The sequence below is a fragment of the Oncorhynchus gorbuscha genome, linkage group LG16, assembly GCF_021184085.1.
Source record: "Oncorhynchus gorbuscha isolate QuinsamMale2020 ecotype Even-year linkage group LG16, OgorEven_v1.0, whole genome shotgun sequence".
Taxonomy (NCBI): Eukaryota; Metazoa; Chordata; class Actinopteri; order Salmoniformes; family Salmonidae; genus Oncorhynchus; species Oncorhynchus gorbuscha.
This window is the reverse complement of record NC_060188.1, coordinates 19569160-19710629: the sequence shown is the minus strand read 5'-3', so window position 1 is coordinate 19710629 and position 141470 is coordinate 19569160. Positions and strand designations below refer to the sequence as shown.

At 43.5% G+C, this 141470-nt stretch overlaps 8 protein-coding genes and 3 long non-coding RNA genes across 16 annotated transcripts in view; 7 read left to right on the top strand and 4 right to left on the bottom strand.

Annotated features, from left to right (window-relative positions):
• LOC123999053 (trinucleotide repeat-containing gene 6B protein-like) overlaps positions 1-8841 on the top strand; it is a 27474-nt gene extending 18633 nt beyond the window's left edge. Inside the window, exons 12-22 of the mRNA XM_046304401.1 lie at positions 1-96; positions 293-391; positions 585-780; positions 1091-1243; positions 1374-1541; positions 1672-1815; positions 5424-5516; positions 5674-5889; positions 6026-6096; positions 6558-6697; positions 6938-8841. The exon at positions 1-96 is cut by the window's left edge and continues 54 nt beyond it. Of these exons, the coding sequence (XP_046160357.1) occupies positions 1-96; positions 293-391; positions 585-780; positions 1091-1243; positions 1374-1541; positions 1672-1815; positions 5424-5516; positions 5674-5889; positions 6026-6096; positions 6558-6697; positions 6938-7493 (1932 nt within the window). The 3' untranslated portion in view covers positions 7494-8841. The remainder of the gene's footprint in view (positions 97-292; positions 392-584; positions 781-1090; positions 1244-1373; positions 1542-1671; positions 1816-5423; positions 5517-5673; positions 5890-6025; positions 6097-6557; positions 6698-6937) is intronic.
• A 3992-nt stretch (positions 8842-12833) lies between these two features.
• LOC123999165 (casein kinase I-like) lies at positions 12834-21813 on the top strand. 2 transcript variants are annotated; one of them, XM_046304651.1, is made up of 11 exons: positions 12834-13060; positions 15320-15410; positions 15636-15746; positions 16039-16187; positions 16582-16810; positions 17016-17186; positions 17352-17500; positions 18052-18241; positions 18626-18765; positions 20260-20326; positions 20445-21813. In XM_046304651.1, the coding sequence occupies exons 2-10, from the start codon at positions 15335-15337 to the stop codon at positions 20290-20292; spliced, it is 1248 nt and encodes a 415-aa protein (XP_046160607.1). In that variant the 5' UTR covers positions 12834-13060; positions 15320-15334; the 3' UTR covers positions 20293-20326; positions 20445-21813. The 2 variants fall into 2 exon arrangements, with proteins under 2 accessions (XP_046160607.1, XP_046160608.1); XM_046304652.1 differs by lacking the exon at positions 12834-13060 and adding an exon at positions 13065-13195.
• Positions 21814-24716: 2903 nt separating this feature from the next.
• On the top strand, positions 24717-42521 carry LOC123999164 (transmembrane protein 184B-like). 2 transcript variants are annotated; one of them, XM_046304649.1, is made up of 9 exons: positions 24717-25157; positions 33625-33861; positions 34975-35140; positions 38261-38351; positions 38558-38633; positions 38731-38822; positions 39295-39464; positions 39622-39816; positions 41235-42521. In XM_046304649.1, exons 2-9 carry the CDS (start codon positions 33628-33630, stop codon positions 41459-41461), a joined length of 1251 nt encoding a protein of 416 aa, XP_046160605.1. In that variant the 5' UTR covers positions 24717-25157; positions 33625-33627; the 3' UTR covers positions 41462-42521. The 2 variants fall into 2 exon arrangements, with proteins under 2 accessions (XP_046160605.1, XP_046160606.1); XM_046304650.1 differs by lacking the exon at positions 41235-42521 and adding an exon at positions 40794-41195.
• A 6437-nt stretch (positions 42522-48958) lies between these two features.
• Positions 48959-54798, top strand: LOC123999233. Of its 2 annotated transcripts, XR_006832409.1 has the most exons (6): positions 48959-49374; positions 50345-50586; positions 53287-53459; positions 53609-53752; positions 53864-53925; positions 54049-54798. It is a non-coding gene; the product is annotated as an uncharacterized LOC123999233 (long non-coding RNA). The 2 variants fall into 2 exon arrangements; XR_006832410.1 differs by lacking the exons at positions 48959-49374; positions 50345-50586 and adding an exon at positions 52117-52563.
• Positions 54799-55090: 292 nt separating this feature from the next.
• On the bottom strand, positions 55091-65061 carry LOC123999232 (ADP-ribosylation factor-binding protein GGA1-like). Its single transcript, XM_046304783.1, has 17 exons — positions 64802-65061; positions 62847-62931; positions 62167-62242; positions 61934-62032; positions 61719-61842; positions 61532-61632; positions 61307-61387; positions 60821-60958; positions 60612-60693; positions 60383-60496; positions 60101-60241; positions 59949-60025; positions 56896-57086; positions 56402-56607; positions 56143-56312; positions 55948-56058; positions 55091-55822 (listed from the first exon to the last, which is right to left on the bottom strand). The coding sequence occupies exons 1-17, from the start codon at positions 64842-64844 to the stop codon at positions 55712-55714; spliced, it is 1950 nt and encodes a 649-aa protein (XP_046160739.1). The 5' UTR covers positions 64845-65061; the 3' UTR covers positions 55091-55711.
• On the top strand, positions 64888-74088 carry LOC123999052 (MICAL-like protein 1). Its single transcript, XM_046304400.1, has 16 exons — positions 64888-65751; positions 68618-68666; positions 68798-68939; positions 69049-69143; positions 69312-69436; positions 69533-70080; positions 70262-70304; positions 70409-70889; positions 71857-71955; positions 72050-72102; positions 72460-72527; positions 72664-72754; positions 72877-72950; positions 73101-73215; positions 73326-73369; positions 73528-74088. Exons 3-16 carry the CDS (start codon positions 68855-68857, stop codon positions 73617-73619), a joined length of 2013 nt encoding a protein of 670 aa, XP_046160356.1. The 5' UTR covers positions 64888-65751; positions 68618-68666; positions 68798-68854; the 3' UTR covers positions 73620-74088.
• A 432-nt stretch (positions 74089-74520) lies between these two features.
• LOC123998578 (DNA-directed RNA polymerases I, II, and III subunit RPABC2) lies at positions 74521-77178 on the top strand. 2 transcript variants are annotated; one of them, XM_046303559.1, is made up of 5 exons: positions 74521-74660; positions 74922-74991; positions 75277-75404; positions 76168-76239; positions 76358-77178. In XM_046303559.1, the coding sequence occupies exons 1-5, from the start codon at positions 74641-74643 to the stop codon at positions 76446-76448; spliced, it is 381 nt and encodes a 126-aa protein (XP_046159515.1). In that variant the 5' UTR covers positions 74521-74640; the 3' UTR covers positions 76449-77178. The 2 variants fall into 2 exon arrangements, with proteins under 2 accessions (XP_046159515.1, XP_046159514.1); XM_046303558.1 differs by having other exon boundaries at positions 75274-75404.
• Positions 77179-80078: 2900 nt separating this feature from the next.
• LOC123998575 (transcription factor Sox-10-like) lies at positions 80079-89102 on the bottom strand. Its single transcript, XM_046303557.1, has 4 exons — positions 88993-89102; positions 84406-85263; positions 82483-82748; positions 80079-82370 (listed from the first exon to the last, which is right to left on the bottom strand). Exons 2-4 carry the CDS (start codon positions 84846-84848, stop codon positions 81589-81591), a joined length of 1491 nt encoding a protein of 496 aa, XP_046159513.1. The 5' UTR covers positions 84849-85263; positions 88993-89102; the 3' UTR covers positions 80079-81588.
• A 2037-nt stretch (positions 89103-91139) lies between these two features.
• On the top strand, positions 91140-129305 carry LOC123998576. The gene is made up of 3 exons (XR_006832287.1): positions 91140-91344; positions 127568-127690; positions 128378-129305. It is a non-coding gene; the product is annotated as an uncharacterized LOC123998576 (long non-coding RNA).
• Positions 118522-120929, bottom strand: LOC123998577. Its single transcript, XR_006832288.1, has 2 exons — positions 119483-120929; positions 118522-119396 (listed from the first exon to the last, which is right to left on the bottom strand). It is a non-coding gene; the product is annotated as an uncharacterized LOC123998577 (long non-coding RNA).
• On the bottom strand, positions 122280-139529 carry LOC123998574 (inward rectifier potassium channel 4-like). Of its 2 annotated transcripts, XM_046303554.1 has the most exons (3): positions 138832-139529; positions 126032-126201; positions 122280-124022 (listed from the first exon to the last, which is right to left on the bottom strand). In XM_046303554.1, the coding sequence occupies exons 2-3, from the start codon at positions 126052-126054 to the stop codon at positions 122447-122449; spliced, it is 1599 nt and encodes a 532-aa protein (XP_046159510.1). In that variant the 5' UTR covers positions 126055-126201; positions 138832-139529; the 3' UTR covers positions 122280-122446. The 2 variants fall into 2 exon arrangements, with proteins under 2 accessions (XP_046159510.1, XP_046159511.1); XM_046303555.1 differs by lacking the exon at positions 126032-126201 and having other exon boundaries at positions 138832-139528.
• Positions 139530-141470: the final 1941 nt, after the last annotated feature.

Sequence of the window (141470 nt, the reverse complement as noted above, 5' to 3'; positions counted from 1 at the left end):
GTAGGTGTCGGAGGAGGGGTGTTCCCACCTCAGCTCTCGCCACAGCAACTTGCTGTGCTTAGTAACATTTACCCTCATGTGCAGCAATTCCACCTGGTAAATATCGTCTCTGCCTCGATGTTGTGGTTCAGGCAGTCTGAACCGTTTATCACAATTTTCAAAATTGCTCAGTAATTCAAATAATCTTGTATTGATTGGATATAAAGTAATTGCAACTGTAAAACTGCCACTACACTAGCTCTCTCAGTGGAATAGAATAGTAAAACTACTTTGTGCCTGCCAACCCCCTCAGGCTTGTCAGCTCCTTCTGCAGCAGCAACAGCAGCAGCAGCTCCTGCAGAACCAGAGGAAGTTGCCCCAGCCTATACACCAGCAGACTGATCCACAGCAGGTACTGAAAGTCCCATAGTAATGTAGTGCCTTATCACTATACCAATAGCAGTTCGGACTAATTTCAATATTAGATGCAATACTTGTGCTAGACTTTCAGTATGTAGTAGCTTTCTAGCCAGCTTGTCTGTAGTCTATTGATGCAGAGTTTGTGTACATATTTTTCAGTCTTCTCTTACCCTATGTCTCCATAGCTGGCTAGAATCATGGCTATTCTGCAACAACAGAGACAGCAACAACAGGGAGTGGTAGGCGGAGGCAGTGGGAGCTCCAAACTGTCCCCATCTCTTGGAGGGGCACCAAAACAGCCGATGGCAGACTCGATGCCCCACCCTGGTATGGGTGGCCCCTTGTCAGATCTTCATGCCAAAACACAGGCGATGTACTCTGGTAAGTTGCTTAGGTTTGGTCTTTGTTATTATCTCTAACACATTTCAGTCCAATCTGTCAGTTTAGAGCAGTCTACTCAGTATGACGTCAAAGGCAAACCATTACTAAATCATATCCAACTAATTTGTGTAAACAGTAGCTCATATATCACTGTTGCCGTGACGAAAGTCTTTCATTTAATCACCTAGCAGCTATTCCGTGATGTTCGATTTCAGGGGGATTACACTGGCCCAGGTTTTATCAACACAGCCATCTTTGCTCATGACTGCAGTGAATGAACCATCTGACCATGTTTTTTCTGTTATATCAGGTCTTGCTCCCGGAGGCAATCTGTCTGGGCTGGAGCTGGGCTCCATGTTGGGGGGGGTGAAGGATGGAGGAGGGCAGCAGTCCCGCTTCAAATGGATGATGGAGGGTCACTCTCCGGCCCCCTCTCCCCCAGATACAGCCCATCACAAGAATGGTGAGTCATTAAAATCCAATGTCTTGCTAATTACATGAATAATCACACTTATATAAAGCCATAAAAGGAAAAGCCATGTCAAACTGACAAATGATTTGTATTTCTGTTTTTGTCTTGTGTGCTATTGCAGGTCCTTTACCCATGGCCATGAAAGTTCGAGAGGGCTCCCCATATTCACAGTATGAGTTGCTCGGAGTTGATGGGTTGGGAATGACCCCTCAGGGCCCTTCTGACAACTGGCACCGTACCCCTGGAAGCAAGATGGGCACCATGACTGGGACATCCAGCTGGCCCCCAGGTAAACTGCTTTCAGTACCCCAAGTTCCTAATGCACAATTTTGAAATGCACATATGAAACATTGCAGTTGCAATAAATGTCAATATTGCCAGGCTCAGTAGTCTTCCCTGTGTTTTTTCTGCGGTGACAGAGTTCCAGCCTGGAGTGCCCTGGAAAGGCATCCAGAGTGCCGACCCGGAGTCGGACCCGTACATGACCCCTGGCAGTGTTCTGGGCTCCCATGGACCCTCCAGCCTCAGTGACTCTGACCACCAGTTACTGCGAGACAATACAGGTACTCACTGTTTAATCACTGCTTCTGTATAAGTATTGAATGAGATTAAACCTATTGGCACAACTTGGGCTGTTGCAGTGACCGTATTACTGGCGGTCACGAGGGCAGTCAAACTGCCTGGTGGGAAAAGCATCCTCCATTTGCTATTTAAGTGCATAGATTACTTTTATTTTTTTTTATTTATGCCGCTGCCCCTGTTTTGGTACAGGTGCAATGTTCCGTTTTAAATCAAAACAAATTTCACCAATATATGTTATTTAGAATATGTAAAGATAAGATTAAATCAAGAATAGTCTGATGGGGGGACAATTAGGGTTGCGAAGCTTCTGTAAATTTCCGGAAGTTGAGCCCTAACAGTGAACCTTTTTATTTTGTAGGATACATATAAGGTAATTGTAGGTCTTGTGGCATATTTTGGTTAAACTATCCCCAATTCAATGGAATTGCAACCCTCTGCAAGCACAGTGCATTCTTCCATCACATGTAGAGCTGATTCTCAAGATCTTGCATACTAATGAGATGCTTTTGAGCCCACACTACTATACTGTCTGAGCCAAGGACTACATGCTTTCTGGTAAGTTTTCATTACTGTACTGGGTGGGGTGGATATATTTTATGACAAATTATTTTTATTAACTAGTAAGTAGTAGCCTACAGCAAAGTGTTTAAATTATTTTTTACTTGTTAGCAATTTCTGCTAGTTAGTTTTTGTTTCCACGTGGGCTTTAGTTTGCTTGAGCCTGTTAACTGGGGAGTGTTAATTCACCTGTTTCCGTATGTTTCATTTGAAAGCATTTCTCTTACAAAGGAGTTGTTTAATCTAACTGCTTCACTATTTATCTGTACATGGAATTGTATTTGTTTTTATTTACTCTTTTAAAAAACTTTTTTTTACTCTTAAAAAACTTTTTTTTACATCTTTACAGGAAAATGCCATGGGCACTATCTGTGTGGAGACATTTCACTGCAGCCGATGTAGAAGGAAAGGCTGTGTAAATTTGCAAGTACTGTGCCAAATCATATGTGAAGAATGCAACAGAATAAGAATCATTTGGCCAAGTGCATAAAGTTCCCTCACTGTTCACAACAAGCAACCTCTGACAAAAGTACCTACTTCTATTCGAGGTGAAAATGACAAATCAGACATCTTAATGATAGCAACAGCTCATGGTCCTCCTGGAATCAGTTTTTTTTGACTCAATGGAGGAATGTAGTCAGAGAAATGCTGATGAATGTCTTGCTCGAGCTGTGTATGCAACTGGTTCACCTCTGATGCTCACAGGCAATGTGTATTGGAAGATATTTCTGAATGTACTTCGCCCAGCATACACCTCTCTAAGGCACTACCAAAAAATAGGTACTGCCCTGCCCATTTCACTGTTTCTCCAAGCAGAGGAAACTGCAGTTCTGAAATGCATCAAAAAGCGTGAAGACTTCTGCCAGAAGCCCATACACGCCGCAGCGTACATGTTGGAGCCCAAGTATGCTGGCAAGAGCATCCGGTCTGGTGCAGAGATAAACAAGGCCTATGGTGTCATCACTACCGTGTCTCGCCACCTTGGCCTGGATGAGGGAAAGGTTCTTGGCAGTCTGAGGAAGTACATTTCCAAGCAAGGGCTTTGGGATGGAGATGCAATATGGCAGTTGTGCCAACATATCTCATCAGCCACCTGGTGGAAGGGACTTTGTGGATCTGAGGCTTTTTCTCCTGTTGCCTCCACCATCCTCCAAATCCTACTAATATTAGCCTCCTCAGAGCGCAACTGGTCCTTGTTTGGGAACACACTCACCAAAGCACGCAACAGGCTAACCAATACAATGGTTGAAAAATTGGTTGCCATCTGGGCAAATTTGAGGCTTTTTGAACCTGACAATGAGCCATCCTCAAGGTTGGAAAGTGACAGTGAAGATGAGGCTTCAGTCTGTTCAAGAGGTGGACATTGAGGAGGTCTGGGAAGAAGACATGGAAGCCTGAGAGGAAGACAACCAAAGCTTTAGTTTCTAGACTATAATTTTACAGATGAATGTTGAAAATGTTTTTGGGAGATGCAACGGATCATTGGGGGATCGTTCAATATTCCCTTTTGTTCAGTGAAAACATCCCATGTGAAGAGTCAATTCATTGAATTCAACTTCAATTCGTAACTAAAACATTTGTAATTCTATTGAAAGGATTTAATCATTTACAATTGTCTACTAATGGTAAGGTTTGTTTCTGTAAATATATCCAATGCAAAAAACACATGTCATGTCTTTGGCATCATTAGATTGAAGACTGTGTTATTTTTATCAAACCAATTCTCTGTAATTAATAGTAGTGGCTACTGGGTGTGGACTGAAGTGCGGTAAAGACAGTCACTACACAGTTGATAATTATATTAATTGAAAATGCTAATCCTTTGCCCATGAACACACACTCATTTGGGAATAATTGCAATCAATATATATTTACTCTGTGTGTCGTTGTGATCTGTTGGAATCGTCAGTCCTTCTGTTGGGAAGTCTTTCGTGGATACCATCCAGAAATGTTCTTATAGATGAGATGTTTCGGCTGTTGCTCTTATTCTGTCAGGATCGATAGTCTCAGAGTTGAACCATTTCCTGCCGCATAGCCAATGCTCCACGTGGTATGGTTAGAAATTCAACAACCATTACAACCTTAGCTTAAACTGAGTTTTTTTGTGGTCTCTACTCAAAACTTTGCCCCCTCAGCTGACTGAGGTAGGCATGGTCTGAAAAGGATTTCTTCAGGTGGGGGTTTTATTCGTAACAGTAGAAAAGGGCTGTCCCATCAGCCAGATCATGTCTGCTCATGGGGGCGGGCCAATGACTTAGTTAAACTTTTTAAAGGGAATACAATTCTCTCACATTAAGGGTTTAACATAGCATTCCATCATTTCACAAATGGTTTAATCTTTACTCATTCATTTTATACAATAATAACTCTGTTTATAATGTATAAACAGAGTTATGGTAATGTGGCTGTATTGTCTTTCATGAGGTCACAAACATGAAACAAAACAGACCGGGTTGTAGCTGGCTTCTCCACCGACTGTTTACGCATTCTCCAAAACATGGATATTTTTCTGTGATATAGAAGAAATTCATTTGTTCTACTGTGAAACTCTCTATATACTGCATGGACAGGAGAGTCTCCTCCAGGAATTTACGACCTGAGATAACAGAACATGTATGTAGGAGAGCGAAAGAGAGGGATGCCACGATCTATACCCAGAAAGGGCCACGTCACGTTTAAATGGTATTAATATTAATTTGTATATATTCCCCAAAATGTGCAACCCTAGTGACAATGTTAGCCTACCACTTGTAAATGATCACTTGTGAAAATGTTTTAATAAGGTTTGTATCACAACTAAAGTGGCCAAATGAAGCACATTAATCTGCTTTAAAAGGGGTGTAGAGCCTAACTGGCATACATGAGCAGCGAGGGAGTTCGCATCCCCACAACTGGGGATGCAACAGCACAGGTAGCGTCATTCTCTGATATGAACAACTTTAAGGTCTAGTCCAATAGTTGAGACTGAGCTGCTAACCAAAGCTCTGTAAATTGATTGAAATGAGCTATGTTTCCCTTCTCTCTGTTGCAGGGCCAAACCCCTCCCTCAACACCTTGCTGCCTTCACCAGGTGCCTGGCCCTACAGTGCCTCAGACAACCCCCTTGGCAATGCACACAGCACAGGTATTAACATTCTCTAATATATGAACAGCTTTAAGGTCTAGTCTAATATTTGAGAGAATGAGCTGCTAACCAAAGCTCTGTAAATTGATGATATATTGAAATTAGCTGTTTCCTTTCATCTATTTTGGTCTGTTGAAAGTTGTGCTTGTTTCCTCAGCAAAGTACTCTGACTACAAACCCAGCTGGCCCCCAGAGCCCATTGGACACAATAAGCCGTGGAAGACCAGTCGCATCAGTTCCCAGTTGCCACGCCCCCCTCCTGGACTAACCAGTCAGAAACTGGCCTCGACATCCCTATGGGGCAGCGGAGCCCCGCGTTTGACCAGGGGCTGGGGAGAGGGCGGGGGCAGTCAAGATTCAAGATTTGGGACAGGTAAGATTATATTTCTGAATCAACTCATTGTACTCAACTCATTGTAGTAAGATATTTATTAGATACTGGCTTTATAACAGAAAAAGATTGAAAGACTACCCTTTGTTTCTGACTGCCCTCTTTCTCTCCTCCGTAGGCTCAGCGTGGAATGATGGTGTGGCCTCCAGAGGCAGCTGCTGGCTACTGCTCAGCAATCTCACCCCTCAGGTACAGATGGAGAGAATTGATAAAGATGTTAGCACTAGCACCTATGAGCAGGGAGGGAATGAGCAGAAGGATGGGGGGGGGGGGGGCTATGGATTATGTTGTGGGTGATTTTGAATTTTATGTTTTCTGACCAATCATCGAAGTGGAATTTATCACAGCTATTAAATAAAATGGCCATTGAGAGAGAGGTGGGTGTGAATTTCTTGTTCATCAGCATTCTCCTTCAGTGTATCCTATGCAAATGAGCCGGTGTCATGCGTGACCCAAGTGTAATTGGATTGTGAAGTTGGCTGATCCATTTAATCAATTAAGGATTGCATGAATGATGTTGGCTTGAAAGGGCTGCTAAGGGGAAAAACAGAATGGGGAAATGTTTAATTCCACTGCCTACCCTTTTACAGTCTCACACTTCCCCACCACAGACACACTGGTATCCCACTACATTGTTTGTTCTCCTACAGATTGATGGTTCCACGCTACGGACTATCTGTATGCAGCACGGCCCCCTGCTGACCTTTCACCTCGGCCTGACCCAGGGCAGCGCCCTGATTCGTTACAGCACACGTCAGGAAGCAGCCAAGGCCCAGGGTGCACTGCACATGTAGGCTACTACCCCTCTACATACTAACAAACGCTGTGCTGCTGCCTAGTGTAATGCTAAATGCCTGTAATTAAATATTTACAAATTCGGCCTAATGTTAGCTCCATGCAGAATGTTTTTTATTTTATTTTTTATTTGACCTTTAATGCTGAATTGGAGCCTGATGGCCATTCAGTTAGTACAATTTATACTACTTCACCTGTTTTACTAAAGGACACTGATATATTTTGTTTTCTCCAGGTGTGTTCTGGGGAACACTACAATCCTGGCAGAGTTTGTGAGTGAGGAGGAAGTGGCTCGCTATTTTGCACATTCCCAGGTTGGAGGTGCGGAGGGGGCCAGCCCAGGGGCAGGGGTGGCCCAGGGCTCGTCAGGAACGCACACAGTGGTGTGCAACAGCGGAGGGGGCTCCCCGGGGAGTGAACGAGCAGCAATTGGAGCAGGAAACAATTTGGGTGGAAACAGCGGTGGAGGAGGGGTTCTGGGTAGTGTGGGGCCTTCCAGCTCCGGCTGGCAAAGTTTGGATGGTACGGGCAGCTCTCCAGAGGCCACCTCAGCCCAAGGTCCTGGGCTTGGTATTTTTGCTCAGTGGAGCGCCAACGGGGCTGGGAAGGGGGTAGGGGGTGGGGTGGGACGGGTAGAGGCAGGGAGGTCTGGGCTCTGGGGTGGTGTGACCCCAGGTTACTCCAGCAGCAGCTTGTGGGGTGCACCCCAAATGGAGGACAGGCAGCAAATGGGCAGCCCAGCTGCCCTGTTGCCTGGTGACCTGCTGGGAGGAGTGGCTGACTCCATCTGACACACCTTCACATAAGTATATATTTAGACACACGACATACACTGGGAAACACAAATACATATATATAAATGACTAAATATAACCACGTAAACACACGCATACACATATAACTGACTAAATATAACCACGTAAACACACGCATACACATATAACTGACTAAATATAACCACGTAAACACACATATATATATATAAATGACTAAATATATCCACGTAAACACACAAGCAGAAATGTGAGACATGCTTACACACATTCTCATGGCCAGACTTAAGCTATTCTATAAACAAATGCAGGGACTGTTAGACGTGTAAGGCCTTTTTCCACAGATGAAGATTTAAACTGCTAGACTTGAACCTGAAAAATTAGTCTGTCGGTCTGAGACTGGCTGGATTGCATTGTGCTTAGTAGGTGATTTGATGACAGACTTACATGGACATGCACACACCAAATACAAACTAGCCTTTGGACAGATGGGCACTGTAACAGCATTACTCGCATCATATAGGAAAACTATGTGATGCAGGACAACCTGCAGTTTCCATTCATGCCCCTTATGGAGACTGAATCAAAACATGTGCAAACACACCGCTCTGATTGATGACAACTATCTTATTGTGTATGTTAGTTTCTGTTTTGTATGGTTGTTTTTATTTTGAACATTGGAATACTGAAATGTAATTGTTCCTTTCAAATGCTGACCTTCTACTGTTGTTTTTCTCTCAATCACGTTTGTTACTGTTACTATGATAATTGTTGAAACTCTGGCAGTATGAGGGAACATTGCATTTCTCAGAGAGTGGGATACTGTGTGTGGAATACTGTGTGTGTGTGTGTGTGTGAGCGAGTGAGAAGGAGACCAAGTGATAAACCCCTGTGTGTGAATGTGAGGATAATGTAGTGTGCATGTTACTGCCTGTCATGATTAGTGTGTGAGGCTGCTTACAGAAGGTCTATAAATCTGTTTTGAGTGCATTGGTATACTGCTGACTGTGTTCAAGAACATTGGCACTAATGCTTAGTTTTTTTTTCTCTCATTTTAAGATTATTTTTTTTGCAGACTGTCTTTTTTATTGTCCGAACTGCAATAATAATAAAAATTTTAATGATACAAAGAGCTGAAGGCATATGTATTGAGAAAAAGGACATGCCAAATCTTATCAAACTGTGGAGTGGTGGGGGGGTTGTTTACAAGACACAGAAAAGAGTTAACGTGCGTTTATATGTTTTGTTGTGTATCGTTTTAAATTAAGGCAGGCTTTAACACTCCTGTTCAGTGTTTCGTTTTGAGATTTTACAAATAAATTTATTTAAAGAGTACAAGATTACTAATAAAGATGAAAGTATTGGCTTCTACTTGTCTTGTGTCTTGTGGTCATTGAGATTTGTCCATCTATACAGAATGGCCTCTTATCCTCAGGTGTCCCAACACCGTTCACACACGGGTTCCTGTGTCCACTCCACGTCGCACACACTCAAATAAGCCGGTGTCCATCTGCTATGCCATTTTAACCAATCTATTTACTGTACAAGCCACACAGCCTGGAAGAAGCATGCACTTCTCCAGTGAGCTATCATTTGCGGTGCAATTAGTATGATAGTATGGTGTATTTATATCCTGTATGTGAAAAACCAGAGATGGGCAACTTTGAGGGTGGGGGCCACAAAAAAATCTGAACTCGTGACTTGCGGGTCCACACGTGCAGTCAGAGCCAGCCCTAGTCAATTGGGGAATTTTGTTGAGCACCCCACCTTACGAATAAAACATTGCTATGGGGCAGGGAGAAGATGTAACAATTTTATAACACAGTTCCTGCAATTTTACTAATTTTACCATAGGGTGGAGAGAAATATTTGTAGTTTTGAATATGAGAGTGATTAACAAAATCAATGGGGAACCCTCTGTCGGTAATTTGACCATGATTACTACACGTTTAGATAGCTGGCTAGACTAATTTACCAATCTAAAAAATATTAGCTGATTAATTGGGCTAATTGAGTGACTGACAAGTGAGTGAAAAAACTCTATGCACTATCAAATTTGGAAATTGCACCGTGTGTGTTCTACTATTCTGACTTTCAACATCAAATTCAGACCCCAACTGAATTCCACAAAAGTGGGGGGCTGCAAGTTGCCCATCACTGTGCAAAACCATCAGGATCTAGAGGTACCTTATGGTGACCTCCACTGTTCTTTCACTTCTGCTCGTGTCTAAACTCCAGGGTGCATGACTATGGAGATTTGATTTGATTTGGATATCTTTTAGTCCCCATTTGGACTAATCTTCCAAGAGTCCTTAAACATTAAAATACAATTTAAAATATGAATACATTTCCACATATAATACACTATTACAAACATACATAATATACTAACATAATGACCCAATAAATACTCAATCTAAAAAAGTATTGATTCTTCATCTACTATAGTCCCACAACATTTCTATGTATTATATTTACATCGTTTTAAAATGTTTAAATGTACATATTGAAAGGTTTCTGGTTTGCTCAGTTAGTTTATTACATTTCTTTATTGCTCTAAATCAAAATGTTATTTTTCCTATTTCTCTTTTCTGTCTGGACAACGCATAGATGGTGGACAATCTATTCCTAGTATTTACGGAATGTCTGTCTCTTACCAACTGAATACCATTGTGAATAGAACTTTTAAATGATGTATATTATTAAATAAAATATGCATGTTCCTTTCAATTATCTTATTGATTGATGACCAACCAAGAACATTGCGCATGACTGCAACAGAGGAACCATATCGCCACCTTAAAACAATCCTTACTGCTTTGTTCTGTGCATTCTGCAGTCTCCTAGCTTCACTTGATGATGCATTTCCCCAGACCACCGAACAGTAGTTCACCTGACTCTCAATTGATGCTTGTGTTATTTGCTGAATCATTTTTCCTGATAAATATTTAGCTATCCTTCTGATTATGCATGCTGTTTTAATATATATATATTTTTTTTACATAGATTAGTTAATTGAGAAGACCATGATAAGCAGTTGTCTAGCTGCACTCCCAATAGTTTGGTTTCTGCCACTTCTTCAATTTGTACTCCTCCCATACTTAATTGCATCCCATGCTGTTTTGGCCTTTTCCTAGTGGAACAGACCAACATAACTTTGGTTTTCTTGGTGTTTAAAACAAGTTTGTTTTGGCAAACCCACTCCCTAATATTCTCCAAATCTCCTTGTAAAGCTTGCTGTACCTGTTGAACCGATTGTCTTGCTGCATACATTGTAGTATCATCTGCAAATATAGTAGCTTGAGTTTCAGCTAAGGCATAGGGAAGGTCGTTGGTATATATTAAATAGAGAAGTGGCCCAAGGCAGCTGCCCTGCGGTATTCCACTGTTTTTTGTTAATGTTTTTTTTTTTACATAGATTAATTATTTGAGACGACCATGATAAGCAGTTGTCTAGCTGCACTCCCAATAGTTTGGTTTCTACCACTTCTTCAATTTGTACTCCTCCCATACTTAATTGTATCCCATGCTGTTTTGGCCTTTTCCTAGTGGAACAGACCAACATAACTTTGGCTTTCTTGGTGTTTAAAACAAGTTTGTTTTGGCAAACCCACTACCTAATATCCTTCAAATCCCCTTGTAAAGCTTGCTGTACCTGTTGAACCAATTGTCTTGCTGCATAAATTGTAGATCATCTGCAAATATAGTAGCTTGAGTTTCAGCTAAGGCATAGGGAAGGTCTTTGGTATATATTAAATAGAGAAGTGGCCCAAGGCAGCTGCCCTGCGGAATTCCACAGTTTAACACGAGGGGAAGAAAATGAACCATTGATATAGGTGGACTGTTTCCTGTCAGTTAGATATGACTGTACCCAATTCAATGCTACCTCCTTAAAACCATAATGTGTTAATTTTGTCAAAATTATTTCATGATCAGCTAAATAAAATGCTGCACTGAAATCTAAAAATAGTACACCCACAAACTTGCCATTATCCATAGCATTGGGCCACTGGTCAGTCATGTCAACCAATGCAGTGGTCGTGGAATGGTTTTTGCGATAAGCATGCTGATTGGCTGTAATCTGATCATTCCTTTCCATGTACTCCCATATTTGTCTACTCACAATACCCTCCAATATCTTACTGAGTGTAGGGAGTAGACTAATTGGTCGACTATTGGCAGGAGTAATGGGTTCTTTGCAGACTTTCGGGAATAGGACACAGTTTCGAATGCTTCCATACATTTGCAAACATCCCCTTTTCCAGTGACCAATTAAATATGTATCTCAGTGGAACTGCAATCTGGGGAGCAGCACAGCGAAGCAAAAAAATTGTCCATAAGACCATAACCTGTAGATTTACCATCACGTAATGACTTCAATAGGTTTAACACCTCCTCCACTGACACCGTTTGCAGACTAAAAGAGCAGATCTTGCTGCTCATAATATGATCATCAATCCATTGGACAATAGCTTGCTTGGAAGAATGCATGTTTACCTTGTTGCTCAGTAAATTCATTTTCTTTGTAAAAAAAATCTGCAAAATGATTGGCAATATCAACTGGTTTTGTTATTATTCTCTCGTCAACCTCCACACTAGATGGGCATGATGAGATAGATGTACCAAGTAAGCCCTTAACCGTGTTCCATAACTTTATAGAATCGTTTTTACAATCAATAAAAGCATTGTTGTAAAACTGCTTTTTCTTTCGATTTGATTTAACTGCATAATTACGTAATGTTCTATAATTCTGTTCATCAATTTCTAATTTTGACTTGGCTGCTAAGACTTTTGCCATATTTCTTTGAGAAAAAGCCTCGCCCAGTTCATCATCAAGCCATGGAGATGGACAAGCACCAACTGTACTCTTTCTTATAGAGAACCCTTTGGTAATGTGGATGAGGACTAATGTCTGGATGGAATCTTCACTATCTCTAAACCAGAACCACTGCTATTTGTTATGATGGCTCTTGTCTTCACTTTATTATCCTTCATAACAATGTTCATAAGAATCTAATCATCATGCAAAGGCCTATTCTCTTTATAACTGAACAAAAGCCAACTCTCTATGGTTGCGTTTACACAAGCAGCCCAATTCTGATCTTCTTTACACTAATCTTTTCATATCAGCACTTTTTCAGCACTGATCTGATTGGTCAAAAGAACAATTAGTGAGAGAAATATCAGAATTGGGCTGCCTGTGTAAATGCATATTATTTTCACTAATTCAGTTGCATCTATTTTCTGAGGCTGCCTATTCCTCAAATGTGTAACATTTAAGAATGTCTACAGTTGTAGCTGTTCTATTTCTTTAAGGCAATCCGGGTGCTTCTGACATCATCGATGTTGGTCAATGGTGCGTTGGGAGTAACGAGAGGGGGAGACAGAACTCTGATATAGACGGCCATTCGTATTGAAGCTTCACACGGACTATCAACAGGGAGTATAGCCGATGCTGAAGGAAAATTGGGGTATGAGAGCCACCAGAATCCGTTCCCATCCTTCGCTGCCCGGGGCCCAGTCTGACTGACATCCTTCGGATCAGCACCGCCACTGAACCACCTCTCGAATAAACCTAATATCGTGTGAGTAGTGTACGGGGGAACCGACGAAACCAGGGGGGAAAGGGAACTTGATTCGACCGAACCGGAGTCTTGTATTCAGGAGCGTCGCAGAGGGGGAGGGGGCGAATAGAGATGGCTATCACTGGAGAACATAGGGTAGGTAAGGGTGCGGCTAGAATAAAGTCAACATGATACATGATCGTACACACTGTCAACTATTTGTGAAGTTTGAAGGTATTTTAAATGGTGTGAATGACTGGTGCATGGTTGAAGCGGCAAGCGTATTCTCGGGCTTCTTGCTAGCTAGGCACAACCACTGCTGAATACGGACAGTTGGTATTGTCACAGTAGCAACCTTTTGTTTGAAGTGTACGGTAGATGTTATTATTATTGTAACCAGTTCGACTTTTGAGTGCTCGTAAATGTCACAACTATTCACCCTAGTTGAGATGCTTCCCTTTTGATTATTACCAACGCAGCGACAGCTTTCTAAAAGGTTACGTAAGAAGATGTTTAGTTGGGTTGATGATACTCAAATCCGTAAAAGGATTTTGTCCATGCAAATGTTACATTTAACGTTGCCGTAACTAGTTAATACATTAAACACCTAGGTGAAATAGACTGGCATTATGTAGGCCTAGTTGTATTGTTTCTGAAAAAAATAGTCTCTTTCCATGTGGTTGTGAAATCCTCCTAGCTTTTTGTAAAGACAGAATTCCTCTTAAAGAGAACGCATTGTAATTCTATGTAGGTTACAGGCCCACACTGATGAAATGATTCAAGTCAGTAAATGCTCTGTAGTGTTTCATGGGAGTAGTGGTAATGGTTGAATATTGCAATACATGGTGCCGGAGTGTATGGTTTACACTGTAGTTAGCAGGTCCTGAAGGTTTCCTACCAAAATATAAAGCCTGGCTCTGAACTGTGATCTATTGATAAAACCTCTCACATGACCCAGTAGGATGAATCAACTGCTAAATAATTAATGTTAGGCCTGAGCTGGGTCTCTACAGTTAAAACCCTCATGTTGTAATGAAACCTAACCCTGTATTAACCCTAATCCATCTACTACCATCACATCTGTATTTCTGTGTGTCACCTGATGCCTCTTCTGACAACACTATAGGCAATGGGAAGAACCTCATGCCAATTTTTGAGAATCATTTCCGGGAAGATATTTGGTCCCCCTTGGTAGTTTAAATATGCACAACTAGTCCTGCACAATTGATTACTTTTTACATTCCGGAATTGGAATGCCCATTGCCACACAACTGAGTTTGACCGAAAATGCTTCTTCTCAAATTTCCTCATTCTGCTCTGTCATGAGCTACTTGCATTTCCAAAGTATTATGTTGAGAGGAAGTAGACCTGTAATCGTGGTGAGGTATAATGTGGTCAGTGCTGTAGGATGGCCTAGGCTTAATCATAGGAAAAACATGACACGGTCATACACATACAATGAAAAGCTCTATAGTAGTTTAGTAATGAAAACTGACAGAATAATGCTTACCATCTGTATGTACTACATTGTCAACTGAGAGAGATAGAATAAGCTTTTCTTAGGCCACCTAAATTAGTGTGGTGCTCTATAAATTATGCCTCATATCCTTCTCCAGGTCTTGCTCTAAAGTTCATTGCACAGATTCCTTTGTGGGCTTTGACACACATACAGCCCACGCAGCAGCGTCTTTGCAGTGGCTGCAGAATATGGCATGGTTGAGCGGGCTAAATAAATGATGATCCTGCTCCAGTGTCACGTGCAGTTTGGCTCAGAAGACTCGCTTCCTTCCCTCCCTCGTGTCTGACAATGTCTACTATCCAGGCCCCAGCTGACTCTGGAGAGCTCTCCCGGGCCCTTCCAGGGAGATATGTTGTTGCTCTTTCTCTTGTCTGTCTTTCAGGCCTCATCTTCCATATTTCCCTCTGTATTTCCCACTTTCTCTGTACCACCTCAGCAGCCTTACAAATGTTATCATGTAGCCTATCGCTGGAATCCAGACCGCTGTCTGCTAATCAACCCGCTCAAGCTACACACTCACTCAATTAGTTTAGTTTGCAGTTAATGGTCGTCCTGTTTGGAATGTGTAAAGTGACCATTGTAAGACGGCCTACCGCTGGTTCAGGAAGAAATGTTCCATTAGTCAAAGTTTGCGTTCGATTCGAGATCTAGTGAATTAAGTTGGATTTGTATCGTTTCTTTTCATTTGCAAATTAGCCTATGCCAAGTGTAAAATATAAGACTGTACGGTCATGGTTGCCTCGTCTGTTCTGTGTCCATAGTGACCTTTCAACACCATGGATCTGAGAGTGGGGAACAAGTACCGACTGGGACGGAAAATAGGGAGTGGGTCCTTTGGAGACATTTACCTTGGTAAGTGGAAGTGCTCCATCTCCCTCTGTTGGCATTTCTCTTCTTCCTTGTCCTTTTCTCCATTTGCCTCTGTCTACTGGCCTAGTCCCCATATTGGCTTTTTTCCTCCTCTTAGCCGTAGACTTTCTTTCCATTCCCTGGGTGTTCAACCGGAGTTTCTTTCCATGTTCATGGTTCACAAGTTGCTTCTGAGCCGAGCCCTGGTGTGTGTATGCACTTCCTCAGGTGCCAACATTGCCACCGGCGAGGAGGTGGCCATTAAGTTGGAATGTGTGAAGACCAAACACCCACAGCTGCACATCGAGAGCAAGTTCTACAAGATGATGCAGGGAGGAGGTGAGGAGAATGGGGGGGGGGGTGACTGAGAAGGAACATTAGTAAATGCCACATTGACACGTCTGAGTGTATTGGGATCAGTAAGTAGTGACTATCATAAATGGTCAAAATTAACCGGTTATTGCATTTATGTCATTTCAGAAGTATCATGTTCACCAAAACAATGTGTTGAGCACTGAAACTCTTTTGCTGAAGTTGTTGTTGTTGTATGACATTAGTCATAAAGGATGTATGCGCACGTAACTATGGTTAGATGTACACTAAAAGCTCATTATTTGTGCCTGCCTGACAGTGGGGATTCCCTCGATAAAGTGGTGCGGGGCAGAGGGAGACTACAACGTCATGGTGATGGAGCTCCTGGGCCCCAGTCTGGAGGACCTCTTCAACTTCTGTTCCCGCAAGTTCAGCCTCAAAACGGTGCTACTGTTGGCAGACCAGATGGTACAGAACTTCTATGGTGTCATCTTTTCCCCTCAACGTTCATTATGCTGTTTGTCCTCTATACCCTTTACCAGTAACTCTCTTGTCTGCTGTCCTAACTTTGCTTGTGCTGCTGTGTAGTCGTATTACTCTTCTATACTATTTGGCTGTCCTTTCTCCACTTCCTTTCCTCATTGTTCTTCCTTTTGCTCAGATTTGTTCTGTTACTGTTGTTCTGTTAATACTATTATTGTTTCTGTTTTTACCGATGTTGTGCCCCCGAAAGGCATTGGCTGTTGGAGGGTTTAAATGACTGTTAGCTTACAGTAATGTTTCAAGACTTACAGACCATGCCAGCAGAGCTTTCTGTTGTCTCGCTTCTCCTTTTCTTCTGAAACCCCTCTGTCCTCCCCAGATCAGTCGCATCGAGTACATCCATTCCAAGAACTTCATCCATCGTGACGTCAAGCCCGACAACTTCCTCATGGGGCTGGGGAAGAAGGGCAACCTGGTGTACATCATCGACTTTGGCCTGGCCAAGAAGTACAGAGACGCCCGCACACACCAGCACATCCCCTACAGGGAGAACAAGAACCTGACAGGCACTGCACGCTACGCGTCCATCAACACCCACCTGGGCATCGGTAAGGGACTTTTTTTTAAAATCACCTCCTCCTGTTTGGCTGAAGTATCTACATGTCTTTATGAATGTGATTTCATTTTACCCTCCAATGCTCATGCCTAATGTAGTGACTACTGTCCCCTTGTCCTTAGCTTACATATTTTGATACCACTCGTTCCTGTCTGTCCTAAATAGCAAATCATTCAAACCTGTCTCCTGTTCTTCAGAGCAGTCTCGGCGTGATGACCTGGAGTCTCTGGGATATGTCCTCATGTACTTCAACCTGGGCTCTCTGCCCTGGCAAGGCCTCAAAGCCGCCACAAAGAGGCAGAAGTACGAACGCATCAGCGAGAAAAAAATGTCCACCCCCATCGAAGTGCTCTGCAAAGGATACCCCTGTAAGTGACTGCTAGTATCTGTCTGGGCTGTGACATTTGTATCAATGTGCGTGGACAACTATTTTCCTTCTCTATTGTGTTGTAACAAACATTTGCATATACCACAGTCTCTCAATCCTGGGTTTTTGCTCACCCTTCCCTTTTATTGCCATTGCTTGTCTGCAGCCGAGTTCTCCACCTACCTGAATTTCTGCCGCTCGTTGCGCTTTGACGACAAGCCAGACTACTCATACCTTCGTCAGCTCTTCAGGAATCTGTTCCACAGACAAGGCTTCTCCTATGACTACGTATTCGACTGGAACATGCTCAAATTTGTGAGTTTGCCACACCGCTCTTATTCTTTACAAGGAACTAAGTGCTACATTCTGTCTGTACACCAGGTCTCTCCAACCCTGTTCCTGGAGACCTACTGTCCTGTAGGTTTTCACTCCAACCCTAATCTTGCACACCTGATTCTAATAATTAGCTGGTTAATATAATAATATAATAATAATATATAATAATATAATAATAATATATAAATATATGCCATTTAGCAGACGCTTTTATCCAAAGCGACTTACAGTCATGTGTGCATACATTCTACGTATGGGTGGTCCCGGGGATCAAACCCACTACCCTGGCGTTACAAGCTCCATGCTCTACCAACTGAGCTACAGAAGGTAGAAGGTAGGTTGATAAGATGATAAGATGAATCAGGTTACAACTGGATGGAGCGAAAACCTACAGGAGGATAGCTATCCCAAAACAGGGTTGTAAAGCAGTGGTATACACTATCCATAGTGTCCACATAATCCGAATGATTTGGATGAAGTGTTCTATGTAGAGTTATGGGTTTGCTGTAACCTGTGTGGTCTCCTCTCAGGGTGCCAGTAGGACAGCAGAAGACGGCGAGAGGAGGGGAGCTGACGAAAGAGACGAGCGTATCGTAGGAGGCCCTCGGGGATCCGCTGCACGGGGTCTCCCGCCAGGGCCAAACCCGCCAGCTGTCAACAGAGTTAGGAATGGACCAGAGCAGGCCATCTCTAACCCCGCCTCACGGGTGCAGCAGTCTGGTGAGCACACACCAGTGCTCTTTTTAACTAGAGCTATAGTTGAATGGAATAGGAACATTTAGGAAATTATCCAAAAAGGGCCAATAGAGTGTGTGTGTGCGACTAACTCACTTCAGTTAATTACTGTAGCTCCCTTCTGCCAATCAGTGTAATTTTGTAAATGCCGTATCTCTATGGCAAGACATATCATTCATCCAAGTTTCGTCAAATTTACGAACGAACGGAGACCGAGCAGCAGAACACTACCCGATTTCATTGTGGGGGACAATGAAATAGCTTTTGATATAGATAAATCATTTTGTAACTGCATTGACATAAATGACGGTTTGCAGTCAACAGTTCTATTTCTAAATGGCCTTCTCCCTTGTATTCTTCCTCTTTCAGGGAACACGTCACCGCGGGCTATCTCTCGCGCTGAGCGTGAGCGGAAGGTGAGCATGCGGCTCCACCGAGGAGCCCCCGCAAACGTGTCATCCTCTGACCTCACAGCCCGTCTTGACCAATCCCGAATTTCCACATCGCAGGTACGCTAACGCTACCCCATCATGCATCATCACAAACCCTAAAACCCAGGTGCCATGCACCTGAGCCCAACTCCTACGACCAACTTTTTGAGGGGGAATATCAATTGGAAAAATGTCCACCCTTACAAGAACAAGATTACATTTCTTGTCAAAGAGTCAGTGGACTTCCTATTAGTGTTTAGCTTCTATATTATGTAGCATGCAGTGGGTTGATTATTATTTTTATATTGTGCCACAGTTGCGGCACTCACTTGATCACCCTCTTATTTGCACTCCAATTTTCGGAGTCCTTTGTTCTCTCAAATCAAATGTATTTATATAGCCCTTCTTACATCAGCTGATATATCAAAGTGCTGTACAGAAACCCAGCCTAAAACCCCAAACGGCAAGCAATGCAGGTGTAGAAGCACGGTGGCTAGGAAAAACTCCCTAGGAAGAAACCTAGAGAGGAACCAGGCTATGAGGGGAGGCCAGTCCTCTTCTGGCTGTGCCGGGTGGAGATTATAACAGAACATGGCCAAGATGTTCATAAATGACCAGCATGGTCAAATAATAATAATCACAGTGGTTGTCGAGGGTGCAACAAGTCAGCAGCTCAGGAGTAAATGCCAGTTGGCTTTTCATAGCCGATCATTCAGAGTATCTCTACCGCTCCTGCTGTCTCTAGAGAGTTGAAAACAGCAGGTCTGGGACAGGTAGCACATCCGGTGAACAGGTCAGGGTTCCATAGCCGCAGGCAGAACAGTTGAAACTGGAGCAGCAGCACGGCCAGGTGGACTGGGGACAGCAAGGAGTCATCAGGCCAGGTAGTCCTGAGGCATGGTCCTAGGGCTCAGGTCCGAAAGAAAGAAAGAGAGAGAGCATACTTAAATTCACACTGGATAAGACAGGAGAAATACTCCAGATATAACAGACTGACCCTAGCCCCCCGACACACAAATTACTGCAGCATACATACTGGAGGCTGAGTCAGGAGGGGTCAGGAGACACTGGCCCCATCCGATGATACCTCAAAGTCACCAAAAATTAGAATATGATCTGCTATGACTACAAGGTCCGATAGGAATTCAGGGAACTCAGTGAGGAACGCTGTATATGGCCCAGGAGGCCTGTAAACCGTATCTATAAAAAGTGATTGGGTAGGCTGCATAGATTTCATGACTAGAAGCTCAAAAGACAAATATTTTTTTCTTTTTTTGTAAATTGAAATTTGCTATCTTAAATGTTAGCAACACCTCCGCCTTTGCGGGATGCATCGGGGATATGGTGACTAGTGTAACAAGGATGTGAGGCCTCATTTGACACAGTAAATGAATCAGACTTAAGCCATGTTTGTCAGGCCAATCACATAAAGATTATGATCAGTGATTCGTTCATTGACTATAACTGTCTTTGAAGTGAGGGATCTAACATTAAGTAGCCCTATTTTGAGATGTGATGTATCACAATCTCTTTCATCGTGATACCTTTCCCCTCCCTTTTCTCTCTCTGCAGGTCAGCATGCCATTTGAGCACCTGGGGAAGTGAAACATTCAGTTCCACATGCACTGGATACTGACAGGTGAGGATGTCTCTTTCCCTAACACACGCAGGACTTGTACCTAGTTTGTCAGACAGTGTTTTCTTGTTATTTATCACCTATCTATACATCTGACAAAATACGCAATCTTCCCTTGCAGGGCTTCAAGAGATCCTTTGTCCCAGTTTTGTTTCTGTTGTGATTTTTTGCTAATTGGACAAATAAGTGGATCTTGGAGGAAAGGACAGAGAATCATAAACTGATGAAAGGATGGCAGTTGGTCAAGGACTGCAGGAATTTCTCCCCTCCACCCTAACTTTGATGGGATTAACCTGGCCTGTAATAGTACGAGGATAAGATAGTGAATAACCCCCTCCTCTCCACTGACCCATTTACCCCATGGTAGCTTGGATCATGCACCCCCTGCCACACACCTTTGTCCCTCCCCCACTATTCTCTGGGTGGCTGGCAGGTAGAAGACTGATTTGGGGGTTGAAAAAGACAAGCTGGTGCTCCTTTGCCAAATATAGTTGCGGGCACAAACACGTTCCAAACCAAGAAAAGGTCAACTCGAAATTTGGGCTTGTGTGGATTTAGCCATTTCTGTTTACACCGCAAAGAACACACACACAAATGTACCCATGTATGTTTTAACCAGTTAACTTATAGAATAGTAAGGGGCTGTACTGATTGGTATGATTTACTGTGCATATTTTGTGAATAGATTATATTCATTTGGTGGGAGTCCTATTGAGGCTTGGGCAATTTTACTTTCTTATTTGATGTTTTAACTCAGAAAGGAAAGGTACAGCTGGAGAGAAGGAATGGTGAGAAGGATGGCGAGATGGGTGGGTGGTAGATGAAGAAAGGAAGAGCAAGTGAACATTAGCTGAAATTCTGTTTGGTTCTTTTCCCCTACTTTACCTCTTACTGAATTGCTAATTCTTCACTTTAGCCTAGCATTTAGGCTACTTCAACCCACTTTGGAACTGATGTTGTCCAAAAGCCAACACCTCACACAATGATTGAGGTGGACATGCGTTTTCTACCCTTCTCCAGCTTTTATTTATTCACCACCTCATCCACACTTGTTTTTTTATCCTCCCTTTTTTGCCCACTTTGGTCTCCTTTTGATTTGTGTTCTTTGGTCGTAATATTTGGTAGGTTGGTAGGGTCAAAGCAACCATGCTTATTTTAAGACTGCAACACTCTTAAGACATGGGAGAATCACAAGCTTTCTTAATGTATTTGACCAGAGACTGCGATGAACAAGTTGGCAAATGATGGTGGCTATGATTTTCATGATTTTTCTTAACGCCAACTTTGACATTTTATTTTAATGTTTTTCTTTTTGTAGGTCTGATGGGAATGGATGAGCTCTGTTCTTGATTGAAGGGGGGGTGGCGCATCAAGTGCAATGGCTTTTTTATTTTTTTACTTCACTGTAAATATTTTTTATTTCTGTGTAAGCCAAAATGTGGTTGGTTGTTTTTAAGGTGTAATGTAGAAAAATAAATTCATAAATTGCAGCTGGGGATCAGTCATTTTTTAAAAATATATTAAGTACTAAATTGGGAGGGATTTTAGAAACTTTTACATCGCCAACTGGTTCGTGTGTGTGTGTGTCGTCAGAAGTGTAGGTCTGGTGCATGGACTCTCAGAATTCCAAAGGTCCCCTGTTAAAGATCACAGGGCTGCTGGGGACAAACTGCAGGCTATACATTTCTCATGCCTCATTATTTGAGATTGTCCGTCTCGCTGTTCTTTTTCCGATACTCCATTTTGTTTCTCTTGTGTACGAGGAAGCTCTTGGAAGTATTGCACTTTTTTCCTATTTTATTCCCAGAAGTTTGTTCATAGTCTGAGAATGTGTCACTACTCTCCCCATCACTCCACTCAAAGCATTTCCTGGAGGACCTGATATAGGGCTGTCTACTTTTTTTTTTTTTTTTTACAAAAAAAGCACTCTTGAAAAAGGAGATGTTGACGTCATCAGCGCCTTCTATTGCAAAATAAGAGGTCCCTGGATGTCATTTACCAGCACCCTTGATGTCATTGATAACTGGGACTTGGAAGCAATCACAGTGATGTCAGTTTCTGGTAATGACCTGTGTTTGCGACGTGTCCCTTTGGCAAGCCAGTGTGACCCAGTGGCAATGTAACTACGGGGAGGGATAGCGCTGGTCAGGCTATGGGGAGTATACACCTTATGTATTGTGTACTGATATCTTGTACAGTTCTTTAACACACTAACTTTATTTACAACAGTATTTGTGTATATTTTATGACGTAATAAAAAAATAAAATGTCCTCACTAGTAATTTGTTGAAATGGCTCTATTCTACTTCAGTTCTATGCACTTGTGTTGTGTACTGTTTATTTTTGTAGCTGTACAGTCGTGGCCAGAAGTTGAGAAAGACACATACATTTTCACAATTCTCCTGCCTCAGTTTGTATGATGGCAATTTACATATACTCCAGAATGTTATGAAGAGTGATCAGAGGAATTGCAAAGTCCCTCTTTGCCATGAAATGAACTGAACCCCCCCAAAAAAATGCATTTCAGCCCTGCCACAAAAGGACCAGCTGACATGTCAGTGATTAACTCATTAACACAGGTGTGATTGTTGACGAGGACAAGGCTGGAGATCACACTGTCACGCTGTTTGAGTTCAAATAACAGACTGGAAGCTTCGAAAGGAGGATGGTGCTTGGTATCATTGTTCTTCCTTGGTTACCTGCAAGGAAACGTGCCGTCATCATTGCTTTGCACAAAAAGGGCTTCACAGGCAAGGATATTGCTGCCAGTAAGATTGCACCTAAATCAACCATTTATCGGATCATCAAGAACTTCAATGAGAGCGGTTCAGTTGTGAAGAAGGCTTCAGGGCGCCCAAGAAAGTCCAGCAAGCGCCAGGACCATTTCCTAAAGTTGATTCAGCTGTGGGATCGGGGCACCACCAGTACAGCGCTTGCATGGCAGCAGGCAGATGTGAGTGCATCTGCATGCACAGAGAGGCGAAGACTTTTGGAGGATGGCCTGATGTCAAGAAGGGCAGCAAAGAAGCCACTTCTCTCCAGGAAAAACATCAGGGACAGGCTGATATTCTGCAAAAGGTACAGGGATTGGACTACTGAGGACTGGGGTAAAGTCATTTTCTCTGATGAATCCCCTTTCCGATTGTTTGGGGCGTCCGGACAAAAGCTTGTCTGGAGAAGACAAGGTGAGCGCTACCATCAGACCTGTGTCATGCCAACAGTAAAGCATCCTGAGACCATTTATGTGTGGGGTTGCTTCTCAGCCAAGGGAGTGGGCTCACTCACAATTTTGCCTAAGAACACCGCCATGAATAAAGAATCCTCCGAGAGCAACACATCCTCCGAGAGCAACTTCTCCCAACCATCCAGGAACAGTTTGGTGACGACCAATGCCTTTTCCAGCATGATGGAGCAACTTGCCATAAGGCAAAAGTGATAACAAATTGCCTCTGGAACAAAACATTGATGTTTTGGGTCCATGGCCAGGAAACTCCCCAGACCTTAATCCCATTGAGAACTGGTGGTCAATCCTCAAGAGGCGGGTGGACAAACAAAAACCCAATGCCTTTGACACTTATGAAATGCTTGTAATTATACTTCAGTATTCCATAGTAACATCTGACAAAAATATCTAAAGACACCTAAGCAGCAAACTTTATGGAAATTAATATTTGTGTCATTCTCAACTTTTGGCCATGGCATGTTATTGTATCTAAAAGGGGACCATTTGAAAAGACTGGAGGAGTGACTGGGTCTGAAATGCTTTTTTTCAAAATTCAAATTAAATTGTCAATACAGTAATGAGACATCTCAGTACATATTTATAAAAGTCATTACACTTGAATACATGAACATGTCAGGATTAATAAACATTTTACATTCAATTTGCAGATACATTTTTAAAAGGATCAGGGTTTACATTTTTAAATTATGTAAGAAAATATTGTTCTTGTCATTGACTAATTCTATAGATTTTAATTAATATTTAAGTAAAACATTTCTGGTATGGATATATTACTGAAATTGAATGGAAGAAAGCTTGGTTGGCCCTTAATTTCTTTCACTTTGACACACCAATCAACTTTAAAATGGGGAAAATATTATCCACTTGTCACAAAAAATAGTATGTTTTGTGACAAGTTATTTTGGAGGAGTTAAGTAACTGCGTTTTTTATTTACAATGAAATGTGTAATATTATTCGAATGAAAACAACGCTACTGAATGAATTAACTTTATACTACCTGGTAAATTCTTCATACACATGCACAAACACAAATATTAGAAACAACAATGCATTTGTACAACAATGCAAGACCAGCTGGCATATACGAGTTACATCATGGGAAAGTGGTTCAAGGCGATGAAGCTACTGCGCCTGCGTGAAAGCAGGAACAGTGGAGGAGTTTCGCTGTTCTGCTACTGTAAAATCTTAGCGTAGTGAATCGCTAGGAGAGATACAGGGGAAGAACGGAGCCGAATTTACGAGCGTTCCCCGATAATGCTATTTTGAAATGATAGTGACTGAATAAAGTTTTTCTACATGAGATGGACTATTAGTACAGACAAAAGTTTGTATTTACCTAGGATTTGAAGAGTTTGCGAGCAGCTACCTAACTAGCGATGCTAACGTTAGCTAGCGAACTAGATAAACCTGTAAACATGGTTTAAATTGGTTTCTCACTTGACGTTATATTGCAGTGATTCAAATTTAGTATGAATTATTATTTTACGAATGTGTGTCTGTCGTAGCTAAAAAAGTATTTAGGATACATTTATGCTTGGATTCAAACAGCCGCAGTGTGTACACAAATCAAACAACTGCAGCAGAGGCAGGTAAGCCACCGCTCGCACTGTGTTTTTGTGTTCAGAATGGATGGAAAGAAACGGTTTCCAAACGAACGACGAATGTACCTTTCGCTTGATGACACAGTTGTAATTTCAGCTCCTGTTTCAGCTCCTGAAATCATCCGTAAAGAGGTTTTGGTTGCCTTTTTTCTATTATGGAAATGGGAAGCTGCTGTTTTTTTAATATAGTCTTTGCATGGAAATTATGTTATTCATTTATTCTCACTGCAACGCCCTATATTTTCCTTAGTATGTTATGCCTTTTAGTATATCTGGAGAGGAAAACTGCAAAAAATGTATCTCGTTTTCATTTTGGCATCAATGTCAAAAAGCCGATGATGGATGACTGGTAGGATTTAGGTCAAAGTACAACAGATGTTATGAAATACACCCTCAGCTTCAGTCAGCAGGAATTGATGGAGTCTCCCCTGTCATGTCATATATGGAGTCTCCCCTGTCATGTCATATATGGAGTCTCCCCTGTCATGTCATATATGGAGTCTCCCCTGTCATGTCATATATGGAGTCTCCCCTGTCATGTCATATATGGAGTCTCCCCTGCCTGTCATATATGGAGTCTTCCCTGTCATGTCATATATGGAGTCTCCCCTGTCATGTCATATATGGAGTCTCCCCTGCCTGTCATATATGGAGTCATATATGGAGTCTCCCCTGCCTGTCATATATGGAGTCTCCCCTGCCTGTCATATATGGAGTCTCCCCTGCCTGTCATATATGGAGTCTCCCCTGTCATGTCATATATGGAGTCTCCCCTGCCTGTCATATATGGAGTCTCCCCTGCCTGTCATATATGGAGTCTCCCATGTCATGTCATATATGGAGTCTCCCCTGCCTGTCATATATGGAGTCTCCCATGTCATGTCATATATGGAGTCTCCCCTGCCTGTCATATATGGAGTCTCCCCTGCCTGTCATATATGGAGTCTCCCCTGCCTGTCATATATGGAGTCTCCCCTGCCTGTCATATATGGAGTCTCCCCTGCCTGTCATATATGGAGTCTCCCCTGTCATGTCATATATGGAGTCTCCCCTGCCTGTCATATATGGAGTCTCCCCTGCCTGTCATATATGAATTATCTGGTCATTGAACCAAACGAAATGCACCAGACATGGCTCTCAATTACAACTGAACATCAGTATATCTTATAAATATAACATGTTTGCTGTTTTTAGAAGCCATCAATATTGACCAATACTTTCATTCTTTACTACTGTCTCAACCCTTTCCTTTTTTCTTGAATAATTAAGCATTTGTGTCATGGAAAAATCGCATTATAAACCTAATAGGCATTCATTCTCTAGGCCTATACAGAATAGGCCTTCATATTGCTGATATTCAATCTCAATAGTTATCAGTCAATAGTCTATGCTTATCACGAACCAATAGTTACTTGAGAAACCCAACTTGAATGAAACGAGTGTGACACTCAATGTAACTGCCCCCTCAAATGTAATTCATACAGCAGCCTTCGTCCAGCAGTGTGAGTCACCCATGGCCACGACCTGCCTATATTTAGCCATGCATATTAATTGAATCCCCTTTTTAAATCAGTTTTATTCTGAATGATTAGGTTATTGCCATCATTGGACACCAGACTGATGCATCTAGCAGTCACATTACCTAGTTAGCATCACTAATGCAGGATTGAGAACAAGGCTGTGGATAATCTACTGTCCATCTTTCTATTGGTCACTTAGCCCACAGTTTCCCATTAGAAAACTGCTATCTGGCTACTTTGCAATACATCAGTATTACAGACCTAATGAGCAATAGGGGTCAGTCACCTTGCTGACTTTGAGAATTGATCATGTGCTGCTGATGGCTAAAAGACTCAAACCAATCTCATAAATGTTAACAATTTTTCTGTCATTCAATAAATTCCTCTCATTAGCTATACAGTTGAAGTTGGAAGTGTACATACACTTAGTCATTAAAACTAATTTTTCAACCCTCCACAATTTTCTTATCAACAAACTATCGTTTTGGAAAGTTGGTGAGGACATCTACTTTGTGCATGACACAAGTAATTTTTTCAGCAATTGTTTACAGACAGATTATTTCACATATAATTGACTGTATCACAATTCCAGTGGGTCAGAAGTTTACATACACTAAATTGACTGTCTTTAAACAGCTTGGAAAATTTCTGAAAATGTCATGGCTTTAGAAGCTTCTGAGAGGCTAATTTACATCATTTGAGTCAATTGGAGGTGTACCTGTGGATGTATTTCAAGGCCTACCTTCAAACTCAGTGCCTCTTTGCTTGACATCATGGGAAAATAAATAAAAAATCAGCCAAGACCTCAGAAAAAAAATTGTAGACCTCCACAAGTCTGGTTCATTCTTGGAAGCAATATCCAAACGCCTGAAGGTACCACGTTCATCTGTACAAACAATAGTACGTAAGTATAAACACCATAGGACCACGCAGCCGTCATACCGCTCAGGAAGTAGACACGTTCTGTCTCCTAGAGACGAACGTACTTTGGTGTGAAAAGTGCAAATCAATCCCAGAACAACATCAAAGGACCTTGTGAAGATGCTGAAGGAAACAGGTACAAAAGTATCTATATCCACAGTAAAACGAGCCCTATATCGACATAACCTGAAAGGTCCCTCAGCAAGGAAGAAGCCACAGTTTCCAAGACCGTCATTAAAAAAGCCAGACTATGGTTTGCAACTGCACATGGGGACAAAGATTGTACTTTTTGGAGAAATGTCCTCTGGTCTGATGGAACAAAAATAGAACTGTTTGGCCATAATGACCATCGTTATGTTTGGAGCAAGAAGGGGGAGGCTTGCAAGCCGAAGAACACCATCCCAACCGTGAAGCACTGAGGTGGCAGCATCATGTTGTGGGTGTGCTTTGCTGCAGGAGGGACTGGTGCACTTCACAAAAAAGATGGCATCATGAGGACGGAAAAGTATGTGGATATATTGAAGCAACATCTCAAGACATCAGTCAGGAGGTTAAATCTTGGTCGCAAATGGGTCTTCCAGATGGACAATGAACCAAAGCATATTTCCGAAGTTGTGGCAAAATGGCTTAAGGGCAACAAAGTCAAAAAAATTGTAGACCTCCACAAGTTGCCATCACTAAGCCATGACCTCAATCCCATAGACAATTTGTGGGCAGAACTGAAAAAGTGTGTGTGAGCAAGGAGGCCTACAAACCTGACTCAGTTACACCATCAGGAGGAATGTCATTGTGGGAAGCTTGTGGAATGGTTTGACCCAAGTTAAACAATTTCGAACCCAAAGCCCGTAACAAAGGGAGACAACGTTGTAGCAAAATCTATATTTATTAAATAAGTAACTAAGTATAATATACAATGGTGTGTGTAATCAGTAATCAGTAGTGTAAGTGAGTGTTTTGCATGCATGAATGTGATAATGCAGGGTGATTGCCAAAGCAAACAAACAAAAGGCCACCAAGAACCACAACAGAATCTACAACAGGTGTCTGCATGGAGAGAGTCTCCTCCATGAATGTGGAAGAGGTCTATTTATCCTGGGAGACACCTGGCCCAGGTGTTTCCCATGTAGCTGTGACCCTCTCAACTCCGCCCACCGGCATCCTAATAAGGAAACAAGAACAAAGACAGAATACGGCAGACAGAGTGGGAGGGTCGTCACATTCCCCCATAAAACCGGGGACCAACAAGGACCCCGGAACAACATACCAGCCTCCCGCGTTCCAAATTGACGTCCCAAATTGACACAGGCCTGTCCCAAATTGACACAGGCCTCCGCGTCCCAAATTGACACAGGCCTCCGCGTCCCAAATTGACACAGGCCTCCGCGTCCCAAATTGACACAGGCCTCCAGGCCTCCGTCCCAAATTGACACAGGCCTCCGCTCCCAAATTGACACAGGCCTCCCAAATTGACACAGGCGTCCCAAATTGACAGGCCTGTCCCAAATTGACACAGGCCTCCGCGTCCCAAATTGACAAAGGCCTCTGTCCCAAATTGACACAGGCCTCTGCGTCCCAAATTGGTGAGGGGTTATGTGTTCACACCTCCACCTGCCCCATCCAACCTCCTCCTCCCCAGACCTCAGCAATTGCATAGGAAGCAATATTTAAGAGGAAAGAAGAACACAAGACCAGGAGGAAACAGACAGGAAAGATTGACAACCCGAAACAATGGTCAGTCACGTAAACATTCAGGAACATGGCACAAAAGACCAACAGCTACAAACTCCAACGAAAAGAACATCAGGGTCCTTCTTAATTTTTACAACTCTCAACGATTCATACGATTCATAGTCACTTCCAACGATTCATACAACGATTCATAGTCACTTCCAACGATTCATAGTCACTTCCAACGATTCATAGTCACTTCCAACGAAACAGAATTTCACTAATTTCAATCATTTAAGCTTGTAGTGTTCAGCGATCTTCAAAGCTGTTCTTAAGTACATAATTCTAACAGGTCCTCTGATGGAAAGCGAATGAACTTGTATACATGAGACACCATAGTCATAAGTAAGTAATCTTGCTCAACCCCTCTGCTGAGCACATCAGACCACAACCAGAGAAATGACAATCACCCTGAGCACCACAGAAGAGAGATGAGATACGGAGCTTCCCAAAACCTACAATAATCAACCCTAGTCTTCGTGCAGATTTGCGGTGGGTATTTACGCACTGTAGCCCGCTGGCAAGGAAATAGAACTCCCCAGCATGCTGGCAAATTCCACCAAGCCACGGACGTGCCCCCGAGACAACTGCTCAGTCCACAGACACCACACAAAAATAACAAACATTTAACCATGCCCAACATGTCCAAAATTGAAACACGTCGCTAAGCCTATCAGGAAAGGCTATAGCTCCGGGTAGCAAGTTCCACTACCCTACCCAAATCTCCTACCGAGGTACACAGCCGATTTACTCACCTCAGACTGACGTCCCAACAGAAAGTAGAACAAGAGTTCAGGCTAGGCAAGGCCTGGAAACTAACCATTATACTCTCTCCAACGCAGCACATAAACCAAACAACAAAGGCAACCAATACTGGGCCGATCACACTCAAACACTATTCAAACCAAACACGTTTCCACGGTCTCCCAAACCAATAGTTCAAAGAACGAGTGCTCAAAGCCCGTAACAAAGGGAGACAATGTGAGTAGCAAAATCTATATTTATTAAATAAGTAACTAAGTATAATATACAATGGTGTGTGTAATCAGTAATCAGTAGTGTAAGTGAGTGTTTTGCATGCATGAATGTGATAATGCAGGGTGATGTGCCAAAGCTTCCACCAAGAACCACAACAGAATCTACAACAGGTGAATGGAGAGAGTCTCCTCCATGAATGTGGAAGAGGTCTATTTATCCTGGGAGACACCTGGCCCAGGTGTTTAAAAGACCCTCTCAACTCCGCCCACCGGCATCCTAATAAGGAAACAAGAACAAAGACAGAATACGGCAGACAGAGTGGGATCGTCACACAATGTGAAGGCAATGCTACCAACTACTAATTGAGTGTATGAAAACTTCTGACCCACTGGGAATGTGATGAAAGAAATAAAAGCTGAAATACATCATTCTCTCTACTATTATTCTGACATTTCACATTCTTAAAATAAGTGGTGATCCTAACAGACCTAAAACAGGGAATTTTTACGAGGATTAAGTGTCAGGAATTGTGAAAAACTGAGTTTAAATGCATTTGGCTAAGGTGTATGTAAACTTCTGACTTCAACTGTATGTCCCACTGGCACTGATATACCCAGTCTGTCCTTCAGTGTGCTCAATAGAGATGTTTGTGGCTCTCCTACGCTCTCGCCCCTGCTCTCAAACCAGGAGGAGAGGAGAAGGAGAATTTGGGTCAGTGGGCCCTCAGCCCATGTCACGCCAATTTGCTCTGACTGACTGATTCACTCTGTCCCTGTGTTCTCTCTCAACTTCCATCCCCCTCTCCCCCTCACTCGGCTCCTTCTGGTTCCCCTCTCTCTCCCTCACTCGGCTCCTTCTGGTTCCCCTCTCTCTCCCTCACTCGGCTCCTTCTGGTTCCACTCTCTCTCTCCCTCACTCAGCTCCTTCTGGTTCCCCTCTCTCTCCCTCACTCGGCTCCTTCTGGTTCCCCTCTCTCTCTCTCCCTCACTCGGCTCCTTCTGGTTCCCCTCTCTCTCTCTCCCTCACTCGGCTCCTTCTGGTTCCCCTCTCTCTCTCCCTCACTCGGCTCCTTCTGGTTCCCCTCTCTCTCTCTCCCTCACTCGGCTCCTTCTGGTTCCCCTCTCTCTCTCTCTCTCCCTCACTCGGCTCCTTCTGGTTCCCCCCTCTCTCTCTCTCCCTCACTCGGCTCCTTCTGGTTCCCCTCTCTCTCTCTCCCTCACTCGGCTCCTTCTGGTTCCCCTCTCTCTCTCTCCCTCACACGGCTCCTTCTGGTTCCTCTCTCTCTCTCTCCCTCACTCGGCTCCTTCTGGTTCCCCTCTCTCTCTCTCCCTCACTCGGCTCCTTCTGGTTCCCCTCTCTCTCTCCCCCTCACCCTGGTCCTTCTGTTATCCCTCTCTCTCCCTCCCTCACTCGGCTCCTTCTGGTATCCCTCTCTCTCTCCCCATCACTCGGCTCCTTCTGGTATCCCTCTCTCTCTCCCCCTCACTCGGCTCCTTCTGGTTCCCCACTCTCCCTCCCCTCACTCGGCTCCTTCTGGTTCCCCTCTCTCTCTCCCCCTCACTCGGGTCCTTCTGTTATCCCTCTCTCTTCCTCCCTCACTCGGCTCCTTCTGGTATCCCTCTCTCTCTCCCCATCACTCGGCTCCTTCTGGTTCCCCCCCCCCCCTCACTCGGCTACGTCTGGTTCCCCTCTCTCTCCCCCTCACTCAGCTCCTTCTGGTTCCCCTCTCTCAGCTCCTTCTAGTTCCCCTCTCTTTCTCTCCCCCTCACTCAGCTCCTTCTGGTTCCCCTCTTTCTCTCTCCTCTCCATATCTTATTCAGATTTTCTCTGTCCACAAGGATGTTTTTATTTTTTATTTCACCTTTATTTAACCAGGTAGGCTAGTTGAGAATAAGTTCTCATTTGCAACGGCGACCTGGCCAAGATAAAGCATAGCAGTGTGAACAGACAACACAGAGTTACACATGGAGTAAACAATTGACAAGTCAATAACACAGTAGAAAAAAAAGAGTCTATATACATTGTGTGCAAAAGGCATGAGGAGGTAGGTGAATAATTACAATTTTGCAGATTAACACTGGACTGATAAATGATCAGATGGTCATGTACAGGTAGACATATTGGTGTGCAAAAGAGCAGAAAAGTAAATAAATAAAAACAGTATGGGGATGAGGTAGGTAAAATTGGGTGGGCTATTTACCGATAGACTATGTACAGCTGCAGCGATCGGTTAGCTGCTCTGATAGCAGATGATTTTTGCAATTTGTTCCAGTCACAGGCAGCAGAGAACTGGAACGAAAGGCGGCCAAATGAGGTGTTGGCTTTAAGGATGATCAGTGAGATACACCTGCTGGAGCGCGTGCTACGGGTGGGTGTTGCCATCGTGACCAGTGAACTGAGATAAGGCGGAGCTTTATCTAGCATGGACTTGTAGATGACCTGGAGCCAGTGGGTCTGGCGACGAATATGTAGCGAGGGCCAGCCGACTAGAGCATACAGGTCGCGGTGGTGGGTGGTATAAGGTGCTTTAGTGACAAAACGGATGGCACTGTGATGAACTGCATCCAGTTTGCTGAGTAGAGTGTTGGAAGCTATTTTGTAGATGACATCGCCGAAGTCGAGGATCGGTAGGATAGTCAGTTTTACTAGGGTAAGTTTGGCGGCGTGAGTGAAGGAGGCTTTGTTGCGGAATAGAAAGCCGACTCTAGATTTGATTTTCGATTGAAGATGTTTGATGAGAGTCTGGAAGGAGAGTTTACAGTCTAGCCAGACACCTAGGTACTTATAGATGTCCACATATTCAAGGTCGGAACCATCCAGGGTGGTGATGCTAGTCGGGCGTGCGGGTGCAGGCAGCGAACGGTTGAAAAGCATGCATTTGGTTTTACTAGCGTTTAAGAGCAGTTGGAGGCCACGGAAGGAGTGTTGTATGGCATTGAAGCTCGTTTGGAGGTTAGATAGCACAGTGTCCAAGGACGGGCCGGAAGTATACAGAATGGTGTCGTCTGCGTAGAGGTGGTAGATGTTAGTTTCAGCTTTAATTGTTAAATTAAAGCTGTTCAATTAATTAACACAATTAATTGTTCAATTGAATAAAGTAGTAGGTTTTTATTGGTATGCCCGAGGCAACCATCCATGTGTGATGTGTTCGATAACCTTGAAAGAAACTGGGGTTTTGTTCCCTGAGGAGGCACACTGTTCCTTAATGGAGCTCCACCTTTTCTACATATTTAGCTACTTCTGTTAATGTGATTGTGAATATCCGGAAAACCCAAAACCCACCATATCCCCCTGTTGTCTCCCTCCAGAGGATGGAGGAGCTGTGGAGACGTGGCATGCCCCTGTCAGATCGAATGGAAAATGGCTCCCCAGCCGATATGGCCCCAGGGGCCCCAACCACAGCGGCCCCGTCGGGCTCCAACGCCTCCTGGGTGCCAGACACCCCCCTGGTGACCCCTGAGGAACCACACTTCCTCATGACCTCCACTGCCCAGACCGTGTCAGGGTTCTTTGTCTGGACAGCCCTGCTAATAACCTGCCACCAGGTAAGGGGCTAGTGAACTCTTTCTCACACATACATACACAAACACACACACACTCCTATGTTTTTCTGCATGCTGCATCTAACATTTGCTTGAACTGTTTGTACTCAAGTCATATGTTAGTGTGGTCTCACTGCTGCATAAGATGGATGCCTAGTGCCTCCAGTAGTTTTCTCAGTATGCACAAATCAAATTGCAGATAGAAATTGCAGAAGCATATCAAGGCATCCCTTCAGATTCCTCACGCCTGCAAAGTCCAGGTTGATTATGCACCCTGGAACACCTCAGGCTGTTCAGCCATGATAAAGTAGTTGTGGCAGGTCTTCAAATATGCAGTCATATTGCCTGCAGACCACTAACCTCCTGTAGGTTCAGAGCTACTGAAAGGCCCAGGTTAAGAGCTACTGAAAGGCCCAGGTTAATGATTCTTCTCCATTGTGTGTTTCTGCTCACACAAAGGGTTAAAGATGAGCCGTCGCTCTGACAACAGGTGTACCTAGCTCTGCAGTGACATCAGAGAGTAGGGGGCTGTTGCCTAGCAACAAAGCTGGGTACGGTGCTCTATGTGCGAACACCCTACTGTTTGTTATTTTACCAAAGGTGTGTGTGCCCAGGCCAGGAAAGGTGATAGGTGTAGCTTTGTGTAAGTGGGAACCTGGGACAGGATGAAGTAGACAAAAGGTATTGATGACAGAGCCTGCTCATCCGAATGGAAAAACACAACACACATCCACTCATCACACACACTCGCATGATGTCGACTGCTCTCCCCAGGATGTGGGTAGGACCACAAAGTCCCAGTCACTGAGCCCTAGTGAAAACACATTGATTTCATGAGACACTTGTTTCAGTTGGCCCATTTTTAGCAAGCTTACGTTGACAGAGCTGTGGTCCCTCTCAGGGAGAAGGAAGCTGTTGAATATTCAAACACAATTACCCCCCTTTCAAACCATTGTCTATTTAACTGCCATGTTTATAGTTTTTAAATTATTCTCCTACAATGAGGTACATTATAAACTAGCCAGGTCCTTTAGGAGCTGAGATTAAATGATGCCCTCTTCACTCTGTCTTTCTCTTTCTTGTCTGTATCTTTCCCTATTTTTCTCCCTTTGACAGATCTACATGCACCTGCGCTACTACAGCTCTCCCAATGAGCAGAGGCACATAGTTCGCATCCTCTTCATCGTTCCCATCTACGCCTTTGACTCGTGGCTCAGCCTCCTCTTCTTCACTAACGAAGAGTACTACGTCTACTTTGACACGGTCCGCGACTGCTACGAAGGTGAGAACCTTCCCACCCTGTCAATGGTGTATGACTCTTACCTGTTAAAATTGTGTTTTTAAATGTATTGGCGTTAATATACATTTTTACATTTTATTTCACCTTTATTTAACCAGGCAGGCCAGTTGAGAACAAGTTCTCATTTACAACTGCGATCTGGCCAAGATAAAGCAAAGCAGTGCAACAAAAACAACACAGAGTTACACATAAACAAACGTACAGTCAATAACACAATAGAAACATCTATGTACAGTGTGTACAAATGTAGAAGGGTAGGGAGGTAAGGCAATAAATAGGCCATAGAGGTGAAATAATTACAATTTAGCATTAATATTGGAGTGATAGATGTGCAGATGATGATGTGCAAGTAGAGATACTGGGGTGCAAAAGAGCAAGAAGATCAATAACAATATGGGGATGAGGTAGTTGGGTGTGCCATTTACAGATTGGTTGTGTACAGGTACAGGGATCGGTAAGCTGCTCTGACAGCTGATGCTTTAATTTAGAGGGAGATATGACTCCATTCATCTTTTTCCCTTACCCTCGCCCCGCTTGTTAGATATTATGCACATTGATAGCTTCATACCAAACGCCCTTTCCATTTGATTTATCATAGTAGCAGGCTAACAGGAGGCAGCAGCAGTCTGAATGATCAGACCGTAACAGAGAAGTGAAATTATGAAGCGTGTGGACAGAGAAATAGAGTGTCACTCTATCCAATTAGAGTAGCAGGATCAATGTACAGCCAGGCCTTTTCTTTACAGACAGGCAAGCTGGCCAGTTGAGTTATTTAGACCATGTAGCACCTCACTTGACTGACATGAGGAAGATGATTACAAAAAATACTCTGATCAAGTCGTATCCAGAAAATGACCCATATCTGTTACTATACTCGTTTTGTCCGACTACTCGGCACACCTCTAGCAGGACGACACTGGAAGAAGTTTCTGATTGACAGAGGGAGGCGTTGTTTATTTTGTGGAACAAAAAAAAAATGTTATTAACCGGTCCCCATGCTTTTAAAATAATGGTTCTGTTCCAGAGAAGAATAGATCACTTTCGTTCCCGCTTCTGATTTTGTTCCTTGAAAAATGACGTTCTTTTCCAGTTTTCAGTTCTGTTCTCTGAACCGGTTCCATCCCCTGGTCGTAGTAACTAGTGTGTGGGAATCTGTTCTGTCCCCGGTGACAGATGGGCTTTGCGGTCTCTCTGCCTTTACGAGAGTGGCCATCTTTGTTCTCTTGTTGTTTCCAAAGCCTGCTGGGATTGCTGGGGAGGGGAAGCCTGTTCCCTAGCAACAGTATGCAAACGACTGAAGCCTTGAGAAGAGTTTTAGAAACCACTCACTTATGAACAGATAAATTGTCTGGCTGTTCTGTACCAGCCGGCTGTATCTCAACAGAAGTAACATCAACAGAAATTGGCATTATAATTTTGTTACAGTGGTTACATAATACAGACCAATGTGCCCCTTGGTTACCGGTCTCTGCCATCAAATTATACCTGACAAACTCTATTGTATGTACAATGTACAACCCTATTTCTGTTTGTGGGGAAAAGGGGACCTCAGTGCGAAAGTGTGCTCAATGCATGAACGAGTGCTTTGCACTGCACATTTTGTATACCTTGTGTCAGAGAGTTGTGTGAGTCTATGATGCGTGAGAGAATGCTGTGTGTGTGTGTACTGTATGATGTGTGTAAGTGCTGGGAGCGCATGGATTGACGGCTGGGGAGCTGACAGCTCAGCCAGGCTGCACACAGTGGACTCTCCCTTCCAGCACATGGCACACCGCACAGGCAGCAGCTGTGGCCCCAGGGCTCCACACTGCTAAATATAGAGGGCCAAAGTGCTGTCATAAAGTTTCACTCACTCACTCACTCACTCACTCACTCACTCACTCACTCACTCACTCACTCACTCACTCACTCACTCACACAGCAAAGTACACACACTGATGTTGTGTATTTATACATGCATGCTTGCAAACATTCGAATAGCAGGAGTCAATACCATAAGGATGCCACTGGGATCCCCATTATTGTCTACTCAGACCTCTATGCAGCGATATGTGTGCAAATACAATATACAAGGAAAGCAAATGGAATAGGCAGGGGTCCTTTATGGCTGGAGTTTCCAATGCCAGAAAAGAGAGAAAGAGCCGCAAAGATTCAGGCTTGATTCGTCCTGTAGTTGCTTCACCACCCTCAAATTAGCATGGCCTGAACACCTGGGACAGCAGCTGAAACCACATTCCTCCCAGTCAATGACACCAATAACAGTGTTCACAGCCAAAGGAGAGACAGAGAGAAGTCCTGCAGCCTCTTCTGCCCCGACAAACTGGAAGTGATTCAGTCTGACTGAAGAGGATTTTCCCTCAAGGAGTCGGGACCCACCACTGTGCTCTGTTCATTTGAAACAATTTATTTAATTTCCAAATCAATTGAAATCTCTACGAACCATTCAAATCTCTTAGATAAATAATTTATGCTAATGAATGGATTCAAATAAACAGGTGCGTATTAGAATATACCAGTACTGTACATGTGTTGTTAAATAGGATGGTAACTGAATAGTTTTGGACTAAACATTCAGCTGGATGGATATCAATATATGGAATACACGTTGTCACACACAAACACAGAGTGGGGGAGGGTAGCTTTGTGTGCACACAGGGGGACAGAGCGATGTTGATCCAATCTAGAATGGAGGGCGGTTTAGCCAGAGGCCATTGGGGACAATGACTCAGTCTCTCATCTTGTTTTGCTTTCTGCACTGGCCCATGCACTGACACAGCACATCAGCATTCTGCACGTGGGAAATAGGGACCAAGGCCTTAATACTGTAGAGGAACATGGCCAATGCCTCTAGATAGAACATGTTTACTTCTGTGTGTTTTAGTGTTCTTTCTCGTTAATGTTTCTGGGTTCTCAAGGGGAGGCCCAGAGTCCAAAAAGACCAAATACACACAGACAGACAGATTGTTTTGGGGATTGATTTTGGATATGAAGGCTTTGCTGGGTTAACCGAAAGACTGCTGTAGTTGCATAGTGGCAACTACCCCCATATTCTCTCAACTCTCTGACACTGCTTACATGTGTTTGTGTGTGTTTCCTCTGCAGCGTTTGTGATCTACAACTTCCTCAGCCTGTGTTATGAGTACCTTGGAGGGGAGAGCGCCATCATGGCTGAGATCAGAGGAAAGCCCATTGAGTGAGTCTCTCTCTATTATCACTCTTTGTCCTCTCTTATAAAAAAATAAAGACAATTCATGTACAATCCAAGAATGTCATTCAACCATCCCACAACTGCAGAATAGTAATGTGTATCAATACTTTATTGTATGGTTTGAACCTCTTCATGCCATTTGGATCTTGAGAACACAGACTACCAAATGCTTGTGTCTTGGCTGTCTACAGGTCCAGCTGTGTGTACGGCACCTGCTGTCTCTGGGGAAGGACTTACTCCATTGGGTTCCTCCGATTCTGCAAACAGGTATAGTGAAAGCCTTCTTCTCACACATTATTTGTGAGAAACCCTTACATATGAACACAGAGTTACATATTCTCATGACATATTCTCTCTCTCTCAGGCCACTCTACAGTTCTGTGTGGTGAAGCCTCTGATGGCCATGATCACAGTCATCCTGCAGGCCTTTGGGAAGTACAGAGATGGAGACTTCAAGTACGTAGGGCTATGGGACACTCACTCATTCTACTCTATACTATAGCAGAGTATTTGCTTAACCTGTGTTGACCTCAGTGAATTGTTTCAAAAGCCACAGAGGATTCATGTTTGTCTATAATATATTTACTAGTCTGTACTTTTCTGTATGAACAGTTTAAATGTTGTTTGTTCTCACAGATGTTTTTTTTTTTAACATTTACACTATTCTGGCTGTAAATCTGTTTTAATAATAATAATAATAATAATAATAATAAATGCCATTTAGCAGACGGTTTTATCCAAAGCGACTTACACCGAAATGTCGGGGTTGTAGTTGTCAAGCATCTCAGAGTAGGAATTATATTACGTAATCTCTCAAATAAGACTTTGCTAAGACATCCCTATGTGTTGACACTGTTCTGATAGCTGGCTGTGCCTCTCTCTCTCTCTCTCTCTCTCTCTCTCTCTCTCTCTCTCTCTCTCTCTCCAGTGTGGCCAGTGGGTACCTGTATGTGACCATCATCTATAACTTCTCTGTCAGCCTGTCTCTCTACGCCCTCTTCCTCTTCTACTTCGCCACCCGCAACCTGCTGGTCCCCTACAGCCCCATGCTCAAGTTCCTCATGGTCAAGTCTGTCATCTTCCTCTCTTTCTGGCAGGGTAAGGAAACCTCTTGATCGACACACACACGCAATGTATCATAGATAATGCTGAATCCATGTGTGTTGACCCTCCCAGATAATACACACAATGTGATTTGACAGTACTCTGATCCTCCTTCCTCGATTTCTCTCTCCCTCTCTCTCTGGGGGATAAGGTATGCTGCTGGCCATCTTGGAGAAGTGTGGAGCCATCCCTAAAATCAACTCTCCCGAAGTGTCAGTTGGGGAGGGCACGGTCGCCGCCGGCTACCAGAACTTTATCATCTGCATTGAGATGTTCTTTGCCGCTGTGGCCCTGCGCCACGCCTTCACCTACAAGGTCTACATGGACAAGAGGCTGGACTCCTACGGTAAGGATACAGAGGGAGGAACTATCCATGCAGATTAGAGAGAAAACTGTTTAAGTAAAAATAAATCAAGTCATCACTAGCATATTAGTGTGTCCCTGACTAAATGACACAAGCAGTTGCTTATGTTTCTGGAACTGTGTTCAGTGAGGATTCAGAACACTGGTTCTCCATGGTTGCTCTTCAAGTCTATTTCAGTGACTTTGTTCCAGTGACCTGCTCTGTCTCTAAATGTTTCTTTCTCTCTTTTATTCTCCCTTTCTCTCCTCTCCCTTGGTTTTTTGCTACATTTTTATTTTGTTGAATCCTTTTTCTCCTCTCATGTATCTTCTATCTCTTCCTTATTCTCCTGTTCTGTTCTCTCGCCCTTCTCCTTTTTTATTGTTCAATATTCATCCTTATATATTTTCTTATGTCCCCCCCTCTCTCTATCTGTCTCTCTCTGTCTCTCTCTATCTGTCTCTCTCTATCTGTCTCTCTCTATCTGTCTGTCTCTCTCTATCTGTCTCTCTCTCTCTATCTGTCTCTCTCTCTCTATCTGTCTCTCTCTCTCTATCTGTCTCTCTCTCTCTATCTGTCTCTCTCTCTATCTGTCTCTCTCTCTCTATCTGTCTCTCTCTCTCTCGATCTGTCTCTCTCTCTATCTGTCTCTCTCTCTCTATCTGTCTCTCTCTCTCTATCTGTCTCTCTCTCTCTATCTGTCTCTCTCTCTATCTGTCTCTCTCTCTCTATCTGTCTCTCTCTCTCTATCTGTCTCTCTCTATCTGTCTCTCTCTCTCGATCTGTCTCTCTCTCTCGATCTGTCTCTCTCTCTCGATCTGTCTCTCTCTCTCGATCTGTCTCTCTCTCTCGATCTGTCTCGATCTGTCTCTCTCGATCTGTCTCTCTCTCGATCTGATCTGTCTCTCTCTATCTGTCTCTCTCTATCTGTCTCTCTCTATCTGTCTCTCTCTATCTGTCTCTCTGTGCTGCACTATAAGGGTCCTTTCCTTTCTATGGACAGTACGGTAGGTCTACCACTAGCTCAGCTGTGTTTGGCTTCTCACTGCCACAGTACTTTCTGGTTGACTCCATTTCTGTGATGTGCTCATATTTTGTTATTCTATTATTTTTAACTGTTTCTGAGATATAGAGTTTAATTTTGTACAAACAATTTATTTTGAGCGTCCTCAGTGCTGTCATACATTTGTATTGCCATTTTTGTACAGCTGCTTTTATCAATGTATTATTTTGTGGTGTGTATGAGTTCTCCCCTTGCAATGCAGTAGGAGCTCCACTGGCTGTTTCTGTCTGTTTGGTTCAGTAGTATTATGTGATCCTCCACTTTGTTTACTCATGGCATTCAGGTTTGTTCACTGTAGGGTTCCACTCTTCCTTCCATTATCCCTCATCCTCCTTTTATTTCCATCCTCTCCCGGCAGGTCGCTGCGCCCCAATGAAGAGCATCTCCAGCAGTCTGAAGGAGACCATGAACCCCGGAGACATGGTGCAGGACGCCATCCACAACTTCTCCCCGGCCTACCAGCAGTACACACAGCAGTCCACCCTTGAGCAGCGCAGAGGGGCGCCAGTGTCCCGCAGCCACAGCAACCTCAGCACCCGCGACAATGAGAAGACCCTGCTGCTCAGCTCTGACGATGAGTTCTGAGCCCCCCTACACACCGACCGGTGGTACTACTGGGAGGTGGAGACGGGAGGGGCTTTATGGACTCTACTATAGTGCCGTGCCAAATCGACAGGCTTGAGTACTTTGGCTGATCCACTTCATGAACATAGTACTCATATTCCTCAGTCTATATTGACAATACAAGCAACCTACTGCATAGGGGTCCATTGCCACATACCACTGCCAATATGGATCAATACAGATACACACACATGTGCATAGACCATTCCCAGGGATCTTCAGACTGTGTGTTAACACTACAAAGGCCTACTAGACAGAGAAACACTCACCAACGTGCATGCCATTGACATGAGTGCCATTGAAATAATACAGCATCCCCCCTCACCCTCCTGCCAGCTCTGCCTCTTGCTTAAATGTTGCCAAATAGAGGGAGATCCCGCTTGGTCAGCAGGACCCTCTCTAACTTAAAATTTAGATTTCAGAGTGACTTGGATAAGACACTAAGGGACCCCGAAATCACTGTATATTTTGATGTTTATTGACCTGATGGTGTTCTTCTCATTTTAAACAAATCTATTATGAAGGGAGGTTATTATTATATGATGTGTGTTAGTGTGTGTTGGAAGATACACTGAGGATAATATAATTGGGGGATTTTGGGGGTCATTTGGGGTGTCGCCCGGAATGTTATAGTTGTTGTTGATGACGTATTGAGGGAACAGCTGTTGACAGAGGTTTGGTGTGGGCGACTAACATCGCTCACGCGGATTACAGATGAAAGAGGAACTTGCTTCTTAGCAGAGCTGGACCCGGCCACAGCAGACAGGATTAGAATCCCGTAATTGGGGCATTATGTGCGGCACAGATCAGGCATGTTTTTACCATCAGGTTGGTGTAACGGTCATATCGCGCCCAAACTGCGCATGTGCAGACCGTCTAATCAAAGGCTGTCTTTTGATAATGTTTTTTTTGATGAAAATTTAAACTTGTCAGTGTGTCACTTTCACAAGGTTGGAGTAATAACATGTTCAACTACTTAGTTGTCTTTAGATTGAGAAAATAAACAACTAATTTCACTGTTCTCATCTCAAACCTCAGCCTGGTCTGTTTCGCAAGCGTTCCTGGAAGTTTTCAATGTTGCACCTCTGGGTTTAGAAACTGTGTGAAGTTGTCAAAGGGTATGGAGACCAAGCATTTCTTCCCCCTGGTGGCAAGAGGCAGAGAGATTTCCAGCCCAGCTTCTGGGAGGAGCAGGTTGAGCAGAAATAGTTTATTTGAATACATAGGCAAAGCAAGGCTTGGCTATCTTCAGCATTAATATACTTCAGTTATGCCTGAATATACCTGCTTTCTTCAACATGGCTGTTTTCTTGTCTTGTTAGGGTTGCTATGTTGCTGCTTAGTGTCACTAGCCTCATTGATTTTTCCTTTGAGAGGTATTTTTGCTGAAGACAACACACAGATCATTTTGAAACGTTTTACTCATAAAAAAATCTCTCACTGAACTGTCAATTCCAAAGCTGCAGTTTTACAAAACAATGTAAATAGGAACACTACCCATATTTGAATACCAGAGGGAAGTGTTTTTCTACAGCAGGGGTTCTTGAACGTTTCATCTCGAAACACAAATTAGAAATTTTTACCGTTCTCCCGTGACTCAAATCTTCCTCTAACGACACAAATTAAAAATAAATAGTGTGTTATTATAGATGTATTCTCATAACTCGCGACCCACCTCTCACATGCCCAGGGTCCACTTCGGGTCCAATTTTTTTTTTTATACAGGGTCCAATAAATACAGTACCAAAAGTTAGGGTTTTTCATCATTTTGACTATTTTCTACATTGTAGAATAATAGTGAAGACATCAAAACTATGAAATAACACATGGAATCATGTAGTAACCAAATTTTGTATTTTTTTATTTAAATATAATTAACATTTTAGAATCCTCAAAGTAGCCACCCTTTGCCTTGATGACAGCGCTGCACACTCTTGGCATTCTCTCAACCAGCTTCACATGGAATGCTTGAAGGATTTCCCACATGCTGAGCACTTGTTGGCTGCTTTTCCTTCACTTTGCGATCCAACTCATCCCAAACCATCTCAATTGGGTTGAGGTCGGGTGATTGTGGAAGCCAGGTCATCTGATGCAGCACTCAATCACTCTCTTTCTTGTTTAATTAGCCCTTACACAGCCTGGAGGTGTGTTGGGTCATTGTCCTGTTGAAAAACAAATGATAGTCCCACTAAGCACAAACCAGATGGGATGGTGTATTGCTGCAGAATGCTGTGGTAGCCATGCTGGTTAAGTGTGCCTTGGAATAAATAAATAAATCACTGACAGTGTAACCAGCAAAGCACTCCCACACCATCACACCTTCTCCATGCTTCATGGTTGGAACCACACATGCGGAGATCAATCCATTCTCCTGCTCTGCGTCTCACAAAGACACAGTGGTTGGAACCAAAAATCTCCAATTTGGAGTCATCAGACCTAAGGACAGATTTCCACCAGTCTAATGTCTATTGATCGTGTTTCTTGGCCCAAGCAAGTCTATTCTTATTATTGGTGTCCTTTTAGTAGTGGTTTCTTTGCAGCAAATCGACCATGAAGGCCTGATTCACGCAGTCTCCTCTGAACAGTTGATGTGTCTGTTACATTTATTTGGGCTGCAATTTCTGAGGCTGGTATAACTCTGATGAACTTACCCTCTGCAGCAGATGTAACTTTTGGTCTTCCTTTCCTGTGGCGGTCCTCATGAGAGCTAGTTTCATCATAGTGCTTGATGGTTTTTGCGACTCCACTTGAAGAAAGTTATCAAAGTTCTTAATTTTCCAGATTGGTTGACCATGTCTTAAAGTAATGATGGACTGTCATTTCTCTTTGCTTATTCGAGCTGTTCTTGCCATGATATGGACTTGGTCTTTTACCAAATATCTTCTGTATACCACCCATACCTTGTCACAATACAACTGATTGGCTCAAATGCATTAAAGAAGGAAAGAAATTCCACAAATTAACTTAACAAGGCATACATGTTAATTGAAATGCATTCCAGGTGACTACCTCATGAAGCTGGTTGAGAGAATGCCAAGAGTGTGCAAAGCTGTCAAGGTAACGGCTGGCTATATTTTGATTTGTTTAACGCTTGTTTGATTACTACATGATTCCGTCTGTGTTATTTCATAGTTTTGACGTCTTCGCTAGTCAAAATAATGATCAACCCTGAAATGAGTAGGTATGTCCAAACTTTTGACTGCTACTGTATATTTCATAGGTTTGAATGTTAAGTATAGGCTACATACACTTAAGTGATTGTTTTAATGATGTGCCCTATGCTGTGTCTTTTGATTAAAATGAATATATTATTCCCGAACAGGATATTGACAGGATATTGTATATAAAGTTGAACTAGATAATGGAATATGTTTATTGGTGGGTATAATAATGATAAAGCACAATGCTTACTTCTGTATCGTCTCTGCTCCATATTCCTTATATTATTTTGTTTCATACTTTTGTGTTCATTTATATATTGGTATTATTCTGCTTTATAGATTCTGATGCAATTTTTTGTCTTTTGTGGTGTTTAAACAACCGCAAAATAAAAAGACAGACAAAATGTAATATTTTCATTTGGTCATTTAGTGTGTGTTGGGTGAGAGGAGAGTCAGTGGGATTGATTGATTGATTGATTGATTGATATTGCTTTTGTTCATTTTTAGGTTGGCTGCATAAAAAGCTTAAAGTACCACTTTTTGGAGCTGGTCACTTCCCTATACAGAGAAGATACAGTCTTCTGGTTCAGAGATGTATGATGCTACCAGGCAATATAGCTGTTCTGTTTAGACGCCAAGTTTTGTCACGTGCACAAGTACAGTGAAATGCCTTTCTTGCCAGCTCTAAACCCAACAATGCAGTAATCAGTATCAATGTCGTACTAAAAATAACAGGGTAGAACAAAAACACGACAAATAGAAATAAGAACACGAGAAAGTAAGTAACTAAATATAGGGTCAGTGCCAATACCATATTTGCAATGTACAGGGATACTGAAGTGAGGTAGATATTGTATGCATAGGGATAACGTGACTAGGCATCAGTATGTATGATAAACAGAGTAGCAGCAGTGTAAATGAAGATCGTATGTAAGTGTGTGTAGAGTCGGTATAAAAGTGTGCATGTTCTGTGTGTTGGCGCATGAGAGTGCATAGAGACAGTGCAAAATGTTTAATAAATACAATGGTCAATTCAGATCTGTGTCTGACCAGCCATTTTGTTAGCTATTTAGCAGTCTTATGGCTTGGGGGTGGAAGCTGTTCATCACTGCTTGCCATACCAAGCAGTGATGCAGCCAGTCAAGATGCTCTCAATGGAGCAGCTGTAGAACATTTTGAGGATTTGAAGGCCCATGCTAAACATTTTCAACCTCCTGAGGGGGAAGAGGCGCTGTCGATCCAGCTTCACAACTGTGTGTGTGTGTGTGGACCATGTTAAGTCCTTAGTGATTTGAATCCTGAAGAACTTAAAAGCTCTCGACCTGCTCCACTGCAAAATGTATCAGCTCCTTGGTCTTACTGATGTAGAGGTTGTTGTCCTGGCACCACACTGTCAGATGACTGACCACCTCCCTGTAGGCTGTCTCCTCATCGCCGGTGATCAGGCCTACCACCGTCGTGTCGTCAGCAAACTTGATGATGATGTTGGAGTCGTCTGGGGCCCACAGTCGTGGGTGAACAGAGAGTACAGGAGGGGACTAAGCACACACACCTGTGGGTCCCCCGTATTGAGGTTTAGCGTGGCGTAGGTTATGTTGCCTACCCTCACTATCGTTGCCTACCCTCACTATCTTCGGTCGGCCCTTCAAGAAGTCCAGGATCCAGTTGCAGAGGGAGGTGTTCAGTCCCAGGGTCCTAAGCTTGGTGATGAGCTTGGAGGGGACAATGATGTTGAACACTGAGCTGTATGAACAGCATTCTCACATAGGTACTCCTCTTATCTAGGTGGGTGAGTGCAGTGTGGAATGCAATTGAGATTGCGTTGTCTATGGATCTGTTGGGGCAGTATGCAAATTGGAGTGTGTCTGGGGTTTCTATAATGATGGAGTTGATGCATGCCAGAACCAGCCTCTCAAAGCACCTTATGATTACATATGTGAGTGCTACAGGGCGGTAGTCATTGCGGTAGAGAAAATACTGTAAATTAACACCTGAGGAAGTCTCGTCTCCTATGGTATTTTTTTTTTTAAACAGTAGTAGTAACAGTGGTTTTGAATTATGAATATCTTCTTTTGTCGGAGAAAAGGCTGTAGCAAGCTAGAAATAAATATTCTCCTTATGGTCCTGGTAACTTTGATTTGAAAAGAAACTTGTCTGTGTAACAGTTAGCACTTATAGCTGGCTATCATGAATTGAAGGTTTGATTTATCAACAAAAAAAACAACTGAGAACGAGGGAATAAGAACTGAAGTTCAAGTTCAGTTTTAGCAAAGAAGTTGAATAGCAGTTTGGGGACATTAAGATATAGCCTCCCGAAGCCCTTTACCCAGTGAGTGTATTTATTCATACTGGTCTTATTCAGTCAACCATGCCAATGCTTTAATGTGTCGTTGAGATATTGTATTTCAATTTTGTTTCGACTAATCGATGCAGAAGAAATATATTGAGTAGACTAGAGCAGGGATTCCCAAACCTTTTGGAGCTGGGGACCCGCTTTGCGAAAGCAAATTCATCAGGGACCCCCTCAAAAATGTTAACATTTTGCAAGTTTAAAACTAACTTCCTGCAACTCTACACATTTTCCCATGGGGCAGAGAAACATTTGAACAGTTTTCAAGTTTAAATTACAATGCAAAAAGGAATACAAGAAAGAAGTATTGAGATGAACACTATCATTGATGGAGTACAGTGGATCCTGGTGAGCCTCACAGGCCATGTTGTGCATCCCAGGGTAGCCTATATTGTAGATGAATAATATTGTATCATATCCTCTGAACTTGTTCCACAGAACCTTGTGGCCAAATTCATTTAATCTGTTTTTTCTAGTAATATTTATTTAAATTGTAATTTTTTGAAATCCTTTTGATCTGGCTTGCAGTACATGCCCCCTGGACTAGAGTAGGGCTGCTATGAAACTGTTCTTCATAGCTATGAGCTATGTTTGTGTAGACTATTACATCCTTGTTGGGAAAACACTAACCAAACCTTTCAAAAGTGTCATATACACACCACAAGAGGGGACATCGTCAGTAAGTCTCCAAAAAGCAGCAAGTGACATTTTATTTAAATAAAACACCAATAGAGAGATAAAAGGATACTATGGCCCCACCTACTTTGTGAAGCACTGTCTCACCAAAGAGTGTAGAACTTAACAAAGATAGTACCCTTAGTTATGTTTCAGTAGCTTGTAAAGTCATCTAAATGAATCGTTTAAATTAGAAATATGATCTGATTATCTTCTCTTCCCAATGTCTGCAATAGTGAACATGGTGCTGTGTGGGAAAAGAGGAGCTTGGAAGATTTCTACACAACCAACTGGGTCAGACAAAGTTTAGAGTGAACCTCCTGCTCAGTGTGTATGAAGAGACAGGGAAAGGTAGATAGACGCTTAGTCCCTCTGGTGGAGCTGCCTGCTCTGTATGGAGCACCTCAAGAGGCTCAACTCACTGATGAAGAGGAAAGAAAGTAAGACACTATCCAGAATTTCCTGAGTTCAGAGGTCAATGACTTTATGGTTGTGTTGAAGCACAAAACCAAACAGAGAGCAGTCAGGAGACAATCCAAAAATGCATGGGGCGATATCAGTCAAGCCATAGCTCAGAGGTGCCCGTTCTGCTTCAGGCTGTAGAGAAAACGATATAGGGAACACAGAGAGACGCGTTAGGACTAGTACATACTTGCGTGTCCAGATGCAGGATCTTACATTTTAGCCAGTTTGCTACAGCAGGAAAATAATCCTTCAGCAACAGGAAATTTGAAATATTTTTGTAAAGTCCATACATTTTACATAAGATGAAAATCTGACATTGCAAAGTGGAAATAACAAACTTGAGAAGCCTTTTTAAACCTCAAATACACTATACGTTTTAAAATGAAGATCCTACATCTATGTACATCTATCACTTTACTGTAACACAGAGATGGAGAACATGAGGATGACTATTGTAGAGGACTGCTAATTATTATGTAGGTGACATTACACTACTATAGCTGGGACAACGTATTTTCATAGTAAAACAGGTTGGGCCCCATACAGGATATCTCTCACACACACACTCACTTAAATCATCCAGAACACTGTCACAACAGGATACTCCTAGCCACAGGTGCTAGCCGGCAGTTCGGCCACAAATCCCCTGAAGATAGGGACGCACACACATTACACACGGACTCTTGAGGACAGGACAGGGACGCATACGCTCTTACACACTGACCCCAGAAGACAGGGACGACGCACATACAGTACACACATAGCTGCCGAGGACACCCAGATAAGAGACCCACAGATTGGCAGAAAGCCTAGATTTAGAGACAAACTAGCACACACACATAATCTCCCTTCCTAGCCGAACATTGTGTGACTGAGAACAGCCCGACGAGACCCGGAGGAACGACGGACGGCTCAACAGGACCAATCCAAGAAGACAACACCTCAACTGTGGCCAACCAAAAGACCGTGACTTCCAGACTCAACCTACTTTCTGTACTGTACATAACATGCTTGCAATCTGTTATCGGGGCTTCTTTCTGCTGGTTCCTTGTGAGCCAAATGAATGAGCCCGTATACGTTGTACCAGATATCTTTACTCTGAATAAACTGTCGCTTGTCACATAATTGACCACCTTGTCCGAATCGACCCTTGACCGACTCGCCCTATCTACATATCCCATTATCAACACTATCAGATCTCTGGAGAAGCTCAAAAACAACAGGTAAATAGATGTTAAAATGTACGAAAATATATAATAGATTCAAATTAATGTAAGTATTTTAATGTCTATTAATGATTGGCAAGCACAAAATACGGGGCTTCGAGCGCTGATACATTTAGATCATACTGATCAACCGCTTCATGTGTTTGCAAACATTGCCGCACGAGGGCGATGCGTGCAAGTTGGTGTCGAAAGACGGGGAAGTTCTTATAGAACGCCAGAAAAAACGCCTCTTTTTACATGTTGCTTATGAGTGCATTTCACAATACTTTTGGATTATAATTGAGTTTTAAGGCTTGTATGAATGTCCTGCGTAATATACTGTGTGTGTCATCGCAAATCAACTGCATTATACTTCAAAAACACCAACGTCAAACAGTAAAATGTACTTTTGGCTAGCTTTTGCTACAGCCTATTATGTAAATGAGCGTTACTATTCTAGATAGCAACTGCTGCAACCCAAATAGTTATTTTTCAAATATCACAACCAAATTTTAAGCGTATGAGACCCCCCAAAAAGGTATTTTGTTTAGAAGTAATAAACATGTAAATCTAGGCTTTGTTGAATGGGTGCAGATAGCGATGAATTTCTTACTGCGGCCAAAAGTCGCGCGCCTCTCGAGTCTATGGAGGAAGGATATCAATAGATGGCAATGCATTGATTTATAATATTTATCAGCATCATTATCAACTTACAGTTTATCAAAAATATATTGCTGTGTATATACTGTATGAGAGGCAAACATTTCATTAACCATATTGTATCCTTATGATGTGGTTTAAATGGACTGTAAGACTTGTCATAAGCTTGCATGACCCCCTAATAATGGCTCATGTCATTATATTTAAGTTGACAATTTGCTACTTAAAGAGACATAACATGACCAATATTTCTGCCACATCTATCTCTTAATCTTCAGCTAGTATGAACTGCATGTGTAGTAAACAATGTATCCTGTTCTGTCACTAGGGAGATTGTCCACACTCCACCAGTCTCAGGAGAGTGCTGCTGGGGAAGACATTAGGCAGAGTGCAACTAGAAACACCATCCTGGGAAGAGACGTGTTCAAGGAAGATGTCTATGCTGGATCAGTCACCTTTGAGTGTCAGAAGGAGATGGCTGACATCAAATGGGAGACATTGTAACAGTGATTGACACTCCAGGGCTGTTTTGCCCAACAGTGGATAATGTGGAGATCATGAAGGAAATTGGTAAATGCATCTCTATGGCTGCTCCTTGGCCCAACGTCTCTCTCCTGGTCCTAACTGTGGGACGCTTCACTCAAGAGGAGATAGAAACAGGGAAGATGATCCAGAAGATGTTTGAATACAACATGTCCATGTACACCATTGTATTGTTCACTAGAGGAGATTACCTCAAAATGAAAGATCATTGGAGAGTTTGTTGAAACAGCGAGGAACGACATACACCACACAATTCAGAAGTGCAGGGACTCATACATTATATATATATATACATAATATATATCATGGGTATTAATTCCTATATACACATGCACGCACGCACGCACACACACACACACACACACACACACACACACACACACACACACACACACACACACACACACACACACACACACACACACACACACACACACACACACACACACACACACACACACACACACACATACACAAACATTTATGGACACCCCTTCAAATTTGTGGATTCGGCGACATCAGCCATACCTTTTGCAGACAGGTGTATTAAAATCGAGCACACAGCCATGCAATCTTCATAGACCATCATTGGCAGTAGAATGGCCTTACTGAAGACCTTAGTGACTTTCAACGTGGCACAGTCATAGGATTCCACCTTTCCAACAAGTCAGTTCGTCAAATTTCTTCCCTGCTAGAGTTGCCCTGGTCAACTGTAAGTGCTGTTATTGTGAAGTGGAAACGTCTAGGAGCAACAGCGGCTCAGCCTCAAAGTGGTAGGCCACACAAGCTCACAGAACTGGACCGCCGAGTGCTGAAGCGCATAAGAATTGTCTGTCCCTCGTTGCAACACTCACTACCGAGTTCCAAACTGCTCCTGGATGCAACGGCAGCACAAGAACTGTTCGCCGGGAGCTTCATGAAATGGGTTTCCATGGCCGAGCAGCCGCACACAAGCCTAACATCACCATGCACAATGCCAAGCCTCGGCTGGAGTGGTTTAAAGCTTGCTGCCATTGGACACTGGAGCAGTGGAAACGCATTCTCTGGAGTGATGGATCACGCTTCACCATCTGGAAGTCCGACGAACAAATCTGGTTTTGGCAGATGCCAGGAGAACGATACCTGCCCGAATGCATAGTGCCAACTGTAAAATTTGGTGGAGGAGGAGTAATGGTCTTGGGCTGTTTTTCATTGTTTGAGCTAGGCCCTTTAGTTCCAGTGAAGGGAAATCTTAACGCCACAGCATACAATGACATTCTAGACAATTCTGTTCTTCTAACTTTGTGGCAACAGGTTGGGGAAGGCCCTTTTCTATTTCAGCATGACAATGTCCCTGCGCACAAAGCAAGTTCCATACAAAAATGCTTTGTCGAGTTCGATGTGGAAGAACTTGCCTGGCCTGCACAGAGCTCTCACCTCAACCCCATCGAACACTTTTGGGAAGAATTGGAATGCTGACTGTGAGCCAGGCCTAACGCCCAACATCAGTGCCCGACCTCACTAATTCTCTTGTGGCTGAATGGAAGTAAGTCCCTACAACAATGTTTCAACATCTAGTGGAAAGCCTTCACAGAAGAGTGGAGGATGTTATAGCAGGGGGGGGGACCAACTCTATATTAATGCCCATGATTTTGGAATGAGATTTTCAACGAGCAGGTGTCTACATACTTTTGGTCATGCAGTGTACCATTTACTTAACAGCAATGATAGACGCCACGCTCAGGTCACGGAGCTCCTGGGTAAGATAAACATCATGGTGAAAATGAATGGAGGGAGTTGCTACACCATTAAGATGTTCCATAAAGTACAGGCCCTAAGGGAGGAGCAAGCGAGAATACTGAAGGAGAGGAAGGAAAAGATAAAAAGAGAGGAGTTGAGACAAAAACAAGAGGCAGAAATTGCTAAGTTGAAAGAAACCATTCAGAAGGAGGTAAAGTGAGAGAAATCAGAGAGCGAGAGAAAAGGGGAGCTGGATTCAAAAAGAGAGAGCCGAAGATACTGAAGGTAAGAGATGCTGAGAAGGAGAAGAAAAATAAAATTGGAAGAGGAGTTCAAAGAAGGAATGTTTGATGAGAAAAACAAAGAAAACGAGGAGAAAGAGCAAAGTCTTGCCTGTGAAATAAATGCATGAAAAATAGATAAAAGACCTGAATATGGAGAGTGAGAGAGCAGCAAGAAAGAAAGCAAAAAAATAATGATGTGCTCCACTGGAGAAAGAGATTGCAAAAGCTAGAGAAGAGATGGGGGAGAACGGTGATTTGCTTTGCTCTCTGGAGCAGGGCACTGTTGAAAAGAGTGATAACTGGGGTGACGTTAAGTGTTGAGGATCGACTGAAATGGAAGATTCCTGGTGTCTGTGATGCCGGTAGAGCATGGCGCTTGTAACGCCAGGGTAGTGGGTTCGATTCCCGGGACCACCCATACGTAGAATGTATGCACACATGACTGTAAGTCGCTTTGGATAAAAGCGTCTGCTAAATGGCATATATTATGCCCGCCGTTTGGTGCAACTCAATATTAGGAATGGTGTTCCTAATGTTTTGTACACTCAGTGTATATTTCAGTAGATGGACTACTACAAATTCTTTATTCCAAATGGCTAGTGGTTTCTAGTCTATATCCCAAAACTGCTGCTATACTGTAATAAAACATCTGATACTGCTGCTAGCTACTGCAAAATGTGCGTGTTTTTTTAATCAAGAGTTTCTAATGCTGCTCTCATCCCAGCCTGACAGACAGACCCTGATGTGGAGTGCCACCTGGCCCAAGGACGTGTGACAGCTAGCAGAGGACTTCCTGAAGGACTATGTCCAGATCAACGTGGGAGCCCTGGAGCTGAGCGCCAACCACAACATCCTGCAGATTGTGGACGTGTGCATGGAGAGTGAGAAGGACAAGAAGTGAGGCTAATACTTCACTCTACTCCACTGAAACATTAGCGTTAGTGAATGGGACTGTGTTGATGTAGATGAGGCTTGGTCGTAGACCGATGTAACTAACTCTCCAAAGAGCTTTCATCGGCTAACATGTCCGCTCTCCTTCTCCCCAGGCTGCTTCAGCTGATGGAGGAGATCATGGCTGAGGAGAACAAGACCATCATCTTTATGGAGACTAAGAAATGCTGCGACGATCTGACCCGCAGAATGAGATGTGATGGATGAGGGAGGGAGGGAAAGGAACACACACACTGGGAGTAATTAATTGATTTTTATTGAATATAAAATAATTCTGGTCATGGGGTTGTACTACTTCATAACAATTCCCAGTTCTCTGATCATCAAGCTGACAAGTTTTTGCTCCTCAGGTGGCCAGCGATGCGTATCCATGGTGACAAGACTCAGCCAGAGAGAGACTGGGTGCTGACAGGTAAGACGTGGTTTATTAGGTGTATTATATGGGCTAGTATAGGGCTAATTGGCATTGGTTGTTGTCGTGACATCATCCTTTGTGTCCCTCAGCTGATCTCTTGGCATTTCTTCTCTCCTATAGAGTTCCGTAGTGGCAAGGTTCCTATTCTTATTGCTACTGATGTGGCCTCACGTGGTTTGGGTATGTACTGTGTGCTCAGCATAAAAGCAGTCCCTCAATCCCACAGTCCCCCCACAAAATGCATATCCAGTGCTGTCAACAGTTAAGTAACTTTTTCAGCATATTGTCAAACGTAAAGGTTATTTCATTGTACAAACCGGCAATCTTAGTATAGTGAACTAATGTGCTATTTTTGCCTTTCGGTGTATGAGGCAGGTGCTACCGTTTCTCTGTAACTTTTTTTCTCAGCTCATTCAGATATTGCGCTTTTGGTTTTTCAGCTTTAATTAGTTTGTACGTAAGTGATTATTTTCCCACTTAGAATTTCTCTGTTAAAGGTGGTCAGTAATTCAGTTCCAGGACAGTATTTTGAAATATGGATAGACATTTCCCGTCATGAGGTAGTTATTCGACTTCTTACGTAGGTTACATTTTAATTGCTTATTTTGTGGGATCATTCCAACCCCTCGGTAGCTGAACAATATTTCATTTTTGTTTCATGGTCTTGGGATATTGTTTCTCTATTGAACTCTGTAAACCAGTCACACATGCTTGTTTCTTCCTAGTGTAGGGGTGTATCGGTTTGTGCTTGGCTGCTGCTCTGTCCTTTCCACCTGTAGTTGAATCATTCTAGTATGTAGAGCGACCTGTAAAATCACATTTTTACTGTCTGGTTTTGTTTTTCAGGTTTCAATAAAGCTTTTGAAGGTGTGTCTTAACATTTTGTTTCTGTACTCCAACTAGTGCTCTTAAAACTACCATTGTGTGAAAGAGCTTGGTTAAGATTGTCAGACTCCTACATCTTAATGACAAGAACAGTTTAAACCCCAAGAAAAATAACTTTGCAAATGTACATGAGTTGTATTGGAGATGCCTGGTGGAATGTGCTTGGGAGACTCGAGGCTTTGAGGAAAGAGTGTTTGTCACGTTGTCTTGCTGAATCCTTCATCTTTAAAACAGATAATCTATGAAGCAGCGAGGAGTAAAAGACTCATACCCAAACTCAATGTCTGAAAAGATTTATGGATCAAATGAGTAACAGGTAAAACCAACAAACCCTCAAGGGACTTGATAGTGAAAACAATCCTTAAATAGGCACAAATGGCAGATTAAATAAGACTTCAGTGTTAGAATGTCTAATTCTACATGACAGGGATATCAGGCAAACCATTCTCCGTGCAGAAGGAGAGGAAGAATGATCCTTCATTATCACAGTAAGCAAACCTGGGCGCATGGTAGGGTAAACGCAACATCAACCGTAATTCAGCAGGGCATTCAACAGCTATATAAAAAAAGACTCAAAGATAAAGATGAGCCTTCCCCAAAACCTCCCAAAGGGCCCATTGCATGAAAGGAGGAACAGTGTAAATTTGATGAATGAAGGACAACTTATTTGTTAAAAACAAGACATGACTGTGACAGTGCTATTGCACAGCAGACAATGTATGTTTGAAAGCAGCCAAATAAAGTTCTGTAAAGCTGCACAGAGGACATTCCTCCAAAGCATAAAGCAAACACACCGTTGTGATTGGCTAAGCAAGGTAATCAATAGAAATAGAAGCATTTTTATAAAGGTTTATGCCGTGTCTGAGTGAGATGCCAAATCTTGTCAATCTGTTGAATGTTAAAGATTGCCCCATGTGTCTGAAGGTGGAAACTGTGCTACAACTCCTCTTTCATCATGGTCTTCCTCTCCTAGCGTGAAGGTTAGCTTGTATTGCAACTGCACCTTCTCCTGGAAAAGAGAATTGAGGGTTGCAGAAATCTATTTGGCTTCATAGTTGATAATTACAAGAAAATGTTGGGGATGCCACAGAGGTACATAACAGGCCTTAAATGAATGTCTACACAGTCTAGTACCTTGTGAGGGTTGGCCAGCAGCAGGATCTGTGTGATGGCAGCAGGTGGGAGGATTGGGTTGAAGGCTGGAAGCTCTGTTCCTGATGGGGGCTGTAACTTCACTCTCATTGTCTACAACAGAGGACATGATGTCAACCCTACACTGATAATGGAACTGAAGGTGAAAAAGGAAGATTAAGAGAGAAGAGGTCTTACGTCAGGGACAGAGGGCTGAAAGAGGATGTTGCTGACTGGAACCGGGGCGGAGGAGAGCATGGAGATGATCACCACCAGCACATCAGCAAGAGAGGGCAGAGAGTCACGTGCAAAGTGGAAGAGCACCCGCAAACTGTGGCTATCAAACACCGTCACAGGCAACAGGCTGCCTGGTTACAACAAAGAGTTTAAAACACTGTTCAAATGTGATGCACTATTAGCATAGCAAGTAGATACTAAAAATATTATAGATACTTACTGGGCTTAATGGACTCAAGTGGCACAAAAACATCTGTCAGGGTCATTTCTATAGGGGGAATGACTGTGTGAACCGGAGAGGTGTCCAACAACCTATCACCGAGGAGAGCCACCTGGTGCTCAGGGGAGAAGGCCGGGATAGGACTTGGATTACTTCCAGATTTGTTCTGGAGATCTCGTAGAGTAGGTTTGAACGGAGGCTTGTCCCTGAAAATAGATAAAGGTACTACATAAAAGGTTGAACAAGGTTGCGGAGTGTCTGTCATGTTGTTATAACAAGTTGACATGGTCATCACCTCATGATCCTTCATAAATGGTTTCACTTCTTCATATATTGTTTTGCTTCTACAGCACTTGAAGTGACTTCAAATCATAATGAACACAGTGGTCCATCAATACTGTACTAAGCAGCAACATAACTGGCAGACTAACACGAATACTTGACACAAACATCACCTGCGGTGTAAAACCATCCCATAGTGAAGGGTTAGTTACCATTTGACCTGCAGGCCCTCTGGAGGTAGGGATTGCTGTAGCAGCTTCTTCCCCAGCAGATCCAACTCATCTAAGGCTGAGCTTCCAGACGTGGCTCCAGTAGAAAGAGGCTGGGTGTAGGGGAGCGGATCTGGACTCAGTAGTACACTAGGCGCAGCTGGGATATCAGGAATATCCACACTGTCGGAAGACTGTTGCAAAGAAAGTGACACCATGTGTAAGACACAGACGTGACACTTGTTGTTAAGGTGTAAATCATGAACCTGCCTAAGTAATGGCAATCAAATCGTATTGTCACATACACATGGCTGGCAGATGTTAATGTGAGTGTAGCAAAATGCTTGTGTTTAGTTCCGACCATGCAGTAATATCTAACAAGTAATCTAACCTAACAATTTCACAACAACTACCTTATACACACACAAGTGTAAAAGGAATGAATAAGAATATGTACATAAAAATATATGAATGAGTGACAGCCGAATGGCATAGGCAAGATGCAGTAGATGGTATAGAGTACAGTATGTACATATGAGATGAGTAATGCAGGGTTTGTAAACATTATATAAAGTGGCATTGTTTAAAGTGAATAGTGATACATTTATTACATCCAATTTTTAATGATTAAAGTGGCTAGAGATTTGAGTCAGTATGTTGGCAGCAGCCAGTCAATGTTAGTGGTGGCTGTTTAACAGTCTGATGGCCTTGAGATAGCTGTTTTTCAGTCTCTTGGTCCCAGCTTTGATGCACCTGTACTGACCTCGCCTTCTGGATGATAGCGGGGTGAACAGGCAGTAGCTCGGGTGGTTGTTGTCCTTGATGATCTTTATGGCCTTCCTGTAACATCGGGTGGTGTAGGTGTCCTGGAGGGCAGGTAGTTTGCCCCCGGTGATGTGTTGTGCAGACCTCACTACCCTCTGGAGAGCCTTGCGGTTGTGGGCCGAGCAGTTTCCGTACCAAGTGGTTATACAGCCCAACAGTATGTTCACGATTGTGCATCTGTAAAGGTTTGTGAGTGTTTTTGGTGACAAGCCAAATTTCTTCAGCCTCCTGAGGTTAAAGAGGCGCTCTTGCGCCTTCTTCACCACGCTGTCTGTGTGGGTGGACCATTTCAGTTTGTCCGTGATGTGTACGCCGAGGAACTTAAAAAAACGTCCCACCTTCTCCACTACTGTCTCGGCGATGTGGATACGGGGCTGTTCCCTCTGCTGTTCCTGAAGTCCACGATCATCTCCTTTGTTTTGTTGACGTTGAGAGAGAGGTTATTTTCCTGACACCTCTGAGGGCCCTCACTTCCTCCCTGTAGGCTGTCTTGTCGTTGTTGGTAATCAAGCCTACCACTGTAGTGTTGTCTGCACACTTGATAATTGAGTTGGAGGTGTGCATGGCCACGCAGTCATGGGTGAACAGGGAGCACAGGAGAGGGCTGAGAACGCACCCTTGTGGGGTCCCAGTGTTGAGGATCAGCGGGGTGGAGATGTTGTTTTCTATCCTCACCACCTGGGGGCGGCCCGTCAGAAAGTCCAGGACCCAGTTGCACAGGGCGGGGTCGAGACCCAGGGTCTCGAGCTTAATGACGAGTTTGGAGGGTACTATGGCATTAAATGCTGAGCTGCAGTCGATGAACAGCATTCTTACATAAGTATTCCTCTTGGGTTAGGGCCGTGTGCAGTGTGATTGCGATTGTATCGTCTGTGGACCTATTGGGGCAGTAAGCAAATTGGAGTGGGTCTAGGGTGACAGGTAGGGTGGAGGTGATATGATCCTTGACTAGTCTCTCAAAGCACATCATGATGACGGAAGTGAGTGCTACGGGGCGACAGTCATTTAGAGCAGTTACCTTAGCTTTCTTGGGAACAGAAACAATGGTGGCCCTCTTGAAGCATGTGGGAACAGCAGACTGGGATAGGGATTGCTTGAATATGTCCGTAAACACACCAGCCAGCTGGTATGCGCATGCTCGAGGACGCGGCTAGGGATGCCGTCTGGGCCGGCAGCCTTGCAAGGGTTAACACATTTAAATGTTTTACTCACGTTGGCCACTGAAAAGCAGAGACCACAGGCTTTGGTAGCGGGCTGTATCAGTAGCACTGTATTGTCCTCAAAGCAAGCAAGGAAGTTGTTTAGTTTGTCTGGGAGCAAGACATCGGGGTCCGTGACAGGGCTGGTTTTCTTTTTGTAGTCTGTGATTGACTGTAGACCTTGCCACATACTGCTCGTGTCTGAGCCGTTGGAATTGCGACTCTACTTTGTCTCTATACTGATGCTTATCTTGTTTGATTGCCTTGCGGAGGGAATAGCTACACTGTTTGTATTCGGGTCATGTTTCCGGTCGCCTTGCCCTGATTGAAAGCAGTGGTTTGCGCTTTCAGTTTTGCGGGAATGCTGCCATCAATCCACGGTTTCTGGTTGGGGAAGGTTTTAATTGTCGCCGTGGGTACAACATCACCGATGCACTTGCTAATAAACACGCTCACCGAATCAGCGTATACATCAATGTTGTTGTCTGAGGCTGTCCGGAACATATCCCAGTCCATGTGATCGAAGCAATCTTGAAGCGTGGAATCAGATTGGTCGGACCAGTGTTGAACAGACCTGAGCACGGGCGTTTCTTGTTTTAGTTTCTGTCCATAGGCTGGGAGAAACAAAATGGAGTCGTGGTCAGATTTGCCGAAAGGAGGGAGAGGGATGGCTTTGTACGTGTTGAGAAAGTTAGAGTAACAATGATCCAGAATTTTTCCAGCCCGGGTCACGCATTCAACATCTGACGAGCCTTGTTCTCAGATTAGCCTTGTTAAGATCCCCAGCTACAATAAATGCAGCCTAAGGATATGTGGTTTCCAGTTTTACATAGAGTCCAATGAAGTTTTTTCAGGGCCGTCGAGGTGCCTGCTTGGGGGGGGGGTTGTTGTACACGAGTGTGATTATAGTCGAAGAGAATTCTCTTAGTAGAGAAGCTAAAAAGGGACTCAATGGATTTGGTGTTACCTGTTAATATTATGCATTGTCTCGCATCATGTCTCCCTGTGTGAAGTGCTCAGTTCTCCCCTCACCTGGAAAGAGTCCCAGGTGGTAGAGTCCTCAGGCTGAGAGGCCGGGTTGGGAGTGTGGGGGGTCCCCTCACTCAAACCTAGGAAAGATAGGCACAAAGTTACCACAATTAACACACACAACATGGAAGTAGCAGAGGTCTTGGAAGACTTACCCAGTGACATTAGCTCATCATCAAGGAGACTGATGCCCATCTCCTGGGAGGGAGCATTTAGGCTGTCTGTTGGAGTGGAGAATTCTGGTGATGGAGATGACGTATCCAATCCCGATAGATCAAGTAGCGCCACACTACCTCCTGGAGGAGATAAGTATTACAGTGAGAGGAAAACTTTAGCCCATGCATGTAATCATATACTCTAGTCCCCTCCTACCAAGCTTGTGTCAAGTGACCCTATCCATGCATGCATGCATGTGTCACTGACCCATTATTGCTCACCTGTGAGCCTTTGTGTATTAGCTGAGTTGTTCCCGTTCACCACCTCTCCCTTCACCTGCTGCCTGTACAGGTTGATGACCTGAGTCAGGCTGTCATTGGCCTGGAGGATCTCCGCTGCCCGCCAACACACACACACACAATTGTAATATACTGTATATTGTCACCCACATATTCTTCTCTCTCTGTGTACCATACACTTAAACACATTGAGGAGTGTCTGAAACCTCACCCAGAGCCTCATCATTGTCCTCTGTATCACTGGCCAGTCTGAACAATGTGGGTCTCATCTTCTCACAGCGATGGTACAAGTCCTAAACACACAAATACACACCATCAAATGTATGTATCTGCATGCAGTGCTTTGTATACATCATATATAGGTGATGCTGTTATGGCACTGTGGGAGGTGTCTCTGGCTTGTGTAAAGGTGCCACAGACCTGGATGAGCTCTGCATTGCTCTGTGGGTTGGTGGTCCGGTCATAGTCCTCCAGCAGCTGAGTCAGTAGGCCGACACTCTCATTCACATCCTGGATGGCGTTCACACGCTTGGACAACTTCTCCGCCCGCTTCTGGTCCTGAGACACACACACAGGTCAGGAAGAAGAAACCAGGGAGGGAGGAGGGGGAAGAAATGTATCCGTTGTCCCTAAACTAAAGAAGTCATGAAAGCACTGAATGATTCTGACAAGGAGACCACCCCTCAGGGCAGAGTGCCCACTTTGCCCGTACATGACAGTGCCCGTACATGACAGTATAGTACTAAAGCACTTAGGCATTCACTTTCCTATACTAACACACACACAGACCAGATAATACAGTTCACACTGTGCAATGTGATGTACATCTCCGTATTACTGTAAGGAAACAGCCTATAGATCTACATTATTCATACATTTAGGCGAGCTTGAGAAAAGAGACTGTACCTCCTGCACCATTTGCTGGATCAGTTTGTTGGCTGCTTTCAGGTCCTCAGGGTGAGTGCTGTTCAACAGGCGAGTCAGTGTCTACCAAGACACCAGGGAGGAGGAAGAATTTAAAGTTAGGAAGAGGGCTGGTAAATGGAGTGGAGAATGCACGGTGAATCACATTTGTAATGCAAAATTTGAAGAAACAAAATAGTATGTTTCTTTTGTTTAACAATGCCTTACCTTTGACTTCTCCTCATCCTCAAATATGGCATTTTTTGGTCTGGGAGGTGGAAGCAGGAGGAGTTTGTCAGCTGGAAGAACTGGGTCCTGTTTGACAATGCCTGGTTTAAAAAAAAAACATTAACAACAACTGTGCGTCCATCACTATCATAGATACACTGAAGTCACCAAGTGTAGAACAGCTCACCCTGTTTTTTAAGCATCTCGTAGGCATCAGCGATCTTTGCCTCGTCAGGCAGCCCCAGTGTCCAACTATAGATGAGCTCCAACACCTTCTTCTTCACTGGCTCTGGAGCCCGGCTGCCGAGGTACTGACGGAGAGAGCAGGAGCATGCTGAGTGAGAGCTTATCCAATTTTAACATACTTGCTTAGTGAAAGGCACAGACAGAGACAATCATTACCTTTGGAGAGACCACTTTGATGAGCTCGTTGAGGAAGCGAAACTTGCCCACCTCACTGTGGAACCTTTCCCCACAGCTCTTCATGCACGTCTCCAGCACCTGGTTGTACACACATCACAAGTGAGTCAAACAATTAAGTTATTCAATATGAATGTAGGCACACACTTGACAGAGGGCTGTCAATTGTATTGGCTATGATTCCTATTACAACACACTGCCATCACTTAACTCACCACGAGTGCCTGCATGGCCTCCCACTCCTGAGGGGATTGGATCTTGTGAGCCAGTAGCCTGGTGGCCAGCTGGGGTCTGAAATGGAACGTAAAGAGTTTGATGTGGCTGAATTTGGCAGCAAATCTATCTACCATTGACATGCAATTTTACATCTCCCTCTACTATAGACAACCGCATGTTTTTTATTGAATGACACAGATGTCAGCACAGGGTCAGTGTCAGAAATCTTAAAATGTGGAATATGAAGAAATTGCTCCCCCATTTCCTGGTTGCAAAAATTCTAATAGTTTACCTCATTTCAGTTTGTGTGGCAAAACAAGCAATGTATAGTGTAGAGCATCATTGTACCATCTAAACCTATTAAATATATTATAAATAACTACAAATACAGTATTTTCAGCTGTATGAAGCTGGTGTGCAAAACCAAAAGTAAGATGCAAAAATGAAAATTCGGAATGGGACACATAGAAATAACACACAAAGAACAAATCTACCGCTTCTTAGACTTGTTTTCAATGAGAATGACTGATCTAGAACTCACATTCCTATGTGAATTTGAACATAGCCCAAAACGTTCCATATTGCAGCTTTAAGTAACAAACATGTACTCAGTACAGCTACTCCTGAGAGGTGAAAACATAGTGCTAAGACGTGTACATGTTATGAGACACTGACATACCCCTCCAAATCATTGTTGAGCTGGTCACAGAAGGCCTGGATGCTGTCCCAATCTGTGTCTCTGTTCAGTGGGTTTGTGGCCTTGTCTAATGGGAGAATTAAGGAAATTGGGAAAAGGAGAAGTAAAGGTTCATCTGAATATTTTTTCGATAGTGACACATATCCATGTTTAATTCAGGGAACTGTCAAAAATGGAGATGAACATCAATCAATTCTGTTGCAGAACTGTTTTGAAAACAGATAATATCAAGTACTTTAGCCTCCCAACAGTACTTTAGCCTCCCAACAGTACTTTAGCCTCCCAACAGTACTTTAGCCTCCCAACAGTACTTTAGCCTCCCAACAGTACTTTAGCCTCCCAACAGTACTTTAGCCTCCCAACAGTACTTTAGCCTCCCAACAGTACTTTAGCCTCCCAACAGTACTTTAGCCTCCCAACAGTACTTTAGCCTCCCAACAGTACTTTAGCCTCCCAACAGTACTTTAGCCTCCCAACAGTACTTTAGCCTCCCAACAGTACTTTAGCCTCCCAACAGTACTTTAGCCTCCCAACAGTACTTTAGCCTCCCAACAGTACTTTAGCCTCCCAACAGTACTTTAGCCTCCCAACAGTACTTTAGCCTCCCAACAGTACTTTAGCCTCCCAACAGTACTTTAGCCTCCCAACAGTACTTTAGCAACAGTACTTTAGCCTCCCAACAGTACATTAGCAACAGTACTTTAGCCTCCCAACAGTACATTAGCAACAGTACTTTAGCCTCCCAACAGTACATTAGCAACAGTACTTTAGCCTCCCAACAGTACATTAGCAACAGTACTTTAGCCTCCCAACAGTACATTAGCAACAGTACTTTAGCCTCCCAACAGTACTTTACAGTACTTTAGCCTCCCAACAGTACTTTAGCAACAGTACTTTAGCAACAGTACTTTAGCAACAGTACTTTAGCAACAGTACTTTAGCAACAGTACTTTAGCAACAGTACTTTAGCAACAGTACTTTAGCAACAGTACTTTAGCCTCCCAACAGTACTTTAGCAACAGTACTTTAGCCTCCCAACAGTACTTTAGCAACAGTACTTTAGCAACAGTACTTTAGCAACAGTACTTTAGCCTCCCAACAGTACATTAGCAACAGTACTTTAGCCTCCCAACAGTACATTAGCAACAGTACTTTAGCCTCCCAACAGTACATTAGCCTCCCAACAGTACTTTAGCCTCCCAACAGTACTTTACAGTACTTTAGCCTCCCAACAGTACTTTAGCCTCCCAACAGTACTTTAGCAACAGTACTTTAGCAACAGTACTTTAGCAACAGTACTTTAGCAACAGTACTTTAGCAACAGTACTTTAGCAACAGTACTTTAGCAACAGTACTTTAGCCTCCCAACAGTACTTTAGCAACAGTACTTTAGCCTCCCAACAGTACTTTAGCAACAGTACTTTAGCAACAGTACTTTAGCCTCCCAACAGTACTTTAGCAACAGTACTTTAGCCTCCCAACAGTACTTTAGCAACAGTACTTTAGCCTCCCAACAGTACTTTACAGTACTTTAGACACGACTTTGTAAGGGACTCCAACTCCAGTTCTCCCAGTGACCGAGTGAGCTAGGCGTCCTGCATTTGACAGCACACTGTCACATAGTTAAGCATATAGTCACTGGCAGGATATGAATTCACGATAGGTGGCTTGCTGGTTCCCGTATCTAGCAAGATATTGATGCATTCTCTCTAGTTTAGATAGATTCCCAGAACCATCTGGAAAGCTAGTTAGCTCACGTTAGCTTTACAGCTGGCTAGCTTGCCGTTTATGAGAGGTCTAACGTTACAGTTCCTCTCAATTTGCACCTTGATTTTGCTTAAACTGTCATCTCGGTCGACTGCAACACGGTTATTTTTCCAAGGATGCATGCTCCAATAGCTCTCTATACAACCTAAATAACTTTTTAAAAGACTTACTGATACGTGCCTCCAAACTGTCCGTGTCAGGCGACGCCGCCATCACTACGGGAATTCTCTATACCATGAACGTGTCTCGCGAGGGACAACTTTGAGAGCTCCCCTTCTCACCTCCCCGACAGTGATGGGTAGATGATGGACACGCTGGCACTGCAGCATAAGAATATATAACACAGAAAAAGGGTTATCATACTTTCTAATGAACCTTCTCGATCATACTGTAGTTGTTTATTGCAAACCTGTGCAGACAGTGCAAGCAGTTTCAGGTTTTACCGGTTTTCTCTACCCTCTAGCGGCACAACAGTGTACTGCTGTACATGTGTGTAGACAGTGCAGTTACGGTGTAGTACAGTAACGGTTTGTTTTGGTGTTTATTCTGTGTGATCAACTCTTCGGGATAGTACATTATCTCGGAAAGCCACGATTGCTAAACAACGTAACACATTTATTAAAATGTAACCCAAAAGTGATTCGAACGAAAAAACATTTTTATTGTTGTGTCAACATTTTACAGCAAATCAACCAGCGAAAGTGGACGTTGCTCGCTATTTTCTACTTCAAGGATCTGCTTCGCTGAGATTATAGAATTTTGGGGAACAACACATTGGAAGCAAGTTACAGTGAAGTCACATAGGTTTTCTCAGTAAAAACAATGTTGAACTTAGTTTGACTTGGTCGACAAAATATAATCAACAAGCTAACGTAGCTAGTGGGTGTGCTAAACCGTTTTGAATGTCCAGGATCTGACAGGTTGAGGTTGAAGTGGTTGTTGACTTTCTCAATTTAACATGGGAGAATGAAATTCTATCATGGGGACATTGAACGCTTTACAAGAATGGTGTGGCATAAAATGCGAAAATTACCCCAACGTGGAGATAAGGAACATCTTCTTCATTCAGAGATGGATTGGCGTTTTGTGCTATTATCCACAAACACCAACCTGATTTGATGTAAGTATATAAAATCAATTAGAATAGGAATGTGAACTCTCTTGTGAGCTTCCCCATCCTCTCCACTACTGTGTGCCATCACTGGCACCCAGTCTCCCACATAATCCTACCTCTGTAGCTCTACCCCAGTCAGTATGTTGTATGTGAGTACATTGTTGATAGTAGGCCTATAGGACGGACGCACAGTCGGACTCAGTTCCTGCCTGTCCTTAGGCTGATCCAGAGCGGCTGGCAAACTCTAATCTGTAGCTGTAGCAGGGACCTGAATCCTGTCACAGTGGATTTGTCTGCCCTGATACATGGAACCACAGCATGGTCTAAGCTCCAAGTTAACTCTTCTTAATCTTCCTCTCTATCTTTTCCTCTCCCCCTCCATTCTTTAATGGAAATGTCTCTAATGTTAAACATGTAAAGTGTGGTGTGCCGCAGGGCAGCTCTCTTGGCCCTGTACTTTTTTCTATTTGTACTAATGATCTGTCACTGGCATTAAACAAAGCCTGTGTGTCTATGTACACGGATAATTGAACCCTTCATGCGTCAGCAACCGCAGCTAGTGAAATCACTGGAACCCTGAACAGAGATTTGCGGTCAGTTTTAGAATGGTTGGCCAGTAATAAACTAGTCCGGAACATCTCTAAAACTAAGAGCATTGTATCTGGTACAAATCACTCCATAAATTCTAGACCTTAGCTGAATCTGATAATGAATAATGTGGTTGTTGAGCAAGTTGAAGGAAATCAAATCAAATCCAATTTTATTTGTCACATACACATGGTTAGCAGATGTTAATGCGAGTGTAGCGAAATGCTTGTGCTTCTAGTTCCGACAATGCAGTGATAACCAACAGGTAATCTAACTAACAATTCCAAAACTACTGTCTTATACACAGTATAAGGGGATAAGGAATATGTACATAAGGATATATGAATGAGTGATGGTACAGAGCAGCATACAGTAGATGGTATCGAGTACAGTATATACATATGTGATGAGTGTGTAGACAAAGTAAACAAAGTGGCATAGTTAAAGTGGCTAGTGATACATGTATTACATAAGGATGCAGTCGATGATGTAGAGTACAGTATATACATATGCATATGAGATGAATAATGTAGGGTAAGTAACATTATATAAGGTAGCATTGTTTAAAGTGGCTAGTGATATATTTACATCATTTCCCATCAATTCCCATTATTAAAATGGCTGGAGTTGGGTCAGTGTCAATGACAGTGTGTTGGCAGCAGCCACTCAATGTTAGTGGTGGCTGTTTAACAGTCTGATGGCCTTGAGATAGAAGCTGTTTTTCAGTCTCTCGGTCCCAGCTTTGATGCACCTGTACTGACCTCGCCTTCTGGATGATAGCGGGGTGAACAGGCAGTGGTACGGGTGGTTGATGTCCTTGATGATCTTTATGGCCTTCCTGTAACATCGGGTGGTGTAGGTGTCCTGGAGGGCAGGTAGTTTGCCCCCGGTGATGCGTTGTGCAGACCTCACTACCCTCTGGAGAGCCTTACGGTTGAGGGCAGAGCAGTTGCCGTACCAGGCGGTGATACAGCCCGCCAGGATGCTCTCGATTGTGCATCTGTAGAAGTTTGTGAGTGCTTTTGGTGACAAGCCGAATTTCTTCAGCCTCCTGAGGTTGAAGAGGCGCTGCTGCGCCTTCTTCACGACGCTGTCAGTGTGAGTGGACCAATTCAGTTTGTCTGTGATGTGCATGCCGAGGAACTTAAAACTAGCTACCCTCTCCACTACTGTTCCATCGATGTGGATAGGGGGGTGTTCCCTCTGCTGTTTCCTGAAGTCCACAATCATCTCCTTAGTTTTGTTGACGTTGAGTGTGAGGTTATTTTCCTGACACCACACTCCGAGGGCCCTCACCTCCTCCCTGTAGGCCGTCTCGTCGTTGTTGGTAATCAAGCCTACCACTGTTGTGTCGTCCGCAAACTTGATGATTGAGTTGGAGGCGTGCGTGGCCACGCAGTCGTGGGTGAACAGGGAGTACAGGAGAGGGCTCAGAACTCCAATTACTTGGAGTTACCTTGGATTGTAAACTCTCATGGTCAAAACATATTGATTCAATGGTTGCGAAGGTGAGGAGAGGTCTGTCCGCAATAAAGAGATGTTCCACATAGCAAGTCCTGCAGGCTCTAGTTTTATCTTATCTTGATTATTGCCCAGTCATATGGTCAGGTTCTGCAAAGAAGGACCTAGAAAAACTGCAGCTGGCCCAGAACAGAGCAGCACATCTTGCTCTAAACTGTAGACTGGCAGTCTCTCTTGGCTAAAAGAAACGGAGAGACACTTTCTTGTATTCATAAGAAGCATTGTGTTGAAAATGACAAATTGTTTACATAGTTGACTTACACACAGCACTGACACACACACTTACCCCACCAGACATGCCACCAGGGGTCTTTTCACAGTCCCCAAATCCATAACAAATTCAAGAATATGTACAGTATTATATAGTGCCACGATTGCATGGAACTCCCTTCCATCACAGATTGTTCAAGTGAACAGCAAACCTGTTTAAAAAAACCACAACAGATAAAGCAACACCTCACGACACAACGCCTCTCCTCTATTTGACTCAGATATTGTGTATCTATTGTCATGTAGGCTGTGTGTGACTTCATACATTTATGTAGTTCTGTCCTTGAGCTGTTCTTGTCTATTAATGTTCTGTATCGTATAATATTTAATGTTTTGTGTGGACCCCAGGAAGATAGCAGCAGCTAATGGGGATCCTAATAAAATACCCAATCCCCTCTTCATTACATCCCAATGTTGTTGGTCAAATTATTATTAAGGGGTCTGTGATGGCCCATCATTTGTATCACATAGTACTATTCTGATTTTGCTCCAGAGACTTCAACTCCCTCTCCAAAGATAATGTTTATGAAAACAACCATCTGGTGAGTTTTACATAATTATGTTTTACCTGCATAACTGTCTCAATGCACGTTTATGTTCATACATTGCACTACATCTGTTTATATTGTCCTATCTGTCTGGCATTTCATTATTGATCCCTGTCTCCTACCAGGCATTTGAGGTCGCACAGTCAAAGCTGGGAATCCCTGCATTGCTGGATGCTAAGGACATGGTGTCCATAGAGGTGCCAGACCGGCTAAGTGTCATCACTTACCTCTCCCATTACCACCACTGCTTCAACAAGAAGTCTCATGGTGTGTGGCTAAATGGTGTCATAGTCAAATTGGGAAAACAGCACATGGTTGGTTCCACCTGTGTTTGTCAAATGTGTGTGTATTCAAAGTGTTCATTTTTACTAAGCAGCCGGTCCAGCCAGTTTGAAGACGCCATATGTTGCAGAGTGCTCCAGTCACTCCCAGACACAACCTGACTCTCTTGGAGGTTTGCAGCCCGCCAAGGTAATGTAATAAAGTTGTTATGAAGCCATTTTTATTTGAATTTTGTATATTTTTTTTTATTACTTAATCTCAACTCAAAGTTATTTATCTCAATCTCCTCTTTCATCCCAAATTCTCACATTTCTTCCTCTTTACTGTTGCCATTGGCTGACCTCCCCTGCTCAACAGTCAAGGACAGAGGAGCCATCCAACAGTGGCAGGCCATGCAGCGTTTGTGCCTCCTGCATGAAGCACGTCCACCTGGTGCAGAGACATCTCACCGAGGGGAAACTCTACCACCGCAGCTGCTTCAGGTAACACCACTGCAACGCTAGCTTATCCCTATCTGCAGACAGTGAAATATAATCTGTGATTTGTGTCCCTCTCATGTCATCCTGTGTTTCTTTCAGACGCAGTGTGTGCAGCAGCACTCTCTTACCAGGGTCTTACAAAGAGGAGAGTGAAGTTGGCTCCTTGGTCTGCACCCACCACTTGACAGCCAGTCAAAATGCCCACCCCGACTACAGTAAACAAACTGGATCATTAGAGAATCTGCCCAAATTAGATGAGCAGGAGGTGACACTATCTCAAGGTGGATTTACAGACAACCCTGATCTCTCTGATTTTATTAGAAAAACAGACTCAGGTGAGACAGTTATTTCTGGAAGAGGAGAGACAGAGACGGAGGGAGGTGAGAGAAAGACAAGGCATGACACACTTAAGAAGTCATGTCCACCCTGTCCTCCAAAGCCCACTGTAGAAGAGGGAACGCTTGAAGAAGCAGGGACACGGCCCATTCAGACAACAGAAACTGTCACTGTAACACCAGACAGCGATTCGGCTTCTGCAAGCCCTGGACGGCCAGTTCCTGCACCTAGACGGGTGTTAGACTCTACCCCTCCTCGTCCTGCACCCAGAACCCGTCCACCTAAAGCCATGGACAGCCCCCTTGTTTCTGGTTAGTAAGACAAAACCACCCACTCCAGCTTCTCAATTCTGACCTCACTTTACGACTGTATGAAGAGTATGTCATTGTTATCAGAATATTTCAGTACACTCAATTCTGTGTAGACTCTCCATCTTCTCCTCATTTCAAACATATCCACTAAATGTTTCTCTGTCCATCTCCCTCTCTGCAGGTTACACAGTTGATAATAAAACGTTACCCAATCCTTCTCGGAGGTAAGTTTGACAAAACACATTATGTATCAGACATAACACATTATGTAACTTTGAGTAAAATTGTCCAATTAATGGCTATTTATTTCTTTAACTTTTGACATCAGGTTTGGCCAACCCAGTGGGCCCTGTAAACCCAAAGACCCACCGTGGCTGGAGCTTGTCCTGCCAGGGCCCTGGCCAAAGCTTCCCCCTGCCCGCCCCCTAGTATGCCCAAGCCCCCACGCTCAGGCTCTATACCCTCCCTCAGAGGCAGTTGGTACAGAGCGAGAACCCCCTCCCAACCCCTTTGGGGAGTTTGAGGATGAGGAGGCTGATGATGATTACACTGGGGAAGAGAACACAATGAGTGGTGCTGAAGACCAAGCACAGCCCTCAATGGTAACAAGCCAGACATGGTGTGGTACCAGTCAGTTAGCTGAAGCAGCCGGCTCACATTGCCACGCTCATTTAGAGGACACATCCAGAGAAGTTGACAAGTCTAGTATTGCTGGAGCGGATGACGCAGTAAATTTCCCTGAAATTGCTAATGCACCAAATGTAGAAAGTTTAGCTGAAGCAGGATGCTCACTTCCTGTATCTAATTTAGCAGAATAACCTTGTTCAATTGATATATCTGAGTCAGCTGATGTTGGTGTGATAGCTAACATGGCTGAAGCAGCTGGCGCACTTGATGTATGTATTTTGGCAGATGTTGTAGTTGGAGAATCAACCAACTTGTCCAAAGCAGCTAGTTCACTTGGTTTGTATAATTTGACTGAAGCTAAAACCACAAGTTCATCTTACTTGGCTGAGGCTGCTAGCTCCCTTGATGTATCTAATCTAGCTGAAGTAGCCAGATCACACGGTGTATGTGGTCTAGCTGGAGCTAGTGGGTTAGGAGGTTTAGTTGGAGCAATTAGTGCACCTAACATATCTAATTTAACTGAAGAAGCTAGTTCATATGGTGTTTCTGAAGCTTCTGTCGGTTCATTTAGTGTGTCTAATTTAGCTGGAGCTGATAGCATATGCAGAGTAACTGGAGCACCAAGTGCTCTTGGCAAATCAGATGTAGCCCAGAGCCTCTCTTTGCCCAAAAGTGTGTCTGTGCCAGAAATCTCCACTAGTTCAGCCTGTACTCGATGCCACCCCCCACCAACCTTGTCAACCAATGGAGCAGCAGCCAGTCCCTCCCTGCTCAGACCCCCATCGCTCCCTAGTGTGTCTGAAGTGAGGGACTCTGGCCAGGTGCCCACCCCCTCTCACAGTAAGGTATAATGCTGCTCTTTAGTCTCCACTGATATCTATGTCACAGCTCAACCTGCCAAAAATACAGGACATATAAGCTTGTATTACACAACACATATATGCAAAGACATCAGGTTAAGTGAGTTTCAGACTGAAACTATTTTCCAACATGTTAACATAAAAGACAACATGTTTTTCTAAGATTCCTGCATAACAACACCGGCCCTATACTGTAGGTTATAGCCTCCAGATAGCTGCTTGGACTGTGTGTGCTTGAATATTACAATTGTGGATTTCACAGAAATGTCTTCAATCTCCAATTTAGCAGGTATGTAAGGAGAACCCTTTCAATCGTAAAGTCTCCCCCTCTGAGTTCCCCAAATCCAAGCCTGCCCCTGGACATGGCCTCCCCCTCATCAAGAGGAAGGTGAGAGGATGTCTCAGTATAATGAAATTAACCCATTATCCAGTGTTTTCTCCCAATCAGAATAGTCCCCTAGTACACATGCATGTCTTCTCAGGTGCAGACAGACAACTATGTCCCAGTGGAGGAGCTGCAGGTGGAGCTGGGGGAGCTGGAGAAACGAATGGACTTTTAGATTAACTAACTTCAAAGTAATGACTCGGGGCGTCGGGTTTGATACGAAAGCTTCTTTTAGTAAGAATACTTGTTCACGTTACATTTAACAACAATTGTTTTGGTACAGAGCAATGCAGGTAAGATGCTGTCGGAAAGTCACCTACAATCACTCCCACCTGCAAATAATTGGCGAGTTATCACTCATTCCTCTCGCAAGGCATTCTGGGACTTGCAGTCAAAAAGCGTAATTCAACACAACCCAATACAATTACATATGCAAATATATCTAAAGAAATATCTTTAGATATAGCTCAAAGAATAAACTTAAACATTAACTCAAACACATTAAAGTTACAACATGGACAGGATGGAGCTGAGAGGGGTGGAGATGGAGAGAAGCTTGAGAGACTGCCAGAATGGTGAGTGTCTGTAGTTGTACGTGTTTGTAGTGTGCTTATTATTAACATCCAAGTAATTCTTTCAGTTATCATTTAAAATGTTGTTACAGATGAATTGTTATTGAGAAGACTTGTGTTGTCCACCTGTTTGTTTCAGACCAGGAAGAGGAGGACATGTTGGTGGACTGGTTCACTCTAAGAAATGAGAAACACATGCTTGTGCGCAGGGACGCAGAACTAGTATACATGTAAGTGCACTGACCTGAAATGATATCAAAGCAAGACAGCGCCTCCATAACACCTTTATTATCTCTGCTTCTTTTATCATTCCCAACATATGGACCTGATGTATTTGTATGTGCACTCCAAGGGCCAAGCAACGGAATTTAGAGGAGAGACAGGCAGACGTGGAATATGAACTGAGATGTCTCCTCAACAAACCAGGTGAGTGGCCAGTCTTCACACGACCCTCCCTCCAGTATCTACTACTCCTCAGCAATTATCAGTCTGCTATTATTATGTGTTATGTGTTGTTATTTGACTAATCTAATTATTTGTCTCTCCTCATCTCCTCCTCAATCATCATCCCCCCAGAATGTGAGTGGAGTAAGGATGACCGTTATAGGGACCAGCAGTTGATGGAGGAGCTTGTCACCATCATTGAACAGAGGAACCACATCATCAACAGCTTGGATCAGGACAGGCAAAGGTGCATGAAACACTCATAGATGAATACCGACGGCCATTGATTCAGACAAATTTCTTTAAGCAGATAATTGATGCTCTTGCTCATACCTACCAATGGTTTGTCTTTTTCAGGGAAGAAGAAGAAGATGCTCTGTTTTCCATAATCAAGAAGAAAGGTGAGGGGAAAGTATTTTCCTAGAGTGTTTATTTTGTTGTTGTCTTTCCTGTTTTCTCATGTCTGTTCACACTCTCATTCCTATTCCCTCAATACTACACCTCAGACTCCTTAATTTCTCAGAATTTGATCATGGTATCATTATTTCTCCCTCTTCAGATTTAAAAAAAGAGTCTGGGAAAGACCTGAAGACGTTAAGAGCAAAGTTCAAGCCCATGAAGATGCTGAAGATCCTGAGTCATAAAGACTAAGAGCAAAGGCTCTCTAAAGAAGAAGAACTGAGTTGGACTCGGGCTCACCCTATAAGGAAGGAACAAATAGGTCAAATAGGTGTTAACAAATACACATTGAGCCACAATGTAATGTCTCATAATTGTACAAATAAATGAATGAAGATTTACGGGTAAGAGATGAAGACTCTTGGACTGTGGATGATAGTGGTTAAGAATTAAGAGAAGCCTCTGATGCAGAGTATATGGATTTTCTTCCCAAGTGAAAAAAACTATCCCCATTACACTGCACTTTTTGCACAAGATGTGATTGCTCCTGCGTTCCGTAAAGCCGTAGTCAGACTATGATGAGTTGCAGCATAGAATCATTCACTAATGGGATTTATTTTTGCAGTTCAACTTTGTTAAATTATATTTAATATTATATAATTATATAATAATTATATGTAATATTTTATTTAATAAAACATTGTACTTTGTATGAACAGAATGCATTTGTATGATCATAATCTTTTGATAATGTTTTAAATGTCATTTTAATGTGTGTGTTTTTTTAAATGTACCTCCTACACCTGCCTAATGTATATTTCAAGAAAAAAGTCTTTGCTACTCCAGATTGTGGCGATGCTTTCCATTGCCTGTACTGTCTGATTTATTGGGCAAGATCTTTGTGAGATTGAGATTCACACTGTATTCAGATCTTTGTTATTTATGTCTCCCAATGTGGGAATTAACCACTTCTTGATGATAGGTATTTTATCATGCTCAAAACTACATTATACTTTCTAAAAACAAATACACGTTTCGTTAGTATAATACATTTGAAAAAATAAACCTAAATATATATTTTTAACTATATATATATTTTACATATCTCGTTAATGTGTTAAGCCGCTCTGCGGAACTATATCATTTGGTGCAGTTGATAGTCTACCAATTAAGTCGACGCACTACGCGACCGGAAGTTGGTTAAACTGTTTATGTCTAGATGTTAACAACAGCGTCTTGAAATTCACTCGTTTAAAAAATAAAGTAAGGGAACATGTCCGATAACGAAGGAGAGTAAGTATATAGAATATTGTTATCTACATTTTTTTTTTTATTATTTTCTTATAAGTACAACGATGTATGTTGCATTTCTTTTTAGACTCAACGTAGGGACCTTCCATGTTCTCTGATTTTATGTTAACGTGGTGACCTTTTCATTTTTCTCCCAGCGAGAACACGAATCACGTTAACCAATCTATCTGGTTAAATTCGCTCACGTTGCCAAACACTCTCCACGTTTTCGTGTATTATTCTTTACTCTTATTACCTCTGCAGTTTTGATGATGGAGACTTTGATGACGCTGAAGAGGATGAGGGATTGGATGACCTGGAAAACGTTGAAGATGTGAGTTTGCTACCTATTTGTTCTTCCTAGTTAGCAAGGTATTAACTCTTAAAGTTAATAGTAAGTGTCATTGTATCTGGACAGATTTAAAGTGTTTTAGTAATCTCTTGTGATCTGTCATATTCATCTGATGCTTTTTATTTCACTACAGTCAATCCATTACTGTCTGTCACCTATTCAATGTTCAACAATTTCATAAATTCAAACTCAATTTATAAAAATTCTCCCAACCTCTTCCTCTTTGCGCTCTGTCTATTTCTTGTTGTCCTGAACTGTTACGAGGAGGATCAAGAGAATGTGAAGATCCTGCCTGCAGGGGAGGGGTCGCAGGCTAACCAGAAGAGGATCACAACCCAATACATGACCAAATATGAAAGGGCCAGGGTGCTGGGGACACGTGCCCTCCAGATAGCGTGAGTACACCTCAGCAGTGTTGCAATACGCTAGGAAAGTGAAACCTCCGCTTCTTTCTAGAAATTTCTTTCTGCCCTTGACTCCCTGTGAATACGGTCTATTAAAAAGAGCCCGTGTCAAGCCTCTTAGCTGAGAGCTAGTAACCATCTATGGGTGTCTCAAATGAACATTTTGGAAGTGAATTAAAATACGATATGGAGATGATCTTTCTCTCTTACATGGCTGTAATGCATATGTATGATTCCACCCATGTCTTGCCTTTACTCAAGACAGTCATTTGTCTAAAGGTGAATATCAATATTGAAACAGAGAAACTAGGACTCAACTAGCTAAAAAAAAAAAACTACCATAATACACATGACAACTGACTGCGTTCTAAATGATCAAATACGAACATAAAGCTAGCTGTTTTGGTACAGCATTACAACAAAACTTTCCAAAACCAACGTGAATCACAACTTTGAAGGATTCTTGGTGCCTACAGCATGGCTGACAAGATGTACAACAAAGGGAGAAAATGACAGCAGTGGACACGGAAGATAAATCTCCTCCTATGTGGATGCCATGTTCCCAGCATATTGCAACAGATGTTTATTTTTGCCACTACTACAGGTATCACTCTCCTTGTGCTCTTGCCATATTCTCTACCTCGGGTGTCAACTGCAGGTTTAGTTGGTGACCGGTAATCTGCTGAGTATGTGGAGCAATGTATAGTCTGTCTCTGTCATGTTGTCACTGTTCATAACTTTCTCTGTGATATAGGATGTGTGCCCCAGTCATGGTGGAGCTGGAGGGAGAGACAGACCCTCTGCAAATTGCCATGAAAGAGCTGAAGTAAGCTATGCTTAATCTTGTTTTTTTTCTAGTTCATGATGGAAGTAGTCTATACAGTTTGATACTTGGAGAGTGCCTGTTACTCTTCAGTATATGATTGAGTGTGTGACCGTTACAGGTGCAGGAAGATCCCCATCATCATCCGGCGGTACCTTCCTGATGGCAGTTATGAGGATTGGGGCTGTGACGAGCTCATCATCACAGACTGAGCCAGACCAAACCGGACTGCCAGAGGCAGGGCCATACCACCTCGCAACCCACTAGGCTGGTGTGAGTGCAAACTTTTGTTCCAGAAAGCATTAACACACCTTATTTAACTAGTCAGGGTCTATTTAAGACTACGATTCATTGATTAGTCAAATATTGTGTGTTACTGCTTGGCTGGAACAAATGCCTACATACATACTGGTTCTTTGCTATAACCTCACCTGCACTGGGCCAACCAGCTCTACAGGCAACCTGCAGAGTGAAGTCTTCAATTAATAAAACTTTTTACATTTTAGGCCTGTGACCCCTCCCACTGTATCTCCATTTATTTTGAAAGCATTGAAGCATGTACACTCTATGAAGTGAAAGTAGGGCTTCTAAAAGCTATGTGCTGTTATTACAGCTGTTATTCATAAGGGAGAATTGTAACTCATGTCTACATTTACATTGTCAGGAAAAAATGTAATTGTGATTATGAATAGTTTTATGACGGGGAAGAGCAGTTGTTGTGAAAGAGCTCTTTGTTTTATTGTTGTGATTAAATTGTTTTGTAAGAAAGTGATTAAATTGTTTTGTAAGAAAGTACTTTTTGTATTTTTCTTACCAACACAATTGACTTATTGCATGCAGGTCTCTGACTGTTTTTATAAGGTTTAAAGCAAAAAAAAGTATTTGGATTTTTTTATGCAGTGTTAATTGCAAAACATCTAATTAAATATCTGCTACAGATGGTGCAACTCAAATTAATTTGAGTGAATAGCTTGCTGAAACAATTTCAACTATGCTCTGAGCAAAATGTCTTTAAATAATCCTCCCAAGAACTGAGATTTCTAAGAGATCTGTGTTGATATCTCAGAAATATGACATAATATGTTTTTCTTGGAGGCTGGCTGAAGTACTGAGTCACACTGACATGACCCAAACACAATTATAGACTGAAGGATTGTGTGTTGGGTTTTACTGTATCAGTTGTCTTTTACTCTGTACTGTACAAAGCTCTTGCACCTAAATCTTCTGACTTGTACAGATAAAACACCTATCCAACCCAACACCCCAAATCGCATGGTTTCACAACAGTCAGTGTTCTTTCTCCAGTTTGAGTTCCACAGTCAAACAACTCTTTTATATTATCGTGAAAGTTGTACCCATACCTCCCAATGATGGACAGATACTGAAACTGACATGGCTCTCACCCTCTTACTTGTTCTATCTGCACACACTCAAACACACAAGCACAGTCAGTTCATTGTTTTAGTGGAAATGGTTTGTTACTGAGGTAACGATCCCTACCCAAGTTTTTGGGAGAGGGACCCTTGCCCAATTAGCATATTTGGGTGTAAAGGGGCCATGACACCCCAGTCTAGTTTTACTCTAGTCCTTACAGTGGGCCGACATTCTCCTATAGGCCGAAGGAGTAGAAAGAAAGCTGCTAGAAAGAGGATGAGGGATATTCCCAGGTCAAGCAGGAAGAAAATAGATCTTTGTCTTGGTCAACCAGGGCTGTGCAGTTTCTGGCCTGTGACGCTTTTTATAGGAAACCATTTCATTTTAGCCTTGTTCAACCATCCACATTTAATTTCTTAACTATATTTAGCGTGATTTAAGAGGTCCACAATGGGGAATGGCATTGGCGGTATCTTTTTTTTTTGCTTGTCTTTTTGGGTCTCAGTGAATTTGGAAGACTCCCTGCCTGAGGATGGCACAGCATATGGGACACAAGATCTTCACATGACCATTTCCTCAACCACAGAAAAGGGTGCATCGCTAGGGTAGATCCACTCTGATGATGGCGTACGTGCATAATGTCTGGCCTGGCCTACACTTACCTAACACCCTCCTGTGTTTTCTTGTCCCCCCATTCAACTCTGTTTGGAAACTTCTGTCCATTTTTATACCCATTCTATGAAACAACATTTGAATATCCTGCAGCCTCCCTCTTTTCCTCCACCATACAAGCATTTTGCCCACATCTCTATCTCTCTCCAGTTTTGGAACGTTTTAATCCCATTACAGTCCCAACCTGAGCAGGCAGGGGAGTTTGGGGATGGGTGGGGGTGCAGAGACTGTGCAGCCAGTATGAGAGTCCCTTTGTATCCCAGTGAGCTACAGGCCAGGCAGTTCTGGGTATGGCTCCCTCATTGCCCCGTTTCCCTCCACTCACTGCTTCCTCTCAATGGCTCTCTTTGTCTTACCAAAGTATCACACAGCCGATTAAATAGAGGGAATTAGAGTCAGGCTTAACCCACAACACACAATCACACACAAGCATGGACATAGGCATACACACACATGATTTAAACTGCTGAAGTGCGTGTAGTGGGACCGGTCAGAGCAGTGGACCATAGTGGGGTTCAGTGTTGTCTGTATGGTGCTGTGTAGCCTGTGCAAAGAACAGCAATATCCAGCAAAAGGGTTCTGTGCCTAGAGATCATGGATGACGGCTGCCATGGTTTTCAATATTCTGTAATCATACTCAGCCTAACTGAATTAGCCATGATCCATTCACTGAAATTGCTTTTGTTAAGTGTATGAAACAATGATTGAGTTACTCCAAGCGGTGCATAACTGCTGTTGTTACATCGCCTAGCCCAAGCCCTAACCCTAGCCTAATTCTGTAATGTGAGGAAAATAAGAAAATAATTCACTTTGGCAAGTAGCATTTATGGTATATTGGAATTCACTGTTTGTTGTCCAATGTCATCTTACCTTTCTCAGGGTAGCCGGTATAAAAACATTAGTGGAGACAGACTTTTACAAAAGCAGAAAGAATAGTTTTATTTAGTGTGAGAGGAATCCATTAGTCATCGTGTTGCTACGGTCTTGTTTCCACTAGTATTTCCAGGTTGTTTTGTTCTGCTGGCAACACTTACTGAGAAAACACCAAAACAACAATAACAGTCAAAAGTTTTCAACACGGTGAAGAAAACCTGTTAACAGCACATAAAAACATAATACCAGCAAATATAAATAATCATTGTAATATTCATAAGAACAAGCAATTCCTAAAGCAAGATGTAGGATTTAAAATGAAATGTCATGTGCTTCTTACACTCAAGACATAATGTACAAAAATGGCCCAAAAGTAGTTCTGGGCCAAAAGGAAGCACTACCATTATTTAAAATAATATAATTCAAATCACATATATTAGAATAAAGTAAACATACAAGGTATTATTTCACATTACAACATGAAGGGGCATCCAACTTTAACTACAGGTACTGTTATTTTGGGGTTGTCTCTTGGTACCTCTCTTTAGAAAATAACCCTTTGGATTGTTGCTATTCTGTTGCAAACAAGGGGTTAGTATTTCATGACATAAAGGCCAGTTTGAGATCTTACCCTCTGTAGACTCGAGAACTCATTCATGCATGCTGTTAATCACTCAATCTCAGGCAACTGTGTTTCTGTGATGGCATTTCAGAAAAGCCATAAACAGGTAGCAAAAATGTTACAACAGCTATCTACAAATCAAACATTTTACACTGAATATGGTACACTGAGTGTACAAAACATTAGGAACACCTTCCTAATATTAAGTTGCAGCCCCTTTTGCCCTCAGAACAGCCTCAATTCGCTGGGGCATGGACTACAAGGTGTCAAGCATTCCACAGGGATGCTGGCCCATGATGACTCCAATGATTCCCGCAGTTGTGTCAAGTTGGCTGGATGTCCTTTGGATGGTGGACCATTCATGATACACACGGGAAACTGAAACTGTTGAGCATGAAAAACCCAGCAGCGTTGCAGTTCTTCACACATTCAAACCAGGACGCCTGGCACCTAGTACCATACCCGGTTCAAAGGCACTTTAAATTTTTGTCTTGCCCATTCACCCTCTGAATGGTACACAGCCCCTGTCTCAATTGTCTCAAGGCTTAAAAATCCTTCTTAAACATGTCTCCTACCCTTCATCTACACTGATTGAAGTGTATTTAACAGGTGACATCAATAAGGGATCATCGCTTTCACCTGGTCAGTCTATGTCATGGAAAGAGCAGGTGTTCCTACTGTTTTGTACACTCAGTGTATAGACACATTTTAAATGTCAAACAATGAAGACAAAAGTGAGGGCAGTGGTGCAGACGTTCAGTGTAGTGATGGCAAAACATTGGCAATATAATGACATTAATAGTCAAGATTATAACAATGAAAATAATGTATTATGTCTACTGAAGATACATACTTAATGACCTCAATTTTGGTTAATAGAAGATGATTATATCAAATCATTATGTAGTATTGTCTTCTTATTCACTATTCAGTTTTGAAATGTTCTGTGTTAAAGAGACAATGCTGAATCAACATAATAGTCAGTGCCATGGGAAAAAAATATTCAGGTTGATAAATCAATATAGTGTTGAGGGTATGTCACCAAAGAGCTGTAATCAGGTCAGAAAGAAAAATGTGTTGTACTTAATTCAACATCAATGTAGTACTGTAATACAGTGTCATACAGAGAGAAACAACTTAAATAATGTTTCTCTTTCTTTAAAGTTTTGGTTTCAAAACATTGGTCATTTTAATTTATAAAACATTTGTTTTCTGGACTGTATGCCCTTTGTTATAGATATACAGTATATTCCAATTACAACATAGGCAACTTATATGCACGCGCATTCTGTATGTCATTTCGCAGACAAATGTATCCAAAGAGACTTAGTCATGTGAGCATACATTTTACGTATGCGGTTCAGTCGATACAAGAAATTGTAGGAAATATACCTCTAGGCCAATCACAGAATATGTCATTGATTATATATTGGATATTGTGTTACATCATGTAATTCCTCTGTTTTAAACATGCCTGAGATGTAGATGTATGGGCTAGCACTGGCACTCTGTACTGTTGACATCTTTACATCATAAAACCATTTCAATGATAAGCCTCTAGATTTGAATACGGATTTGATTTATTCTCTTATCCAACCCTCCGAGTACTCAATATTGAAGTTATACACCACACGTTACCCCATAAAATCATCTGATTTCCATTCCTCCTTGGACCCTACAGGCCTTCCTGCATCTGGGCCAGACCAGAAGGGGATTCCATCGCCCCACTGCCTCCAACCCAGGTCTCCTCCGCTCTGTGGGTCTGCCGTTGGGGCCAAATCTGCACCAGAGCCTTCTGCTCCCGGTCTTTGTCAGGGCCGCGACAGGGTGGTGTAGACCGGCTGCTCCCAGTGCGTGGGGCTGTGTGACTGTGGCATGCTGGACGGGTCAGTGATGGCTGTGTACAGGGGCCTCTGTGTGGGCCCCATGTAGGAGAAGGCAGAGTACAGCCCTGAGGCCTGGCTGGAGTGGGCGTAGTAGGATCCCGAGGCCTGGTGGTCAGCATACTCTGCAAACTGGGCCCTGGAGGCCAGCGAGGGGAAAGCAGAGCTGTAGTGGGGCAGGCTGAGGGGAGTGTAGGTGACATGGGAACCCCCTGAGGATGCTTCAGAAAAGTGACCCCCCGAGCTGGCCTCACTCTTAATCTGGGCCTTGGAGGGGTCGGAGCCCAGAGGTGAGGCATGATGCTGCTGGTGCTGCTTGGATAGCCACGCTGCAGAGTGTCCACTGGCCACGGCCAGGGCAGAGGAGATACCGTAGGCATAGGGAGATGCAGAGGACCCTGCTGCTGCCGCAGACCCAACACTCTGTCCGATCCCCGGGTGCCCATTGGGGGGCAGGTACTGGTCAAACTCGTTCACATCAAAGGGCTCCATGTTGGCCATCACCTCGTGGCTGATCTCACCGATGTCCACGTTTCCGAAATCAATGTGTGGTTTGCCTGACCCTGATCCAGAGCCACCCTCTGTTCCTACCCCCATTCCCCCACGGGAGCTCCCTGCTCCACCGCCCTCCCGCTTCCCATCGCCCGACTTCCCAGACTGGAGCTCCGTCTTGGGGGTGGTGGGTGGTGTAGGAGGGCTGTGGCTCTGGCCTGTGGGGAGACACAAAGCAGAGTTATTGTCAGCCTGGCTTGTGGTGTATTATTTAGAATGGGGATGTGTGACAAACTGCATCGATAGGGCTGGTCAGACTCTGTGGCATACCTGCAGTATGTGGGTGGTGTCCATCAGCCAGAGGAGACCCTGCCCCCCTAACGTGGGCAGCCACGTCCAGGTGGAGGCTCTTGTAGTGCGATTGGCTGTGGCTGACTTCACCCTCAGAGTGGCCGTCAGCTTCAGAGCCGGAGCCGGGTTTGCCATTCTTTCGGCGGCGTGGCTGGTACTTGTACTCCGGGTAGTCCTTCTTGTGCTGCTTCCTCAGCCTCTCCGCCTCCTCGATGAAAGGCTTCTTATCACTCTCATTCAAGAGCCTATGAGGGAGAAAATCGTTTTTGAAACAACAATGATAGAACATTTTAATTTCAGTCAGGAGTTCAAGTTCAAACCCCCGAGCTGACAAGGTACAAATCTGTCGTTCTTCCCCTGAACAGGCAGTTAACCCACTGTTCCTAGGCCGTCATTGAAAATAAGAATTTGTTCTTAACTGACTTGCCTAGTTAAATAAAGGTAAAATAAAAACATTTAAAAAGTAGAGGTGTTTTGTGCTGCTGATTTGATGCATGTGTCAAACTCTAATACATTCAGCCATTCTGTTTGAATGAGGAAATTACAGTAGTCTGAGAACATTTAACAGCATGTATTTTGATAATATGATGACCGTTATGTGTGTGTTAAGATAACAGTGACACAGTGCTGGTTCCTTTGACACCTCCACATCCCAGAGGTCAATAACCCTGGCCAACTCCAATAGAAGAATGACATTTTATTTACCAGGTGGTCTGTGTCAACTAGGACACATCACCTTTTATATTCAATCTACTAAGTATTCTAGTATTTTACTTTTTTTAAATGTCTAACTGGTGTAATGGCAACACACATACAAAATGATGCTATTCTCCTTGATTAGCATTAAAACATTTTTAGAAAATATTTCTACTGTGGAGATTATTTCTACCGTCAGTTTTGCCTCTGAAACATTCATTTGATTTTCATCTCGTTCTAAATCGAATCCGCCATCTGCACAACTGCATCAGAAAACCTGCCCACACCAGGGGATTTTCGGCTGGACTGTAATGAAATGAAGACACAGGCGAAAGATGCATCCTGTGCACGTAACATAAATCCATATTACTGATGGTGGAGTCAGGGGGACTGGCATGAGAAAACACTGACCTTTGAGACTCCCAGTTCAGCATGTTTCTCGGTCAATTATACAATCAAGCGCAGGCTCAAGGTCAAGTCTTTATCTAATTAATGTTGCCTCCTTATAAGGTTAATGAATTAGCCTCTCTGGGCCTTCCAATCAGTCTGACCTAGCAACAGTCCTCCATATCTGTGTTAAAGGCTGACTGAACTAACCATTCAACCCGTTGACCAGTAAAATCTTGGATATGTTTAGGTTCTTTAATATGGCGCTCTCAATTACAAATGACAGGGCTGTAAAAGTGTATATCTGACAATGGTCTGTGCTTTAAAATATATAGATGAGGGGATTACAAAAACCTCAGTGATTCCCACTGCAGCCATCTCCCTCCACCATGAATTAAGTAGGTTATGAAATTGGGCATATCCAGTCACTATAATGTGAATACAAAAGAACACATGTTTTTTGTTTTCTGTAGGCTACATAATCAACATAATTATGATTATTTTTAATTAGGTTGTAGGGCTTTTACAAGCTTTATTCTGAGCTGGTAGAATATTATTTTAACATATCTCAGCTAATTTGATTGAGAAACTCATTGCTGTAAAGAAGGGAACATGCCTTGAAAAATCTAAGATCTGTGACTTTTTAAGTTGTTTTTATGTTTTATGGGTCCATAATTCAAGTCTACTGTAGCATGAGGTGTCCTTTGAACTTTTGACCCAGGATGTTGTGACTAAGAACGCATTTGAACTTGTGTAACCCTGGATGTTTATTGTTGTTTACCAAAGCGGACCGACGCTGTAATAAACGCGTTCCCTTACCTCCATAGTTTCCCGAGGGTTTTGCTGAGCTCCGCGTTGTGGAGGTGGGGATACTGGTCTGCCAGTTTTCTCCGTGCGGCCTGTGCCCACACCATGAAGGCGTTCATAGGCCTTTTCACGTGCGGCTTGCTTTTGCTGCTGGAGTTTACACGCACAGGCATTGGCACGAGAGTCCAGTCGTAGCCGTTCAGCACCTGGCTCACTGCCTCGCGGATACCAATAGGAAAGCGATCGTCGTCTTCATCGGACTTGATGGAAATCCCGCCAGCTACATCGGATAGGGCGTCGTCGCCGATCCCTGGCAGCTGGGGCTGCGGACCGGATAGGGGGGAGTCTCCTCCGCCTGCTGCACTGGAGGAGTGACCCGGTGACAAGGAGTGACCGTCGTCCGAGACTCCCGGACTCATTTCTAACTCAGATAAACTCTGCTCCTCTCCCGACATCTTTCCTCTCTTCCAAGAAAGCTTCCTCCCTCAGGTGAGTAACAGAACGTGCACAGGGTGTAGTTTCTTGGCCTATGGGTGTTCAACGACTAATCCTAGGCCTATCCCTATGTCTGAACTAATGATGAAGTTCACCCTTTCTCAGGAATATAAACTCTGCCTGTTTAAAACGAAAGGATTGCTTCTGTCACTCGAGGTCTCCTTTATATAAACTCCCAGTCAGTCTCAACTCTCAGTCTACGTTCTAAAATTCTGTTTGGATTCCTCATCAAAGTTCTTTCCATCCGTGTTGCTGGTATCTTACGCTGAGCGCGTATTGTGGATCCCAGTTTACCTGTTGATTCCCACCTCTTGCTCCAGTAGAACAGTGTCCTCTCCCTTGCAGTCTTTGAAATTGTAGTCCTTTATCTAAATACTGCAAAGGACATAAAGTAGAGTATGTATTAGAAAACAATACCCTAGTGAGTGAAATATAGAACATATTATTAAACTGGGTGGTTTGAGCCCTGAATGCTGATTGGCTGACAGCCTTGATATATCAGACCATATACCACCACAGGTATGACAAAACATGTATTTGTACTGCTCTAATTACATTGTAACCAGTTTATAATAGCAATAAGGCACCTCTGGGTTTGTGGTACATTGTTTGCTCAGAATACTTTCATTTAATTAGCATATAAAGGATGTAATAAAAATTATTCGGAATTAGGATATAGAAGTGAATCTGAAGCCCATACAGTTAGTGCAGACGGTCTGTTATTCTAGCCCAGGCCTCGACTCCTGCTAACAAGCTACTGTTTAAGGTTTGGCACTTATTGCAAGCTCCCCAGAGAGAAAGTGTTGGAATAATATGAGCCCGCACCAGCACAGGGCTTCGATTTATACCTCGGAGCTCTTAGATAAACACGGGCTGGCGCTGGAAATATAAATCGCGTGGGTACGTGTGTATGCGCGTGTGTGAATTGGACACTGTCTGTTTGAAAAAGGTATAGGCTATGTGTCTGTATGCGACCTATTGGGGTCAAATGTGTAGTTTTGTCCATAGAATCAACGCCCGCCTGTGTAGGCCAACACGACCTTGACGTTTTGATTAAGCGAACTTGTGAACTGTAATAACAAACTATAGGCTGTGTGTTTTAGAATTGATTTAATCGTTGAATCAGTCATATTGTAGAAGTTAAATTCATAATGCTTGTCTCTCTAGTGCCTAATTGATCCTTTGTAACATTTGGATGCCACTGACATACTGGTGGTGAATTATCAGAGCATTGGCGGGACTGTGCCATCTCATCTTGTACCTCAACCACGTCCTGTTGTGCACCTGGTGGTCACATATACCCCCCCCCCCAATCCTTTCTGTACGCCGATTTGTTATCCTGTCCACGCACATAGCTGTTGCCCCCATGATAGTGTTACTGTTACATTGGTCAGTAGGGAGAAGAGCATGGGGTGTGGTAATGCTGCTTCCTTTGCCACTGCCCAAATGTGTTTAATTACAGCCGTATTAGGCCTAATGGATCGCATTGCAACGCCGTCATCTTGCAAAGAGATTTGACCGGTGCGTTTTAGTCAATAAGGTTTTGACTAATACCAAAATGCAGGTTAGACGTTCCCTTTCGTGGCTCTCATCCAGCAATAGCGCGCCTACTAGTATTTTCTTGAATAGTTGGACCATATGTCTGTTACGTTGAAGCGTATTAATACATCTCTGGCACGGATGTTAATCTGAATAGGCCTATGTCCGTATGGGTAACTGCGCTCGCAACAAACGATCTCCAATTGCGCGTCCGCATAAGAGGCTATGGGCCTACTTTTCATATGACAGGAGGACACTCACACAGGCTACTTAGAATAAAATATTGAAGCTTTATACACTATTTATACAAAAGTATGAGGACACCCCATCAATTTAGTGGATTCGCTATTTTAGCCACACCTGTTGCTGACAAAAAAGATCGCTGCCATTGTACTCTGGAGCAGTGGAAAGGTGCTCTCTGGAGTGATGAATCACGCTTCACCATTTGGCAGCCTAATGGACTGGGTTTGGAAGATACCCGAATGAATAGTGACAACTGTAAAGTTTGGTGGAGGAGGAATAATGGTCTGGGGTTGTTTTTCATGATTCGGGCTCCTTAATTACAGTGAAGGGAAATCTTAACGCTACAGCATACAATGACATTCCAGACGATTCTATGCTTCCAACTTTGTGGCAACAGTTTGGGGAAGTCCCTTTCCTGTTTAAGCATGACAATGCCCCTGTGCACAAAGCGAGGTCCATACAGAAATGGTTTGTCGAGATCAGTGTGGAAGAACTTGATTGACCTGCACAGAGCCCTGACCTCAACCCCATCGAACACCTTTGGGATGAATTGGAACTACGACTGCGAGCCAGGCTGAATGGAAGCAAGTCCCCGCAGCAATGTTCAAACATCTAGTGGAAAGCCTTCCCAGAAGAATGGAGGCTGTTATTGCAGCAAAGGGGGGACCAACTCAATATTAATGCCCATGGTTTTGAAATTAGATTTTCGAAGACCGGGTGTCCACATACTTTTGGTCATGTAGTGTATGTATAGGCTAATAACGGGTTTGTAATGGACATATAAGGCGACAATAATTGATGACAACTCCGGTCTTGGTGCGCTCGCCCATTCGAGTTGGTTGCAGAGAGAACAGAGTTCCTATGTGATTCAATATTGACCATTTCTTTCAATTAGCTTTTTTTTTTTACAAATAAAGTATTTTCACCAGGTTGTCCTTCAGATTAGTTCAGAACTATGAAAGACACGCGGTTTAAAGCAGGAGTTAAATGCCCATTTTTGCTCGTCCACATTGAAAACTCGTATCTAATTTATTGTCAATATAGGCTCTACTGTATATATATATATTATGTAGCCTACAGTATATTGATTGTTCTCAACATTCCTCTTAAATTGGTGTTTATGATGTCTAACTTTCCATCAGTTAGACTTTTTTCTATATCAACCGTCATTAATTTACATGAAAGAAGTGGACTCCAAAGCCCTTCTTATCGCTTGACCTAACAATACATTTCCCTTGATTTACGAAAATATTTTCCCATTATTGATGCTGTAGTCTCTTTCCCTTAGTTAGTTGTAACGTGTTCATTCATTATAATAAAATAAAAAACGTTAACATATCCAGAAATATGGCATAGCCTATCTGAATCTGCGATTTTAAAAAATTCCAAAACAATTGTCTCTAAACAATTGAATAAAACGTGCCAATTTGAGTTTTATCGTGAATTTGGCCTTAGAGTTTGTGTTCTGATGCAGGTCTAGAATATTGTATGCATTGAACAGGTTGTTGGCACGAACCACTGATCAGAGATGACGAGAACACGACCAGCTTTTAACGCATTACGAAATGGATGATCCTGGTGACTAACTTTCTCTCAATGAATGAGTATATCAGTCAACCTGTAAATACTCACGAATAAATAGGCATAATACTTGTCAAATGCCTCATATCGTTGAAAATAGTCCCATGCGTCATGACTTTTGGGATAGTCAGTAGATGTAATTAAGGAGTCAAATGTTGCTGTTAATGGGAAAAGTTTCGTTGATTTAAACTTGAACTCGATCGATCTCCTGACGTTATAAAACTATATTTTTCACTGGTCTATAAATAATTGTATCTTCGAAAGGACCATTTATGACAAGGCACACCTAAACGGAATACATAACTTTGAAGCTGGTTCATAATTGAAATTGTATGTCAGTAGGCCTATTTGTATTAACCTATATAGTCTGTAACATACACTTGCAAAATATATATATAATATATTGCTGGGATGCGTATTAAACATGTATTTCTCCTGCCAGTCACGATAATCATATCCTGCTATAACAGAGCAGGCGATGCCCACTTTACACGGCAGGATTATCCATTTTAAATGTAACAATAATAATATGGTAATAGTTATAATGATAATAGCCTAATAATAATAGTCTAATAATTTAAATAAAACAATGATTTAGAAAAGATGTAGGTGTAATACATCATTTCTAACTGCACAATTTAGACGAACTTTATGGCTTGATTATTTGACAAATGAAAGAACGAGAGAGAGAGAGAGAGAACAGCAGAGACAGGAAAGTATTTCAAAAGCTAAGCGCCTTACTTCAGTAATGAAAAATGAGGTCGCCCGCTTTGCACGAGAGTCCGTGTGTTCCCGAGTTTCCAAAGTGACGCTCGCGCTCACTCCCTAGCCCCCTCGCTCGCGCTGCCCTTCTATGAATGCCTGCTCTGTGTCGCGCCGGGGCTTAAAGAGCTCCGTTGTGTGAGGAAAAATACAAAAGTGGGGGGAAAAGTCTTAAAGGAGCAGCAAACTTACACGCATGCAACACCGGCAATCAATGTGATTGGTCGATTATTATTTTTGCTCAGTTTCCTGCAGGGTAGGATCTCACTGTCAAAATTAGCATCAATATTATGCCAATTTTACGCCTACCTGAATAATGTGGAGACGATTCGATTGTTTTGGTTAGGTAATGTAAATGTAAATGTAGGTAGGCTACTGATCTATTTCTAGGCTGCAGTGCCATTTGGGTTTGGGTATTTCAGACTTCTCAAAAGCAATATCTAGCCTATGGAAAATCCCTTCTGTTGGGAAAATGTATGTGATATCATCCATATTTGGGGTGTGCTACTTTTTGACCCTCTTGTGGTGATCAGAGTAGGGCAATTCCAATGTGGAACACAAAAATATCCGTTTTCTATGAACATTTGTTAAGATTAAAAACTATAATTCAGTAAGAAATATATGTTTTTCTACGTTGTGATTTTTCAGATCCATGTTATTCTCATACGTCATTATAGCCATTACAGATTGGGTAGCAGATTTTGATTTAACGATTTAATGTGATGGATGATTTATATTATTGATTTGGAATTAGGGATTCCATCTCTAAATGTAGGCATAGCCTAAATATCTATATAATGCTCAAATCATAAAATAGCAATGTTGACTATGATATTTGTCATGTTAAATGTATTGGAGAGGGATATTAGCGGCATGCGCAATGAGAAATTTTCATTTGCAAAAGCTTATAGGGCCACACCAAAAAGAGACCATAAAAACATAAGTCATCACTCAATTTCAAATAAACAATGATTTGGGTTTCTGAATAATTCATAAGGCCTTTATTATAAATAGGACTACCGGCTAGCCTTATGTGCATTTACGCATGAGGTACATTGATATTTACCAAACTCCACAATCACCTTGAACGCGTTCCCATGGATAAATGTTTTCGTCTTATTGTTATTATTATTATAAGCCATATTTGTTTTGTAGAAGGAGCCTATTCTCTGATGTTATCAAATGTAATTTATTTTCCTGTTTCTGCATTTCCTGTTGGTGGTGTGAATTTGCATTTGATTTGAATGATAGGCTACATGATGTACTGTGCCCCACAGGAGCTTGTCCAGCATCCTGTCACTCACATCACTGGATACACGCGTCAACAACTGACTTTGATGTGTCTCTTCTTATCCTGTTTGAAGTGATGTCCGGGGACATCAACTAAATTAGAAGCGGGGTCTCAGGAGAACACACTGATGCTTTGTTTTTGCACGCTCATATCAGAGTCCCTCCCTCAGAGTCCCTCAGAGTCCCTCTAATTTAGATATCGATTTTACGCACGTTTTACGCACACAAACTAGGCTAAGTGAACAGTTGGCCTATAGGCATTTATCTCTTGATATTTTGTGTTAGATTAACTTAAATTTCACTGACATTGGTTTGTTGGATAGAGCATCAACGTTGGCCTACAGTAGACTATCCAGTGCAGGCGAACACTGCGCTACTTCATCCTATGTGTGAGTTTTATAATTGCATCAGTGCGCAGTCACTTAGATACACAGAACACACATTTAAAACCAAACAGCATTTGGAGAAAATATAGAAAGTAGTGATGGGGGGTATAATGTGTCGAACGCACACAAATACATGCGCTGTTCTTTTCAACAATGACCCCTTGTATTTCCTTCTCCCGACACTACCCCCTCATCCCCAAAAAATCCCTTATTTGTTCATTATCCATGAATGTTGACTGTGATAAGGGAATCCTAACCATGAGTGAATCTCTCTGTCTGGTTCTCTCTCCCTCTCTCGCCCTTTCATTCCCTCTCTCCTCTTCTCTTTGCGCCCTTTGTTTTATCTCAGGTGAATTGTAATCATGTGATCAAACGAACACCCCCTTCCATTATCCCCTTAAAATGAAAAAATGAGGAACAAAAAACAGTTCTGTGTATATAAAAAAGAAAAAGATAAAAAGTCATGTCTCCGTTTAGTGCGTCTCTTTGTCTGGGTCTCAGCAAACGCTCACATATAGGGGAAAATGCTCCAAGACCTCTACTTTGCTTATGGATCTCTGTCGCACTGTCCGGCTCTTGAGAGGGGGACATTTAAAATGCAACTCCGGTGGACTGGCTGGTCCTTCAGGATTTGTGGCCTGGCCGCAACATTGAAGTGAGTTTTTGTGAGTGTGCAGTAAAGATTGGGAGAACATCAGGAATTAATGGCGTTTGGGGGTGAAAAGACTAGCCTATTACTGCTCTTTTCATGTCAATATTTAGCCTACATTTTGTAAGGCGCGAATATTTGAGAAATACGTGTGATTCGTATAATTTCTGAGCCTCAGTGTTTGGTATGTCTATTATGTATTATACATTTGTTGTTATAAGCTAAGGATGTTGTAATGCAAAACGTTCCGAAAGATACACTTCATGTACGTGGTTAGTGTTTCTTTATCGAAATCAATATCCCGTAAGGACCCAGCATTTGTGTGTGATTGTGTTGTGATTTATTGAAGTGAATTAAGAGGGAGAGAAAAGCCAGGTGAACATATCTGTGGTCGCATGTGTCGAATCGTTGTTGTTTAAATATTTATTTTTAACTGCACCGTCACGACATTACATTTTATATTCTTCACTAGGCAAATTATAATATTTTATCGAAAGAAAAAATGTATTAAATTATGTATTTAACAAAGAATATGCTTCCATGCAATTTGGTTGATTAGCCTAATGTTAAAGTTTAATTTAGCTGGTTTCTTAATTAATTGTGTAAACATTTAGTAGCCTAGACGATTGGCGTAGGTTAATAGAAGGTCTTTGTTCAAAATAACTCGGAATAGTTAGACATGGTTATATCGTTATAATCGATTCTCTTATAACATCAGGTGAACTATTATCAATGCGATTTGTTTTTGTTGGTTTGCTTTTAGGCCTAACAATAAGTCATTTCACAATTAGTCAAACTCTTATGAAAACTCCGCGTCTAATCCATCTATCTACCAACCTGGCCCCATTCCATCATGGCCACCGAATCATCAACCTCATTCCTAATTGGCATACATCACTCTTAACCTCTCCACCTGAACGCTGATGTGCGGTGAGCGTTTTGGAACAAAAATGGTCGCCGTGCATCACTCAGGTTGGTGCCGCACATTGGTGGTGGATGGGGTGAGTTTCCCCCTTACTACGTAAAGCACGTTGAGTACTTCAGTTGGTAGAAAAGCACTATATGAATCCAATCACTTATTATTATTATTATTATTATTACAAACATTGGAGTAAAACAAACTTATATATTATAAGTTATATTCTTCAACAATCAATGGATATATCTAATTAATTTACATCCACAAATTTATATATCAACTAAGGAATCTTGCTTTAAATATGTTCAAGGATATGGTATGTTATACTTTCTAATTGTAGCCTACATTTACTGAGCTTGTTGTAGGACAAAATGGTCAGACTATTGTTTTTGTTAATGGCAGCAAACGTGACAGAATAAGACGAGAAATACATTTTCCTCAATTTTACATTATGACTAATTTATCAGAATATTAGAGGAAGCATTGATGTAACGAAAATATATATAAAGTTGTGCAAATGTGGCTTTTCAATTTTGGTTGCATACAACGACTAACAGGTCATTTATGTCGAAAGCCTAAATTAGTGTCAGATCATTATTAAATCAAATATTCTGGAAAATGTTTTGTCAAAATATCAAAACTTAATGTCAGACACATTTTTTAAATATATATTTTATAACAGAAGCCTAACTCCTTCACCCTCTGACTTTGCTTGTTAATTAATAAATATGCTTTTTCTATATGATAAAACAGCGTCCAACTTTGTGGTAAACCTTTTAAAAATGTGAAATGGTGAATATATTTGCTCTGTTTTGTTGTTGTGTCTTTAGAACCAGTATTTGAATATTGTGCTAAACTGTATGTAATGTATTGACGTTTACAGATGTAGAGAAGTAAAAAAAGGGTCAAATTATATAATTATCAATAGAACAAATCGTTAACATGATGGTATTGATTGAAATGAAAAAAATAAGAGGCACAGGAATAAGAACAGTTGTCAGAATGAGACTTCTCTTACTTATTGAATATTCATTTATTATATGTTGATTCATAATGAGGATTTATTTGCTATTTGTTTATTTAGCTTTGTTCATTTAGAATGGAATATGTCGCAGTATTGGGACATTTTCTACTCACAAACCTCCTTCATATCATTTTAAATCACTATCTGAAAGTAGAAACAAATGGACACTACAAACGTTGAACTTAGTGCTTTTTACTGTGACTTATGTTGCTAAATGTTTCCTACAACATAGAAATGTGGTTCATGTTGAAACCGTCTCTTTAGTTTCTGAGTTTCCCATAAATCCGCTGTGGTGCCAGGGACCTGACATGTGTCCAGTGATGATGCCGTTTGTTGTGCAGCCGTAGACAGTTGTGACGGTAAACAGTTGGAACTCAGGTCTGTGACCAGGGGGGTCACCCTCAAAGCAGACTGCTAATGTGGGCCTCATGGTTCTGTGACTGTGACACTACCTGAGGGGGCTCTTCTATTAACCTGGTCACAACAGGGACAGATATCAACAACATCCTGTGGCACTAGACTGGATCAAATTTGTTTCAAGAACACCTAAGGGATAGAAGAAGCACAACAAGAAGAAGAGAGAAAGACCAGAATCTTCTAGAGCAAATGTATTTATCATTTTGTGTCTGTGAGGAAAGGGTTGACCTTTTGTCTGTGTGCTGGCAGAGAACATTCCTGGGGGAATTCCTGCATTCTCACAAAAGGAGAGAATCTGATAGGGGGAGAGAAAGAGCTGGAGAGGGAGAGAGAGGTCAGTGGTAAAAACAGAAATGACTGGACTTAGTGTAATGATCTCATATTTTCTGGTGGGATGGGGAGAATTCCGCTGTCATCCATCACTTGAATAAGGTGCCCAGTAAACACCCAAACTCTTCCTCCTCATAATCCTATTTTTGGCACTGAGCAATGGCAGCTTAGATGGATTACAGTGGACAAGATGGAATAGGCAAACAACACAGAGGTCCATTACAGAACAATAAGTCATTTACTTTCATTTAAATGTATCTCTCACTTTTAGCTACCTTGTTTGGTGTCTGGCTTTGTTATGGATATTTTGGAATCCACTAGAAAAGTTACAGATTGCAAACTTTACCATACTTTTCTTGGGGTTTGCTTTTCATTTCTGATATGGCCCACAGACCAGACATTCAGCTTACCCACTCTTAAATATGTGATCTGCTCTAAGCTGTTAGGCGGTAACAGATTTTGCACCTGTACAAAATCAAACAGGTGCACAAATATTTCCCATTGCAGCAGGTCAGTCAAAGCTGCCGCATTCACCCCCCCCCCCAGTCAGTTTTGTAACCGCCATTCTTGGATGTAGACATTGACAGGTGAGCACAAGGATATCACACAGTCCCTCTTCCCTTCGAACGTAGACTCCCAGTGTATCTGTTGTCCACTACTTCACATTAACACTTAGACACTCATAGACACTCAGCACTCCTAGAGTTGAACTCTTTAAGATTCCTTACATTTACCATATCACAATGACAATGGAATCCTTCACAGAAATGACTCACTGATTGTGATAAATAATGATTAAAGCTCATTAAAATGTCAGGCAATCTTCAAAGGGTTAATAAAAATAATTCAGCATTCCATGAGACCTTCTGACCTTTCTTTTCAACCATCTTTTTAATACATTGATGCAGCTGCGCGGCGCTTAAATAGGTCCCCCTCTTGAGTGTCTGTGGCTTGCCATGAATCCTGTCTTTGTGTTCCTACCACTGAATTTCCTATTCTTTTGTGTTCTTTTTTCCGATGTTGCTGGTGGTGATGGGGGGGGTAGGCTGGTTGGGTGGTAATAGTGGAGGGGGATAGAACTTGGACTGGCTTTCAATGCAGCTGGGGAGCAGGGTGGGGTGGGGTGGGGGGTTAGCAGGAGAAAATGCTAGAGAGAGATGGGGCGAGGAGGCAATAGGGGATGGGGTGTGGTGGTGCTGGGAAGGGGTGTGGGTCGATGTATTGCAAGCACCATGAATGGCCCTTTGTATGTCCTGGTTCATATCTACACTAGCTAGCCAAAGGGAAGAATCTAGTTACTTCAATTGTGTGAGGGGACATCTAAAGGAAATTGATAGGGGGTTGTGGAGTTAGATTCTGAGGTAAAAATAGCGGAGTTTAGTTACCTGCCGGATCTTTGGTGGCATTCTATAACCATTCATTTGCCATTGCATGCCATTTTGTGAATCCTGCCGTTATCAATAGCATTTCAACCATAAACAAATACTTTATAATATTCTGCAGATTGCTTGTAAAGTTTTGATGATAATGTGCATGCATCTATGTTTTGCTATCCTTGTTTTTCCTGTGGCTAAAATTTCCAGGCAACTAAGTAAACTGTAACGCACAGGTGTGCCTTTTATTATCTATATATTGATGTAAAGTCAGTATTTTATTATCTATATATTGATGTAAAGTCAGTATTTTATTATCTACAGTGGGGCTAATTTTTGCTAATTTTGAAAAAAGAAAAAACGGAAATACACAATTTACAGTGGGGCAAAAATGTATTTAGTCAGCGACCAATTGTGCAAGTTCTCCCACTTAAAAAGATGAGAGAGGCCTGTAATTTTCATCATAGGTACACTTCAACTATGTCAGACAAAATTAGGAAAACAAATTGAGAAAATCACATTGTAGGATTTTTTATTTATTTATTTATTTAGAATTTTACCCCTTTTTCTCCCCAATTTCATGGTATCCAATTGTTGTAGTAGCTACTATCTTGTCTCATCGCTACAACTCCCGTACGGGCTCGGGAGAGACGAAGGTTGAAAGTCATGCGTCCTCCAATACACAACCCAACCAAGCCGCACTGCTTCTTAACACAGTGCGCATCCAACCCGGAAGCCAGCCGCACCAATGCGCCGGAGGAAACACCGTGCACCTGGTCACCTTGGCTAGCGCACACTGCGCCCAGCCCGCCACAGGAGTCGCTGATGCGCGATGAGACAAGGACACCCCTACCGACCAACCCCTCCCTAACCCGGACGACGCTAGGCCAATTGTGCGTCGCCCCACGGACAATTGTGCGTCGCCCCAGGGACTCTGATGGCACAGCTGGCGCTGCAGTACAGCGCTCTTAACCACTGCGCCACCCGGGAGGCCACATTGTAGGATTTTTTATGAATTTATTTGCAAATTATGGTGGAAAATAAGTATTTGGTCAATAACAAAAGTTTATCTCAATACTTTGTTATATACCCTTTGTTGGCAATGACAGAGGTCAAACGTTTTCTGTAAGTCTTCACAAGGTTTTCACACACTGTTGCTGGTATTTTAGACCATTCCTCCATGCAGATCTCCTCTAGAGCAGTGATGTTTTGGGGCTGTTGCTGGGCAACACAGACTTTCAACTCCCTCCAAAGATTTTCTATGGTGTTGAGATCTGGAGACTGGCTAGGCCATTCCAGGACCTTGAAATGCTTCTTACGAAGCCACTCCTTCGTTGCCTGGGCGGTGTGTTTGGGATCATTGTCATGCTGAAAGACCCAGCCACGTTTCATCTTCAATGCCCTTGCTGATGGAAGGAGGTTTTCACTCAAAATCTCACGATACATGGCCCCATTCATTCTTTCCTTTACACGGATCAGTCGTCCTGGTCCCTTTGCAGAAAAACAGCCCCAAAGCATGATGTTTCCACCCCCATGCTTCACAATAGGTATGGTGTTCTTTGGATGCAACTCAGCATTCTTTGTCCTCCAAACACGACGAGTTGAGTTTTTACCAAAAAGTTATATTTTGCTTTCATCTGACCATATGAAATTCTCCCAAGCTTCTTCTGGATCATCCAAATGCTCTCTAGCAAACTTCAGACGGGCCTGGATATGTACTGGCTTAAGCAGGGGGACACGTCTGGAACTGCAGGATTTGAGTCCCTGGCGGCGCAGTGTGTTACTGATGGTAGGCTTTGTTACTTTGGTCCCAGCTCTCTGCAGGTCATTCACTAGGTACCCCCATGTGGTTCTGGGATTTTTGCTCACCATTCTTGTGATCATTTTGACCCCACGGGGTGAGATCTTGCGTGGATTCCCAGATCGAGGGAGATTATCAGTGGTCTTTTGTGTCTTCCATTTCCTAATAATTTCTCCCACAGTTGATTTCTTCAAACCAAGCTGCTTACCTATTGCAGATTCAGTCTTCCCAGCCTGGTGCAGGTCTACAATTTTATTTCTGGTGTGTAACGAACGCTGTACGCCGGGACCCCCTCGATGTCCAAAGGGGGGGAGGAACCTCCCGCACCTCAGATTCCTGGAGTGGACCAGCCACCACCGGCCTGAGGAGAGACACATGGAACGAGGGGTTAATACGATAATAAGAGGGAAGTTGTAATCTGTAACATACCTCGTTCACCCTCCTCAGGACTTTAAATGGCCCCGCAAACTGCGGACCCAGCTTCCGGCAGGGTAGGCAGAAGGGCAGGTTACGGGTCGAGAGACAAACCCGGTCCCCTGGTGCGAACACAGGGGTCTCATTGCAGTGACGGTCCTCACTGGTTTTCTGACGACGCGCGGCTCGCTGGAGATGGACAAGAGCGGCCTCCCATGTCTCCTCCGCGCGCCTAAACCAGTCGTCCACCGCAGGAGTATCGGTCTGACCCTGATGCCATGGTGCCAGAACTGGCTGGTACCCCAATACACACTGAAAGGGGGAGAGGTTAGTGGAGGAGTGGCGAAGCGAGTTCTGTGCCATCTCGGCCCAGGGCACAAACGCTACCCACTCCCCCAGACGGTCCTGGCAATTGGACCGCAGAAACCTGCCCACATCTGTCATGGAGAATTGTCTCAGAAATATAATACTCTTACAAGAACTTGTGAATTCAATATAGACTTTAATACAAAGTAGCAAAACTGAGCCCTTCCATGGAAGGACCTTATCACTAACGTAACAGAGCCGAGCCCCTCCATGGAAAGAGACTAAACTCTCATATTACAGAGTCCTGCCTTTATAAGATTCTGTCTTTGCATAACATATAGAGTCCCCTCCCTCTATACAAAAATAGCTTCCGTTGACCTTTCTCCATTATTTTCTTTTCATCTCAGAGCTTGCTTGTTCACGCCCATTAACGCTCATATCTGCTTTTGGTTAGGTTATAATGATGGTAGAACTCCTTTCACGTCCTAAAAATAATGTATGCATTGCATGCTTATGTTTCACGTGTCAGTCATCAGTTATCTTGCTTCCATCCTTCTTCCTTTTTCCTTCTGACCATAGTACGTTCAGCTGTCATAAATGTACGTATGGTCTTGGTTAATGTACTCTTTCAAAAACAGAGTACAGCCTGGGTGTCATATGGCCTGGGTGTCATCTTATCTTAATGTGCATGTCCTTGCTACTTCAGCCTAGCAACTAAACCTATCTATATTTAATGCTGAGCTCTCCTTAATGGTTTGCTTCTACACATCCTGGTTGACTCTCTCTCTACCTGCCCGTTACTCTCGGGGTGAAAACCTGAGGTAAAGGCTGGTTAAGACCCCCATACGTTCCATGAACACCCTCCAGACCCTCGAAGTGAACTAGGGACCCCGATCAGACACTATGTCCTCGGCCACCCCGTAGTGCCGGAAGACATGTGTAAACAGGGCCTCCACAGTCTGTAGGGTCGTAGGGAGACCAGACAGAGGGAGGAGACGACAGGACTTAGAAAAACGATCCACAACGACCAGGATCGTGGAGTTGCCCTGTGAGAGAGGAATATCTGTTAAGAAATCCACTGACAGATGTGACCAAGTTCGTTGTGGAACGGGTAAGGGATGTAACTTACCTATGGGCAGGTGTCTCGGAGCCTTACACTGGGCACACACCGAGCAGGAGGAAACATAAACCCTCACGTCCTTTGCCAAAGTGGGCCACCAGTACTTCCCAGCCAGACAGCGCACCATCTGACCGATCCCCGGATGACCAGAGGAGGGAGACGTGTGGGCCCAATAGATCAACTGGTCACAGACAGCAGACAGAACGTACTTACGCTCAACGGGACACTGGAGGGGAGCGGGCTCCGTACGCAGCACCTGCTCAATGTCCGCATCCAGATCCCACATGACTAGCGCTACCAAGCAGGAGGCCGGGAGTATGGGAGTCTGATCCATGGGCCGCTCAATATATAGATAATAAAAGACTGACTTTACATCAATATATAGATAATAAAAGACTGACTTTACATGAATATATAGATAATAAAATACTGACTTTACATCAATATATGGATAATAAAAGACTGACTTTACATCAATATATAGATAACAAAAGACTGACTTTACATCAATATATAGATAATAAAATACTGACTTTACATCAATATATGGATAATAAAATACTGACTTTACATCAATATATAGATAATAAAATACTGACTTTACATCAATATATAGATAATAAAATACTGACTTTACATCAATATATAGATAATAAAATACTGACTTTACATCTTTTATTATCTATATATTGATGTAAAGTCAGTCTTTTATTATCCATATATTGATGTAAAGTCAGTATTTTATTATCTATATATTGATGTAAAGTCAGTCTTTTATTACTCATATATTGATGTAAAGTCAGTATTTTATTATCTATATATTGATGTAAAGTCAGTCTTTTGTTATCCATATATTGATGTAAAGTCAGTCTTTTGTTATCCATATATTGATGTAAAGTCAGTCTTTTATTACTCATATATTGATGTAAAGTCAGTATTTTATTATCTATATATTGATGTAAAGTCAGTCTTTTGTTATCCATATATTGATGTAAAGTCAGTATTTTATTATCTATATATTGATGTAAAGTCAGTCTTTTATTACTCATATATTGATGTAAAGTCAGTATTTTATTATCTATATATCGATGTAAAGTCAGTCTTTTATTATCTATATATTGATGTAAAGTCAGTCTTGCCAGACCAAGGGTCAATTGTAGGCAATAATGACCATGAAGTGACAATGGATTCAGAATGACCCAAGTACAATCATGCTGAGATGATTTGTTATCAAAAAATACTTTGCATATATCAGTATGAATGGAGCCATTGTTTTCCACCACACTGACTTCCTCCAAAAACCAGGCACCCTTTGAAAGTCCCAGTATTTACCATGAAACAGGTGTAATTGGGCAAAGATTGAACAACAGCAGAGGTGCATAAAGATGGAGTTCCACATGCCCTCACCACAAATTCCTTGTTTTCTAAGTTCGCCGTACATTGTTCAACGTATTGTTCATTGCTCTCCACTACAATTTTTGGTAATTACCACCGTATACATGATCCCAATTTTAGCTTCAAGAAGCCGGCAATTTGAAAAACCGAAAAGGTAGATTGTGCTGATTTATTGGCACATTGAACCATGTCACGCGCCATAGTTTCCAAACTCAGTGGGTAGTGCTAAAACATGACATCGTATCTCAATTCTGCCATCTTTATACACATCTTTACAAACAACAGATTTGAGGTTAACTGTTACTTTCTTTATTTCCTTGAATTTCAGTTCACTCCGCGGCCGCTGTCCCGTTCCACATCTCTCCTTCGCTCTTTCTTTTCAGCCTCACTCCGCCTCTCTGTCAGTATGCTCCCCCTCCCCTCCTCTAATGCAAAAGCACGAGCACTGCTGCAGCTGTGGGAGAAAGGAGGAGATGGAAGAGAACTGGGAGAGACGCATGAGGAGTAAGTGAGAAAACATTCAATGGAGCCTTGTGTCCCTCCCAACCATTCCCCCAGTGGTCCTGGAGCAAAACCAATCACCTACTCTTTACCTCCTGTCACCACTATCTCCATCTCTCTGCGTCACCTTCTCGGTGCCACATAACATAGTGTGTGTGTATTATGTGATAACATTCTGACAGTTTTATCCGTCCCTGAGGGGCGTAAGACACAAACATGCTAATTGAGTGGAATGAGAGGCGAGGGACGAGGAGATTCAGGCATTTGCAGAAAATGATGCACAAGAATTTGGAAGAGAACAAAAGTGTCCTTTGTCGCCATGTTGCTGTCTGGGTGCTGGCTGGAACGTGGTCAGAGTCATTTGCATCACTGAAAATATTCAGTTGTGTATGGTCTTGGCTTCCCTCTCAGGCGTGGCCTTTTGGTCCATATACAAGATCAATATTCCTACCACATGTCTTCCAGCCAACTAGGAATGTATCAGGGGAAATGTTTGTAGTTTGTGCTTTTAAAGGTGTGTTTGATTTGCTGTATGTCCTGGGTGGAGGAAGTTGACACTTGATTTTAAGGCTAATGTTGAACTAATGACAATACAACTCTGACCATATTCTCATGCTGTGAGGCAGCGGTTAGTAAGGCTGCTCAGCCCCATGATCCCCATTCTCAAAAGTCAAAGTCAAAAGTCAATCAAAAGTAATCAAGCACGACGACAGCTTTGAAGTGACTGTGACTCCTGTGAGACAAAGAGGGGCGAGAGACAGAGGTGAACAGATTGATTTGGAGGGGACGCTTAATAACAGTGTAAACTGTGTGAGAAGGAGTCTGTGTTTGACTCATCCTCTGCCTAGACTACAAGCTTCACATCCATTTGGGTAATTACCCGCCAACTGTGATCCCCGCGACCTCGCGTAATTAACACGCCTCGAGCAGGGAATGAAACTTTGATTGCCGTGGCCCATGCCCAAGTAGCAGGGGTTGCATCTGTCTCTACCCTGAACGACTACTGGTCTGACATTGTGGGGATGAAACCACCTCTTTCAAGGAAGCCTCTAACATGATAATTAAGAGGAAGGCTCTGACAATAGGACATTCAAGCAGTCGTTTATTCCCAATTAGTTGAAGTTCATGCAGTTAATAGTCGATCAATCATGGCAGGAGAAAAACAACATATTTTATGGCCTAAGATGTGCTCATGTTCATAGTGTTGTGTATTCATGGTTACCAAGGGAAGCCAGGCCTCCCCAAAAATGTACTAATAAAAATTTTAAAAAGTTAAAATAATGTATCTTTCATCTCTGTGTTTCGTAATTTTCCTTCAATTCGCAAGAGGCTGAATGTATCTCACTGGAGAGAAGGCATTCGAGAGAGCAAAACAGCGCCCCTCTGTCTCTGTATGTGTAGCCCATCTATCTGATGCTGTCTGGTCAAAAAGGGTACGACATTGTTTCCGCCCCCACAGCATTGGATGCCAGAGAAGCCAGCGAGCATTTGACCTTCCATGATTAAAAAAATACACAATAATAGCCAATCAGCGTTGAGTTCAACTGAGTGAGCTCAACTGTATATGGTCCTGGCGCACCAAAAACAGGGTCAAGTGAAGCCAGTTTGGATTTAGCTTCACAACAATCACATCACATCAAGTCAAACGTCATTGACAGATAACGTTTTTTATTGTTGCATCTTCTTGTGCTGTTGTCCTGCGGTGGCTAGCTAGCTAAAATTGTCCCTTTCCTAAATTAGCCATGGACAAGGATAGTGATTTGGACTTGTGGTTTTACTTCATTCTCCTTATTGGCCAAGGATTATAATGGAGATTCTGTGTCATGTCTTGTCCCTGTGCTTTCTCTTCTATTCGTTTCCCCCTGCTGGTCTTATTAGGTTTCTTTCCCTCTCTCTATCCCTCTCTCTCTCTATCGTTCCGTTCCTGCTCCCAGCTGTTCCTCATTCTCCTAACGACCTTGTTTACTCTTTGACACCTGTCCCCTATTTTGCCCTCTGATTAAGTCTCTATTTCTCTCTCTGTTTCTGCTTCTGTCCTTGTCGGATCCTTGTTTGCTGTTTACTGTGTTCTTGTTCCGTCCTGTCGTGTTTTGCCTATCATCAGATGCTGCGTGTGAGCAGGTGTCTCTGTCAGCTACGGCCCGCGCCTACCCGAAGGGACCTGCAGTCGGTTGCCGCTTATCCTGCAATTCCCCTCTACTACTAGAGGATTTCTGTTATCCCCGTTTAGACATTTCCTGTAAAGGATTGAGGATTATGTTATTTTCTGTTTGGACTTAAATAAACTCAGTTTCTGTTAAGTCGCTTTTGGGTCCTCACTCACTTGCATAACATTCTGATCCAACCATAAATTCATACATTGTTCCCCCTGGACTGAGAGGATGGAAGGTCAATATGTAGCTAGATGTAGAAGGCTAATGTTAGCTTAGTTAGCATTGGCCAAGAAAAGAAGTTGGGCTAGCGAGCAAGCGTTTTAGCCAGGTAGCCTAAGACAACAAAAAATGAAAGTGTGTACTGAATGTTTCAGCAAAATGAAAGAGAGGAGGATTGGCATTTCTCAACAAGTAGGGTGAGTCAACATGTTTTTTTTGTCCCTACGTGCACACACAGAAATCAGTACCATGGACAGCCACATGATATTTAGCTTAGTCCTTCCCCAGTGTTTTCACCCAGGCACCGTGACTGCAGGTTCCTCTTGGTCAGCCGGAGCGATTGGTTTGGTCAGTTTTCTCTTGAAGTTCTTGTTTTGCTCTTATTTGGTCGTACTACATGTGGAGTTAGAAATCTATTTGGGCTTCATCGCTGAAAGAAACCCAGAGCATAGTGCATGAGGTGGACGAGGAAACCCCCCCCCCCACCTAATCATCAGTGTTATTCAGTCCTAAGTTATATGTTATTATAAAAATAATTGCAAAGAGTGTTGATGTGTATCCCGTGTAGAACCCACAGACAGAAGCCAGGTTGTTTGCTCATGTGATCATGCATCGCCTGTGGTGCCAGCAGCAGTGGTCTTGGGTCTACTGCGTGATTTGTTGGAAGACTCTCAGGTAGTGAGGGCAAGATGCCAATTCCTCCCTCGGGTCTTTCCTCTTCATCTTTCGTTTTGAGTCGTCTTTATCCATCCCTTTGATCAATCACCCGTCATGTCACTCTACTGCCCCCTCACCCTCCCCTTCTGCCCTCTCTCCCTCACCCTCCCCTTCTGCCCTCTCTCCTTCACCCTCCCCTTCTGCCCTCTCTCCCTCACCCTCCCCTTCTGCCCTCTCTCCTTCACCCTCCCCTTCTGCCCTCTCTCCCTCACCCTCCCCTTCTGCCCTCTCTCCTCACTCTCCCCTTCTGCCCTCTCTCCTTCACCCTCCCCTTCTGCCCTCTCTCCCTCACCCTCCCCTTCTGCCCTCTCTCCTTCACCCTCCCCTTCTGCCCTCTCTCCCTCACCCTCCCCTTCTGCCCTCTCTCCTTCACCCTCCCCTTCTGCCCTCTCTCCCTCACCCTCCCCTTCTGCCCTCTCTCCCTCACCCTCCCCTTCTGCCCTCTCTCCTTCACCCTCCCCTTCTGCCCTCACCCCCCTTCTGCCCTCTCTCCTTCACCCTCCCCTTCTGCCCTCTCTCCTTCACCCTCCCCTTCTGCCCTCTCTCCTTCACCCTCCCTTCTGCCCTCTCTCCCTTACCCTCCACTTCTGTCCTCTCTCCCTCACCCTCCCCTTCTGTCCTCTCTCCCTTACCCTCCACTTCTGCCCTCTCCCCCCCCCCTCCCCTTCTACCCTCTCTCCCTCCCCTTCCCCTTCTGCCCTCTCTCCCTCACCCTTCCCTTCTGTCCTCTCTCCCTCACCCTCCCCTTCTGCCCTCTCTCCCTCACCCTCCCCTTCTGCCCCTTCTCACCCTCCCCTTCTGCCCTCTCTCCCTCACCCTCCCCTTCTGCCCTCTCTCCCTCACCCTCCCCTTCTGCCCTCTCTCCCTCACCCTCCCCTTCTGCCCTCTCTCCTTCACCCTCCCCTTCTGCCCTCTCTCCTTACCCTCCACTTCTGTCCTCTCTCCCTCACCCTCCACTTCTGTCTCTCCCCCTCCCCCTCCCCTTCTGTCCTCTCTCCCTTACCCTCCCTTCTGCCCTCTCTCCCTCACCGTCCCCTTCTGTCCTCTCTCCCTCACCCTCCCATTCTGTCCTCTCTCCCTCCCCTCCCCTTCTACCCTCTCTCCCTCCCCTTCCCCTTCTGTCCTCTCTCCCTCACCCTCCCATTCTGCCCTCTCCCCCTCCCCCTCCCCTTCTACCCTCTCTCCCTCCCCTTCCCCTTCTGCCCTCTCTCCCTCACCCTCCCATTCTGCCCTCTCCCCCCCCCTCCCTCCTTAGACACACATCTGACCTGTGTTTTGGCTGCCTATTCTTAACCCTTGTGTCATTGACTCCATGCTCTCACACTCTCTGACCATATCACAATCCTGTTGCCACCGGTGATGATGTGTCCCATTCCTTCCTGTGCATCAGGGCAGATGTTGTTTTGATGGGGAAAACACAGACAGTAGAAGAGCAGGGAGATGAGGGTGGTGGGGTGGATACAGAAAAAAGAGAGTCACTTTCCAATCATGAGTTTTTCTCGGAACATTGAATTAAGCAGTGTGAAAGGGTGGGGGCCTCGGGGGGGTCTGAGGGCGGCCATAGAGATGCCCGAATGAAAGACTTCGTTGTTGGAGGCCGGGAGTGAGAGATGAAAGAGGAGAGGGAGATGGGGAGCAGCCCCCTCTCCCATCGCCTCCTTACCCTGCGGCCCTCCCTCACTCTGCCCATGTGAGCTAGGGTTCAAACATGAAACCCACACACACACACACACACACACACACACACACACACACACACACACACACACACACACACACACACACACACACACACACACACACACACACACACACACACACACACACACACACACACACACACACACACACACACACACACACACACACACACAGCAGAGCTACATACTCACAGACACACAAATAAAAACCCTCCAACCCAAAAAGGCCTGTGGCGTTGATGATATCCTCAATGAACACACACACACACACACACACACACACACACACACACACACACACACACACACACACACACACACACACACACACACACACACACACACACACACACACACACACACACACACACACACACACACACACACACACACACACACACACACACACACACACACACACACACACACACACAGCAGAGCTACATACTCACAGACACTGACAGACGTAGTCTTAGACTCCCTCCAAACCGTGTGTCCATAAGATGTAACCTAGATTCGGATGATCTACTGCTACAGCAGCACTCAGTTTCCCAGGTGATTAGTTGTGTTAATTGATGAAGTCCTGTGTGATTGAGGTCTCGTCAGTTTAACTGCCATTACTGACACACTGGATGTAATCCCATTGCATGTAAACAGACAGGAGCCGGAGTCAAATAACATCATTGTGAATCCACTTTGATGAACGCATGCTGGACTCCAGAATGAAGGGAAAGGGAGAAATGTGCTGCCTCAGCAGGTTGTATGTGTTCATCATCAATCAGTATTAGATGGATTCCGTTGGGGAAGTAACGTCTACACCTCAGGCTGTCTTCACATGTGACATCGTTCTGTATGCAGACTGGGGACAGAAACATGTAGCACCTCCATGTAACGCCAACATATGTGTTATGACATTGAAATCCCATTGTAATGAAAACCCAGTTTGTACAAAGCCCATTTACTGCAGTGCATCCTGGTCATTATGTACCAGAGAGGGGTTGTTATTCTGCTCCATCTCTTGGATCATCTGGACGCGCTGGTTGAGTCATGGAGAAAACAGATGATGGATGTATTGGTTGTCAGCTGGCTGTGACATTGTGTTAGAGCAGGAAACACAGTAGGGTAGGTTAGATTTCACACCAAGTCACATCTGTTGGTGGAAATATCTTATGTACCTCCCAGTAATTTGTTGGGTAAGAAACCACCAACGTTTCGCTACCAGTGATGTTTTTGACCTAATAAATGACTGGGAGGTTTTATATATGGAATGTTCGACTCCCTGTTTTTGTAGCTTCCAGTTTATTCTCCGTTAGTCAGCACCTCTACACACTAAATCATTTCCTCTGGGTGCACGCCAGCTATTGCTTTTTATTTGAAATATGTTTTGTAACAGCAGCTTCAGTAGCAGTGTATTAGTGACTGAGTAATAAGAAAAAGGAAGCTTTAGAGTTGTCATTTTTCACCGGGGAAGAAGCTAGTTCCCCCCGGGGTGGAATTCTTTGGGGAATCTGAAACCTTACACCTTTAACCGAGCACCCCAGCTGAAAGGACGAGGCAAGTGAAAGAGGATAGCAAGATTGAGACAGATGGGAAATGTGCCGAAATAGTTGTTAGTGAAAGGCCTGGACATACATTTTATTAAGTTTGACATTTTAAGACAACGTATGGGAGAGAGGCGGAGTGTCACGTTCTGACCTTTATTTCCTGTGTTTTGTATTTAGTTAGTATGGTCAGGGTGTGAGTTGGGTGGGCAGTCTATGTTTGTTTTTCTATGATTTGGGTATTTCTATGTTTCGGCCTAGTATGGTTCTCAATCAGAGGCAGGTGTCATTAGTTGTCTCTGATTGAGAATCATACTTAGGTAGCCTGGGTTTCACTGTGTGTTTGTGGGTGATTGTTCCTGTCTCTGTCTTTGCACCAGATAGGACTGTTTTGAGTTTTCACATTTCTTGTTTTTTGTAGTCAGTTGTTCATGTGTACCTTAACGTATTAAAAAGAACCATGGACACTTACCACGCCGCGTATTGGTCCTCTGATCCGTTTCTCCTCTTCGGAAGAAGAGGAGGAAATTCATTACACGGAGGGAATGTGAAAAGTAAATGATGCAAGAGTGAGATAAATGGACGGATTAAATTTTCTAATGTGTTTGAAAATACAATGTAAATACTGACTGAAGAGAGGCAAAAATACTCTTACAGAGACAGGAGAGAAGACAGAACGACCGGAACGAAGTAAAGACAGAGAGGAAAAACAGGAAGTGCTTGAATAGGGTCATGAAAATAAGGCACATGGTGATGGGTGAAGGAGGTTAGAGGAAGAAGAGGTCAGGAAGGAGAGATGAGGACGGTCAGGAAGGAGAGATGAGGACGGTCAGGAAGGAGAGATGAGGACGGTCAGGAAGGAGAGATGAGGACGGACAGGAAGGAGAGATGAGGGCGGTCAGGAAGGAGAGATGAGGACGGACAGGAAGGAGAGATGAGGGCGGTCAGGAAGGAGAGATGAGGACGGTCAGGAAGGAGAGATGAGGGCGGTCAGGAAGGAGATATGAGGACGGTCAGGAAGGAGAGATGAGGACGGTCAGGAAGGAGAGATGAGGACGGTCAGGAAGGAGAGTTGAGGACGGTCAGGAAGGAGAGATGAGGACGGTCAGGAAGGAGATATGAGGACGGTCAGGAAGGAGAGATGAGGACGGTCAGGAAGGAGAGATGAGGGCGGTCAGGAAGGAGAGATGAGGGCGGTCAGGAAGGAGAGATGAGGGCGGTCAGGAAGGAGAGATGAGGACGGTCAGGAAGGAGAGATGAGGACGGTCAGGAAGGAGAGATGAGGACGGTCAGGAAGGAGAGATGAGGACGGTCAGGAAGGAGAGATGAGGACGGTCAGGAAGGAGAGATGAGGACGGTCAGGAAGGAGAGATGAGGACGGTCAGGAAGGAGAGATGAGGACGGACAGGAAGGAGAGATGAGGGCGGTCAGGAAGGAGAGATGAGGACGGACAGGAAGGAGAGATGAGGACGGTCAGGAAGGAGAGATGAGGGCGGTCAGGAAGGAGAGATGAGGGCGGTCAGGAAGGAGAGATGAGGGCGGTCAGGAAGGAGATATGAGGGCGGTCAGGAAGGAGATATGAGGACGGTCAGGAAGGAGAGATGAGGACGGTCAGGAAGGAGAGATGAGGACGGTCAGGAAGGAGAGTTGAGGACGGTCAGGAAGGAGATATGAGGACGGTCAGGAAGGAGATATGAGGACGGTCAGGAAGGAGATATGAGGACGGTCAGGAAGGAGATATGAGGACGGTCAGGAAGGAGAGATGAGGGCGGTCAGGAAGGAGAGATGAGGGCGGTCAGGAAGGAGAGATGAGGACGGTCAGGAAGGAGAGATGAGGACGGTCAGGAAGGAGAGATGAGGACGGTCAGGAAGGAGAGATGAGGACGGTCAGGAAGGAGAGATGAGGACGGTCAGGAAGGAGAGATGAGGACGGTCAGGAAGGAGAGATGAGGACGGTCAGGAAGGAGAGATGAGGACGGTCAGGAAGGAGAGATGAGGGCGGTCAGGAAGGAGAGATGAGGGCGGTCAGGAAGGAGAGATGAGGGCGGTCAGGAAGGAGAGATGAGGACGGTCAGGAAGGAGAGATGAGAAGGAGAGATGAGGACGGTCAGGAAGGAGAGATGAGGACGGTCAGGAAGGAGAGATGAGAAGGAGAGATGAGGACGGTCAGGAAGGAGAGATGAGGACGGTCAGGAAGGAGAGATGAGGGCGGTCAGGAAGGAGAGATGAGGGCGGTCAGGAAGGAGAGATGAGGACGGTCAGGAAGGAGAGATGAGAAGGAGAGATGAGGACGGTCAGGAAGGAGAGATGAGGACGGTCAGGAAGGAGAGATGAGGACGGTCAGGAAGGAGAGATGAGGACGGTCAGGAAGGAGAGATGAGGACGGTCAGGAAGGAGAGATGAGGACGGTCAGGAAGGAGAGATGAGGACGGTCAGGAAGGAGAGATGAGGACGGTCAGGAAGGAGAGATGAGGACGGTCAGGAAGGAGAGATGAGGGCGGTCAGGAAGGAGAGATGAGGGCGGTCAGGAAGGAGAGATGAGGACGGTCAGGAAGGAGAGATGAGGACGGTCAGGAAGGAGAGATGAGAAGGAGAGATGAGGACGGTCAGGAAGGAGAGATGAGGACGGTCAGGAAGGAGAGATGAGGACGGTCAGGAAGGAGATATGAGGACGGTCAGGAAGGAGAGATGAGGACGGACAGGAAGGAGAGATGAGGACGGTCAGGAAGGAGAGATGAGGACGGTCAGGAAGGAGAGATGAGGGCGGTCTGGAAGGAGATATGAGGACGGTCAGGAAGGAGAGATGAGGACAGACAGGAAGGAGAGATGAGGACGGTCAGGAAGGAGAGATGAGGACGGTCAGGAAGGAGAGATGAGGACGGTCAGGAAGGAGAGATGAGGGCGGTCAGGAAGGAGAGATGAGGACGGTCAGGAAGGAGAGATGAGGACGGTCAGGAAGGAGAGATGAGGACGGTCAGGAAGGAGATATGAGGACGGTCAGGAAGGAGAGATGAGGACGGTCAGGAAGGAGAGATGAGGACGGTCAGGAAGGCGATATGAGGACGGTCAGGAAGGAGAGATGAGGACGGTCAGGAAGGAGAGATGAGGACGGTCAGGAAGGGGAGATGAGGACGGTCAGGAAGGAGAGATGAGGACGGTCAGGAAGGAGAGATGAGGACGGTCAGGAAGGAGAGATGAGGACGGTCAGGAAGGAGAAATGGAGAATGAGAAAGGAGGGGAAGGGGATGCATCCCATAATTAGCATAGTAATAGGAGAGTTAAAGGCCACACAATGGGTCACTGTTTAGTCCAAGTTTTTCCATTTGGAGACAATGCACAATAGAGTTGGTATGAGCCCCAAACCACTCTAATAGCCAGCATGTAGCCCACCCCCTCTCTTTTACCACCCCAGAGAACACATTCTCTAACTAATAAAGTGGTATTGCCTCAGGGCTTGAAGCTACAAACCAGTCCTCCCCACTCTGAACCTTTTCATCAAGGTTAAGAGATCCAAATTGTGACCATTTGTATAGATACTGTAAATAGACTGTGTATTCTGAGAAGAGCAGAGGATTGAGAAGAGGATAGAGCAGGGGAAAGAGAAGAGGATAGAGAAGAGGATAGAGCAGGGGATAGAGAAGAGGATAGAGAAGAGGATAGAGAAGAGGATAGAGCAGGGGATAGAGAAGAGGATAGAGCAGGAGATAGAGCAGGGGATAGAGAAGAGGATAGAGAAGAGGCTGGAGAAGAGGAAAGAGAAGAGGATGGAGCAGGGTATAGAGAAGAGTATAGAGCAGGGGATAGAGAAAAGGATAGAGAAGAAGATAGAGAAGAGGATAGAGCAGGTGATCGAGAAGATGATAGAGAAGAGGATAGAGCAGGGGAAAGCGAAGATGATAGAGAAGAGGATAGAGCAAGGGAAAGAGAAGATGATAGAGAAGAGGATAGAGCAGGGGAAAGAGAAGATGATAGAGAAGAGGATAGAGCAGGGGAAAGAGAAGATGATAGAGAAGAGGATAGAGCAGGGGAAAGAGAAGAGGATAGAGAAGAGGATAGAGAACAGGATAGAGCAGGGGATAGAGAAGAGGATAAAGCAGATAGAGAAGAGGATAGAGAAGGGGAAAGAGAAGAGGATAGAGCAGGGGATAGAGAAGAGGATAGAGCAGGGGGATAGAGAAGAGGATAGAGCAGATAGAGAAGAGGATAGAGCACGGGATAGAGAAGAGGATAGAGCAGATAGAGAAGAGGATAGAGCAGGGGATAGAGCAGATAGAGAAGAGGATAGAGCAGGGGAGGGAGAAGAGGATAGAGAAGAGGATATAGCAGATAGAGAAGAGGATAGAGCACGGGATAGAGAAGAGGATAGAGCAGGGGGATAGAGAAGAGGATAGAGCAGATAGAGAAGAGGATAGAGCAGGAGATAGAGAAGAGGATAGAGCAGGAGATAGAGAAGAGGATAGAGCAGGGGATAGAGAAGAGGATAGAGCACGGGATAGAGAAGAGGATAGAGCAGGAGATAGAGAAGAGGATAGAGCAGGGGATAGAGAAGAGGATAGAGCAGGAGATAGAGAAGAGGATAGAGCAGGGGATAGAGAAGAGGATAGAGCAGGAGATAGAGAAGAGGATAGAGCAGGGGATAGAGAAGAGGATAGAGCAGGAGATAGAGAAGAGGATAGAGCAGGGGATAGAGAAGAGGATAGAGCAGGAGATAGAGAAGATGATAGAGCAGGGGATAGAGAAGAGGATAGAGCAGGAGATAGAGAAGAGGATAGAGCAGGGGATAGAGAAGAGGATAGAGCACGGGATAGAGAAGAGGATAGAGCAGGGGGATAGAGAAGAGGATAGAGCAGGGGGACAGAGAAGAGGATACAGAAGAGAATAGAGCAGGGGATAGAGAAGAGGATAGAGCAGATAGAGAAGAGGATAGAGCAGGGGAGGGAGAAGAGGATAGAGCAGGGGATAGAGAAGAGGATAGAGAAGAGGATAAAGCAGATAGAGAAGAGGATAAAGCAGATAGAGAAGAGGATAGAGAAGAGGATAGAGTAGGGGATAGAGCAGGGGATAGAGAAGAGGATAGAGAAGAGGATAAAGCAGATAGAGAAGAGGATAGAGAAGAGGATAGAGCAGGGGATAGAGCAGGGGATAGAGAAGAGGATAGAGAAGAGGATAGAGCAGGGGATAGAGAAGAGGATAAAGCAGATAGAGAAGAGGATAGAGAAGAGGATAGAGCAGGGGATAGAGAAGAGGATAGAGCAGATAGAGAAGAGAATAGAGCAGGGGATAGAGAAGAGGATAGAGCAGATAGAGAAGAGGATAGAGCAGGGGAGGGAGAAGAGGATAGAGCAGGGGATAGAGAAGAGGATAGAGAAGAGGAACAAGCAGGGGGACAAAGAAGATGATAGAGAAGAGGATAGAGCAGATAGAGAAGAGGATAGAGGACGGGATAGAGAAGATGATAGAGCAGGGGGATAGAGAAGAGGATATAGAAGAGGATAGAGCAGATAGAGAAGAGGATAGAGCACGGGATAGAGAAGAGGATAGAGCAGATAGAGAAGAGGATAGAGCAGGGGATAGAGAAGAGGATAGAGCAGATAGAGAAGAGGATAGAGCAGGGGAGGGAGAAGAGGATAGAGAAGAGGATAGAGAAGAGGATATAGCAGATAGAGAAGAGGATAGAGCAGGGGATAGAGAAGAGGATAGAGCAGGGGGATAGAGAAGAGGATAGAGCAGGGGATAGAGAAGAGGATAGAGCAGGGTATAGAGAAGAGGATAGAGAAGAGGATAGAGCAGGGGATAGAGAAGAGGAAAAAGCAGGGGGACAGAGAAGAGGATACAGAAGAGGACAGAGCAGGGGATAGAAAAGAGGATAGAGCAGGGGATAGAGAAGAGGATAGAGCAGATAGAGAAGGGGATAGAGCAGAGGATAGAGAAGAGGATAGAGCAGGGGATAGAGAAGAGGAAAAAGCAGGGGGACAGAGAAGAGGATAGAGAAGAGGATGGAGCAGGGGATAGAGCAGGGGATAGAGAAGAGGATAGAGCAGAGGATAGAGAAGAGGATAGAGCAGATAGAGAAGAGGATAGAGCAGATAGAGAAGAGGATAGAGCAGGGGATAGAGCAGGGGATAGAGAAGAGGATAGAGCAGATGATAGAGAAGAGGATAGAGCAGATAGAGAAGAGGATAGAGCAGGGGATAGAAAAGAGGATAGAGCAGGGGATAGAGAAGAGGATAGAGCAGATAGAGAAGAGGATAGAGCAGAGGATAGAGAAGAGGATAGAGCAGATAGAGAAGAGGATAGAGAAGAGGATAGAGCAGGGGATAGAGAAGAAGATAGAGCAGAGGATAGAGCAGGGGATAGAGAAGAGGATAGAGAAGAGGATAGAGCAGGGGATAGAAAAGAGGATAAAGCAGGGGATAGAGAAGAAGATAGAGAAGAGGATAGAGCAGGGGATAGAGAAGAGGATAGAGAAGAGGACAGAGCAGGGGATAGAGAAGAGGATAGAGCAGATAGAGAAGAGGATAGAGCAGGGGATAGAGAAGAGGAAAAAGCAGGGGGACAGAGAAGAGGATAGAGAAGAGGATAGAACAGGGGGATAGAGAAGAGGATAGAGCAGGGGATAGAGAAGAGGATAGAGCAGGGGATAGAGAAGAGGATAGAACAGGGGGACAGAGAAGAGGATAGAGCAGATAGAGAAGAGGATAGAGAAGGGGATAAAGTAGGGAATAGAGAAGAGGAAAAAGCAGGGGGACAGAGAAGAGGATAGAGCAGGGGATAGAGAAGAGGATAGAGAAGGGGATAGAGAAGGGGATAGAGAAGAGGATAGAGCAGGGGATAGAGAAGAGGATAGAGCAGGGGATATAGAAGAGGATGGAACAGGGGATAGAGAAGAGGATAGAGCAGGGTGATAGAGAAGAGGTTAGATCAGGGGGATATAGAAGAGGGTAGAGCAGGGGATAGAGAAGAGGATAGAGAAGAAGATAGAGCAGGGGGATAGAAAACAGGATAGAACAGGGGATAGAGAATAGGATAGAGCAGGGGATGGGGAGACTATTGAAGAAAATGCTGAGGATAGAGCAGGGGATAGAGAAGAGGATAGAGCAGGGTGATAGAGAAGAGGTTAGATCAGGGGGATATAGAAGAGGGTAGAACAGGGGATAGAGAAGAGGATAGAGCAGGGGATAGAGAAGAGGATAGAGCAGGGTGATAGAGAAGAGGGTAGAGAAGAAGATAGAGCAGGGGGATAGAAAACAGGATAGAACAGGGGATAGAGAATAGGATAGAGCAGGGGATGGGGAGACTATTGAAGAAAATGCTGAGGATAGAGCAGGGGATAGAGAATAGGATAGAGCAGGGGATGGGGGGACTATTGAAGAAATTGCTGAGGCCTCTTCAGGCCTCATTAGCCTGAAGAGGAGAGCGATTTTAAATTTGAGATAGGAATGATCTCATTAAGACAGAGGTACTTTCAAATGCAGAAGTATAAATAAAACAAATGTCCATGCTGATACAAAGACTGGGACAGGAACTTTGGATAAGGGACTTCGGATAACACACTTTTGATAAGGGACTCTGGATAAGGGACTCTGGATAAGGGACTTTGGATAAGGGACTCTGGATAAGTGACTCTGGACAAGGGACTCTGGATAAGGGACTCTGGATAAGGGACTCTGGATAAGTGACTCTGGATAAGGGACTCTGGATAAGGGACTCTGGATAAGAGAAGTAAAATATAGTTGCACATACAGAAAATGTATGCACGCATGATTTTAAGTCGCTTCGGATAAAAGTGTCTGCTAAATGTCATGTATTATTATAATTATATGAAGTACCTCTGCACACCTGCTCTGGCTAAGACACGTCTAACTTGGAGGTCATAACAGATATGCAGTGTGTTCAGTGAGGCAGGGTTCAAAGAACCTGGCAATGTCCCTGCGTTTGTCTGCACCACTATTTGGCCTCTGTGACCCCTATTCAGATTCCCTCTCTGTTCTACCAAGACCAGATGGGTAGTACCTGAGCGTATCTCTGAAGGTTCCGTAACAGCTCTCTGTGACCTTATTGCCAGACTCTGGTGCAGAAACCACATTTTTCTTTTGGACGATTGAGTCAGTTTTTCTTCTGTCTTGTGTTGAGGCTGCAACTGTTTCTGGACTTCATTTCCCACCGTACCATCAGACCATGACTACCAGAGACGAATCTGTCCTGTCCTTGATTTCCTGCTCCAGAGAATCTTTGTAATCAGTAAATGCCTCAGATCCCCTTGATACACTACTACGTATTTTACAATTTGATGCTTTTCATTTTACATTTGGATATATTCTTGTTTTGTAGAGTCCCGTAAGTAACTTAGCGGATCATGAGTGATCAGGCATACAGCGGGCCAAAAAGTATTTAGTCAGCCACCAATTGTGCAAGTTCTCCCACTTAAAAAGATGAGAGAGGCCTGTAATTTTCATCATAGGTACACTTCAACTATGACAGACAAAATGAGAGAAAAAAATCCAGAAAATCACATGGTAGGAGTTTTTATGAATTCATTTGCAAATTGTGGTGGAAAAGAAGTATTTGGTCACCTACAAACAAGCAAGATTTCTGGCTCTCACAGACCTGTAACTTCTTCTAGTGACTCCCCATCCCGCGTGTGGGAGCGTAATCATCGACTGACACTAATTACCATAACGCAACGGACATAAATATTCCTAGAAAATATTCCTATTCATGAAAATCACAAGTGAAATATATTGAGACACAGCTTAGCCTTTTGTTAATCACCCTGTCAACTCAGATTTTCAAAATATTATTTACAGCCAAAGCTAGACAAGCATTTGTGTAAGTTTATCGATAGCCTAGCATAGCATTTTGTCCAGCTAGCAGCAGGTAACTTGGTCACGGAAATCAGAAAAGCAATCAAATTAAATCGTTTACTTTTGATGAGCTTCGGATGTTTTCATTCACGAGACTCCCAGTTAGATAGCCAATGTTCCTTTTTTCCCAAAATATTATTTTTGTAGGCGAAATAGCTCCGTTTGTTCTTCATGTATGGCTGAGAAATCGCCCGGAAATTGCAGTCACAAAAACTCCGAAAAATATTCCAAATTAGCTCCATAATATCGTCAGAAAAATGGCAAACGTTGTTTATAATCAATCCTCAAGGTGTTTTTCAAATATCTATTCGATAATATATCCACCGGGACAATTGTTGTTTCAGTAGGACCGATTGGAATAATGGCTACCTCTGTATTTTACGCTAGAATTACTCTGGGAACCATCAGGTGACCACTTGCGCAATGTAGCCGCTTACGGGTATTCTTCAACATAAATGCGTAAAACTACGTCACTATGCTGTAGACACCTTGGGAAATATGGAGAAAAAGTAATCTGGTTGATAGCCCATTCACTGCTCAATAGGGACGCATTGGAACGCAGAGCTTTCAAAAGATGAGTCACTTCCGGGTTGGATTTTTCTCAGGCTTTCGCCTGCAATATTAGTTCTGTTGTACTCACAGTTTGGAAACTTTAGAGTGTTTTCTATCCTAAACTGACAATTATATGCATATTCTAGCATCGTGTCTTGACAAAATATCTCGTTTACTACGGGAACGTTATTTTTCCAAAAATGAAAATACTGCCCCCTAGTCAGAAAAGGTTTTTAAGAGGCTCCTCTGTCCTCCACTCATTACCTGTATTAATGGCACCTGTTTGAACTTGTTACCAGTATAAAAGACACCTGCCCACAACCTCAAACAGTCACACTCCAAACTCCACTATGGCCAAGACCAAAGAGCTGTCAAAGGACACCAGAAACAAAACTGTAGACCTGCACCAGGCTGGGAAGACTGAATATGCAATAGGTAAGCAGCTTGATTTGAAGAAATCAACTGTGGGAGCAATTATTAGGAAATGGAAGACATACAAGACCACTGATAATCTCCCTTGATAAGGGGCTCCACGCAAGATCTCACCCCGTGGGGTCAAAATGATCACAAGAACGGGAGCAAAAATCCCAGAAATACACGGGGCGACCTAGTGAATGACCTGCAGAGAGTTGGGACCAAAATAACAAAGCCTACCATCAGTAACACACTACGCCGCCAGGGACTCAAATCCTGTAGTGCCAGACGTGTCCCCCTGCTTAAGCCAGTACATATCCAGGCCCGTCTGAAATTTGCTAGAGAGCATTTGGATGATCCAGAAGAGATTGGGAGAATGTCATATGGTTAGATGAAACCAAAATGTAACTTTTTGTTAAAAACTCAACTCGTTGTTTTTGGAGGACAAAGAATGCTGAGTTGCATCCAAAGAACACCATACCTACTGTGAAGCATGGGGGTGGAAACATCATGCTTTGTGGCTGTTTTTCTGCAAAGGGACCAGGATGACTGATCCGTGTAAAGGAAAGAATGAATGGGGCCATGTATCGTGAGATTTTGAGTGAAAACCTCCTTCCATCAGCAAGGGCATTGAAGATGAAACGTGGCTGGGTCTTTCAGCATGACAATGATCCCAAACACACCGCCCAGGCAACGAAGGAGTGGCTTCGTAAGAAGCATTTCAAGGTCCTGGAGTGGCCTAGACAGTCTCCAGATCTCAACCCCATAGAAAATCTCAAAGCCTCAAAACATCACTGCTCTCGAGGAGACCTGCATGGAGGAATGGGCCAAAATACCAGCAACAGTGTGTGAAAACCTTGTGAAGACTTACAGAAAATGTTTGATCTCTGTCATAGCCAACAAAGGGTATATAACAAAGTATTGAGAAACTTTTGTTATTGACCAAATACTTATTTTCCACCATAATTTGCAAATAAATTCATAAAAAATGCTACAAATGTGATTTTCTGGATTTTTTTTTCTCATTTTGTCTGTCATAGTTGAAGTGTACCTATGATGAAAATTACAGGCCTCTCTCATCTTTTTAAGTGGGAGAACTTGCACAATTGGTGGCTGACTAAATACTTTTTTGCCCCACTGTAACTGCCTCAGTCTGATAGTTGATCCAGGGAGCTGGGAGGGTGAACACTGGAACAAATCCACCACTAGAGGGAACGCTTGCCTCAGTATTCTCTGCTGAAGACCTCGCTGATGGAATTGTGTTCAGAGTCACCTAGTGGCGCAGCACGGGAACAACAACTCCATCCTTCCATCCCTTTATTCTCTCCTCACTTCCTGCATTTCCTCCTCTGCATTCAACTGTTTGTTAGTCAGTGCACAAATATTGTTCATATTCTACATGTACAGAGACAGTCAAATAACATACATTATACATATTTATTTTCAACATCAGAAGGTACACACAAGGAATGAAGTGCGTTCTATGATTTACTCGCTGTTCAAGCTTGTGTTGGTCAGGGAATTAGTCTGTTCTGTTTCGCCACGCACGGCATGTTAATAGAGACGTGCGAGCCGGGAGACTGAGCGGCAGAGATAAATCAACACAATTATTTCAGGAAATAATATTACACAGTTGTTTTACAAACACAAGTTGTAAACCAGATATAGTAGCATAATAAAGGTTCCTCACCGTCATCGCTCAGCATTTACTCTGATAGCATATCGACATGTACACACAACCCCTCAAACACAGTACGTTCATTGTAAAAATATAAAGTAGCAGTTGCATTTTGTGGTAACAACGTTTCCCATGTGCCTCAACTGCCACAAAGGACTGGTTATTTGAAAAAGTGCAAGTTTTGACTTAAAAAGCCTACTGTCATACTGAATGCCCAGTGCTCTCTCTCTCTCTCTCTCTCTCTCTCTCTCTCTCTCTCTCTCTCTCTCTCTCTCTCTCTCTCTCTCTCACACACACACACATTCAAGTTGATATAATCCTCACAAACAATTTTGCAGATGTAAAAATGGCGAAAGTTACTCAAGATGTTGTTGGATGAAGATGAAGAGACAAACAGGTGCAGTGTAGTGCAGGAAACAGACAAGGGACATGTACATCTTTCAGACAACTACACACAGTAGGAGCTACGGTGCAGGAGATTCGTGAATAATTTCATACACAAACCATATGCCAACAAACAAGACAGCGTGGTTTATATTTGACTTAGTGGGAAAGAGATGAAATATAGACACTTTGGAATATACAAAGATGTCTCTATATTCAGTCTCTCTAGAATCAACCTTTATGAGATCTCACGTTCTAAAGACGACAGCTTTCAGATGATTCCCCTAAAGGTGTCTCTATATTCAGTCTCTCTAGACTCAACCTTTATGAGATCTCACGTTCTAAAGACGACAGCTTTCAGATGATTCCCCTAAAGGTGTCTCTATATTCAGTCTCTCTAGACTCAACCTTTATGAGATCTCTCGTTCTAAAGACGACAGCTTTCAGATGATTCCCCTAAAGGTGTCTCTATATTCAGTCTCTCTAGAATCAACCTTTATGAGATCTCACGTTCTAAAGACGACAGCTTTCAGATGATTCCCCTAAAGGTGTCTATCGGGAAACGTCTTTAAGGTGACAGGAGAGACCAGATAAGTAACTCATGATAAGTTCTCTACTGATATACACTGAAGAGAGGGACTTTCCATTATGTCACATTCATGCTCCTTTTGCAACACAAAACCAGGCTTTAATAAAAAGGTGAGAAAAGCTACCTGACTCTGGAGAATGAAAACACCTAGTTCTTTTCTGCAGCAAATGACGAACTGGATTTCAGACATTAAGACCCTTAGCTATGATTATTTAATGATTGCGTTGGTCATTGTATTGTTGTTATTACGCACAGTAACAACCGATAAATGATTCATTGATCTATGCTAAAGACACTATGACAACAACGTGTGTAAATTAGTAAATTAGGGAGAAAAGAGGCTCAGAGGAAAACTTGACGGAAGAACAATAGTGCAAATAGTAGAAAGCAGCAAACTATCCTGTCTGTTATATTGCACAACTGAACTGAGAGTTGATATAGTATTTAAACCCACGTATGATTCATACCACATGTCATATCACCAGTCATTTTATCATTACAGAACACTGGAGGTTGATTCCACATCAAAATATCATGTCCAAATTAAACAAACGGCGTAATACGACTGTGTAGATAAACATCATACCTACCTACTTGAATGTCACTCAAATATTCTGGGTATCTTCCCTGCACATTTCCTCCTGAGACAGTTTCTGTAGCAGAAGTGCTCCTTTGGTCAAATGTCTGTTTATCCTTCATTGCACACGTCTCAACAAGTCATTATTTGTCTCATCCCCAGCTCTCGGCTGGAACTGTCCATCTCTTGCTGTTCCTTTCCCATTACCTCGTTAAAAGAGTCGCCCGTTCATACAATCTCATGTGTAAATATCTCTCTAGGTGACTGTCCCACAGCCCAACTGAGGTGCACATAAGGGTGAGGTGTGCAGAGTAGAACCACTACCTCAGCCTCCCATTTGGTTCTCTACACAAACAAAAACATGGGCTCAGGTAAAAGTACAAAATAATGCTGGCAAGGCGAAAGGGGTGTAGATCTAGTACTAAATCCAGAGCAAAACGTGCAAAAAACAAATGGAAGACCTCACTTCAAGACCTACAGGTAGGTATATACAGTTGAAGTCGGAAGTTTACATACACATTAGCCAAATACATTTAAGCATTTACATTTCTGACTTTTAATCCTAATAAAAATTCCCTGTCTTAGGTCAGTTAGGTACACCACTTTATTTTAAGAATGTGAAATGCCAGAATAATAGCAGATATAATTATTTCTTTCAGCTTGTATTTCTTTCATCACATTCCCAGTGAGTCAGAAGTTTGCATACATTCAATTAGTATTTGGTAGCATTGCCTTTAAATTGTTTAACTTGGGTCAAACTTTTCGAGTAGCCTTACACAAGCTTCCCAAAATAAGTTGGGGGACGTTTAGCCCATTCCTCCTTACAGAGCTGGTGTAACTGAGTCAGGTTTGTAGGCCTCCTTGCTCGCACATGCTTTTTCAGTTCTGCCCACACATGTTCTATAGGATTGAGGTCAGGGCTTTGTGATGGCCACTCCAATACCTTGACTTGGTTGTCCTTAAGCCATTTTGCCACAACTTTGGAAGTATGCCTGGGGTCATTGTCCATTTGGAAGACCCATTTGCGACCAAGCTTTAACTTCCTGACTGAATTCTTGAGATGTTGCTTCAATTTATCCCCCTAATTTTCCAACCTCATGATGCCATCTATTTTGTGAAGTGCACCAGTCCCTCCGGCAGCAAAGCACCCCCACAACATGATGCTGCCACCCCCGTGCTTCATGGTTAGGATGGTGTTCTTCGGCTTGCAAGCATCCCCCTTTTTCCTCCAAACATAACAATGGTCATTATGGGAAAACAGTTCTATTTTTGTTTCATCAGACCAGAGGACATTTCTCCAAAAAGTACGATCTTTGTCCCCATGTGTAGTTGCAAACTGTAGTCTGGCTTTTTTTACGGCGGTTTTGGAACAGTGGCTTCTTCCTTGCTGAGTGGCCTTTCAGGTTATGTCGATATATATATATATATATATATATTTTATTGTGGAGATAGAGACATATGTACCTGTTTCCTCCAGCATCTTCAGAAGGTTCTTTGCTGTTGTTCTGGGATTGATTTGCACTTTTCGCACCAAAGTACGTTCATTTCTAGGAGACAGAACTCATCTCCTTCCTGAGCGGTATGACGGCTGCGTGGTCCCATGGTGTTTATACTTGCGTACTATTGTTTGTACAGATGAACGTGGTACCTTCAGGCATTTGGAAATTGCTCCCAAGGATGAACCAGACTTGAATGAACCAACAATTCTGAGGCTGATTTCTTTAGATTTCCCATAATGTCAAGCAAAGAGGCACTGAGTTTGAAGGTAGGCTTTGACATACATCCACAGGTACACCTCCAATTGACTCAAATTATGTCAATTAGCCCATCAGAAGCTTTTAAAGCCATGATATCATTTTCTGGAATTTTCCAAGCTGTTTAAAGGCACAGTCAACTTAATGTATGTAAACTTCTGACCAACTGGAATTGTGATACAGTGAATTATAAGTGAAATAGTCTGTCTGTAAACAATTGTTGAAAAAAATGACTTAGTTTGTTAGCAAGACATTTGTGGAGTGGTTGAAAAACTAGTTTTAATGACTCTAAGTGTGTGTAAACTTCCGACTTCAACTATATGAATGGAGGGGTTGGGAAGGGTCTGAGGGTGCCATCCCTTTGCCTCAGATTCCTGACTCACTTTTATATGTCAGTGGATCACGAGTAATGGTCGTCTGTAGAATGTCAAAATCCATCTGATTGTCCAAAACACACAGCATGTTGCTGCCGGATGTCATTGTGCCTGTGTCCTGAAACAAATTATGAAAGTCTACAGAAACTGAATTCCTCCTTTCCTCCTCCCTGTCTTTTCCCTTTTGCCTATCCAGTTCATCCTCGTCCTCTCCACAGCTCAGTGCTACCTCATTCTCATAGCAGAAGGCGCTGGGGGAGTGGGGGGTTACGAGGTGCTGGGTGATTCTGGGGCTGGTTGGGAATAGTGAGTGGGATGAGGCGGATGAGGCAGGCCGGCTGGCCATCTCACTGAGCTCCTTGGCGCTGCAGTGGGGTGTGGAGGGCACCTCGTAGGTCTTGTGGAAGCGAGCATAGTCCACCTGATACTTGGTTCGGTCCTCAAAGATCACAGGCTCAAACCTATGCCCCCATAGGATCTCCTTGGCCAGATAGGAGCTGCGGGCCTGGGTGGTCATGGCGGTGGCCTCCACCATGCCCTCCAAGATCACTACGATCTCAAAGTCATCAGACTCCAGATCAGCCCGGCTCACAGTGTACAGGGGGCTGTCCTCGTCGATCTCATGGACGATAACCAGAGGAGAAACCAGGAAGAGACGGTCAATGCCTTCATCGTAGCCTACGTTGAGATCCCTCTGCTCTAGAGGGATAAACTCTCCCTCTGCCGTGACGTAGGGTCGAATGAGCTGTGCCCGCACATGGGCCTCTACGATGTGGCTCCTGCGCAGGTTACCCACCCGCCACATGAGGCACAGCTTGCCATCGCGCAGGGAAATCACAGCGGTTTTCGAGAACAGCAGGGTCTGGTTCCTCTTCTTAGGGCGTGCCATTTTGACCATGATTGTGCCAAGCATGAAGGAGTCAATGATGCAGCCCACTATGGACTGGACCACCACTGTGATCACTGCCACAGGGCACTCCTCAGTGACACAGCGCCACCCATAACCAATGGTGGTCTGGGTCTCGACGGAGAATAGGAAGGCTCCGACGAAGCCCTCCACATGAAGGAGGCATGGCTGCCACGTTTTCTGCACACCTTCAACTTCACCAACCCCAAGCCCATTCCCTTCCAACCCCGAAGAGGAACTCATTCCAGGGTGCTCATCAAAATCCCCATGGGCTCTGGAAACTGAATAAAAGATTATTCCAAAAAACATCCAGGAGGACAGGAAGGTCGAGCAGAAGAGGAGTAGTAAGTATCTCCAGCGGATGTCCACGCAGGTGGTAAAGATGTCGGCCAGGTAACGTTGTGATTTCTCCTCCATGTTAGAGAACACCACGTTGCAATGCCCATTTTTCTTGACGAAGCGACTTCTTAGTTGGCTCGATCCTGTAGTAGAGATCTTTCCGTTGTAATTGTTCATCCTACGACCTGTGGCTCCTGATATCCTATCTCCTCCGGATGTGCCACTAGGGGAGTGGAACCGGCTATTTGGCGAGCTGTGGCCGTTGTGGAGCCCAAGTGTGGAGATTTTCAGGCCCTCCTCATCTGGTGCTGCGAAGTTGTACCTGTTGGGTTAACAAAAGGGGAAAGTATGGATAAATAAGAAAATTGACCAGAGTGATGCAAGAGATGTGAGAGTGGTTTGAGAGAGGGTGTAGAACAGGAAGAGTTGAGGTTATAAAACTGTGTCCGTGGTCTCATAGGGCTATCTGTTCTTACCAGTGTGCCCTACAGGACACAGTGACTATGAATAGCTTGCCAACTCCGCACAGTGTGAGAGACATAATGTATGACTCACATTCTCTCATGCATTAAGACTGTGCTTAGGAAGGATATGCTGTGAATGAGAAATGTATTACAGTCCTATAAGGGTATCCTTCTTGAATGCAAAGGTAGCATGAACTTATGCTTTCTCACTCTCCTCAAGACCATTTGCCCTACCTCTGGTAACCTCTTAATATTGATCAGACCGACCTGTCTCTCTCCTCTGGAGAGGATAACCTGGGAAGGTGAGTTGTGTTTAGCTATGTGAGAGGGATTGCGGTCATCACGGGTTTAGAGATTATACATGAGCCAAGTCTCTTGACAGCCTATGTTGACTGGGCCATACAGACATTATATTGACCAATTTATAGTGCTCCATTGATCAGGAAACTATATTCAACCATATACTTATTGAATTTTTAATGTTTGCACTATTTTGGTTCCATTCATTTGATGTTGAAGTTATGTGCATTTGAAGTCGGAAGTTCACATACACATTAGCTAAATACCTTTAAACTCAGTTTTTCACAATTCCTGACATTTAATCCCAGTAACAATCCCCTGTCTTAGGTCAGTTAGGATCACCACTTTATTTAAAGAAAGTGAAATGTCAGAATAATAGTAGAGAGAACGATTTATTTCAGCTTTTATTTCTTTCATCGCATTCCCAGTGTGTCAGAACTTTACATACACTCAATTAGTATTTGGTAGCATTGCCTTTAAATTGTTTAACTTGGGTCAAACGTTTCGAGTAGCCTTCCACAAGCTTCCCACTTGAAATACATCCACAGGTACACCTCAAATTGACTCAAATTATGTCAATTAACCTATCAGAAGCTTCTAAAGCCATGACATAATTTTCTGGAATTTTCCAAGCTGTTTAAAGGCACAGTCAACTTAGTGTATGTAAACTTCTGACCCACTGGAATTGTGATACAGTGAATTATAAGTAAAATAATCTTGTCTGTAAACAATTGTTGGAAAAATTACTTGTGTCATGCACAAAGTAGATGTCCTAACCGACTTGCCAAAACTATAGTTTGTTAACAAGAAATTTGTGGAGTGGTTGAAAAACAGGTTTTATTGACTCCAACCTAAGTGTATGTAAACTTCCGACTTCAACTGTACATTGGCGAGCTAAGGTTGTCCAATTCCCTGTGATAACACAAATAAGGAGAAGCATTGTCAGCTTTGGGGACATAAGGTATGACCAGTGATGGAAAAAGTACCCGATTGTCACACTTGAGTAAAAGTGAAGATAACTTAATAGAAAATTACTCAAGTAAAAGTGAAAGTCACCCAGTAAAATACTACTTGAGAAAAGGTCTAAAAGTATTTGATTTTAAATATACTTAGCTATCAAAGGTAAATGTAGTTGCTAAAATATACATAAGTATCAAAAGTAAAAGTAGAAATCATTTCAAATTCCTTATATTAAGCAAACCAGACAGCACCATTTTCTTGTTTGTATTTATTTACGTATCGCCAGGGGCACACTACAACACTCAGACATAATTTACAATTAAAGCATGTGTGTTTAGTGAGTCTGTAAGATCAGCGGTAGTAGGGATGACCAGTGATGTTCTCTTGATAAGTGTCTGAAATCCTGTCCTGCTAAGCATTCAAAATGTTACCGGTACTTTGGGGTGTCAGGGAACATGTGTAGAGTAAAAAGTACATTATTTTCATTATGAATGTAGTGAAGTAAAAGTACAAATGTAAGTAAAAATATAAATAGTAATATCCCCAAAATGACTTTAGTAGTACTTTCATTTCTGGGTATGACAGAATCCATTGATGGCATCCTCACCTGTTGGCCCGTGCTGTTCCCATGGCACCAGTGATCACCAGGTGGTCAGTAGGTGTATAAGTAGGGTGGGAGGCTGGACTCCGCCCTGGCAAGTAGTCTACTGCGAAAGATTTGGTATCGGCATGGCAACTGTCAATGTGTGCACGGACAGCATCCCCCTGTGAAGACCACTACAGGGAGAAAGATTTTACATTTTGCCAAGATTCCTACACAGTACAGGTGTGGGATATTAATTTGACCTACATAGTCAGGGCAAAATAGTCCTGCAGCTAAAATTATTCAAACATTTAGTCCATAATGTTGCTTGATCGGTGGTTAGGCTATCAGCTGGTCAAAGTGAGACTACATGAAAAGTGAAATACTGTTAATATAACTGCAGGTTTTCAGTGAATGTATGAAATCACAAAGCTCATCTACATTTCCTGCTTCTCAGGAAAATTCTCAGCCAAAATAATAATGATAAAATTAAGATCCTACATCTGTACCTGTGCATCACCATATCATTTTGCATAGATTTTGATAACTATCCCTCAACATTCATAACTGATTTAGTGTGAGGATATTTTATTGAGAGAACTATGATTTGATGTGACCTGGTTTTTGGGTTACAAACAATCAGTTCTAGTCAAAGGGCTTTTCTTTATTTTTACTATTTTCTACATTGTAGAATAATAGAGAAGATATCAAAACAATGAAATAACACATGGAATCATATAGGAAGCAAAAAAGTGTTAAACAAATCAAAATATATTTTAGATTTTAGATTCTTCAAAGTAGCCACCATTTGCCTTGCTGACAGCTTTGCACACTCTTGGCATTCTCTCAACCAGCTGTGTGAGGTAGTCACCTTAAATGCATTTCAATTAACAGGTGTGCCTTGTTAAAAGTACATTTGTGGAATTTCTTTCCTTCTTAATGTGTTTGAGCCAATCAGTTGTGTTGTGACAAGGTAGGGGTGGTCTGTATATCTTCAAATAAGAGTTCAGTCCTGAGACAATACACTTCTGTGGTTGATTGTGTTATTTGTCTCGTTATAGAGGCCAATGTCACAACTGAAAATACACCTGTCATTACTTCATTTTGACGCTAAATAAAGACTTCAACGAAACTAAACAGCGTGGTTCCACCATGATCACCAAATCTCCTAACGTCACGTAATATTAGAAAACGGCTCAGGGTTGTTTCTGTCATTACTTATCTATGTAAAATAAATCCCTCTCATAATCCTTGCATCATAATACCTACGATACAAAACACTTAGAAATCCAAGATCAAGGTAGTAGCTTTATTTTGTGAAAACATGCAAAGGTTTTGTGTCATTGTGAAACTACATCATTTGAGACCTTTGCACGAAAGGGCCAGTTTTCCTGACAGATCAACCGCCAGATGTGAGGATGTATGTGACAGTCCACAAAGCCAAACATGGTTGCCAATGGAATTGTCTGCAAGACAATGTACAATACAGTGACATTATTAGGATTGGTATCAATGTTTTTCACACTTCCCAGTGGTCTTATGTTGTGTCTTCTCCCACAGGTACTTCTGGTTCAGGAGGACAACATCAACTGAGGACATGATTACACTGAAGAGCACATCCGTTAATGTCGGAGTAATCATGACGCTGGTCACTTTCTGGTTACAGGAGATGAAATGAGACAGGTACAGATGCAGTGCTTGCAGGTGATTAGCAGCGGGCGGTTTCCATAGGAACCCTTTATTGTGGAATTTGGAGGGTGACTGTGTGGTGAAGCGAGGGGGATGGAGCGTATCGGTAAAACCACTAGAGACATGGTGGAGGGGGCTAGTAAGAGCTCTTCAGGATGAGTCACGGAGAGGGGAAGATTCAAGATTAAACAGAACACATCTTAAACTGATTCACAGAGGTCTAGCAAAATGACATCTAACAGTCACTCATCATCACAGTGTAGGGAGATGATGAGTGCATAGGAAGACTGAACTTTGGGGAGAGAAGGCCTGAATAAGAATCCTTGTTACACAACACAGATACAGATACTTAATCCTTGAGCAGGAGGTGTGTGTGTGTGTGTGTGTGTGTGTGTGTGTGTGTGTGTGTGTGTGTGTGTGTGTGTGTGTGTGTGTGTGTGTGTGTGTGTGTGTGTGTGTGTGTGTGTGTGTGTGTGTGTGTGTGTGTGTGTGTGCGTTGGCTGGGGAGGGGAGACTTCCTTTACTGTATCTTTATGTGTACTTGTCTGGCAAGGCCATTCTTAACCCATAATCTCTTAAATTGCAGATGAATAGTCCCTAATCTCTAGTCTCAAAGAAGTGATATGAAAGGCAGATCTAAATAGAGTGACCTGGTTCAGATTTCCCACTAATCCCTTACAGAGAGAGAAGAAAAGGAGGGAGACGGTGCTGGTGGCGGACAGTGTTGTGGAAGGATGACGACGCCAACAGGACATCTCCTAAACCACGTCATACTTGTCCCAGGTTAATCACTGGAGTAGGATTACATTCCATTTGGCAAATGGGTTCTTACTGCACATCAAGACATATCTCAAACACATAGGAGGATAATACACAAGCTGGGCCCAAGCAGTCCTCTCTGAGATGTATAAAAAGGAACAGTATGCGTATGAGCCTATCGATGGCTGTTCATAATGGGTAGGGTTCGGTTGCAATGTGTTTCTTGTTGTCATTATGATTTTTTTGTTGTATTTATTGATGAGAAACCAATGGGATGTAGGCCTATAAGGAAACTAATAAAACAAGAGAAGAATAAAGGTGGACCCAACCGCAAGTTCCTTGTTTTCTCAAACGCTACAGTTAAAGCCCATACCCCATCCTAAGTGAAAATAAAACATGCTATTCTAAAACCATACGCAGGGTTTGGGATTGTATAACTGAATGATAAAACATGCTATTCTAATACCAGACGCAGGGTTTGGGATTGTATAACTGAGTGATAAAACATGCTATTCTAAAACCAGAAGCAGGGTTTGGGATTGTATAACTGAATTATAAAACATGCTATTCTAAAACCAGACGCAGGGTTTGGGATTGTATAACTGAATGATAAAACATGCTATTCTAAAACCAGAAGCAGGGTTTGGGATTGTATAACTGAATTATAAAACATGAAGTGGCTAATAAGAGTCTGCTACAGCAGTACTTAATGTTGACAGGTACAGAGGGAATGAGTTGGTCTATGTTGACCTTTATTTTCTCTGTCTTTGGTACATTTCCTGAATCCATTCAGATGCAAAACCTTGTCTGGTCAAATTAGATTATGATCATAATAAAGTATTTTAATCTTGTCAGTTCCCCGAACAAGCCAGAAATTCAGTTGATCAATCCAGTCTGGGCTCTCGGAGATTTCACTAAGAAGGTCTACTGATATCATTTTTACAATGCAACAAGTGGAACATTTATTTTTTTAAATTCTTCCACGAGCCACTGTGTCAAAAAAACATGACCAAATGACATCTGACAGTCTAGGAATTCCCATCACCCTTCATTTGTAACAGATCAATCCCTGTCTCCCTGTGTGTCAATCATGTTGAACGATCTGGAACCTTCTCTGTCTGTTTACAGCTAGGGTAGAGTACCCTAATTAGGGTCAGTCAACAACAGCCCCCTACTAAGTAGTGATTGATCAACCCCAGTCAGCTCAACCATTGCATGCATGGCTTCAAATGAGGGCTGTGTGTTTAAACAAGGAAAGTGTTACATAATGAAGGGCCAAGTAGATCAAAGTCATTATTTTTGTAAGGAAAATGGGATGAATTCTCTGCTATAAATCTTGTTTTAGAAACATGCTGAAAATTCTAATTATATGGGAAACGTAAGGTGGTGTTTGTTGGCTTTGTACTTGGAAAAAGATAATAACTTGTTTCATCGTTGCTAAATCCCAGTTTTTAGAACACAGGTGCAGAATCACAAGCGGGTTTTACCAGTAAGGATCGCCTGGCCACACAGAGTTAACTGTAGGATTATCCGTTTCATTACAACATCAACCTTCCTCCAACTTTCCTGAACCCCTGCTCCCTGTGTTTATTTATATATCCCTCTCTGCTCCCTGTGTTTATTTATATATCCCTCTCTGCTCCCTGTGTTTATTTATATATCCCTCTCTATATATCCCTCTCTGCTCCCTGTGTTTATTTATATATCCCTCTCCGCTACAAGACCATGGTGCTTGCCTACGGAGCTGTGAGGGGAACGGCACCTCAGTACCTCCAGGCTCTGATCAGGCCCTACACCCAAACAAGGGCACTGCGTTCATCCACCTCTGGCCTGCTCGCCTCCCTACCACTGAGGAAGTACAGCTCCCGCTCAGCCCAGTCAAAACTGTTCGCTGCCCTGGCCCCCCAATGGTGGAACAAACTCCCTCACGACGCCAGGACAGCGGAGTCAATCACCACCTTCCGGAGACACCTGAAACCCCACCTCTTTAAGGAATACCTAGGATAGGTTAAGTAATCCCTCTCACCCCACCCCCCCTAAGTTTTAGATGCACTATTGTTAAGTGACTGTCCCACTGGATGTCATAAGGTGAATGCACCAATTTGTAAGTCGCTCTGGATAAGAGCGTCTGCTACGTGTTCTCGCACACCCCGAGAGCTTCTGGTCAGCGGGGTGGTGGCACCGGGATCCTCATCTCTCCCAAGTGGTCATTCTCTCTTTCTCCCCTTACCCATCTGTCTATCGCCTCCTTTGAATTCCATGCTGTCACAGTTACCAGCCCTTTCAAGCTTAACATCCTTATCATTTATCGCCCTCCCGGTTCCCTCGGAGAGTTCATCAATGAGCTTGATGCCTTGATAAGCTCCTTTCCTGAGGACGGCTCACCTCTCACAGTTCTGGGCGACTTTAACCTCCCCACGTCTACCTTTGACTCATTCCTCTCTGCCTCCTTTCCACTCCTCTCCTCTTTTGACCTCACCCTCTCACCTTCCCCCCCTACTCACAAGGCAGGCAATACGCTCGACCTCATCTTTACTAAATGCTGTTCTTCCACTAACCTCATTGCAACTCCCCTCCAAGTCTCCGACCACTACCTTGTATCCTTTTCCCTCTCGCTCTCATCCAACACTTCCCACACTGCCCCTACTCGGATGGTATCGCGCCGTCCCAACCTTCGCTCTCTCTCCCCTGCTACTCTCTCCTCTTCCATCCTATCATCTCTTCCCTCTGCTCAAACCTTCTCCAACCTATCTCCTGATTCTGCCTCCTCAACCCTCCTCTCCTCCCTTTCTGCATCCTTTGACTCTCTATGTCCCCTATCCTCCAGGCCGGCTCGGTCCTCCCCTCCCGCTCCGTGGCTCGACGACTCATTGCGAGCTCACAGAACAGGGCTCCGGGCAGCCGAGCGGAAATGGAGGAAAACTTGCCTCCCTGCGGACCTGGTATCCTTTCACTCCCTCCTCTCTACATTTTCCTCCTCTATCTCTGCTGCTAAAGCCACTTTCTACCACTCTAAATTCCAAGCATCTGCCTCTAACCCTAGGAAGCTCTTTGCCACCTTCTCCTCCCTCCTGAATCCTCCTCCCCCCCTCCTCCCTCTCTGCAGATGACTTCGTCAACCATTTTGAAAAGAAGGTCGACGACATCCGATCCTCATTTGCTAAGTCAAACGACACCGCTGGTTCTGCTCACACTGCCCTACCCTGTGCTCTGACCTCTTTCTCCCCTCTCTCTCCAGATGAAATCTCGCGTCTTGTGACGGCCGGCCGCCCAACAACCTGCCCGCTTGACCCTATCCCCTCCTCTCTTCTCCAGACCATTTCCGGAGACCTTCTCCCTTACCTCACCTCGCTCATCAACTCATCCCTGACCGCTGGCTACGTCCCTTCCGTCTTCAAGAGAGCGAGAGTTGCACCCCTTCTGAAAAAACCTACACTCGATCGCTCCGATGTCAACAACTACAGACCAGTATCCCTTCTTTCTTTTCTCTCCAAAACTCTTGAACGTGCTGTCCTTGGCCAGCTCTCCCGCTATCTCTCTCAGAATGACCTTCTTGATCCAAATCAGTCAGGTTTCAAGACTAGTCATTCAACTGAGACTGCTCTTCTCTGTATCACGGAGGCGCACCGCACTGCTAAAGCTAACTCTCTCTCCTCTGCTCTCATCCTTCTAGACCTATCGGCTGCCTTCGATACTGTGAACCATCAGATCCTCCTCTCCACCCTCTCCGAGTTGGGCATCTCCGGCGCGGCCCACGCTTGGATTGCGTCCTACCTGACAGGTCGCTCCTACCAGGTGGCGTGGCGAGAATCTGTCTCCTCACCACGCGCTCTCACCACTGGTGTCCCCCCAGGGCTCTGTTCTAGGCCCTCTCCTATTCTCGCTATACACCAAGTCACTTGGCTCTGTCATAAACTCACATGGTCTCTCCTATCATTGCTATGCAGACGACACACAATTAATCTTCTCCTTTCCCCCTTCTGATGACCAGGTGGCGAAATCGCATCTCTGCATGTCTGGCAGACATATCAGTGTGGATGACGGATCACCACCTCAAGCTGAACCTCGTCAAGACGGAGCTGCTCTTCCTCCCGGGGAAGGACTGCCCGTTCCATGATCTCGCCATCACGGTTGACAACTCCATTGTGTCCTCCTCCCAGAGCGCTAAGAACCTTGGCGTGATCCTGGACAACACCCTGTCGTTCTCAACTAACATCAAGGCGGTGGCCCGTTCCTGTAGGTTCATGCTCTACAACATCCGCAGAGTACGACCCTGCCTCACACAGGAAGCGGCGCAGGTCCTAATCCAGGCACTTGTCATCTCCCATCTGGATTACTGCAACTCGCTGTTGGCTGGGCTCCCTGCCTGTGCCATTAAACCCTACAACTCATCCAGAACGCCGCAGCCCGTCTGGTGTTCAACCTTCCCAAGTTCTCTCACGTCACCCCGCTCCTCCGCTCTCTCCACTGGCTTCCAGTTGAAGCTCGCATCCGCTACAAGGCCATGGTGCTTGCCTACGGAGCTGTTAGGGGAATGGCACCTCAGTACCTCCAGACTCTGATCAGGCCCTACACCCAAACAAGGGCACTGCGTTCGTCCACCTCTGGCCAGCTCGCCTCCCTACCACTGAGGAAGTACAGTTCCCGCTCAGCCCAGTCAAAACTGTTCGCTGCTCTGGCCCCCCAATGGTGGAACAAACTCCCTCACGACGCCAGGACAGCGGAGTCAATCACCACCTTCCGGAGACACCTGAAACCCCACCTATTTATATATCCCTCTCTGCTCCCTGTGTTTATTTATATATCCCTCTCTGCTCCCTGTGTTTATTTATATATCCCTCTCTGCTCCCTGTGTTTATTTATATATCCCTCTCTGCTCCCTGTGTTTATTTATATATCCCTCTCTGCTCCCTGTGTTTATTTATATATCCCTCTCTATATATCCCTCTCTGCTCCCTGTGTTTATTTATATATCCCTCTCCGCTACAAGACCATGGTGCTTGCCTACGGAGCTGTGAGGGGAACGGCACCTCAGTACCTCCAGGCTCTGATCAGGCCCTACACCCAAACAAGGGCACTGCGTTCATCCACCTCTGGCCTGCTCGCCTCCCTACCACTGAGGAAGTACAGCTCCCGCTCAGCCCAGTCAAAACTGTTCGCTGCCCTGGCCCCCCAATGGTGGAACAAACTCCCTCACGACGCCAGGACAGCGGAGTCAATCACCACCTTCCGGAGACACCTGAAACCCCACCTCTTTAAGGAATACCTAGGATAGGTTAAGTAATCCCTCTCACCCCACCCCCCCTAAGTTTTAGATGCACTATTGTTAAGTGACTGTCCCACTGGATGTCATAAGGTGAATGCACCAATTTGTAAGTCGCTCTGGATAAGAGCGTCTGCTACGTGTTCTCGCACACCCCGAGAGCTTCTGGTCAGCGGGGTGGTGGCACCGGGATCCTCATCTCTCCCAAGTGGTCATTCTCTCTTTCTCCCCTTACCCATCTGTCTATCGCCTCCTTTGAATTCCATGCTGTCACAGTTACCAGCCCTTTCAAGCTTAACATCCTTATCATTTATCGCCCTCCCGGTTCCTCGGAGAGTTCATCAATGAGCTTGATGCCTTGATAAGCTCCTTTCCTGAGGACGGCTCACCTCTCACAGTTCTGGGCGACTTTAACCTCCCCACGTCTACCTTTGACTCATTCCTCTCTGCCTCCTTTCCACTCCTCTCCTCTTTTGACCTCACCCTCTCACCTTCCCCCTACTCACAAGGCAGGCAATACGCTCGACCTCATCTTTACTAAATGCTGTTCTTCCACTAACCTCATTGCAACTCCCCTCCAAGTCTCCGACCACTACCTTGTATCCTTTTCCCTCTCGCTCTCATCCAACACTTCCCACACTGCCCCTACTCGGATGGTATCGCGCCGTCCCAACCTTCGCTCTCTCTCCCCTGCTACTCTCTTCTTCCATCCTATCATCTCTTCCCTCTGCTCAAACCTTCTCCAACCTATCTCCTGATTCTGCCTCCTCAACCCTCCTCTCCTCCCTTTCTGCATCCTTTGACTCTCTATGTCCCCTATCCTCCAGGCCGGCTCGGTCCTCCCCTCCCGCCTCCGTGGCTCGACGACTCATTGCGAGCTCACAGAACAGGGCTCCGGGCAGCCGAGCGGAAATGGAGGAAAACTTGCCTCCCTGCGGACCTGGTATCCTTTCACTCCCTCCTCTCTACATTTTCCTCCTCTATCTCTGCTGCTAAAGCCACTTTCTACCACTCTAAATTCCAAGCATCTGCCTCTAACCCTAGGAAGCTCTTTGCCACCTTCTCCTCCCTCCTGAATCCTCCTCCCCCTCCTCCCTCTCTGCAGATGACTTTCAACCATTTTGAAAAGAAGGTCGACGACATCCGATCCTCATTTGCTAAGTCAAACGACACCGCTGGTTCTGCTCACACTGCCCTACCCTGTGCTCTGACCTCTTTCTCCCCTCTTTCTCCCCTCTCCCCTCTCTCTTTCTCCCCTTTCTCCCCTTTCTCCCCGTCTCCTGTTTATTTATATATCCCTCTCTGTCCCCGTCTCCTGTTTATTTATATATCCCTCTCTGTCTCCGTCTCCTGTTTATTTATATATCCCTCTCTGTCCCCGTCTCCTGTTTATTTATATATCCCTCTCTGTCCCCGTCTCCTGTTTATTTATATATCCCTCTCTGTCCCCGTCTCCTGTTTATTTATATATCCCTCTCTGTCTCCGTCTCCTGTTTATTTATATATCCCTCTCTGTCCCCGTCTCCTGTTTATTTATATATCCCTCTCTGTCCCCGTCTCCTGTTTATTTATATATCCCTCTCTGTCCCCGTCTCCTGTTTATTTATATATCCCTCTCTGTCCCCGTCTCCTGTTTATTTATATATCCCTCTCTGTCTCCGTCTCCTGTTTATTTATATATCCCTCTCTGTCCCCGTCTCCTGTTTATTTATATATCCCTCTCTGTCCCCGTCTCCTGTTTATTTATATATCCCTCTCTGTCTCCGTCTCCTGTTTATTTATATATCCCTCTCTGTCTCCGTCTCCTGTTTATTTATATATCCCTCTCTGTCCCCGTCTCCTGTTTATTTATATATCCCTCTCTGTCTCCGTCTCCTGTTTATTTATATATCCCTCTCTGTCCCCGTCTCCTGTTTATTTATATATCCCTCTCTGTCCCCGTCTCCTGTTTATTTATATATCCCTCTCTGTCCCCGTCTCCTGTTTATTTATATATCCCTCTCTGTCCCCGTCTCCTGTTTATTTATATATCCCTCTCTGTCTCCGTCTCCTGTTTATTTATATATCCCTCTCTGTCTCCGTCTCCTGTTTATTTATATATCCCTCTCTGTCCCCGTCTCCTGTTTATTTATATATCCCTCTCTGTCCCAGTCTCCTGTTTATTTATATATCCCTCTCTGTCCCCGTCTCCTGTTTATTTATATATCCCTGTCTGCTCCCTTTGTTTATTTATATATCCCTCTCTGTCTCCGTCTCCTGTTTATTTATATATCCCTCTCTGCTCCCTGTGTTTATTTATATATCCCTCTCTGTCCCCGTCTCCTGTTTATTTATATATCCCTCTCTGTCCCCGTCTCCTGTTTATTTATATATCCCTCTCTGTCCCCGTCTCCTGTTTATTTATATATCCCTCTCTGTCTCCGTCTCCTGTTTATTTATATATCCCTCTCTGTCCCCGTCTCCTGTTTATTTATATATCCCTCTCTGTCTCCGTCTCCTGTTTATTTATATATCCCTCTCTGTCCCCGTCTCCTGTTTATTTATATATCCCTCTCTGTCCCAGTCTCCTGTTTATTTATATATCCCTCTCTGTCCCTGTCTCCTGTTTATTTATATATCCCTCTCTGTCTCTGTCTCCTGTTTATTTATATATCCCTCTCTGTCCCCGTCTCCTGTTTAGTTATATATCCCTCTCTGTCCCCGTCTCCTGTTTATTTATATATCCCTCTCTGTCTCTGTCTCCTGTTTATTTATATATCCCTCTCTGTCTCTGTCTCCTGTTTATTTATATATCCCTCTCTGTCTCCGTCTCCTGTTTATTTATATATCCCTCTCTGTCCCCGTCTCCTGTTTATTTATATATCCCTCTCTGTCCCAGTCTCCTGTTTATTTATATATCCCTCTCTGTCTCCGTCTCCTGTTTATTTATATATCCCTCTCTGTCTCCGTCTCCTGTTTATTTATATATCCCTCTCTGTCCCCGTCTCCTGTTTATTTATATATCCCTCTCTGTCTCCGTCTCCTGTTTATTTATATATCCCTCTCTGTCCCCGTCTCCTGTTTATTTATATATCCCTCTCTGTCCCCGTCTCCTGTTTATTTATATATCCCTCTCTGTCCCCGTCTCCTGTTTATTTATATATCCCTCTCTGTCCCCGTCTCCTGTTTATTTATATATCCCTCTCTGTCTCCGTCTCCTGTTTATTTATATATCCCTCTCTGTCTCCGTCTCCTGTTTATTTATATATCCCTCTCTGTCCCCGTCTCCTGTTTATTTATATATCCCTCTCTGTCCCAGTCTCCTGTTTATTTATATATCCCTCTCTGTCCCCGTCTCCTGTTTATTTATATATCCCTGTCTGCTCCCTTTGTTTATTTATATATCCCTCTCTGTCTCCGTCTCCTGTTTATTTATATATCCCTCTCTGTCCCCCTGTGTTTATTTATATATCCCTCTCTGTCCCCGTCTCCTGTTTATTTATATATCCCTCTCTGTCCCCGTCTCCTGTTTATTTATATATCCCTCTCTGTCTCCGTCTCCTGTTTATTTATATATCCCTCTCTGTCCCCGTCTCCTGTTTATTTATATATCCCTCTCTGTCTCCGTCTCCTGTTTATTTATATATCCCTCTCTGTCCCCGTCTCCTGTTTATTTATATATCCCTCTCTGTCCCAGTCTCCTGTTTATTTATATATCCCTCTCTGTCCCTGTCTCCTGTTTATTTATATATCCCTCTCTGTCTCTGTCTCCTGTTTATTTATATATCCCTCTCTGTCCCCGTCTCCTGTTTAGTTATATATCCCTCTCTGTCCCCGTCTCCTGTTTATTTATATATCCCTCTCTGTCCCCGTCTCCTGTTTATTTATATATCCCTCTCTGTCCCCGTCTCCTGTTTATTTATATATCCCTCTCTGTCCCAGTCTCCTGTTTATTTATATATCCCTCTCTGTCCCTGTCTCCTGTTTATTTATATATCCCTCTCTGTCTCTGTCTCCTGTTTATTTATATATCCCTCTCTGTCCCCGTCTCCTGTTTAGTTATATATCCCTCTCTGTCCCCGTCTCCTGTTTATTGCTCTGGTGTGATGTAGGCTACTCGACAGATCCATCCATAATCGACATTTTCCTCTGTACACATTTACTGTAGCTTTGACATTTGGGATGTCATCCATTATTGTGAATGGGTCTGTAAACCCCGGGTTAATTCGCTCTCAGTTTGTGAACAAAACATTGTGATGACCTCAAACACAGACTAAACGAGCCTAGAGAGGAGCGGGTCTTACTGTCATAACAGCAGGTGACTATGACTGATTCCTGGATGCCCTGGAGATGAAATAAGATTGAACTGTATAATAAAGTAGCTGTTTGATCTATATCCCTACACAGCAGTTTCCTTGCAGTGTATGATCATGGACTGGGTGACGCAGTGCCTCATTGAGCTCTAGATTGATGGAAGGACAAACTTTAATGGGGAATGGTAGTGTATAAGTGTCTCATGCAAATGTCTTGAGGAGATATTATTGTCAAATACTTAGTAGGAGATTAAATAACCAAGTTCACAATTATAAATTAAAATATTGCTCTGACCAGTTTAAATGTATCTTTGGTAATTATTAGCCTAGTTATTTAAAACAAAATCAGTTAAACCAAGGTTATGCATCCTATCAATAGTAGCATACCCAGGTGAGACCGGACAGCTGTTCCAGGAACCATGAAATAGAAGAGGCATTTGATTCTCACTGGTTTCAGAACAAGCCTTCATTATTTGTAGATGATCTTTTTGAAAATACATTTTAAAGACTGAAAATGGAATAGTAATACATGTTCACTTGGTGAAAGTCTGTGAGTCCTGTTTCCCACCACAAACGTCTTGACATTCTAATGTGTGAAGTCTGTGAGTCCTGTTTCCCACCACAAACGTCTTGACATTCTAATGTGTGAAGTCTGTGAGTCCTGTTTCCCACCACAAACGTCTTGACATTCTAATGTGTGAAGTCTGTGAGTCCTGTTTCCCACCACAAACGTCTTGACATTCTAATGTGTATTGGACACTGGGGACCTTTACGCATTTTAGGTTATGATTTAGGATAATTGCTAAATAGGCCAGGCTTACCTTAAAAACAACAAGTTATTCTGTTGTGCAGCTTGCTTGTTGTTTCGATCCACTTCTGAATTATAACCTCAATTCTGAATAGTCCACGCACTCTTTGAAAGGAAGGATGTGTAACCCCGGGACTCTCTGTTGTACGCCTTGCCTTTCGGCAATAGTTCTATCCTGTTCTGTTTCCACTCTCTTATTCCTTTAACATTAATCACACATTTTTGCATATCTTTATAGTTGTTTCCCCTTTTGTTTTTGAATCCTTTGTTGTCCTCTGCAGCCTTCTAACTGTCTCCTGTAATCCGGTCGGTGCTCGCTCTCCTCCACAGACTCGTGCACTGGAGTCTCCAAATGCTGTGCCAATTTACTCTGTGCAAAGTGTGTGGGTTCCAGGGGGTGCTTGTCAGTTTGATTATGCCTCCCTCACGTCTTCATGTATATGTGTAGGCGTTAAATGATGCGCCCCCTTCTCGTTTTACTGGTTGACTGCATCTCAAATCTATAACTCATTGGAATAATTGTGGTGAGATGAACATGAAGTAGTTGTAAGAATGGGTATCAAAGTTGTTATAACCTTGTTAATACTCTACCAAGTCACTTGGACTGAATTTTGCGTACTGAACTCTGTATAGAATAAACCATCCTTTCAGTTCCTTGAAATCTTTACCCACTCACAGTGGCTCTCAGGCTGGTTTCTAGCCCACTATCTCTGCTAGTGCAGTCAGTCTCACTGTCAATGCACGTTAGTCTCCAACCACAGTCATACACTCCCCTAAGGCACTCTGCCAGACCTAGTGCACTTGGTGTGGTAATCTTCAGTCCTTCACATAACAGGGCACTTTATAAAGTGTAGGATTGTAAAGTTGTTCTCTTTTTCTCTTGATTTTGCACGTTATTTATGAGAAGAGATATATACGAGGACAGTGTATATGGGATTTGTCTGACCTTCATCCATAGATCTAATGGTCCGTGTGAAATCGGAAGTTGCGCTGAACTCTCATCATAACTTGACATGTTGTTGCTGTAATGTTGAAAATAAATAGCAGATAATTAACCTAAATGGAAACAACCCAGAATGTATGCCAGTGCAGTATTCCTGATCTTGGGTATGGATGGAGCACAATTGTTTCTATGGAAACCATTTCCTTTAACAATCTTCTCTCTCCCTTTTCTCTGCTCCTAAATTATAGAGCAGAGGGGGCTTCTTTTCAATGCGCTCTCCTCCTCAATAGCAAGGTGGGAGTATATCTGTCCATATGACAGGCTCATATAAGAGTAGTGAGGGGGTGGACTGAGATAGGTACCAAGAACAGACTGACGAGTGGCTGAGGATAGATGGAGAATGGCTTTTGCTGGGCGAAAGGAGCTTGGAGAAAAGGTACTAAAGTATGAGCATTTGAGGTGTGTTAATGAAATCCAGAAACAAATTATTCCTCATGACATGTAGCTGGCCACTGACTCAGCTGACCTGTACACTGTAATGAAGGAAGGTGTGTGGCTATCAAAACGTTATGGGGACTAATCTGACACCCAGGGCTAATTACTGACTAATAATACACACACAGAGGAGTTATCTTGTGGTCATCTTCTACTCAGATTCTACTGTAGCCTGTCTGGTCACTCTGTCTGACCCTTTATACTGTCCTCTTGGCAGCCAGAGACCATGACAGTTGTATAATGGTAAAAACAGTCACATCTAAATCAATTTAAAGTGGTTTTCCTATATTTTTTTAGATTAGCATTAGATATAGATTTATGTTATCTCTAATATTAATCCATTCATATACCTTTATATTATCTCTAATGTTAATCCCATCATATACCTTTATATTATCTCTAATGTTGATCCATTCATATACCTTTATATTATCTCTAATGTTGATCCATTCATACACCTTTATATTATCTCTAATATTAATCCCATCATATACCTTTATATTATCTCTAATGTTGATCCTTTCATACACCTTCATATTATCTCTAATGTTGATCCATTCATATACCTTTATATTATCTCTAATGTTGATCCATTCATATACCTTTATATTATCTCTAATGTTAATCCCATCATATACCTTTATATTATCTCTAATGTTGATCCATTCATATACCTTTATATTATCTCTAATGTTGATCCCTTCATACTTGTAATAGGACAGTTGGACATGTTTATGAACAGGTCATATACTGTATGCTCAATGTCTATCTTTACAACAAACATAAGAAAGTAATAACTCAGTAATACCAGAGTAACATATTTGGCAAATAAGTAATGTCATTGAAGAATACTGCCTATATGACGATATAGACCCTAGAACACACAACTAACTATACACTCACAATTGTCCCTTTGAAACGGACAGAAATGTTTTTGCTCTGCTATTACTTCAGGACTTAGCACTTAGATCCTCAGGAGAGGTTTTTCCACTCGGTACAGGGGAACGATGGAGGGCAATGACTTGCAACAGACGGAGAGACAGAGGGAGTGGATTATAATCACACTGCTGGACACAGGAACAATAATTTAGGAGCAGGGGACCAGGAAGGGAGGGTGAGGGGTGCCAAGCAAGAAGAGGGTGGTGATTAGTTTTGACGATGATTCAGATATTTAAGAGGATTGTAGGGTAGGCAGGGAGGTGGAGGAGATAAAT

Bases quoted from the DNA above. Each gene is read 5' to 3' on its own strand.
- LOC123999165 (XM_046304651.1), top strand. From the start codon at position 15,335: ATGGATCTGAGAGTGGGGAACAAGTACCGACTGGGACGGAAAATAGGG. The intron at 16,811-17,015 runs GTAAGGGACTTT...CCTGTTCTTCAG, and splicing joins CAACACCCACCTGGGCATCG to AGCAGTCTCGGCGTGATGAC. The intron at 17,501-18,051 runs GTGAGTTTGCCA...GTCTCCTCTCAG, and splicing joins ACTGGAACATGCTCAAATTT to GGTGCCAGTAGGACAGCAGA.
- LOC123999164 (XM_046304649.1), top strand. From the start codon at position 33,628: ATGGAGGAGCTGTGGAGACGTGGCATGCCCCTGTCAGATCGAATGGAA. The intron at 35,141-38,260 runs GTGAGAACCTTC...TTTCCTCTGCAG, and splicing joins GGTCCGCGACTGCTACGAAG to CGTTTGTGATCTACAACTTC. The intron at 39,465-39,621 runs GTAAGGAAACCT...CTGGGGGATAAG, and splicing joins CTTCCTCTCTTTCTGGCAGG to GTATGCTGCTGGCCATCTTG.
- LOC123999232 (XM_046304783.1), bottom strand. From the start codon at position 64,844: ATGGCGGCGTCGCCTGACACGGACAGTTTGGAGGCACGTATCA. The intron at 61,633-61,718 runs GTGAGCTGTTCT...TTTTTAAACCAG, and splicing joins CGAGATGCTTAAAAAACAGG to GCATTGTCAAACAGGACCCA. The intron at 57,087-59,948 runs GTGAGGGGAGAA...TCTTTGCAACAG, and splicing joins CCACCTGGGACTCTTTCCAG to TCTTCCGACAGTGTGGATAT.
- LOC123999052 (XM_046304400.1), top strand. From the start codon at position 68,855: ATGGTGTCCATAGAGGTGCCAGACCGGCTAAGTGTCATCACTTACCTC. The intron at 70,305-70,408 runs GTAAGTTTGACA...TTTTGACATCAG, and splicing joins TTACCCAATCCTTCTCGGAG to GTTTGGCCAACCCAGTGGGC. The intron at 72,755-72,876 runs GTAAGTGCACTG...GTGCACTCCAAG, and splicing joins GACGCAGAACTAGTATACAT to GGCCAAGCAACGGAATTTAG.
- LOC123998578 (XM_046303558.1), top strand. From the start codon at position 74,641: ATGTCCGATAACGAAGGAGA. The intron at 74,661-74,921 runs GTAAGTATATAG...TTACCTCTGCAG, and splicing joins ATGTCCGATAACGAAGGAGA to TTTTGATGATGGAGACTTTG. The intron at 76,240-76,357 runs GTAAGCTATGCT...TGACCGTTACAG, and splicing joins ATTGCCATGAAAGAGCTGAA to GTGCAGGAAGATCCCCATCA.
- LOC123998575 (XM_046303557.1), bottom strand. From the start codon at position 84,848: ATGTCGGGAGAGGAGCAGAGTTTATCTGAGTTAGAAATGAGTCCGGGA. The intron at 82,749-84,405 runs GTAAGGGAACGC...TCTCCCTCATAG, and splicing joins ACCCTCGGGAAACTATGGAG to GCTCTTGAATGAGAGTGATA. The intron at 82,371-82,482 runs GTATGCCACAGA...GTCTCCCCACAG, and splicing joins ACACCACCCACATACTGCAG to GCCAGAGCCACAGCCCTCCT.
- LOC123998574 (XM_046303554.1), bottom strand. From the start codon at position 126,054: ATGGGAACAGCACGGGCCAACAG. The intron at 124,023-126,031 runs GTGAGGATGCCA...TTAACCCAACAG, and splicing joins GGAACAGCACGGGCCAACAG to GTACAACTTCGCAGCACCAG.